This window comes from Coloeus monedula (assembly GCF_965178545.1).
Source record: "Coloeus monedula genome assembly, chromosome: 9".
NCBI classification, from domain to species: domain Eukaryota; kingdom Metazoa; phylum Chordata; class Aves; order Passeriformes; family Corvidae; genus Coloeus; species Coloeus monedula.
Genome location: NC_138789.1, coordinates 4,556,770 through 4,664,771, shown reverse-complemented (window position 1 = coordinate 4,664,771; position 108,002 = coordinate 4,556,770). Strand labels below are relative to the sequence as shown.

General features: G+C 44.1%; 2 protein-coding genes across 3 annotated transcripts; both read right to left on the bottom strand.

The window, feature by feature from the left end:
- Window positions 1-1,150: 1,150 nt before the first annotated feature.
- Window positions 1,151-26,897, bottom strand: EDEM3 (ER degradation enhancing alpha-mannosidase like protein 3). Of its 2 annotated transcripts, XM_082287107.1 has the most exons (20): window positions 26,626-26,897; window positions 24,757-24,802; window positions 21,461-21,561; window positions 19,090-19,129; window positions 18,523-18,635; window positions 17,738-17,891; window positions 17,113-17,247; window positions 16,622-16,727; window positions 15,985-16,082; window positions 14,552-14,677; window positions 13,752-13,835; window positions 12,514-12,597; window positions 12,207-12,331; window positions 11,523-11,688; window positions 9,153-9,307; window positions 8,234-8,387; window positions 7,554-7,748; window positions 6,655-6,820; window positions 6,081-6,266; window positions 1,151-4,605 (listed from the first exon to the last, which is right to left on the bottom strand). In XM_082287107.1, exons 1-20 carry the CDS (start codon window positions 26,784-26,786, stop codon window positions 4,196-4,198), a joined length of 2,805 nt encoding a protein of 934 aa, XP_082143233.1. In that variant the 5' UTR covers window positions 26,787-26,897; the 3' UTR covers window positions 1,151-4,195. The 2 variants fall into 2 exon arrangements, with proteins under 2 accessions (XP_082143233.1, XP_082143234.1); XM_082287108.1 differs by lacking the exon at window positions 21,461-21,561 and having other exon boundaries at window positions 26,626-26,766.
- Window positions 26,898-27,752: 855 nt separating this feature from the next.
- On the bottom strand, window positions 27,753-84,403 carry NIBAN1 (niban apoptosis regulator 1). Its single transcript, XM_082287574.1, has 14 exons — window positions 84,321-84,403; window positions 57,594-57,724; window positions 56,368-56,499; window positions 55,512-55,626; window positions 53,932-54,099; window positions 41,434-41,549; window positions 39,041-39,145; window positions 38,784-38,946; window positions 37,787-37,974; window positions 37,378-37,539; window positions 35,196-35,306; window positions 34,529-34,636; window positions 32,714-32,825; window positions 27,753-31,774 (listed from the first exon to the last, which is right to left on the bottom strand). Exons 1-14 carry the CDS (start codon window positions 84,373-84,375, stop codon window positions 30,087-30,089), a joined length of 3,354 nt encoding a protein of 1,117 aa, XP_082143700.1. The 5' UTR covers window positions 84,376-84,403; the 3' UTR covers window positions 27,753-30,086.
- Between the last annotated feature and the right edge of the window lie 23,599 nt (window positions 84,404-108,002).

Below are 108,002 nucleotides of genomic sequence, written 5' to 3'. Positions count from 1 at the left end.
CTCCAGTCCCTAAGTCCTGATGTTCCCAGAACATAAGGAAGAGTAGGCTGAAGAAATTTAGCACTTCCCTAGCAAGGCTGGCAAGGGTTTCTACTTCATAAACACTGCTCAGCACTTGAACAAGGACTTGAATTTAGGGCTCCTGCATCTTAATCCTAATTTTCCTAATCCTAACTTCCATAGAGGAAAAACTGATAGGAATAGAGGTGGTGGAGGAGAGCTCGTAACAGAGGAAGGATAAGGGATATGCCCCTCCAAGACTCACCTCATCAGGCCCAAGTGAGACCTGGCTTTTTCATTCGAAATTAAACAGGTTCAGCAGCCAAAATGAACTTTTAAGGGTCTGTGTTGCGGTGCTTGGTTTCCTGCGTTGGTTCAGCAAGCCGCAAGCTTCCCAGAGCGCGCAGCGGGGCTGCTTGGGGAGAGCGGCTGTCCCGCTTCCCGTAGCCCTTTGGGGCGGCCCCGCGCTCCTGCTCCGGCCAGCTGGGCTCCGCAACACGGTGATGGTAAAGGAGGCAGAAGGGTCCCTGCATGGCGACCACAGAGGAACTTTTATTCACGTGATGACCAGCCGGTCCCCAGAGGCAGAGAGACCACGTGGGCAGGGAGCCAGGGGTTTTCTCAGATTGCAGGGACGGTACATGGGCAGAGTTGGGGTATTGGAACCAATAGGGAGAACCAGAGGGAGCAGCCAGGACTAGGGGCAGGGAAGGGGGGACAATGTGGAAAAGGCAGACAATTTAGTAAGAAAAGGAGTGGGGAAATACAGCGCCACAGGTCTGGATTTTGGATTTTAAAAATAAATGTTAATAATAAAATAGTAACGTCTGAGTCATAGAGAAGAGAGGTTGAAATAGTCCAATGAGATCTGGTTGCTGAGAGCCTGTCCAGTTTCAGTTCTAGACTGAAAAGGTGGTGTTTTGGTTATTACAATACCTCTGGGTTCAGCCAATCTCCCAGTAAAAATTCCAGGCTTCTCCAGGGTGGCAGCCGTGAATCTGCTCCATCCCCTCACCAAAGCTGCCAATGAAGGATTGGTGACTGCCTTGCTGAAAATGACAGCCAAGAGCAATGCAGAAATGAGCATCAGTTCAGCACAGCTTGACCAGAATATTTACATTTTATTAAATCTTTACAATCAGCAGTTATAATCAAGTACACAATTCTGTACACGGATTATGTACATTTTAGCCCAGACTTTTACATCACAGTACATAGTTGTCCCTAGAAATATTGTGTACACTTAATCACCAGCGAGTAAAACCCAACAATAGTGTTACAGCACCTGGTATTTGACATCTTCCATAAGAAAATATACGGCTGTAAATTGGTCTGGCTAAAAAAAAAAAAAAAAAATAAAAAAGCAACAAACCAAAAATCTTATAAAATCTGAACATACAATTTTCATTCACAGAATGGTTTGTTTTCTATGTTCTGACTGATGCCTGTTGCATAAGATGTCCTGTTTTTCACCTCTCAACACACACTCATTGGTGCCTACTCAGGGACACTGGCAGGAGGAGGAGAACCAGAGCTGGGCTCATTCTCAAACTTCATTAAGAAACAATAAATGTAAACAATTAAGAAGATTCCTCTAAGATCAAATGAGAAATTAATTGGCTGAATTATATGGCATGGAATAAGTGCTAGTTGCAGCTGTGATTCCTGAATTCTTCAGTGTTCAATACCATACAAAGAAATGTACAATGCTATACACAAAGGGTGATTCCTGATTAATGATCTACAAGCAATATTCCATATGCAGGGAGCAGACTTACAAACATTTGGGAAGAAAATACTCTCCCCTTTCCAAAAGGGTTTTCCTTTTTGATGAATACATTCTTTCTGCTTTTTAAGATGACAGTAACAGAAAACTGAATTCTTTCCAGAATGATATGAACAGGTTAAACTAAAGCCTATGTCCTCATAAGGAAATACAGTGAAGATAACCTGAATAAAACTGTCCCCCCAATTTAATCCTCTTTCCCAAAAGGTCAGCCTTGCCTGATTCAGTTCTGTAAACAAAGCTATGGCTCTTGTGATGGTTTCAAAGGTGAAGGAGAACTAAATGAAACAAAAACCACCCCAGAAGGAAGGAGGCAACAATTATCTGAGGTAGGCCACCACCAAAATGCTGCCCTAAATCCGTATGGAGTTCTGGGATCCCTGGAAATCCCTGAAAAGGTAATGCCTGCTGCTCTACTAACAGGTGTAGAGAAAGCAGTTACTAAAAATGAGCTGGTGATGGCAGAGAAAGTTAACCTTTTAATAAAATTTGATGTCTACACCTAAATCTGCAAGTACAAAAAAGAAAACCCTTAGCTGCTATATTGAGAGAGTAATGACCAGAAGCTTCTAGGATATAAAAATAACTCTATTTCCACCAAAAGAGCTACCAAGAAGGAAGATGATGTCCATGTCAAAGAGCATGGGAACAAAGATGCTCCTTTTGTGGCACTGAGCACTGACAGATCAATGGAATTCTCTGAGTGAAAACGTCTGATCTGTACCTGATGGTTTGATCCTGCACTTGGCCATGTCCTGGTGCTCCCAGGGCTCCAAGGAACCAAGGAGACTTACAAGGCTCCCACGGTAAAATACTTTCTATGAAGAAACTCACGTAACAAAACCCATAAATAAAAACATTCCCAAATGAAACCCCCCAGCTGCTTCAAGTCCAAACCTCCAGACAGTTATTTGTGCAAAGGAATGACAACTCCATTTAAAAGCTAGTTTCTTTCAAAGGACACTTATTCACTATTCCTCCTCAAACTCCTTCCTACCCTGGTGACTTAAAGTTCTGGATGATGTTTGGATGGACTGCCATGCTCTCAAAAGGTGCCTGTGCATTCTGAGACTTTTGAAAGCAAGTGTGGCCGAGTACATGGATCCAACATTGCCTGGGATTGCTCTGCTCACTGTACAGAGTATAAATACGGAGTATGGCTGTGCTACTTAACAGTTGCATACTCAGCACATGTAATTTCACCAGCTAAATCAAAGGTGCAGTCCAGAGTGGGGCTTCCTGTTTATTTACTCCATTGCAATGATGAATATAAACCTTCATTTTTAGCCTGGTGCAGCATATAGGCAGTGTTCAATTAATCTTTAATATAAAACAATTTTTTGAACCACAATTCACTAAAAGCAGTTTATATAAATCAAGTTAATTAGTTTTTGGCAGTTTCTCTGGACACAGTCAAAATGCCTCTGTTGTTTAAACTTCCCCATTTTTACTTAAATGTAATGGGGATAAAAAATTAGGACTCACCTGTAACAAACTCCAGAGCCTGGAATAACACCCCTGGACTCTGAACATTCAATCGACCCAACAGGCACTGCCCTCCCTGCCTGAAACACCACATACACAAGTTGCATATAAAAAGAACAATGGAGTCAAGCTGTTGGAAGTCAAACTTGTAGAAAAAGAAGGTTTTGTTACAGCTGATGGATCCGTGTCCTTTCAGAGACTTTCATATCTTGGGGCAGATTGGAGTTTTTCCACCTGAGAGGCTGAGGGAAACACCTGGGACTCAACACCTGCCTTGTCTGCTTCCCCTCAGCCTCCAGCAGGACATTCCCACACCTTTTCCTGGTGGCCCCACAGCTGGCCCAGCCTCCCTGACAGGACCTGTCACAGCTTGCCTTTGGTTTGTACAATTCCTCCAGCTGGAAGCAGAGCAGGAGGGTAACTCCCAGGTCCCCGTGTGGTTCCTCGTGGTAAGGGGTGCCAGGAGTGATGAGCTGCACTGTGATACGTCAGACAAAACCAGACTGCTTCCAGTTGTGCAAGCACCTGGAAACAATTCCCCTGCTGCTGTAAGGAAGGCTTTCAGCTGGGGAGGGGTGGGTGCCCCACCAAGAACCATTCTGTGGTCTGTCACCCCACCCTGCTCAACTGCTTCCCAGAGCCCCAGGAGTCCCCCTGGAGCCTGGAAGGCACGAGTCAGACTCATCCCTACCTGGGGGCACAGCACCAGCCACAGGGCCACACAAATGCTTCGATTGCACGTTCCCATTTTTAAACAAGAAAAATTAAAACATACAAAGAGCATGTGCTGGAATTCTAAGGTGTTTTCCAGGTGACACCTGGTTGCTCATCCCAATACTGAGTATGTTTTCTCAGATATCAGGGCCTCACTTCTACCCAAAGAGGTCTCCATTTGTTTATTAACAAATAAGTTACTATTACAAGTCATAGCTCATCCTTTTCCATCATTTCAAATGCTTCTATATCTTCATTCCAGTCTGCTAATATGGATTCCATAGGCTGGACTTTACTATCCCAGTGAGCTTTGGAATTGGACTCTGTCTGGGTGTTTTGTTCATGAGGCTGGCTGTCCTCTGGTGTACATGCTGGCTCCGGAGCACTGGCCTCTGCAGGTCCAGGGCTGTGGGGATCCTCATCAGCCCTGGAAACACTGGCACTGTCTGCGCTGGCAGGAGACAAAGGATCAGGGTCACCAACAGCAGAGCTCTCTCCTCCTCCATCAGGCTCCTCACTGACTGCTCCAGCATCCTGAGATTCTGAAGGAGCTTCCTCGGAATTTGGTTTGTGTGAATCATTTTCAGATGATTTCTGGTCCATATTCTCCATTTCCAAGTCTTTGAGAGGGAAGGAAAAAAGAAAATTAAAACAACCACATGAATGCAGTATTTTATTATGTATTCCAAAATCAAGGTCACTTCCCTTGGCCTTACTTCTTCAAGGAAGTGCAAACTTACCAGTGATATGAAAATTTAATGGTACTAAGGAATATATTTTACAGAGGGATAGGAGGGAAGACTTTTAAACACATTTTAAATGAGGGCAAACAATGAAGTGGGGCCCGTTTTGGTTCCTCAAACTTCAGGAGTGACTTGTGGGTCAGTGCCAGTTACCCTTCTTCAGCCTTAAGCAAATACCCACTGCGTGCACTGAACTTTAATGCTGGATTTTAAAGCACTCCCAGATCCACCAGGATCCCACATCAGAGCAAGTCAGAATTGGACAGAGTTTCCTAAGTTTACTGAACTGTGCATTTGAGAGAGCCAAAGCCAGAGCCTCCCCATTCAAAGCAAGTAAAACATGTCTCCCACATCCCAGCTTAGCTCCCAACAGCTGCCCAATTTAGTCATGCAGATTTCTCTGGGTTTGATGTTTATGGCTATAAGCAGGACACTGATATTTCAGAATTTCTAGGGAATTTAACCGCACATGCCACTGTTGACATGGGATACTTACTGCTATCAATAATGTAGTTTGGAATCATTTTACCTTTAAAGATTGTTGCTGGGATTCCAAACGGAAGCACGAGGAGGGGGAAGAAGCAGATATGGATTACAAACTCTCAAAGGCAGAGCTATCTTGTATTTAGCATTTTGTCAGAGCACTTAAGCACAGTTATAAACAGGAGGGATTTGTAAGTAGGAAGAAACAAGATGAGATTTTGGCATATCCCCTTTGCAAATAGGCTGATTTTCTAGAGATACTTGTTCTTACCTATTCTGCTTGGACACAGCAGTGCTACAGGGGAAGCTTACAAGAGGAAAATCTGGAATTTTCTGCCGCATTCAGCATTTCAACTGGGAATGTATTAGCTTGCAATTTTCTTGCATTATACAAGAACACCCACAAAACATCTGAGGTCAGCAGCCTTATTTCTCATGATAACCACTTCTCCTTAGATAGACAAAATAGTTCTAGCACTTGTCTGTCTCCTTGTGTGTCCCAGGAATGTCACTGGGGAGCTTGGTGAGGGAGAGGCGTTCACAATGTAGGGCACTAGAAACACACTGTTCCTGATGCTACTTCAAAGCAGCTGATAACAACAAGGATTCAAAAGGAATCCTAAAGGCTGGATTTTCTCATTAGCCAAAGTGACATTTAACTTAGGAACAGCATTTCTGGATGTCACCTTGTGGGGGGAGTAGATAATGGTATCTCTCAGATAATAGCTTTCTTAATAAAAAACTAACTCCAGTGTCAAACAGAAAACCATGGCACCTCTGGGCAGCAGTGCAAATCATTCCTGACCATTTTCCATTGTGCCACAGCACAGACGAGAGCTGGATTTATAATAAATCACCTCTAACCTTACCTCTGTCTTTTGCTTTATCAGAAAGAAGCACCTCCACAGCCTCATACTCCCGAATGGCATCCAGGATGATGTTCCCTTCCTTGTTGAAGAGGAAGAGCATGGGAATGGTGATGTCATCTGTGTTCTTGCCATCCCCGGCCATTTGGAAGAGAGGGGCTGTGTCACTGCTGCTGCCCTCATTGTCATCTAGGCAGAGCACACCAGAGGAAGGGCAAACTTCCCGTTAGATTGCCTGCATTTAGAGTGGCCTCCCCTGCCCAGTCACTTCAGAGCAAACCCCAGCTTGGTGTGTTTTCCTCCACACTTTTCATTTGTATCCCCATTCTTCCTCAGCAGTTAGTACTGACAGCACCCCGCGATCCTTAAAGTAGCAACTTTCAATTTGCAAAAACACTGACAATCGCCCATCCCAATCTGTGTCTGCACAGAACCAGACAAACCCCAAACACCTCTTCAGCTTCTAAAAGCACAACTGCTGTGCTTCTCAGCTTAAAGCTTGTCAGCTTTCCTGTATCTTCAAATCTGTAAAATCAGGTTACATTTACACAAATTAAGAACTTGGAATTGTATTTACCAATGACAATGCCTCCTATTGCTCCAGCTTTCTGAATGTTTCGTGCTTTTTCAGCAAACATGCACTGGCCTCTTTGCATCAAAGCAATTTTCTCTTTCACTGCCTCAGGATTAGTGATCTCTGAGCATCCATTATATGGCTTAATGGTTGCAACGAATCCTCTTGTCTGCTTGGAAAAAACAAAAATAAAGATAATTAGAGCACTACAGTCATGCTTGTGAAAGATTCCCAAGTATTTTTGTTCCTTCAGTCACTCGAATGCATTTAGTGTTGTCTTGTGTCAGTGCAGACAATCTGTGCCCTGAAACTGAAGCTCTAGAAGCAAAGAGTGACTGAGTGAAAACCTAATTCTCATAATCAGTGTGGTTTGTCTACACCTGGGAAGTGTTGTCTCTGGAAATTTTTCTCCTGTGAACTGCTAGTCTGGAACTCCTCTTTGGGGTTGCAACTTGGATTTTCCTCCTGCTTCCCATAGGGACCACTGCCTCTGTGGTACTGCCCTCTTCCATCTACACAGAGCCTTCTAGAAAAGCTTTCATAAGAACAACTTACTCTTAACTCTAAAAAGGCTTCTGGTAGCTCCTGGCTGACATGGAAGGAAAACTTCCCTAAATCACTGTCTCCTTAGCTGTGCACTGCAGACTGGATATCCTTGCTTCCCAACTCATGCTGTGCATGTGTGTTAAATCCTAAACCATGGCTGATGGCTCAGGAGCAGGGCACAGACAGATAAGCCACTCATCCCCACAACTGTCACTGCTGTCATTGTTGTCACTGGGGCCTGTCAATTTAAGCACTGTAATTAATCGATCACCTGGATGCCCTCAAACAGCAGCAGTACTGTAAAGCTGAGGCTTGTGCAACAGGGAAAGGAACGGATCGCACCACATCTCACATACCCCTGCTTTGTGTTTGGATAAGTCCATCCCAAACTGTGCTGGCCCAGCAGTCAAGACCACCCTGCCAAAGAAGGGATGGGAAACAATCTGGACAGCACGAGGAGGGAGCTGCTGCTCTTTCTGCTGCTGGCTGGAGAGTTCAATCATTTCCTGCATGAACCGTAAGCCATCCTCAGCATCCAGGGAACTTGCTGCCTGCAGAGAAAAGAATCAACAATTTTATCTTAAATGTTTGAGGAACTTGGGGGAAAAGAAGTTGTGTTTGCTTGGACCATTGCTACAAAGCCTTTAACACACAGGATGGATGCTCACTTCCACTCATTCATTTCACAAAGGTTTAGCACCTGCATGCACCACCGAGGAGACTGAAAATATACAAATATATAGACCTCATAAAGAAATGAAAGTACCTCATGCTGAAAGCAGTGTTTTCAGCCAAGATGCTGCTGGCTACATCACTTCAACATGAGCAGCCTCTACCTAAATTAGTGGAAGATTAGTTAAAAGTGTTGCTGATGCAAAATATTAAAAAGCATCAGCCTGCTAAATATAGCTACATATCCAGCTCATGTGCCTCCTTCCACAGGGTGGCTGTCCCTCCTGAAGCTCCAGGTGTCAAGTATCATTGCTAGGATGACTTTGCTGAGAGCTCTAAAAACTAAAATCCTGCCAGGTCTTACTTGCACTGCGTGCTGTACTAATTGTACTCGTCCATCTTTCAGATGGATCAAACTGACTCCCATCTTCTTCAGGATCTCCAAGTGCTCAGGATTACTGGCCATGAAATCTCTGGCTCTCAACGGTGGTTTTGGTCCACTTCCCAAACTCTCTTCTCTGCCAAAAGATATCAAGAGATCAAAGCTTTAAAAACCAGACTGTCCTTGAAACAGAGCTCTAGTGTTATCCCTGCCATCACAAGACTGGAATTCTTGGTACACTGAGTGCATGCTTCAGTGGAATGTAACTTCTCAATCAAGTTATCTTTTTTTAAAGTTGTCTCTATTATCAATAATTTTACAGTGCAAAACCTCCCCCCAGTATCGATAACAAAACTGCCATGTTCTCTCTCATTTGTAAATAGTCTGCATTATTGCAAGACTGACCAAACCCAGTTTTCCCCATACAGCTGCAATTCAGTTTTATTCATGAAATACAAGTATAGAAGAGGCGATCAGGAGGACAAACTTCCTCAGCCTTAACACTGCCCCAAATTCCTCAAACCACGTGCAGTTATGTGTGGCAGCATAATTTCCTTACTACAAAGACGACTTTCAGAATTGTTCAGGAGACCGCAGAAATTAATTTTACAAATCAGAGAGACACACTTCCTGTGATATTCCAAGTGAGAGCTGCAGCCGAGGCATGTGGCACATTCAGCTCCTTCTGCTTTGAAAGACCTGCTAATTCCAGCTGGAAACAAACTAAGTCTTGCTGAGGATGCCAGAGAAAACTGAAGTGATTTCTCCTGTGACCAGGACTTATCCCTTTGGCTATCCATCCCAAAAGGACTGGCAGCTCCAGCACACCTCACGCAGAGCAGAGCAGACCCTGTTCCACTCAGTCCTGCGCTAACAAAAAGAGAGGAAGTATCCATCTTACGCTCTGGAAATGCCCCGGGGACAGCTCTTATCCACCACGTTCTTCAGAGGCTCACGAATGCTTTGGGCAAACATGGGGTCATTTGGGAAGAGGATCTGGGTGTTTGGACAGGTCCAGTCAAAGTTGCTGTCGTCCAGCTCTGTGTACTCTGTGCTCTAAAATGACAGATACAGAGTAAAAAAATGCAGGTTTTATTTTTACATAGAGAACATCAACAGATAAGCCTACCTTAATCAATCTGTGTACTGGGGACATGCAGCAGCCAAGTGCAATAGGGTGCAAGCAAGTGCACTTCAAGCCCTTGGACAGACAAATACAACACCCATTCTAATTTGTAATTTACTAAATTTATATACAGTTTCTAGATTTTTTTTTTGCAGAAACAGCTAATCCTCTGCTGGCAGACTACTTCTCAAGCCTGCTCACAACAAAGCCTGTGCCCTGTATTTTATGTGCTGGACAAGTAAAGGGAGTAGTTCTGGTTTCACCTGATACTGGCTTTACAGCAAGCGACCAGCTGAAGGCTTTAGGTCATTCTTACTGAAAATGTCACATTTTTTCAAGTGAACAAAAGATTCTCCTCCTCAGGAGCCAAACAGACTTGCAAGTCTGGACAAGCAAGGATGAATCTCTATGTAATTCAAACAATTTCTATTTTTAGGAAAGATGGCAGAGTGAACATCTGCACAAATTGCTGGTTTGTAACATGTGAAACCATGTGGAACATGTGTGGTGGTTTGGAGCTACATTTAGCCTGTCCTCAGCTTAACAAATAACTGGTTATAGCTAACCAGCAAGCTCATTTTATAACTCATAAAAATTAATGTAGTACTTATCTACCTGAAGAGACTCACCCCTCCTGTTTGCAATATTGGCTAATGAAAAGTCAAGTATTTAAAGGCTCCCTAAAACCCAAGACTTAAAGGGCTGCTACTAAGACATGACCTTTCCTGTTTATGAGAGCAAATACAAACAGGATGTTGGGTTGATAGTACCAAGCATCTCTCTCACAGTTTGTTTTAATAGCACTGTATTTATGTTAAAAATCATTTACACATTCCATTCATTCAGATAAAATTCCATAACAGAGGAACACCCAACGTCACAGCCCTTCAGCCACCTGACACCATCTTCAATACTTGGATTATGCCCATTTGCAGCTTCGACGCGAAGAGCTTAAAAAACTGCATTTGAGCAATTTATTCCATCCTCCCTACTGGCCTTTCATTAACATTTGCAGTTCTCAAGAGAACAACCCAAGTTAGGCCAGCACTTAACACAGTACCAGCTGTGGGAACCCTGCCCATCAAATTCTTATATTGGGAACAAAAATTACATAAAATGCTCCTTCAGACCCTTCAAAAATCTTCTTACTTAGTTCGAAATCCAGCTTCTGTTTCCAAAACTCAAAGAAAAAAGATAAAATCTCAGGGACAGAACATTTCAGAGAGGGTGTGGGATCTCCACCATGAAGGAACATTTAACACCTAACCCACGACTCATTAAAACATAACCAGTGTTTGACATTAACATCAAATAACTAAAAATTTGTCACTGCTTAATGCTAAAGTCCATCAAACAGGGTGATTTTTCCAGGATACATGGCTTGACACACAATACAAACCTTTTCCTCTGATGCAGGCATTATTGTAAAACTCTTAGAAAATGTTAAAAATATAGGCACAAATAAGGGAATTTGTGTCCTTGAAGTCTCAGACACAATTTTCTCTTTCTCTTCTTCCTTTTTCTTATTGCCTTACAGACAAATTATGTCACCTTACTGACCACAAAATCAAAAAATCTGAGGATTTATGATGCTTTATGGCACAGCTGTACTACTCCAGGTTATTTTGGAAGGTTAAGTAATTTATAAACCCCTAAGTGTTCTCACATTTACACAGTAGATGCCTACTGCATGGGCTAAAGTGATTAAACATCCCAAATCTGTCTGCAGCTGTATCTTGTCAAATTAACTCCACAGCTGCCTCAAAAAACCTCTCAAAATTTGTTCATGTGCTAAAACTAACAAGAAAAACATAGGTTTTAGAAAAAATAATAAAAAAATAAAGATGGGGACAGAAATATCCTACTGTGTTATCTTCCAATTTATACAGAAGTGGGGAATGATTTTCTTTTTAAATCTTGCTATTAATTCCTATCTTTTTTCTCAAGGTTCAGCAGTGCAGAATCCAGTCATTACTCCTACTCTTGTGACTGGCACTGTAAATATGATGAAACAGTGCCTATTAGACAACATGTTCAAACTGGTGTGCTTCCTCAAACTATTATCTTTCCTGATTTTATTTCCATTTCCCCTCAAAAAAAGGAAGTGTACCACAGAAACTGATTTAGACTGGAGCTGTTACATACTATATTTTTTTTAGAGATGGTTTGATTTGTAGTGGAGAGCCAGAGTGGCAACAGATGAGCTTCTGTAGTGAAGATATAATCTTCGATGTCGAAAATCATGTCCTCCTTATCAGCAAACAGCAGGTACAGATATTTAAACATCTCGGCCAGGAAGAATGAGTCCATCCTGTGGAGAAAAAGGGGATGTGCTTTACGGAGATCTCCTCATTTCTAGAATATCAGTAAAATAAATATTCCTATGGCTCCATCTCTGAAGACTTCATGACTATTACTGCTGGACATAATTCCATTAGCATTCCTTCTACTTGGAAGAAGCTGTGTTTGGAGGGAAATGATTCAGCACATTCAGTACAAAACAGCATTACAGAAAAAACAAATAAACCTCCTGACAAACTTACAGATTTGAAGTATATTTTGTTTGAAAGTAATTAATCTATTGCTCTGAGACAAATGAACAGTTATTAAACTAAAAATATTCTTATGGAGCACACTGTAACACTACTGAAACAGTTTATAGACTGTTTCAATGCATTTACAGTTCAATACAAACAGGTAATTTAAGATTTGGTTATCAGACTGAAGACAGACAGCTCCTCAAATATCAATTAATTCAATTACATAAACAAGGCAATTTGATTTTTTTCTGTATTTTTATATTTAAAAAGAACTTTTTGCAAACTTTACCTGTCTTCATGACTTCCTGTACGAACATCCTTCATTGCAGCAAACCCACAGGGAACTCTGGCATACTTGTTCAAGTTTTCAATGAGGGTTTTTCCTACTTCTAGGTAGTAAGGGTCTCCTGTAGCCTATGAAAGAAAACCAAACCATTTTTGATAACCATTACATCTTGTTTATATCCTAAACTAGGCTCCACTGGATAAGTTAAGCTGGAGATATGCTACTCAATTCTATATTGAAATAAAACAGCAACAAAATTCTAGGTGCTAGAAAAAGTGCTCAAAGGTCAGAGGAATGAATGTGACTGTACCTTATACAAGAAGTAGGTGCTTTCAGCAAATTCAGGCCTCAGAGGATGCTGAGCCCAGTGAACTCTGAAGTCTGTTGTGAATGCCTGAGGATGAAAGAGAACAGACAAAAATAAATGCAGGAATGGAACCCAAACACAGGTTTATTTGAATTCTATGTTAACTATATAACCAGCCTAGCATTGATAAATACCATTTTTGCAAACATACCTACCACCTGACACCTCCAGTGCAGTCAAGTGTCACTGCACACTGACAGATGGTTAAGCAGCTGTTTCTAAATTAATACCACAGGCTACAAGTCAGATATCTAAAAATTTCCTAGTCTATCTATTCACTGTTACCGTGCACCGGGAAAAGCCACTTCTGTCATATATTCACTAGTATTTCATACTAAGATTTAAGTCTTTGCTTAACGGATGGTCTGTTGGCTTAAATACAACTACCTAACCTTTTAAAGTTTCCTTCATAAATACAAAACACAAAAAAAAACCAACCAAAAAACCCCATAAAGAGCCAAATCACACCATTTTAAAAGGACTCAAAAAAAAAAAAAAAAAAAATCATTCCAATGCTTAGCATTCTTTGCTCTCAGTAACCACAACTGGTGAATGTGATGTTAATTAAAATGTTCTCTAACAGAAATAAGCTTACAACAGAGAAAAGTCAAAATTAAACCTGGAGTCAGAAGCTTTCAAATATAATCTGGGTCATCACAGATTAAAGACATACACTTCAGCAGGTAAACAAGCTTTTCTGTGCACAATGGACTTGCTCAAAGACTTGCAGCATCTGTAGTAAGTTTGTGTGCTGACTTTCGAGGACATTATACAAAATCTCAGAACATTCTCTCAGTCAATTCAGCCTTTAGGTTCCTTCCCCAGAAGGATGACTGTGATCTTTAGCATTAACACTATTATGTTACCAAGCAGCTACTATTACTATTGCACACTGAAATGAGTTGAGGTCAGTTCTGAAAGACTGAAATACGAAGTCTAAGCAATTGTTAATAGCAGCAGCTTCCCGCTGTTGTGTTAATAACAGCATAACTGAAGGAAAAATATTTCATATCCCAAACACAGCTGTCAGACATGCAGAACTACAAATCATGTAAGAATGCTGTGGAAATGAGCCTTTGATTTTAATAACACGTATACCTACTGGTTTTTCAAATGGGCATCTGAGACTGCTCAAATTGAGGTAAGAATCAGTTTACACAATCAAAAATGTACTACCTTACCTCTGGCAGAAAGTTATGCTTTTTTATAACCTGATACAGCATCTCATGTGTTTCAATAGCAGGTCTAATATCACCCTTCAACACCTAAAATTAAAAAATAAAATTAACACTAATTCACCAAGCATAGGAATAATACTCAAAGTTAAAATCACTCACAGTGTGTTCATGTAAAGCTACAGAGCAGTCACTACATACTGTAATTATTACTCCCTATAAGTGTAAGTCACAGATACTCCTTAAGATATTGTTAAGCAAAAACAGTGAACTCATTAAAATTATTGCCTGTGTAGAACAAGGACCTCTGACATTTAAGAGAACTGGGGTGAAAACGTGATTTGGTTTGTCTTAAAGATGTCAACAGCATACAGACTAGGAAATCTGTCACTAGACTACTAAAAAGGCAGGTTAATTGGAGTATTTTCATGACTAGGAGTGAAGGAAGCAATTACATGGACATACCTTTCCTGATAACTCAACACAGCCAGAAAAGCACATTCACTTGCATCATACCATTGAAGTGACTGGAAGAGTGGGTACAGAGAACACAGCATCCCAGAACGGTTTAGGTTCAAAGGGACTTTAAGGCCCATCCAGTGCTACCCCCTACCAAGGGCAGGGACACCTTCCACTAGCCCAGGCTGCTCCAAGCCCCATCCAACCTGGCCTTGGACACTTCCAGGGATGTTCCCTCAGTATTTCTGAAAATCAAATCACTAAGCTTGACTTGAAAATCATATATCCAACCCAGTTAATCATTTCCTTGTTATTAAAACCATCTGTACATGGGTTTTACACCTTACCTGCAACCCAGGGAAGAAAGCGAGCAGAGAATCCATCCAGGTCCGAGCATTTAGCATTGGTTTATGAATGTGAACATCAAGGAGAAGAGGTGGTTGGCTGATGTATCTCATTATGGCATCATAGTGCTGCCAAACATCAGGAAAAGCAGGAGTTTGTGTATCAATTTATTCCCCAAAAGAGAGATGGATCACCAGACTGGCACTGTATTTGAATGGAAAAGCCAGTACTACACTCCCAATCACTGCTACATTTTGCAGTGCCACTAATCTCTAGTTTGCAAACTAAAATTAAGTGTAGTAAATACTGAAAAGCTCCACAGTATTACACTTGCAAAACTTACCACGTTTCCAAGGAATACACATACACAAAATATACCCAGCAGCCATGTGATAAACCAGGAACTATCACAGTTAAGGCACATTCGTTTCAGCTGAATTTTAAAGCACACTCTAAAGGAAGCTGAAATTGCTTTCTCTGAACAACAGAATTCCAAAGCATATGGATCTCAGGAGGAAAAGGAGGTTAAAAAACCCAAACAAAGCAGCTGGACCAGATGGTTCAGAAGAGCTTTAAAGTTCTCCTTTAAAAAACCCATTAGGTCATTTGCCACGTTGCTGACTTCCAATCCTAAACTTTGTTTTCAGAAGGTGCAATCCTGAGCACACAAGCCAAACTGACAGGGAACACTTAACAGAGGAAACATTTAACTCAAGGAAAATGTAGCACTGGGGGCTGCCCTTTAGGACCACGAAATCATCATTACACCTAAAGTGTTACAACAGGCCTTTAACTACGGAATTACTACACTTCTAATAAAAAATCATGCTATATGATATAAAATCCTATTATGATCTAAAATGTTTTTAATAGATACTGCTATTTTCAAAAGAAATAATGCTTTTATGAAAGAATTATAATGCTGACAAAGCTGCTCAGTAATTTATGAATTTAAAAAAATCTAAGCGTGGTTTTCAGCTTGTATACTTAAATGTACCCTGGGCCTGAGGATCTACAGTGCAAAGCAAGATCCACATTTTGATTTTCTTGTTGCTCCAGGACAGAATGAAATTGTACAATGGCTTGGAATAAGAGGCCCTTACAGAAGGGCCTTTACTGTACAATTCTTTTACAGAAACATTTGCTGTAGTACACTCTCCCAGGTGATCTGGAAATACAGCTTCTCCCATACTGGGAACCTGGAGAAAAGGCCTAGAAGGTTCTGATTTTTACTGGATGGGGTTAAAATAACTGCTCAGGTGGCAGCTAATCACCCAAGATTAGCAAAAACCCTCAGTAAAAAGAGCTGGCACTAAACACAGCAGAAGTCACAGAAATTCTGCTGAAGATCCCTTCTCAGGCTAACAGCTGACAACACAATTACTCTGAAATTTGTACTGCAGAAGGCACAAACCTGAGCAAGGTGTTAACTTACCGTGTTAAATCTTTCCAGGAAACTGTCATCTCCCAGCAAGACATAGGCTTTTAATAAATATTCATAGTATGAATCTATTCCTGCTCCGACTCCACTATCTAGGAACAGGAGAAAATAAAAAGGTGGGTTTACTTTAAGTAGTGATATGGGTATTTACCGTATATTCCCACTTTGATTTTAAAGGCTCTTCCAGTGAAAGGAAAAGCCTCCTTTCACTGGAATTAGGGCGCAGATTGAAGCAGAGACACAACACTGTGTGTCTATGCCAGTGCACACAATAATATGGACAGACATGCATTGAAGACACTTATTTCACTTTTCTCACAGGACACCACTTCTCCCATCCTATTTATATTTTTCCTATGTATTTATAACAAAGTCTCTGAAAATTCATCCCAAGGTGTTTCCCTCTCGGTGTTAAAGAGGATCAGGGAACACTTTGCCATGAATAAAACCAGTTTCTCTACCAGAGAGGGCTTGGCCCTCTCAGAGCAGAGCCAGGCTTTGGGGCAGCAGGTTTCTCCACTGCCTATCCCATTAATATTTTAAACAGTCCAGGTAAGCGTGCTGGGGGTGTGTGAGATCTCCCCCGCCCCAGAGCGCCCGTGGTCCCTGCCTGTGGGTCAGACCCCCCCACCTTTGCGGACCCAGTCTCCAGTGTGGATGTTAATGGTGACCCCAACTAAGTTGCTGCTGCGCTGTCTCTTCTCCCAGATAAAATCCAGCGCCTTCCGGGCATACTCCTGCAACAACAACAACAGGGAATTAGGGAAACACAGACACTAAACTCTGTCATTCTTTTGGCTAATTCAGTTAAGACGCAAGGAAAGGAATAGCATGTTTCATGTCTAATGATTTCAGAACTCCTAATCTTCAGAACATTTATCTTGTTTACTTCTGTATTACTCTAACTACTTTCAACCACAATTATTTCCTGTGATTTACAAAATGATTTAAAAAAAAAAAATCAAACCTTAGAAGAAAGCCCACAAACACTACAAATCCGAACAAATGCAAATGTTTTTGTGCAGCACAGCTAAAACATCTATTTAATGAACTCAGAATTATTTTTCTAAAATTACAGAAATGTAACAGAATGCTAAAGACCTAAGCCAAAAAAAAGCAAACCTCAAATATAGATGTTCCTGTGAATCTGCTTAAAGCTGCAAACTCAAGGATCAAGGTACCAGCACAAGCCGTACAGGTATCAGTTTCTGTTCCTGTTCGTGCTTCTGGATGCCTTACACCAAATTTTAAGTTAACCTAGAGAAAAACAGAGATTATAATCTTTATTTTTCCTAGGTGAAAGAATTTACATTCCTGTAATTGTACAGCAAGTATATAATCTACGCTCTTTCTAAAGACAAGAAAAAAACGATCCCTTTGGTTTTGCTTTGCCAACTTAAACATGCACAGAGAGGTATCTACAAATACCCAAAATCTCAACCCTCCCAAACAAGGACTTGTTGCCTGGTTCGCTAGACATTTGAATAAGAGAATACACTCTAAAAATCTAATTCTAGCAATTTTTTTTAGCAACAAATAAGGAACTCAGAATATCACAAGTGCTCCTGGAAATTTAGTTTTTTAAATATCTCACTACTCCTGGCTCCTGAGAGTACCTGCAATTTATCAGCTTTTGATCTTCTGTCCACTTAATAAATATAGACACGATTTTGGAGACAGATATAAAATCAAAGCAACAGAAGTCTTGATTACAGCTGTAATCCTGCATTACAGAAACTGAACTTACTCTTGGATAAGGGAGACCACTAGTGGTGTTAAAAGCAGGTAGAAGCTTGTAGCCCAGTTCCTTTGCCATGTGCAGGAGTTCACCATTGTACCACTGCATATATTCACCTTTTTCTTTCAGCATAATTGCCACTGAGTGCCCACCTAGGAGACCTCTAAACACAAGAGAAATTATCCACATCTCAAAAGGTATGTTCATCTGAACAGCAAGGACAACTCTCTACAATTTAGATGACATGTACATAACTGGTCCTAATTTTTAGACTGCTGATGCAATCCCCATTATAATCAAGGTTAGCTACCAGTATTTTGGAAGCAATTCTTCTTGTTTATCACTGGAATCACTGATTCATCAATATTAGACAGGAAAAGCAACCAAGACCTCTAAAATGGCATACAATAACTTCAAATTACACATTCTGATCCTGCATTGAGCCCCAGAGGTCCTGTCCAAGCTGAAATAATCTATGACCCCAAGTATCAAAATCTGGTAAATCAAGTATTGAACAGAGCCATTTCCAAGCCTGTTTCTGTTAAGCAAACCCACTGCTCCCTCAGCATGCATATGGGGTTCTTAATCAGCAAAGCTGTGCCTGCAGCAGTGAGATGGGGGGCAGCTTGATCCAGTACCACTGCAGCAAGTCCTGCCTCGCATTTTAAAACTGCTCTCAGGTGAACTGACAAAGGCACAACTGTTTCAAATAGGTGGAACAGAACAGAAAGGTGTCTTAAAGACACTGACTAAAATCCACATTTTTAGGAGTTTTGAAAACAAAATTTACTCACCCAAGGACTCTTATGTTGGTTTCAAAGACAGACACAACTATGTCATTATCTAAATTAACATCCTTTATTACTTTTTTTACAGCCTCTTCAAACTCTTTGGTTTTATTTAACACCTGGAATACAACAGTGAGCAGCTATTCAGTTCCAGTATAGCTAATGCAGTCACAGTATATTTGTATACAGAATATTTCAGTGCACACACAGTCACCCACGAAATACGTACATACAATTAAAACCAGAAATACATCAGTGGTTATTAAGAGGTGCCCACCACTAACTGAGCCTCTTGCTTTAGACTGTAAGGGAAAACAACAAACTCTTTGTGTTAAATTAGAGCCAAAAAAGGCAATATTAAGAAGTATCAATGAAATGTGAAGGAACTGCTGTAGTTTTCTTACTACAACCAACTCCAAACTCCACCCTCACAGCACTTCAAAGTTCCCACGACTAACAGTCACTTCAAACAGAGCCAGAGATCAATGATCATGAAAAAAATCTAAAAGTAAGTCTGAGCATCAGAAGGCAATCTCTTTGTTTTATCAAAGCTTATCAACAGCTTAAACTTACCACAAGAGTGTCCAAGGTATCAATTAACGTCAGTGAAAACCTATGAAAGAAAATTTAAAACAGATTTACTATAGATCTGTATGTGTAGGAATTAAGTGATTTTTAATAGTAACTGATACCATGGAAGAAAATAAAATTCTCACAGACCACCAGCTGCAAAAAATTTAACATGTGTGATATCAAAACCTCCTTCTAAGTTTCTTCCCTTTGCTAGTGACCAGTATAGGAGCTGATGAAGAAGCTATGATCACAGATACATTTATTTACTGCAAAGCCTTCTAACCTCTGGTAAGCAAATTTCATTTTTATTCTTTGTCTCCAATCAAATCTATTAAGAAACCCAGCAAAAAAGTTTAAGTCTTTTTCCAACCTCTGTTTTACTTTTTTTTCAAAAAAAAGGAAAAATGTTGAGATCAAAAGCCATTCCAAGCTAAATTTCTCCTACCAGAAACTGTTACAACACTAGCAAGTGGTAGGCTTAAAATAAAGAACTACTTTATTTACTCTAAAATAAAGAACTATTTTAACAGTGTCCAAGGCTAGGCTGGACAGGGCTTGGAGCAACCTGTGGTAGTGGAAGGTGTCCCTGCCCACGGCAGGGGGTGGCACAGGATGGGCTTTAGGGTCCCTTCCAACCCAAACCAGGTTGGGATTCTGTGATTATTCTGTGAAAAGAGAGCATCAAGTCAGCTCCACACTGTCTGAAACAGGAACATCCCAACAAGGATCAGAGGTTTTTTCCAGGGCTGTTCTAGTGCATCCCAAGCTGAGGGGACCTTCCCCATCCCAGGAATTATATCTATAATTGTATCTTAAATGTGTCTGATTGCAACAACTGCTCCTATGCTAAGAAACACCCACAACACAGAACAGAACTTACAGAACATGATAGTGCTAAAACTGAACACTTTGGAACAGTTAAAATTGCCTACTGAGGAGCAAGCACCAAGGATTTCAGCAAGTGCCCAATGTCTGAGACCTTGTAGGCAACACGTAACAATCAGAATTCTAGTAAGTCTTCCTATATTACAATTCTCTTAAATCTGTAACGACATAATGGCATTCTGCGAGTGCTGTTTTACAAGAGACAGAGATTAGCTAAGGACTATGCACAACTGCCTAACAAATCCACAACTTTTTCCATACAAAAGGAGGGAAATGATGCATTTCACAGCTATATGGAAGGCTCCTGAGCTCTCCAGGGAAACAGGACTGACCCAGATGCCTCACCCTGTCATTTTGTGACTGCAAAGGCTGGTAGAGAACACAACTGATGAGGCAGCTGGCACAAAAAAGGATTAGATAAGAAATCTGCTACATAATAATGTAACTAAGTATAAGGTACAGAATAAAGCACGTATACAGAAAAACAATAAATACATACAATAATTTAATGCATCTAAGGGGATGAAAGGTATTTTTACTCAAATGCTTGTATGTTTAAAAAAGGTCGTTAAAAAGAATGCATGACCAGGATTCAAAATACATTTTCTTGACGCTTTTCATCTGCTGTGTCTTTAGATACCTCCAAGGCAGCAAGATTATATGGAAATCTCTAGACTAGGGAACATTTGTACATAACAAAACATAACCAAAGTAACATGCTCATTATCCTAGAGACAATTTATAAGCAGTATTCAAGAGAAGGATTTCAGCTTTGATTACCACTATTGTGCTTAGAGACATTAATCAGTGATATAAAAAAAAAAATCAGCTATTTATAATTAAAGAATTTGCTCTATAAACTGCACATATTCAAAGGAATCAATTACAAATTAATTTAGAGTAAGTCAACTTTGCCTTTAATTATTCCATTTAATATGGAAAAAAACAGTCCTTAAATCTACAATTTGCTAGCCAAAGGATTAGTATTTTGTACTATTAGCTCCCTTAAAAGAAAGAATAGAAAACATGTCTGAAATAATGTTTTATACTTCTGCAAAGGCCTCAGGCTATCATACACATGATAATCATTAGACTGCCTGTTTTCAGAAAACTTTCTACTTAAGAAAAGCATATTAATTATCACTTATTAGGCCAGCATCACAGATAAGAGTTTATTGCTCTGTTTAGCTGATCATGAACCCTTAAAACCTCTACTACTAATACCAAAAATGTCAGCCCACATCTGGAAGGTTTCCCTATGGAAAATACTTGGAGAATGGTTAAAAGAACTATCTTTGGATCTCATCCACTGGTCAATTCTTTTCTTCTGATTAAGGTACAATTTCACATCAGTTAACTTCACAATAATAAGAATACTTCTTACAAGTGTAAGTTTCTGGCCATATCAACTGAACAAACAAGTTTTATGGGCTGCCAATTGTACTTCTACTCCTAGATGTTTACAGTGACCATTTCAGACACTAACTTTCCCAAGGCATCATCCACATCCCCTCGACTTGGCTCCTGACCCCGCACTCGTCCACGACAAGTTAAAGGCATGAGTTCATCAGCTGGATACGCATGCTCCTGTTGGGAACAAAACAGGGGAATCAGTTACAGTGCTCACAGCCACTCCTGGGAGCCTGTGAAAGGAATCCTCATCACGCTGTTCTTCAGAAAAACTGCATGGACATCACAGAACCCTGAAGGTGGGAAGGGACCTCTAGAGTTCATCTTGTCCCAGCCCTCTGCTTGAGCAGGGCCACTCAGACCCAGCTGCCCAGTACCACATCCAGACAACTCCTGAGCATTTTCAAGGAGGGAGACTCCACGGCCTCTCTGGGCACCCTGTGCCAGAACCTGGTCAACTCCACAGTGAAGAAGTGTTTCCTTGTGTTCAGAGGGAACCTCCCATTGTTTGTGCCCATTTCCTCTGAGCACCACTGAGAAGAGCCTGGCTCTGTCTTCTTGACAGCCTCCCTTGTTAAATTCTCTGGAGCCTTCCCTTCTCCAGGCTGAACAGCCCCAGCTCTCTCTCCCTTGTTACATTCCCTGGAGCTTTCTCTTCTCCAGGCTGAACAGCCCCAGCTCCCTCAGCCTTTCCTCACAGGAAAGATGCTCCAGGCTCTCCATCACCTTGATGGCTGGTCCTTCATGGACTGCACAATGAACTCAGCTGGCTGGGGGTGACAGTCAGGAACAGGTAAGAGAACTCAGGAGTTCAAACAAAAAATTGGTGGATTACTACATAAGGCATAAAAGACAACATTCACCAAAAAAACCTTAACAAGACTGAGCCTTTTACAAACATAACTGACACTAATATGACAAATATAACACTGACATCAGTAGTGATGAATCTTAAATATATCTAATTCCAACCAACATGAAATTGCCTCCTTTAGAAGCTCAACACAAGTGGTTTGGGATGGAGCTTTTCTCTTGATTTCAGCAGGAAACTGGCTGAAATCAAGTACTGACATCTCCAGTTTAACTTTTAGTGGAGAACTAACATGTGTCGGGATAAAAAACTTCAATTGCTGCACTGAAACTGCAAGTAAACACATTCAAAATCTTTCCAAATATATGGTACAGAAATAATCTATATTCAAACATGAAATAAAAAGGAAAAAAAGAGCATTCCTCTATAAATAAACAGCTCTTACAGCAACTTTTTTTGAAACTGATGGTTTGTTTCCCTGTATACTACCCTCCTGAGTGTTTTAGTCTTTGCTCAACTCTTTGTTCTCCTCAAGTTTAACTACAAAAGGCAAAATCTAGATCATTTTAATACAGCTCAGATGTTTCTGAATATCTCTGCAAAGTATTCAGAAAAACAGATTAAAGAAGTACACAACAAAAGCAATGTCAAAACTGAGATCTCTGGCTTAAATTTTGGATAAGAGAAGTGATAAATAATATGGAAAAATAAACTTTTAGTTTTACAAATAAAGAACTAGAAGCATTTTGAAAAATAAAAGTTCACTTATTCTCTGCCTGCAGCAGAGAATAAGCAGCTACTGAATTATTTCCCAGCTTGTCACTGGCCTCAACTGATTGACATTTTCACATGTTCTGACAGCCAAGAAGAAAAAATATCCCCATTACTACAAATATTGTTGAAGGACTGAAAAAAACCAGCAGATTTTTCTCAAAGCTGCTGTTAACAACTACAAAAAGACAAAAAAAAAAAAAAAAAAAGACAAAAAGACAAGGGAGTTTCCCTTGCAATCAAACACGAATTTTCAGTCTTCTAAATATGGATGTCTAAAATATGTATTAATAGAAACAGAAAATCAGAACTTTTCAGCTGGCTGTTTCAAAAACACCTGCAAAAATACTACATTCTCCTGCTGTCACAATCAAGTCTGATACTCTAATCTTTTCTTCAACTTTAAACAAGCAAGTCACATTTTTCTGTTTGTTTAGTGCTCCAGCATACGTGGCAAATAAATATCCTTTTGGCTTCAAACTTTCCAGGATAGCTGAAGTTATTACTTTTCTTCAAACAGAATTTTCTTGCTTCAGATGTGGCAAGACCCCTACCAGTTGCCAGTTCATCACAGATCCTTGTAATATTTTATTCAATTTTGCCAAATACGTAAGTTTTCCTTCAGGGAAACCCAAGCCAAGTGTTTTTCATGGAACCAGATTACAAAAATTACTACCAAAAAGCCTGATGTTTAACTGCTAAAGGTTTCAAAAGTACAGAGATTAAGTCAAAAGGTCTGGAGAAACTACATCCCTTTGAAAATCCTCTTGCCTGGTTTTCTGTCCACTCTACAGTTCTGTACCTCTCTCATGTTGTATAAAGTTGTAACTACTGAGATTTTAAGCTTGAATTACATAATTAAGTTTATACTATAACACAGAACATGGGACATGTGGCAAGATGCTGCCAGGAGACAGCAGTTTGTGCTGCAGGAACTGATGCAACTTGAGAGGGGTTTCTGCAACAGCCACAAAGAATGTGCAAGAATGTCCATATAAAGCCAGTAAGAATTAATATTTTATATTTATCTAGGCCACATCTACAGTTTCTCCTCAGAAGTATATTACTTACAGAATATTCAAAGTAATTATTACTTGAGGAAGTCCACTCCAAGTAACTTATTTATTCTTAAGCTTTTCTAAACTGAGCCATCCCAGGGTGGGTGGAATGGCTCAGAGATCCAGAACTGAAGGACATCTGCACAGGAATCACAAGTCAGAGCAAAAGAAACCACAGCCAGTGTGGCCTATGGTCATATGACAGTCACATCCTGGGCACAGACTGGAATGCCTGGATATGGCACCAGATCCCCTTTCTCTTCTACAAACAGTTTGTAGAAGAGCCCTCCAAACTGCATCTGACATGGCTTACTACTGAAGAAATATTAGATGTAATTTCTACCTACAAAATAAATAAGATCTATTTGTGTTCTCCAGAATCTCATGCCTACAGACAGCTCTTCTCGAGCTTCCTTTTCCTAGAATTTCAAAGCAAATACTTTACTGCTCATAGCCTGACATGAGATAAACTGATTTGGGAAAGATCAGGCACAGATTAGGAGAGTTACCACAAGCAATTCTTAGTTACCACTCTAAAAGCCATCACAACCCTCCTGAAAGTAGTATATGTTCTGGTCTTTTTAAAGGCTTTACAGGTGCTGTTACTTATTTTAGCTCTGTTTTCACCCCCCCTTCCCAGATATTTCTATAGAATGTCATGTACTGTGGTTGCTTTCTTCCCCAGGTCAGAAACAACTCCTCTGAAAAACATCAAACAAGTATTTGACTTACCATATAATTGCTATATGCATGATCAAACATTTCAAGCACTTGATTTCTAAAAAAGAAAAAAGAAAAAGCATTAGTGGTCTGTCTCCCAACGGTCTTTAACACACCATCTTACATGCATCACACTTCAATATCTGAGTATCAGGCACAGGTCCTCTACTAACATATTCTACTCAAGTAAATGAAATATAGAATAATAATTTTTCTTGCTTCAGATACTCTGGTCCACACCAAAAAGGAAAGACTCTTTCTTCACCTAACATGAAATTATTTGGGGATCTCTTGGCAAGCAAATACTAAAGAAAACCCTTACATTTATTTCATATGTTTGAAAGGACAGAAATGCTTCTAGATATAAAAACTCCCCAAAAAACACATTGTTTTTTTATAACACAGCACTACTTCTGATCATTCCTAACTGTTTCACGAAGGAGCCCTGCAAGCAAAAAAGGATGCTAATTTCTACCATCAACATAATTCACAATCTCTGCTGATAAGACCAAACATAAAAGAGCCAAGAACACCACAATTATATTGTAAATATCCAATTTAGTTCAATGACTTGGAAATTTAAGAAGTAGTTTTAACTCATCAAGTACATTAAGGCATCAAAAGAGCAGAGGATGGTACTTTTCCCAGGTGCCTCTCAGGTTGCAGCAGGTAAAATCCCAGATAAGCACACAAAGCTGCTGGGTGATGCAGAAAACAGAAAATTGCTTTAAACTTATATTTACAGGCATTTTCTGTGACTGACATGATCCTGTCATTAAGTACAGAGATCACATTATTCAGAAGTGAGCCAGCTCAGTGCCCCCAAACACAAACCATGGCAGGACATGGCCTGCACATGCCTGGAGCATCAGATCATATTTTAAGTGCAAGTTATTAATGAAAAAATTTTAAAACCAATTGGGGAATGAAATTTCAACTCCTTGCGTAGCCTCATGAAGAGAACGTATAAAAGATTACACACACATATTACCCTGAGAACCCAAGATGGAAAACCCCACTAACTGTAAACACTGGAGTTAAATATCAACTTATACCCGACAGCTGGACTTGGTGATCTTGGAGGCCTTTTCCAACCTTAAAAACTCTGTGATTAACAACTATCACAGTATCCAGACTGTTTCTCCAGCAGACTTTTTGCATTATTATTCTGTACAACTGACCAGTGGATTGGAAGAGGACGATGAAACTGCCCCAGTAACATACTAAGACAAAATATGCTTGATTGCCAATTTGTTTAAAAAAATCCCACTCCACGCAGGAAAATGTATTTCCACCTACGTTGTAATATTTACCCTTCAACTAAAAACTACAATAAAAGAATCAGCCCCTTACACGCATGGGGGACCGAAGCAGTTTAGGTTACATACAGGAACTAGGCGGAACACACGTAAATATTTACCTTTTTTATGACTCCCGCACTCTCACAGAGGCACGGCCATAATTAAACCAAGTATGGATTTAGTTACCTTTGATCACCTTTACCACTAGCTCGACGCAAGCCCTGGCTGAAACCTTCAAGACGAGCTCCCAAGCACTGACGAGTTACAAGTTCCCACAGCACATGGCTTGACCCCACACCGGAGAAGGGGCCGCGTGTCCCCAGCAGCTGGGTGATCTGGCCCGAAACACCCGCCGGGGTCCGGCAGACGCAGCTCCAACCCGGCTGGGCACCGATGCCACGCGTGCCCTGGAGTGTTCGGAGGGAGAGGGAGGGACAGGGGACGCGATCCCGAAGCTCTACGCCCGCAGCAGCCCAACCCACCCCAACCCCGGGGGGAGCGCACACCCCCTGCCCAGCACGGCAGGGCCCGGCTCGCCGTCCTTCCTTCCCTCCCTCCCTTCTGCCGTCCCTGCGCTCACCCCAGCCGGCGCTTCTCCTCCCTGCTCATGGCCCCGGCTCCCGGGGCGGCCGCCAGTACGGAGGAGGCGGAGAGCAGGCCAAGGGCCAGGAGCTTCCAGGGCCTCCTCCAGCGGGGCCCCCGCTCCCCGGCGCGGCAGCCCGGAGCTCCGCTGAGGGCCATGACGGCCGGCCGGGTGCCCGCTAGTCCCGCTGCGGGCCCATGGCCGCTCCCGCAGCTCCCGGCGCAGGAAGGGCCCGACCCGGCCCCTCCGCGCGCGCCCGCGGGGGCGTAGCCAAGGAAACGGCCTCGCGCCGCCGCCGCCGCTTCCGGCACCACCCCCCCGGCGCGCGCCACCGGGCCAATGGGGGAGCGCGGCGCGTGGGTCACGTGCGCCGGCAGGGAACGCGTAACGAGAGGGTCGACGTGGCCAAAGGGAGGGGGGAACCACAGCTCCCGGCGTGCCCCGCGCCCCGCCCCGCGCCCCGCCCCGCCCCTCACGCGCTACCCCGAGCGAGCTCCAAGCGCGGAGCGTGCGGGGAAATCATGGAATTGCTCGGGACCGTAAAGATCAGCTCATCCTGGGTACGGACGTGGTCAGAGCCCTGTCTAGCCTGATCCTGCACACTCCCAGAGATGGAGCAGCCACGGCTTCTCTGAACACCCTGTGCCAGGCCCTCACCACCCTCACGGGGAAGAACTTCCTCCTAAATACCCAGCCTAACACTCAGTTTGAAGCCGTTCCCCCTCACCCTGTCATTCCATGCTTCTGTAAAAGCTCCTTCTCCGTGTTGCCCGCAGGATTCCCTCGGGCACTGGAAGGAAACACCTCCGTCACTCCCAGCTGCCTGAAGAACAGTTTTTAATAAAATCCCCCAAATTACCACACACTCAGAAAAGCAGCGTCCCAGCAATGGAAGGGAAGAACGTCTTTATTTCCATGACATGCGTTTGTACGAAGTTCCAAGCAAATACAATGTGTTTCATCTCCTGGCCTTTAACAGTGGAAACCCCATGGATGCCACACCCCAGCCCGCTCCCGTCAGGGCACCCGACCCTCGGCCATGCGCCGCGAGAGGCAATTTATTACGGTTCCCAGTTTGTGAAGGCAACTGCAAGACAGCAACAAACCCGACAGAATGGGTGCATTATTATAATTTCTGATCAGTGGTCCCATGTAACCTTGCAGATTGCTGATCTCTTCTAGCCGTTTCTTCTAACCAAGTGGGGTAAAGACAAGAAAAACACTATCCATTTGCAAAGGGACAGAAAATGCCCCAAACCGGGAAAACAGTCCCCTGTCCAAGACGAACTGCAATTTAAATTGCAGAACCAAGCAAGGTACAGGCTGAATCTTCCCCATCCTTTCCCATCCCACTGGTGAAAAACATCTGAGCATTCAGCATTCAGCAAGGCAACACATATCACAGGAAAATATTACCCAGATCTAGGCCTGCCACAGAAGTAACTCCAGAATTACCATGATGGGAATACTTATGCAAAATGCTCTCTGTACAGATGTACCTAATTCATATTAGAATGAATTAGTTTCCTTTTGCAGGAGGCTGCAGTCTGTTTTGCTGCCATGCTAGTTGTCTTTCACACCAAAAAAAGTATTAAAAACCATCATGTCCCCTAATTTTAGCTTAGAAAGGCTGCTGCTGCTTAACTCTAGAGGACGTGTTATAAATTTGAAGTCACTTAGCACTCAGTACCAATTAAAAATAGCTCATGATTTGTAAAAGTGAAGCAGTGGCAGTGAAATAAGCAATGATTTGTTAAAAAAAATTAGCCGGCAGTGGTTTGTATGTTTACAAATTAGTATTTTTGCATGAAATATAAGGAAGAAATAAGCCAAAGTACTTCTGCAAGGAAAACATCTGTGACCTTCACGTTTCCATACCACAGTACGACTTTTAGAATAAATAGGAACTGCATTTATTTTACTGCAGGGGCAGAGCAGTTAATCCAGTTACTCAACAAGGTTCCTCCCTCACACAGTAATATTTGCCTGCTCCTCTAGTGTCAATTCTCTGTTAGTATTAAAGAATATTTTGATAGCATTAAAAGACCTTGCACAGTTTGCTGAAGTTAAATGCTAACACATACTATGCTCCCAGGACTTTGTTATTTCTTCCCATGTCTTTATGGGCATAAATCCTGCAGTCCTTGCTGCAATTATCATTAATCTTTGCTGTCCTCTACCTGTATGACATTCAGAAACAGGATCAAAACACCAGGCCAGAATTTCAAGGTGCCTTAAACTGACCTCTAAAGTAAGGTCTTGCATTTGAAAGGCGAATTTACTAAGATACTGGGTTTCATCTCCAAGCTTTTCTGTGCAAACTGAGATGCAAAGAACACATTTAAGCATCTCTGTGCCGAGATCATGGCTTGATACAGATCGTGTGTATGAAAGCAGCTGCCTCCTTTTAATACCTGCTTTTCTAATGTGATTCTGCCCTCCAAAATCTAAGCACATGTAACAACCTCTGGCTGTCTGTCACTTCAGTTAACATCTGCACTAGAAATTACATTAAATTATTCTGATATTTCAAAACTGTTGCCACTTATTACATGATTTCCACACCTGTTACATGATTTCCACAGCCTACAGACCTGAGTAACTCAGTGGGAATGGGAATGGCAGGACTTGATATTCTGTATTCGATAGCTGTAAGTGAATCTATTTTATGGTGGAATTTAAACCAAAGAAATGCTGCCTAATGGTTATAGTTATTGTAAACATTCTCATCTTTCCCTTCCATAAAACAAAACAAAACAAAACAAAATAGCCATAAAGTGCTCTGGAAGGCTAAATAACCCCTAAGTGCGGAGTGGGACTGAGAAACCTGCTCCCATACTTTCCCCTTTTTAAATACAGCAATAAGAGAAAAAAAATTAAAAATCAGAATATTTGCTTGTCTTTGATATCTGCTAAAACTTGAAAATAATTAAGTAATCAGTTTGCAGAGTTTGCACAGTGTGGCTTTTCAGCAATCTACTAAATCAACTATTTGGTTTTGTTTACTACTAAAAAATGTTTTTATTTCCTGTATACAGCATGCAAATACTAAAAGCATCCTCGAGTATGTATGTACCAACCACCAGAATCAGAGCAGTACTTGTCAAAACCATGCATTTAAAAATCAAGACCATCCCTAAGAACAGCTAAGTTGTTAAAATAAGTTGATGACAGTTGGATGTTTGAAGCATTCAGTGGTCCCATTTTCAGACTTTTTCTCTAGCTTTACAAGGGAGCAAATTTGAAGTGACAGATGAGGTTCCTCAGCAGTAATCTGGTTTTAACTGAAAGGAAACCCATCACCCATCCCTCAGGAAGGGATCCGTGGGAAACCTGCAGGAGCTGGGGACACCACAACAAAGCCCATTTCCTCCAGGCCCGACCTGCATAGGTATTCACAACTGAACAGGGATTACTGGAGTAAATAGGTCCTGCAGGGCTGGGCTGAAAGCTGCTTTTTACTCCTCAGAGTTTTGCTGTGCAGAACCATCTTCTCGGTGTTCTTCTGGGAGAATCGCTTTTCCTCCTGTGCTTTGAATTCCTGCGTGTGAAGATGACTGATCTCCTGGCTCCCCCTCTCGCCCCCCAGGCTCTGTGTGTGCCGTGCGCTCTGCCCTGGGCTGCCCCAGGCGCTGCTGCGGCACCAGGGAGACCGGCTCGAGCAGTCCTGGGCCCGGGTTTGCTCTATCCAGGATGGGCACGTCCCTCGTGGCTGCAAATGCAGCAGGGCTCGGAAAGGAGCTCTGTGTCCCTGCCTCCCCCAGGACAGCGTGGCAGTTCCCTGCCCCTTCCTCCCCATACAGCCTTTTGTCTTCCACCGCATTTCCCGTGTGTACCTCTGGCTGCAACCTCTCACCTCCCGCACCCGTGTACCACACACTTGGCCTGCTCTCCACCTCTGCCTTTGCCTCCCGAGGCAGAGTCGAGCTCTCCACCAGCCACGGTGCTTGTGCCCCCCTGGGCACACTCTCTACACTCGTACCATCTGTCCCCAGGCTGGCTGAGTATGGTCGCTCCTCCTTTAACTCTACACATTCTGCTGCATGTTCACTCCTCATCTTCTGGCTCACCTGAATTTCTGCCACAGCCACTTCGCTCAACTCGTACTTCCCATTATGGTGCTCCTGCAACTTCAGCAGCTCACCCTCGCAGACCTCCTTTATGTTCTCAGCTGGAGTATCTGCTGGGATCTCAACTGTCAGCATCAGCAAATCCCTTATCTCATTCACATCATCAAGGGATTTATAACCCTTTTCTTCTGACTGGCTTTCTTTTCCAGGACTATCCCCAAACCCTGCTTTCCCTGTCTTTTCATCCTGGGAAACAATCTTTGTCTCAGTACTCTCACTGCTTTCTTTTTTACTATCCCCTTCAAACCCTGTTCCTACTGCATTTTCACTCTGAGATAATTTTTCCATAATTTCATTTTTTACCTTGCTTTTCTTTTCTGTACTCCCTACAATTTCTGTATCTGTTACACTCTCAGGTGGGGAAGTGGGCTTCATCTCAGAAACTTTTTCCTGTGCTGTGCTTTCTTTCTCAGTGCCACTGACAGACGCAGCAGCTGTTACTGTTTGACTCTCTGAAGTCACCTCTTCCTCTGCTGCTCCTTCAGGTACCTTAGGTTCTTTTTTAGGGCTGGCTCCAAAATTTTTTACTGCAGCGTCAGTCCCAGAAGCTACTTTCTCCTCCACAGCTTCTTGTTGTGCCTTGAGTTCTCTCTCAGCGCTCGCTACACACTCTGATTCAATCTCCAACGCGCTTTTTCCCTCTGCAACTCCTTGTTTAGTGCAGCCAGCCAAGGGGGACTCCTGTTTGTCACCAATGTCTGTAACAGCCACTGCTTCCCTCCTGCTGGCCTGATCACCAGCTGCACTAACAGAGGCACCTGCCTCTTTGTCTGGTGACTTTCCCTCATCAGCATCCTTCTCCCACACGATTTTCCCTGTCACAGCGAGCGTTTCGTCCCCATGGCTCTCGGTGTCCGACCCCTCGGCTCGGGCGGCTGTGGGCACCTTGGCAGGGGTGCCCTGTGCTGATCCCACAGGGGTCCTCAGCTCCGTCAGGCTGGACACGCTCTCACAGGGCACGTTCAGGTTATCCTCAAACAGGTTGTGCTTCTTCAGAATGGCGGCTTCTTTGATCACTGAATAAAACAGAAACACCAGAATGTTTTGGGAAGGCTGATAGAGGCACAGGGAAGAATGCACAGTGCTTTCCCAAGTTTGTGTTGTACATTTTCTTATTAAAGACAACAATCATGTTCATTTTCAGCTTCCTTTCAGTTCACATTTCTTTTCTGGGGATGGGGATTTTTTTTTGAATAATGGCACTTTAGTATTGACCTAAGTGTTTCTGAAGCAGAGGACCTACAATGCACAAAGGTAGTGCTTCAGTGCAGAAGGATTTACATCGAATATGCTAATAAAAGTGTGCTGGTTACAATTATTATACTGCTGTTTTGGAACAGAAGTGCCTATGGTCTAGGAAAACATCCTGTGCAGTACATCTGCTTGTCTTTTATCCAGGGTATAGACAGACATGTACATATAGAGAGATAAAAATATTTTATAAGTATTTGTATATATATAATATTTATTAAGAATAGTTTAGTTTTCTGACACAGAAGCAGAGAGATCTGCAAGGAGTACACCACTAGCATCTGTGAGTAATGGAAACCGCATCCAGTAGTTCATTTCATTTGGGGAAATTAATCTCTGTTGCCATTAGTCTTTGCAATTCTCTTAGTCTTGCAATTGGCAGTCTTGCCATTTACTCATCACCAGTGAATCGAGGGGCCCAGGGAATCGAGATCAAGTGAAGTTGCCTTAATTACATTTTGTTAGACAAAGGCTTGTGCCAAGCCATCACTCCGAGTTCCATGGGTTTAGTAAAGCTGCCCCATAACTCAGATTTTAGGGCTTGCAACACATCTTCAGTGAGCCAAATGAAAAAACACTGTAGGGATGTAACCACCAGTGTTGGGGAAAGTGGGACAGGAACAGCCAGGTGAGGATTCTGGGAAGCTCTGAAGGAACAGCTCATGGGCCACATGTTATTCCTGTCACCTCAAGAATGTTCTCACCTTTCAGGGCCTCTTCAAGCAGTGTCTGATATAAAATCTCTTCATACACGTTCTCTACTTGGATCACACTCGTGTAATCAGCAAAAATGTACTGCTCGTATCTCTGCAGCTCCTGTGCAGGTAGGGAAGAAAGGAACAGATGGAGAAAACTGAGGGATTCTGAGTCCTACTACAAGCAAATGGCTTGGAGATGCCATGGAGCAGGTCTTGCAACACCCCATGACAGCTCCTGGGCTGCATTGTTTGAACTATGACTCCATGAGCTACGTGTGTCTACAATCAATTACGTCCTTACCAAACAGTGTTCCTGCAGTACAACCACAGTTAAAAGCACTACAGATCACTGCCTGCTGAAACAAACAGCTGCTGAGGAAATGCCTCACACAACTTGTTTGTCCAAAGAGGCAAATCCACAGTGCACGGGCGACGTGGGGTTTGGTTTTGTTTTTCTAATAGGTGTGTAATGCTTTGAGCTCACTGATTTATACCCAAGAGGCAGCCTAGACAATAACTGAATCATTATTATTAGGTAGCTGCTTGGTGGTCTATAAAAAGTAAATTAAGAGACTTCTGCCCTCTTCTAGAAGAGGCACCTACATAAAAACACCTGGAGGTTTTCAAGTGAAAGGTCAGGACTTGGTGGGGCCTGGCAGCTGTGCCACACTTTGGCTTCTAGAGCTGGCTGCCCATTTCTGCAGAGGCACAAACACAAAAGGCTGGTGGGAAACTGAACAGAAAGGGCTTGTGGAAGTTTGCTTCACCACTGCTTCCTCTGTGACAGAGACATGAGATGTCTGCACACATACTCCAGGTGATGAAATGCTTGTACCCGTGCACAAACATCCTGTCTTGAAGGCACTGCTGACACTCTACAAGAGACTGTTACTTCAGGGATCCAAACGAAAGGAAGAGACAGATTTTAAATATATTCTTGAACGTTGTAAATTTTAACAATCCCCACTCAAAGACTTGCAAGTGTAATTTGGCAAAATGCTTGGTTTTAAACTTGTTTCTGAAACTGAAACAAGCTGAGAGCATAACCAAGAGCAGCACACTGGGGGTGAGAGCTCACAGCCAACAGGAGCAGATGAACATCCACCAAAACAGAAGGGCAGGAGGCCAGGATGGGTTGGGGCTCTCCCCTTTGAGCAGGCACAGGACAAGGCAGGAGGGTGCCCAGGGCTTTCAGAGGGTTCAGACTATTCATTCTGAGCCCAGGTGAACAGCATTCCAACCAACTCTGCTACAGTCACACAGATATCACCCAGCACCTCCACCAGACAGGTGTTTGCTGACTGAACGTGCCCTGTGTGATTAGAGGAACAGAGATGGTCTCTATGATTATTCCCTGACTGTTGTCCAACCCTTGCACTGAACACCACTGACAGCAAGGGCTGCCCTCTTGCTGAAAGAGTTAAGCACAGGCTGGGCACAGTCCTGACCATGCCTCCAAGTGCTGCTGCAGAGGAATGAACAAAAGGCCCAGCTCATCCCTGCCTCCCAACTGTCCAGAGGAACTCAGTTTCAGGGACTTCAGATCTCTAGGGAAGGAACGAGCCTAGGGATGGGCAAAGGACTGCAACTGCCTTTGAGAAAGCAAGGTGTATACACAGTGTCCCTGTTTCCTGAAATCTTCCTTGGGCTCCACACCTACCCAACCCATGAAGTGGCAAATCTAAGCACTGAGCAGGTGGGAAATCTGCACAGTTCTCCGAGAGAAAACAGCCTGACAGTGTTAAGGACTTACTGCCAAGGTGCTGTTCCTCCCCTGCCTTTCATTATTGTTTTTTGGGGTTTTTAGTCACAAACACCTACTGGTTTGCATGTTGAAGCCAGTGTCTTCTGCATTGTGGGCAAGGTAATCTGCACCAGTGCCTCTTGGAATATCTTCTTGCGGATGGTGCTGCTGTCGTAGTCATATTGCTGCCAAAACACACCGGAAAGAAACAAGCCCACACGTGCCTGGGGTTATTCACCACTCCCACAGGGAACTGGTTCCTGTCAGCCTGTAGCTGCTGCATCACAGGTGCACAGGAGTTTGAAGGGCCATGCAGGTTAGTCCAGCTTTTACAAAACCACTCTAAGATTTACTGTTCTGGGATCTCTTTCCCTTCATTTAACTCTTAGGCTAGAAACAGTGCCCAATTGCCCTCCCTGGGTGTTTCAGCACTGCCTTTTCTCAGAGTAACAAATTCTAGCGGCAGGCTAATTATAAAGTTAATTAAAAATTATTTATCCAGATCCACAGCGCATTAATAATCTGATTTACCTACAATTAAAGGGACTGCACATGCAAATACTTTTGTGTCTGCCCAGAACTAGGTTTAATCTCCCAAATGAGAACTTTGCTAAGTGCCACCAAATCAATATGTTCAGCTGGATGGTAAAAGGTTATCTTCTTTCAAATACTGAGGTATATTCATATAAAATATATTCTCTGTTTCCAAAAAGGCAGCCTGCAAATGTGCTACATGACATTTACCTTCAGCACTCTCAGCTTGACTTTTTCAATGGTTGTTGCAGCTTTGGCCGAGTCTGCCTGGTGGCTTGGAGAGAACAACTGCTCAAAAGTATAAACTGCATTTTCCATCAGCTAAAAATAGTCATTAAAAAAATCTGTTAAAGACCAGCAACATCAAATTCCTGCAAACATGATAAGTGTAATTGTTAATTTAAACTGTGTTTCTGAGAAGGTGCTCTGAAGAGCAACATGCATTGAAATGCTGCAATAACTAATTAAAATTAAAGCCGTGGTATCATTATCATGCTGTCACAGCTTTCTTGTACAGATTTGATCTCATGTCACCATCCAAACTGATGGTGACAGAGCCAAAATGTAGAATTGATTATCCATGCATACAAACCACAATCAAAACTCATTATCCCTAATAAGAAGACTCCCATTGACTCCTATCATTAATCATTAATAAATAGTATTTAATAATATTATTTAATACTGCACATAATTTCAGTAGTATATATAATTTATATATATATATTTTATTTATAGATTTATATATTTTTGTATATATAATTATACTGAACTGATATATATATACATAGTTCAGTATAATAATAATCAGCAAAAATCGCACAGAGTGCAATCGTTTCTCACAGAATTATGCTAAACTGGCATTTACCATATTTTCAGCTTATCCAGAGATAATATATTATGCTCCTACTCTGAAGATATTTCAGACAAACAGTTTTGCAAGCGGTAAATGAGTCTATTTAATGAGGCTTTGCCTTTTTTTTAGCTGTTCCCATTCAAAATTTAACATTTTCTTATTGGAGAAGTACTGGAAGATATGCAGGGGGGCCATTCCTTCAGCCGGTTGAGTACCGTGCTCCCAGATTTCCTGAAATTGGCCACTAGAGGATGCCAAGCTCCCAAGGCAAGGAATCCTGCTCCACCCTCCACCCGAGGTACATTTTAGCCAAATACTACACCAACACAGACATGTCTGATTTTACTTATTTATGAAATAAATGTCCATGGACACAAAGGAAACTACACAATATTTTTATGAGGAAAATACCAGCCTTTTAAAGAGGAAGATGCAATAACAGCATGTTTAGAAACTCATGCTATAATTTAACTTATTTCCTGTTAATTTTGACTCATGTTCTGTTCAGAAAAAAAACGACCTCTTGGTTTATATGGGATTTATTTTCTGTCTACTTCTTTGTCTTGACTGATGATCTTCACTGAGTGAAAGACAGCATTTTGGAATGTTCCCCCCTGAAAGACCCAGACATGAAATCAGAATTTTATTTCTGAATAATTCCTTGGCTGCTGGTCCTGGCTGCTTTTAGGAAAACCCTATCCCAGCACTGCCCTAGACACCTGTTTTCCATATTCATAACTCCCACTCCATAGATCTGGACCAGCTCCATTTCACAAGATTACTGAGCAGATTATTAAATTTCCCAAATACAGATTAAAATCATAGGGCTCAGTTTAGAGCTCCAAGGCCAAATGTGCCTTGTGATCTGGCAACTGAAATCAGACTGCTGTCCAGCTCCTCACAGATTTCTGGCTAGGCATCCAGCAGGAATCCAGGCAAAGCAGAGTTATAGCCTATACCAACACACACAAGAGGGGACAAAGAGGTGGAGTTCAGTTTTCACCTGGAATGATATCATCATCTCCACCAATGCCCTGAAAAGTGAGGCTGGGTAAAGCACCTACACCCTGAGACATCGTCTGTCTCCAAGTTCCTAACATTAATTTCTTTTCTTTATATTAGTGAGAAAATCAGCTACCAAGGAGGAGACATTCCATTTTGGTAAAACACGTTTAAGACCCTTCCTGAAAAATTGAGCCTTGAGAATGGGAATCAGGTGAGTTTTAGCCACTCCACTGGTTACACACACAACTTTCTCGGGTGCTGAGACACTGGGAATTCAGAACCTGAAAGTCCAGGCAAACAGATGATCCATGCAAAATTTTCATGCCTTGCTGAACGACTCACACACACAGAGCCTCACAAATACAAGTACCAAGCAGCTTCTAGCTGGTTTTCTCAGGTTTTGTTATCTGTACCTTGCCTGAGAGACACTCTGGGGCTCTTTCTGCAGCTTTTATCAAGCTCACTTTGAAGTAGATTAGCAGGACAAACCTAACCTGTTCTCCCAGGAGGAAAAGCTGGATCTTACAGTACCTCTTGCATGAAGTTCTGTGTCCTCTGAATCACAAAATCAATGTGATAGACCTTGAAGCGATTCTTGAGGTCCTGCAGGAGCTCATGCAGCAGGTTCACTTTCAGATAGCAGGGCTCCATTTTCACAGAGTTGAAGGGCAGGGTCATGAGCTGATCCATGTTCTGCATTCCCGTGCAGGTTTCGAGACAAAGCAACCAGAGGTGAATTTTTAATAGAGAATGTAACAATTTGGCCTTAACCCAAATTCTGGTATCTGCACTCCAGTTGCACAAATACCACAAGACTTTCTAAACGACAAAACCAAGTGCTCATGTGCTTCCACCTGGGAAAGCAAATCCTGCTGCCAGCCAAGGTCTAGCCAGAACGTCCTTGTGCTGATATAAAGGCTCCAACTCTGTTTTGTCTTACCTCCTTTAGCCTGGTCATGTCATTGGTCTTCTGGAAGTCCTGGATGATTTCATTCACTTCCTTATCAAAAAGTGAGCGCACTTCCATGAATCCGGAACTGACGGGGCCCATGAGCTCTTCCAGGATGGAGGTGAGAAATGGCTGGATATTCTCTGTGCAGCACTTCTGGGCAGGCTCAGAAACACTGGCTGGAGGGTCACAAAGGACAATGGTTGCATTTAGAGACAGAGTGAAAAAAGTAATTGGAACTTATCTCTTTATAGCTAATTCAATGATTTCATGTTTTTCCCTGGAGTCACACCTCCACAGAGGTGATGATGGTGTGAAAGGAGCTCACAGCTTTATGAGTGACAATGAAAACCCTTCTTCCAAGCCTCACCTAAGCAAACACTGGCAGCTGTGGGCACCATGAGGGCAGAGGAAAGGGCAGCTCTGAGTATGATGACCAGCTATTTACTAATTTATTTGCCAGTTTAAGCAACACCAATAACATTTTGCCTGCTCTTTACATTCCTTTTTAAATTCATAACAAAATTATGATTACTTCACATTAATTAAAAACCACCTAAGAAGCCCTTTGGCTTAAATATTCTCTGGAAGCCCATGGACTTGTCACATAACCAGAACCTGGTTTTGTGGTGCATTCCTAGAGATCAGGTCAAAACCACTCCACTTTTAATTATGCTCATGTGACCTCTATCTTCACTACCTAAGGCTCTGCAAGTGTAAATGAAAGCAGAATTAACAACTCTGATCAGGATACTCAAAACCTGTCAGCTCCAATTTGAGAAGACCTTGTATTTTCACAGACACAGTGGCCACAGGTATCAGCTCCCATCAAAGGCAGCAGAGGCTCTTTTGTGTTCTGAAAATTTGTGTCTCCAGTTGGATTTCTCAAAACACACAAGGATTTCAAAACAGGAACATCTGGTAATCTGAGCAAAACAATGGGAAACATTGGAGAATTGCTCCAAAGCACAGCTGTTCCTCCACTAACCTTTGATTTTTCCAGCTAAGAAGTTCTTGGAGTTCAGAATCTGATCCATGTCTGAACGAATGGTCCCTTCAAGAGTTTTTGCAAATTCTCTACATTCTTCTTTCAAGGTACTTAATCCTTCTGCCACCTGCTGCTGGACTAAGCCATAGGTTTCTTCTACAATCTGGACCCAAATCAGATTGAGAAGCAGAGATCAGAATCAGCACCCACAGAGAGCTGCTATGAGCAACAGCTACTCTGCAAGTGTCAGTCCTTACCCCAAACCAGGCCCGCTTCCTGTCATTCCTCTTTCCCTTCATTTTAGGCAGGATCATTGTCTGGAGGTTAGGCAGCAGTTCCTCCATCACCAGGTTGCTCAGGATCTGTATGGTCCGGAGATGAAAATGACAAGTTCACACCCTGTTCTTCACCTGAATGCTGAGCACTGCAGCACAGAGTGATGTGTGCAGACAGTGGCTCAGCTGCCCCTCCCAGCTGTCAGGAATTACCCACGGAGGCTTTGCACTCTCTCTGCCTAGATTTGATCTGCAACTCCTTCCTTACCTGTCCCACTCAAATGCACCAAATAAATATGCAAGACTTAATATACATCTGATTTTGGGAGTCTAGGCCTCCCTCTCCATGTTTTTATTTGTAGACACTGTCTCTGGCCTGAGAAAGCTGCACCAACAGCCCAGCACAGTCCACAATTACATCCCTGCTGTACCCAGCTGCTGGCTGAGCCAATACAGAGTGCAAAAACACCCCTCAACTTTCCATTTTCATCATGCCAGGGCTTTTTCATTTGTGTCAGTGCTTCCAGACACTGCACCTCATGTATTACAGCTGCCACAGGCATCTCGGGCATGCACCAACACCAGCAGAGGGAAATGGCAGGAACTAGAGCAGCACAAGTGAAGAAGGGCTCTGACTGCAGCCCAGTGTAAAACAGGGCATAAACAGCCCCTACAGAAATACAACACACAATACCCTGCTGTAATATACCTCCAATATACCTCCAGTATGCAATACACTTTCACTGTAGTTTCATTTAAGTACTTAGAGATAATGCCACAGCAGCACTTCAGATTCAGCTCTGCTGACTCAAGTATCTGTCAAAAGCAATTCACTAATTCAGGTCCTAAACTAATGGCTCCCTTAAGAAAGATCTCATGAATAACCCAAGCTATCACAAATAATAAACGTGACAACAGATCAAACAGATTTAGGAGCCAAGGGAAGCTGTGTCAGGGGAGGGTCAGGCTGGAGATCAGGGAAAGGTTCTTCCCCCAGAGGGTGCTGGGCACTGCCCAGGCTCTCCAGGGAATGGGCACAGCCCCGAGGCTGCCAGAGCTCCAGGAGCGTTTGGACAGCGCTCCCAGGGATGCACAGGGTGGGATTGTTGGGGTGTCTGTGCAGGGCCAGGGGTTGGACTGGATGGTCCTGTGGGTCCCTTCCTGCTCAGGATATTCTGTGATTCCATGATTTTATATTGTGCAGAATCTTGAGCTCTCTGGGAACATTTTTAGGGCATTGGTGGATCTTCCCTCAGGTGCCTGGGCTTGTGCTCCCACTCCAGCCATGCTGCAGCCCCAGTGTGCGCTGACACTGCAGGGACTCGGCCACCACAAACGAGTGTCAGCAAATGCATTTCTTGGCATTCTGCAGGGACTTTTACAGCAACAAATTGCAGCCTGCTTGCTCCAAACCACTCACTTAGGTTGGATATTTGCCTAAAATAATTATTATGTTTGGTCCAAGCAGGCCATGAGAACACACTATACTTACAGAATGAATTATTGCTAAGAAGATAATAGTGGAACTAGGCTGGATGTCTTCTGATTACAGCTCTCTTGAGGTATATGGGTTATGAGTAAGTTGTTGGCAAGCAATAGGAAAAATAGAATATAAAATGAAACTAGCACTATAATAGCTCCATAACATGAGGGAGGAGGGGGGGAAAAGAAAAACCCTCATGTAACTCCTTAAAGTAAAGAATTTATTATCAGATGTTAGCAGGGAACTTCAATCCCTGAGTTGATGGCAGTGGGAAAGACACTGTTTATAGATTTTTCTCCAGATTCCACATTTTTCAGCATTTCAAAGGTAGGCTTCTTCTAAAACAATAATCTGGTTCCTTAAAACAAACTCCCCTCCTTAAGGTTTTTTCCATTTTCCCAAAGGGAAGCCACATTTCATCAAGGAAAACACCTAGCAGCTGGCACTAAAGTAAACATTTGCTGAGTGCTCAGTGTTTGGGAAAAAAATTATATATCAGGGTGCAAATAATGCCCTAAAAGACATGTGGAGTGATGCCAGAGGGATTGTGGAGTAACCTAATACCACGAGTGCTCCAAATCCGGGTGCCCAAGTACGGACCCAGACCCTAGGCTTAACATTTCATTTCTGCAGAACTGAAGTACACAGATTTTTGGTGTTTAAGTGTAACTGTTACTATGCAAGACTCTCCTTCAGAAGTTTTTACTAAAAAAGAATTATGACTTACATATGATCAAGGGATATCTTAAAATCTCAGGTATTTCTATCTACTCAATTTTCTTTTTTAAGATGCCATTTTTTGCCAAGAGGATTTATAATCTTCACTACCCTCAGAGCTGCCATATCCAAAGCCAAACAAACCCCATCAGGAATATAGAATATATTCTTTTACCTCTTTTTCATTGCCAGTTATCATTTCCCATGTGCCATAGTGGCCTTTCTCCTGCCGGAAGAACTGAATGGCCTCTAAGAATGCCTCCACTTCATACGTGGTCTGTTTGAGAAAGTCTGGAGAAAACAAAAAGTAACATAAAGGATTTACCAAGAAATAACCTTTAAAAAATAACCATCCTTTTCTGATCCCTTTCCCACTCCGTATGCACCTAGCAGTAGTACTTTAATTTACTAAGCCCGAATGCCTGAAGACCTTGGGCTTTCACTAAGATTTAGAAGTGCACTAACATAGGAAAGCTCATCCCTTGCCTTTACACCTGTGAGCATTGTAAGGTGGCACATGGGAAGACTCTGACAACGTGTGCCAGGGCCAACAGTTGGGAATTCTTCCTCTTTAGTTTACAGTAACAACAGGCAGCTCAATGTGGAAAGTTGTGTGCCTTGATAAATTGCTAAATCCTGAGTTAACACTCCCCAGTAACCTTTTTTTTTCCTTTGATTTGTTAAGAAACTGGTGATCAAGATGGTTTTTCATGGAAGTACAACAAAACAGACCTCAACAAAGACAGCACCCTGCTCTACCAGTTAAGAACAAAACCTCTGACAAGATCATGCAGATTTCACTAAATATTTCAGGAATGTTCAACCAGAGCTCTGGAGTATCTGGTTATTGTGCAAGGCCAGTGCTGCCATATGGGAGCTCTTCCCGAGAACAGCGTGGTGACCTGGGGACACCTTGGCCTCAAAACGTGGAGCAGTGCTGCTGCTTGGCAAACCTGAGTGAAAAAACCACCCGCAAACACTTCAGGGATTGAAGTGGTGTGTCTTCACTATCACAGTGTCAGGATTATTATCTTCTGGGAAAACAAAGCCACAAAGGCTTATTGTCCCCTCTCCAAGATTATCTACTCCAGCCTTGAGCAGGTGAAGTCCTGTTGTGCACTCTGAGAATAAAGGAGGGAAGAACAAGAATGCTGATTCTCTCAAAGGGAATTAGAAGGTACTGATACATACAAACAATTGTGATGAGAAAAGTCAGGAGTAAGTCCTCAAGCCTTGCTTGTCAAGCAACACTTCTTTGGGCTTGTTCATGAAACTGTTCAAGAGAGAAGCTTTACAGGAGCCTTGTGTAAATGCCAAGGGCAATGCAGGGATTAGAGAAATTATGGGAAACATGGAGGATTAACACCACAGTAATACCTGAAATATCTCCTCCATGCACTTTAACAAAAATAAAAGCTACAGAAACCTACAATTAACTTCATCAGGGTTTCACCCTTGAAGCTTGAACACAGCTGCTTGAAAACTGCATGGTTTCAGATCTGCTCAGAGCCCAAATGTCACAATTTGCCCTTTCAGAGTTTCACCTGGCTGCAATGTCTGCAGGAAGGTCTGTTAAACACACTGAGGGGCACTAAACACTCTCTCAGTGCCACTCTCTTGATATGTTCTTAATCTGAAGGTATTTGGAGATCCAAAGACATCACATAAATTCTCCAAGCTCATACTATGATTAAAAAAAAAAAAAAATCAGCCAGGTAAAATCCCAACCCTACCTTCACTGCTACCTCCAGGAGTTACAGCATTTGTCATAGCAAATCACAAACCAGGGTGCTAAAATATCAGTATTAGTTGTAAGTCAGGCTGTTCAGTGCTGAGAGAACATCCTCTGACTACAGCTTTGATGAAAGAATGGAGTATTCCACCTCAGAAACTGAGGTGGAGCATTGCATTCAAAAACTTTTGTCCTCCCAAAATAAAACTCAAAATATTTTGATGAGCAGAGGTCCTGGTTTGGCTGCAGGGAGGGAAAACTGCAGCTCCCACAGCCCTCCAGTCCATGACTCACATGTTTTCCTCCTTCACAGCTGTGCTCCCTCCTAACCCAAAGGGACAACAGACCATCCAAGGGGCTGGATCTTGGACCTGTTGAGATGGTGATGCACCAGTGCTGACAAGAGTCTGCTCTCTAAGATCATCAAGTTTTAAATCCATGCTCAAGGGAATATTCTCTCTCTGTTCTGACTGTCCCCAAGCTCGTACTGCAGTGGGAAGAAGGTGCTAAAAATCCAAGAGTGATTCATTTGAATAGCTCATGGGAAAAACATCAAGCTGTAAGTGCCATAAAATCCCAATCACACATTCTTTCCTATGCCAGTAAACACAGGATACAAACAAAATCATGGCAGCCTTGCTACAAAAACAGCTCCAAGCAGAAAGGAAGCTTTATCCTTCAAGGCTGCTACAATTGCTTAATTTAGGCAATTTCATTCTCACTTCCATAGGAGGAAAAGATTGCCTCAGTGATAAGGCTTTGAACAAGTAGATCCATCCAGTGTCGGGCTGTGCAGAAGCTGCTGGCGAGGCACGCGAGACAGAACCACATTCATGGGCAGGGCTCAAGAAAAGGGAATTGTACCCAGCTGAAAGGAGCTGCGGTGCACATCCTGCACGACTTCAGCAGGGCAGAGCCAGGGTTCTGCCCACCCCATCTAGCAGTCCATGGAAAGGCTGGAGGAAGGTGGTGGCTTGGCAGCCACAGCAAGGCTAGGGAAACAAGGGCTCGGCTGTTGGGGAGGCCTGCTCGCGTGCGAGGGAGCAGCTGGGCCGTGGCAGCAAAGCTGCAGCTGCAAACGGGGCAGGTGGCAAAGCCCAGCAGTGCCAGGGACGAGCGTGCATCAGGGGAGAGCACAATGGGTGCTGCCCTCTGCTGAAGCCCTCACAGGGGCTTCCCCTCAGTCATCCTGGCACCTGTCCTGAGTGATCCATGTGTCCTGCTGGTCAAGGGGAGCAGCTTAGGGCAGCTTGGTGCAGTGCTGGCTGCAGTCTCCCTTACCCAAATCCCACACAAAGCCAGGAAGGTTACTGAGTGTCCTCCAGCAAAAGGCCAGTGAGACTTTACAGGTACACAGACTGGTACTGTGTGCTTAATCCAGGATGCCTTGCACTTGTAAAATCACCCAAGCACGTTCTCCAGCTGCTAATGAATATAACATACCTATGTGTGGAGATTAAAACAAAATTCTGTTTGTTCTGTTTAATTTTTAGAAAGAGAAAACCTACCTAGAGACTCTACATATCCAAGCACAGAGCCCAATTTCAGTAAGAGATATTGCTAACCACAGGTTCCTTTTATAAATGCAAGAGTAACTGCTATAAATCTCCCTTTGATTTTGGGAGATGGAAGGTCAACTGGAAGCACCCTGACTTTATAAATCTCCCCAAACTTGCACATGTCTCAATGGCATGGCTCAGTTTGTTCAGGACTGCAGAAAGCTTTCTGTAGGAAGGAGCTTCCCTGCAGTGAATAATTTCTCTTTTAAAAAACATAATTATGTCAAACCTTAACTCATCAAAATGATACCCAGAGGACCAGGCTACTGGACACCCATGGAGAGCACCTGCACCTCGTGCAGAAGAGTTAACTTAGAGGGTCCTGTTCCCAGTCTCAGCTATCTCCCATGCTTGGGCTGCCCTGGGACTGGCAGTCTCCTAACAGGGTGCCCTGGGCTACGAGCTGCTCCTTCTGTCCCTTGGCAGGTGAATGTTTGGGGAGTGATGAGCAAATCTTCACTCCCAAGGTCCTGTGGGCTCTCCCTGCCCTGTCCATGGCAGGACAGCTGCACCCTTGGAGATGCACATGGCTAAAGCCCCTCAGGACAGATTGTCCAGACATTTGTGACTCACCAACACTGCCCTGGTGGATTTGGTCTCATCCACAGCCACAGATCAACTGGTCTTACACCAGTCAGAACACTGAAGAGCTCTGTGCAAGAACTTCTACAGATGGGCCTTGTTACCAGAGAGGCTGAGTGCTGCAGCTGCCTCTGGCTCAAACTGGATTTACAGCAAATCCAGATAATATGAAATCTGCATTTGAACATTCCAGTTCAAACTGTGCATCTGTCTGTACTGCACACTGCTGCCTTGGGGCTGCTGGTGAGGTTTAATCACTCAGATGATGATTTTTCTTAATTACAAGCAAAGGAAGATGCCTTTGTAACACTGACATAGCTGTTAAAAAGTGATTATTTCAACATCCCATTTAATCTGTGTGTCCCTCTGAACAATAACTGTCACTAATGGCACTTGGGGACATGGTTTAGTGGTGAACATGGCTGGGTTAATGGTTGGACTCAGCTGCAATCCAGTAACAGTGAAGGGGTCCATTGACTGTGGAGCTCCACCATGGAGAATAAACTCAGCCTTTTGGCTGACATTTCACACGAGGCTGAGGCCCAAAGATGTAGCTGAACAAGTGTTAAACCAGAATCCAGAAGTCTGAGCTCACGGAGCACGGGTTTTAATTAAAGAAATGCTGACTGACATAACGCCCTTCATCTGACCACCAAACTCGGGAGCAATCCACCCTGGCTCCATCTGCTTTCTGCAGCATCCCAGCTAGATTCTGCATGCAGGGAATATAATTTATATGATCCTGGAATTTGTCCTGCAGGTAACTAATTGATATTAAAGCAATGTGGCACCCGGTGATGGCTGTTTTTGTAGGAGATGATCATGGCAGGGCCCACAGGCCTTGCCAGGTTCAGACCCATGAGCCTCAGGAACTGCAGCTCTCTGGAATGTCTCTTCCCAATACAAGACATTCACAACCAATACAAAAAACTCAGGACTTTTTAGTTCCCTCCTACAAGACAGCAGGGCCCATGAATATCCCCTCAAATCATCCAAAGCCACAAGGAGTGGAGAAGGCAGGAGAACAATCACTGGAAGGAGAAGATCCAGTTTGGTGGCCTTTCACTGAGGAGGAGAATGTCACTTACTATTAATTTTTGGAATATGATAAATGAATAAAAACTGCATTTGATTTCAGGTGATCTCACAATATTATTTCCTTGCTTCCTCATCTATTTGATGGAGACCTGGCTCTGGTGAAGGCAGTGCCAAAGCATCTCTTGTAACTCCTTCTTGTTGGTCACTTTATAGAGCCTTTTCCTGGGACACAAAAAATCTCAGTACAGGTACTGGTGCAGGGCCTTCCTTCTTGTGATGTTACAAATAGATCGTAGGAGGCAGATAGAGATATATTTGGAATTTGAAATGCAGTCTCAAAAGCTGGTGCTTCCACCCCTTCTTATTTCCACTAGACACTGCTGCCCTCAAGAGAATAGATTTCATGCTAAGAAATGCAAATTACATTTTCCCAATTTTCTCATCCTTCCAAGTCATTCCCCTCTCACCTTGGCATCTGCTTCTTTTGAATATATTTAGACTCTTGCTTTTCCCCTGCTTTCCATTATACACACTCTGTAATTATTAAAAAAAATCAATTTCTAACTGATTTTTAAAAAAATTTAGTTCTGTTAAAACAAAAGCTGGTAAAAAAAAAGAAAATACACAACTACAAACCAACTAAAGAGATAGGGTAATGCCAACTCTTGTACTGGCACTTCAAAGATAGCGCTCCCACTCCACCAGCCCCCAAGGATTTGGGGTGGAGGCAGCTGGAGACTGTCAGGGAAGAAGAGACATTCCTGCAGGGAAGGAATCACTCTGCCAACCAGCACCACAATTAGGGGACGCCCTTCAAATAAAAATAAATGAGCATGATAAAAAATGATTTCCCTTTCCAAGAGCTCATGTCAGCTCCAGCACATTTTAAGAGCTGCTGCTCTTTAGATACCTCAGACAGCTGGTAAAAAGGCCATGGACATCAACTCCAGAAAAATTAAACTGTGGAAATTTCTATCTCCAAATAATAAGCAATGGTCCCAACCCACCGGGGATGGCAGGTAAGAAAAGGAACATGCTTTGAACGTGGGAAGATGAGGAAAGCTCAGGAACTGCACCTCAGGAAAAGGGAGGTTACCTGGGGCTTGGGACATGGCTCAAGCACGGCTGAAAATGACCCTCTAAATAAAAGGACACACATTTTACCCTCACAAAATTCTGTCCTGTGTTGTTACCATCCAAACTGAGAACAAAGTGAAATATATATGGTGCCCTGGGCCTGAGAGGCATCAGCCTCCCAGCTCTGGGGATTTCCTGTGAGCAGTGTGCTGTCACATTATCCACAGAGCATGTGGTGTGAAGCTGCTAACCACCAAGAGAAACTAGATGAGGTCACTTCCAAACATGATACAGCCCTGTAAGAAAATGCTGTATTTATAGCAAATAGAGCTTTGCAGCACAAGTTCCCTCCATGGCCACTGAACACTGAGCAGGGTTAACTGTTTGGTTATCAGCACACAGCACCCAGATTAAAGCTGATCAAAGCAGCACCAGACAAGGCACAAGGAACCTCCCCCGGCAGCTTCGCGTTTCATAGTCTAAAAAATTAATGAACACTGCATAAACACACACAGTATCACTTACTTACGACATTTTCCAAGTGCTTTCCAAACCAGCTATAATATTCCTGGAGCAGGTGTGAATTTGTACAAGAAAAGGCTCTGGGGTGACTTTATTGTGGCCTTTCAGTACCTACAGGAGCTCCAAGGGAGCTGGAGAGGGACTCTGGACAAGGGATGGAGGGACAGGACAAGGAGGAATGGCTTCCCACTGCCAGAGGGCAGGGTTTGATGGGCTGTTGGGAAGAAATTGTTCCCTGTGAGGGTGGGGAGGTCCTGGCACAGGGTGCCCAGAGAAGCTGCGGCTGCCCCTGGATCCCTGGAAGTATCCAAGGCCAGGATGGATGGGGCTTGGAGCTACCTGGGCTAGTGGAAGGTGTCCCTGCCTGTGGTAGGAGGTTCCTTCCCACCCAAACCATTCCATGATTCTGTGATTTCTCTGCTGCAGAACTTTGAAGGCGGAGCCTGAACACCACGTTTCTCTGCACAAAGGAGTCTTCACAGCTGCTAAGACAGGCTGGGGTGGTGGGCTTAGGGCAGTGGCTCCCCTGCACCACCCCATGCTTGGGAGTATGTAAGAAGAAGATAATCAGCCCGAAGTGAGAGAGGTAGGAAGAATGTAATGGCAATTATGATTTTAGCACATTCATCATCTTGGTGTTTCAGAATGAATGTCACTCCTACAGACTCAAAATCCTCACCACAGTGTAGGAAACTAGGCTGGCTGGAAAGGCAAAAGTCATGCTGACTGAATGAACTCATGCCATAGAGCAAAAACATCCTAGAAAGAGGAGAAATAGTCTTATTTCAAACAAAATATTCTAAATTATACAGAATTTTCTATATCATGTCCTGAAAGTTTTAGTGAGTTTTTTTTAAACATCCCACAAGCCTGACCAAAGGTATTTCTAGTGAAATGGCTTTGTCTGTTATGACACCATTATTATTCCTATGGATGTTTACACATCAGTTTAAAAAGTCCATTTGGACCTCACATGTCCGGTGAAAGACCAGCCACGGTCTCAGCCACTCATGCGCATCACAGGAGGTCTGATCTTATTAACCAAAACCAAATTTAATTAACCCAAGTGCAGCAGCTGCTTGAGAGGAGCCAAGACACAAGTCTTGGTAGATGAAGGGCTAGATATTGTCTCCCTTTGTACTTTTTCTCACCCCAAATTACCACACAAACCTTCCAAAAGGCCTCGCTTTCATCCCAGTGCACAAGGACATTTTTATTTAATGTCATAAAAAGCAATTTCCTCCTCAGTTCTCCCGTAATTGCTCCTTCCACATCCACTGGAAACAGGCGACAAGAAAATCCTTCCCTTCATCTCGCTCTCCAGGGAAGAAAGGCCACCCTGTTTGTGGCATGAAGACTCAAAAGCCTTCCAAAGTAGTATCTGGACTCCTCACAGCTGCTCTGCTCTGTATATAGAGATGTATCAACACATTAATCCCTCAGCTCAAGGATTTCATGCCAGCTTCTCAACCTTTATCAGTGCTCCTGGAATTATTCTGAATTCTAGTCCAAGAGTTGGTAAGTCCTATACAGGTACTATAGACATGTAACATAGGAAAGTTAGAAATAACTGTGAGGAAAACAACTGTCAGATAAATTCAGAGCTGAAAAAGCAGCTCTGCATGCAGACACTGATAATAGCAACCCTAAAAGTCAGAGATGGAGAAAAAAAACCTGCCCTGCATGAGCTTAAAACTACATTTTGTCTTTCTCTCTTGCCTAATGTATTTCTTTATTATACTTCCTTGATATATTTATTGCTCAAAATAATTTTTGTTGTTGTTTCTGTTGGAATTGGAGATGACAGGATGTGGTTTTGTAAGTCCCTCAGCTTCCTCTGTCAGGAGGGTGATTGTCAAGACGTGGATGTGAAATCAAACCAGAAGAAAGAAAATAAAATTATGAAGCGAAACTGTGTCTCCCAGAATGACCTAGTTGTCATTTCCTTCCCATTATGCAGACTTCCCTCTATCCCAGCACCAAGTGGTCGGGGTTCTCCACTTCCAAGAGCAAATACTGAGTGAAATTCATATAAGAAGCAAGAAGACCTCCTAAAAACCCAAATAATTCAAGAAGTACCCAGAAGATACCTCAGTCTGATTTTCAAGGCATGCAAACATAAAGGATTAAAACCTGGGGAACAGGAAATATTAGAGCCCTGTGAGTATTTTGAGCCTTTCCCTCACTGTTGCCATTGTGGGACTGATAGAACATCCCCCGTGGGGGCAAGGTGGCCCCTTCAGCAGCAGATTTCCCCCAGATTTGAGGTGCGCACTTCTCAGTGTTTCACTAAGGAAACAGGGAGCGAGATGGAACCAGGTAAGTCCAGGTTGTGGATCAAAGTGGACCATGGAGATAAGGCAAACCAACGAATCCCATGCTGCCACCCCCATCTAATCTGGCAGGAGCAGCTTAGAAAATCGGAGGAAAATGCTAAACCACTTCCTCTACACTCCACCTAAACTCAAGCACAGCTTCTTTAAAAAGCTGAGGAGTTTTAAAAATCCTACACTGCTGGAGGTCTGACCTGCAGAGACACTTGGGAAGAACAGGCTCCCTGGAAGCAGCAGAGAACAGTCAGCAGCCCCCTCCGTGGACCCCCTGCACCTGCCAGGCTGTTGGGGTTCCTCTGCTGCTCCCTGGGTACTTGTCTTCTCACTAATTAGCCCTAATCACACCATCTCACAAATTAAAACCCAAAAAAGCATTTGATCTTCATGTTCCATTGCTGGTGAAGGAGATCATTGTCTCCTCAAACCACCAAGCCCTCATCAATGAGTATAAAAGGCAAAGACAAGAAGAATGTCAAGAGGGGAGTGGCACAACAACCCCACACTCCAAACATCTGAATGCCATTTCCCAGTGGTGCTCACTAAATCCCAATGCTTGTGCTCTGCCCAGAAATCCCAGAAACACAGGCTGGGCTGGGAATTTATACCAGAGGGACTCTGGGGACAGGAAGCAGCTGAATGCCAGGGCGGCTCCCAGCGCTGATTCACTCCAGCTTTCCGTGTTTAACTCTGCTTCCTGGGAGAAAGAAAACACACTGTACCCACGAACTCCTCCAAGCCCTTGGCTAAAGCCCAGTGCAGTACATTCCTTTCCAGGAGTGGCAGATCACAGCAGGGACAGAAAGGCTACTTCTGATCAGACATGCCATTTGTCTTTGCCCTGCCCTTGCCAAATCTGCCCTGGCAAACGTGAACTCGGCACTTTGGGAAGAGGTGGAGGGAGTATTGCTTTCATCCATGCTCCTTATCCCACTAAATTATATCTCACAATCAAACATGAAGGATTTTTCACAGTTCTTTTCTCTTTTCAACTATTTTGTAGTAAAAGAGCACAGTCAAATTTTCTACCACAATCCTTACTACCCATTGTTTTGCAGTACATAGCTGTAACTTTGTCAGACTGCTCAGACACCTGTTTTTGTCAGCAGAAGTGTTTGCAAAAAAGACTTTAAAAAGTATCAATAAATAATATTTTTCAGTAATGTGAGAATGAATAGGAATCAATGTGAAGCCCTTGGAAAAAAAATTCTCTCCAAGGGCAGAGTTCAGCTTACTGAGGTGGCTTGTCAGTGATCATTTTTCCATTTGCAGCACCTAGGTCTCCAGGGGATTACATAACTCCAAGAAATCCACATAAAAGGGGCTCCTGCTTCCCTGATAGCAGTTAAAACTCTTTTCCTGCTTTCTACTGGCAACAGTAGATCCTAATCCAGACTGTCTTTATCTGCTTCTCACCCTGTTGGGCAGAAGTGAGGATGAGCCTCGAGGCATTGTCTGTCAGATAAAAACTGGACCACAGGAAAAGCTGAGAGGGATAAATCCTGGAACAGATGCATAAATGAACAAGAGCTAAGCCATATGAAATATAATGAAGTGCAGACTCACAGGCTTTGGAGATGGAAAAGACCTCTTAGGTCATCTAAACCCAGCTTCTGCCAGTTCAGGATTGGCCCCTAGAGTGATGTGCTGAACTTTAAGGAAAAACCAGGCTGCCAAAAGCTTTGTCAAACCCATTACACTTGTTCCAGAAGAGAAATTAAAATCCCCAAACATCATGAACAGGCTTCAAGTCATGGAATGCCAGGAAAACTTGATTGTGTCCCCATCTCCCTACCAAACCTCAGTGAGGAGCCAAGTCCAGAGTGTCAGGGCAGTGTACACCACCTGGATAGCATTGGGAATGGGGACTGTACACCACCTGGATAGCATTGGGAATGCAATTAGGGATTGTACACCACCTGGACAGCATTGGGACCAGGAATGGTAGGTGTACACCACCTGGATAACCTCAGGTTATGGGAATCCCGTGTGTACTGTGAAGAAGACCCCTGAAAGCAACTACCACTGAGCACCACACAAGTAACTGCACATCTTAGGAAACTGCCTAGAAATGCAGGTGGGTGTGTGTTTTCCTCATGGGAATGGAGTCCTAAAGGAAACCAGGAATGCCTTTGGCAGTTGAGACAAGGGAAAAGAGATGGCAGTTGAGAATGATCCAGGGAGGACGGCAGTAAAAAGCTGTCTGAGGGCAATGGGATGAAGCTGATGACCAGGAGACTAAAGTGACAGCTAAAAAAACATTCACTGGGAGCCACTTCTGTAAATAAAAGGGACTGTTCACACCCTGCACTCACAACTCATTTATCCACAAGCCTGGGCTTCAAACCCAAGCAGCTGAGATTGCTGGAGAAGTTGCTTAGTGTTCCCATCTCTGACCAAGGGCAGCAGGAGCAGATGGGACTCCAAAGGGACATTAAAGGCATGGAAGACCCTAGAGAACAGTGGGGAATTGAGGGCATCTTGGTGGAAAAAAAGTAATCTGAAAATCAGGAAAGCATTTCTTTTTCTGAAGGATCCAGCTCATAAATGATCTTCCAATTTCATGGGAGCAAAGTTGTTTTTATAACCCTAGCAAGTTACGAACTGGGGGTTTTTTTTAAGTTTTCTAGTCTAACCTACCCAGGTTATCTTTGTGTGGACAATGAATACTGTGCCCTACACACCATTCACGGACCAGTTACAAGGCTTAGCCATGGCTGGGGCTTGAGCTGCCATTGAAACACCTGCAGAAAGGCCAAATGTTTGATCAGGAGTGCTGTGTGTGTAACAACACAGGGATGTACTGGAGAACTACACTCCCTCCATGTTGTACACACCTGGTCTCCTGTATGGCACAGGGTGGGATTCTTGAGATTGTCTGTGCAGGACCATGAGCTGGACTCCATGATCCTTGTGGGTCCCTTCCAATTCAGGATATTCCATGATTCCTGACTCTATAGCTGTGATGCATTTGCCAGCTTGCAAACGCAGGTGAGGGTTTGCTGTGCCTTAGTAATAAACACTTCTCAGGGGTTTTGTATCATGACACAACTTCCAAAGCAATTCCCATGTGTTCTACCCAAGCTCATCCCCACTGCACCCCAAACCCACCTAAATGAGCTCCTAGCACAGCAAGTAGCAGGGCTGTGTTGATTCATTCCTCAGGGTGCTGAAGCCAAGCACCTTTCATGAGTGACTTGCGTTCTCCTGCAGCTGTTCCAGCATTCCTGGCTGGGTGACACTGTCCCAAGCTGAGCCCCTCCTGCACTCACCATGGTTGGAATGTCCCACACAGTCCACATTCTGCACTCACTATGGCTGGAATGTCCTACACAGTCCCATCCCACACTGACCATGGCTGGAATGCCTCATGCAGTCCCATCCTGCACTCACCATAGCTGGAATGTCCCACACAGTCCCATCCCGCACTCACCGTGGTTAGAACTTCCCACGCAGTCCCATCCCGCACTCACCGTGGTTAGAACTTCCCACACAGTCCCATCCCGCACTCACCGTGGTTGGAACTTCCCACGCAGTCCCATCCCGCACTCACCGTGGTTAGAACTTCCCACACAGTCCCATCCCGCACTCACCGTGGTTAGAACTTCCCACACAGTCCCATCCCGCACTCACCGTGGTTAGAACTTCCCACACAGTCCCATCCCGCACTCACCGTGGTTGGAACTTCCCACGCAGTCCCATCCCGCACTCACCGTGGTTAGAACTTCCCACACAGTCCCATCCCGCACTCACCGTGGTTGGAACTTCCCACGCAGTCCCATCCCGCACTCACCGTGGTTAGAACTTCCCACACAGTCCCATCCCGCACTCACCATGGTTGGAATGCCGCACGCAGTCCCCCAGCACGGCGCTGAAGCATCTCTGTGCCGCTGGCTCTGGGAAGCAGTAGTAGCTGTGCCGGGAGAAGGGCTGCCACAGGTACACCGGGAACTCCTTCGGGAGTGGCACGAAGGCTGCAGCTGCCTCCTTCTCACTCGAGCCTGCAGAAAAACACCTCTGTTTGAGAGCTGAAGATTTCCTGGGTGCCAGACCTTTGCCAGCAGGGAAATCTCCTTCCCAGTCCAGGAGATTGGGCGCAGAGGGCAGGGGGACACGGCTGGGATGGGCACACTCAGCTGGCACCGACCACCTCTCTGTGTTACACCACAGCAACTTGATGGCCTCTTGCTTTGTATTCAAGGTGGCAAAAAACTAAAGTTTTGGCAAAATTTCAAAGAAAGTATTTCACTGGATTGCAGCTGCTAGGGAAATGGTTTTCATGGCAAGTAAGTAAATTAGTGGGGAGCTCTGGTGTGTTCCACACAGAGACTTTTTAAGAGCATATGGACTTATAGAAACAAACTGCATTAAATAAACCGCGTTGGAACACCAGTGCATTCCCTGGTTCCAGAACTTCCATACACAACTGCCCTTAAAAACTGTCACTTCAAGCCCTTGCAGGTGATGTAAAGAAAGCACCAAGTACCTCCAGCTCCCACCTGCCCCAAGTCCCTGCACACAGGGGATGCTGGACAGCACATTTAGGGATGACCAAACCCAGTCTGGAGTCACTGACATGCATTGAGAGCCCAGACACAAGAGGTTCACCTCAGAGGGTCTTCAGCACCACACAGACAGGGAGTAGGGCTATAAAGATGAAGTGATGCTCTTTTGGAAGGGAGAGCCATGGGAAGCCCATGAGCACCCTTGGGGTGCTCCACATCACTCAACACCAACTGCTGCGGAGCTGTGGTGACACACACAGGACGCCTCCATGCCCCTCTGACCACCCTGTGCCTTGGGAAAGGGTGTGAGGGGGCACCTAACTTTTAAATCTTAAGGATTTAAAGGACTCAAAAAATAAATCCTTGTCTTCAAGTTGCCCTTATCCCTTTCGTTGTGTGGCATCCCATTCTCCAAATCTGACTCTGCAATGTGAGACCTGCTCCCGTAAGGCCTGAATTTTCTCCATTTTGATGGAGTGGGGGCAGGCAGGACCACAGCAGTTCCTGGCCCAGAAACAACTCAGAAGCAGCCACCTTCCTGCCCTCTCTGTGGGACTTATTATCAGCTGTGATTCAACACAGACAGCTGGCATCTAAAAATGGAAACATATAAACCAGGAATATTAACAAAGCCCGGGAACAATGGTGCTGTGGTTCCTGTCCTGCTTCTGCACAGCTTCCAGCAGCTTTGTGCCGGTATGCTGGGAAGAAAGGGAGCCAGCATTTCTCTGAACGCTGGCTTACAGTATCTGCTGTGTTCATCCACTCTGGAGCTGTGCTTGGACTTGGGAAAAGGGCTATGGGCATCTTCTGCTGTCCCCTTTTTAAAGTAGAGCCTGAAAGCTTTTCTGGAACAGTGTAAGGAAAAGAGCCTGGGCTTTGGCCATTCCGCTTTGAGCAGGACTTACCAACAGGGTCTGGAAAATGCTTATCAGACAGCAAATTGTAATCTTCTTCTGAAGTCAGGACTTTGCCTCCTGCAGGAAGAATGTGATATTTAGGGCTGGCTCCCTTCTGGTAGGCCTGGAGAAACAACAGAGAGGAAGTATTGTCAAATAGAGATTTAAGGAGAGAGAAAACATAAAATACACAATTCACTGACAAAGCCAGGAGCTGACTCCATGATCCTTGTGGGTCCCTTCCAACTCAGGATATTCTAGGATTCTAATGACTGGCGATATTGCCCAAAGGGGGGGGATCTTTTTGTCAGGCTGAATTCTGGACATATTCCCTTGGCATGTCAAATCTAAAACATGGTTACATGTGAAAAACATGTTTGAAAATACCCTCTCGGTGCTTATCTGCTGCGGTGAGAAGTCAGGGATGGAAGGGACAGAAAAAGGATGGGATTTTCTCCTGAGCCCAATGTGTTGGATTTGTCAGCCAGGACTAGTTTGACTATGGCAGCTTCCAGACAAAAACCTCCACTGTAGTCAGCCTAGAGCCACGCAAACCCTGCTACTTCAGATTCAACTGCAGGAGCACAAGGATGTATTACAGGGATGTATAGATGAGAAGTGTTCTGGGACAGGCACAGGAAGGTTCAAATGCTGTTAAAAGGATTTGTTAGTTCCTGCCAACATATCTAGCCAAGGCAGGGCACTTGGCTGTACCCTCAGCCATCCCTGCGGGGCTTCCACTGGCGCCACCCTGAGGAGGACAAGGTTTCACGTTGTATTGCTGAAGGCAAGGCAGCGGCAGCAAATCCACATGCTATTGGTTTATCTAGGAGTGTTCAAGCAGATCCAAGGAAGCAGCACTCACCTCTTTGGTCTCGAAGCAATCCACAGTGTAGTCATTTTTGATCACGACATATCTGTCCTTCCACTTCTTCAGGTCCTCAGCGAAGTGCAGCAGCTCTGCTTCATACAGAACTGTCCCGGCTTCCCCCGGGGGCTACAGGGACAATGGTGACATTTGAGACTCCTGCACCACTGACCATTTTGAAGCTTTTATTACTACATTTCCATAATGCTGCTCCAGGGGCATTTGAGCCTTCAAATGCAATTTGGAGTCATAAATGTCTCTAATTTCAGAAAGTTCTATGGACACAAGGAAATTCTTGCAGCCGAGGTGAGGAGGCAGCAGAAGAGCTCTGCCATCCAAAACACTGCCAGATTTCTCAGACAGATTTAATTACCTTTCAGCTGGCATGCTGAATGCAAGATCAGACAATCCTACAATGGTTTGGGTTGGAACGGACCTTAAAGATCATCTAGTTCCATCTCCTGCAAGATGACTTGGAGTTCACCACCTCCCACTTTCCACTACATAATATAAATATTTCATTGATATGAAAAGCAGGGTTTTATCATAAAATAGTAAATTGTTTTCTATTTCTTTGTAGTGCTTTTGCATCTGTGCTGTAGTAACTGATAGGCACCTTCTGAAAGACACAGCTCTTCTATTATCCCACCTCTTACATCCCACCTCACTGCTTTACCTACTCATTTCAAGAGGATTGGAAATCCATGATTTCCAGTATGTTCAGAACATTTACATTTGTATCTTCTTAATGTTGAAGGCTGGTTCTCTGCATTTTCCTCTAATAGACTTTTGTCTCTCTTTTTGTCTCCCCTCTAATGAAAACCAGCTTTCCATAGTTCACTCCACAGAGAGAATTATTGCTGTCTTCTTTAAGGAATCCTGAGCCCCATGTGACAGGATTAATTACATTTCCTACATAATCTCTTCCCTGAAAGTATGATCTCTGTCCCTAGATTTTGCAGAACCTTGCAACCAGCAAGAAGGAACCAGTTTTGTCCAAATGTCCAACTCTTTGAACCAGAAACTTGTGTCATGGTTCTCCTTGTCCATGATAAACAACTAAACAAGACCAAAATAAAGATGAATTTTCAAAAATAAAACTTCAAACCTGCACCTAGATGCAAGTTTTCCATCCCAAACCAAACTGACCTAAATCCAACATTTGCACATGCAAACTGCTGTGTGCACTTGGGTCACAGATGGGAAAATCAGTGTCCTCCTACCCTGGTTTTCAGGAAGCGGGACTGGGAGTGGCGGTGCTGCTCCAGCTCCTCCTGCACGTGCCTGCAGAAAGCCACGGCATACTGGCGGCGGTAGTGGGGGCTGAAGTTCTTGATGGTGGCCTCTGTTTTCCCTGAGGTGAAACAGAGATTTAAATGTATTTCATGTACATGGCTTCACAACCTGCAACACAGAACCAAGGCACTTCTCACCAGTGACCCAAATTCTTCCCTTTGGAGAAGAGGTGATTCCAGGGTCCCCTAATAATGACCTTCCAGTACCTGAAGGGAGCCCACAAGAGGGATGGAGAGAGACTCTGGACAAGGGCCTGGAGTGACAGGATGAGGGGGAATGACTTCCCACTGTCACAGAGTAGGTTTAGATGGGATATTGGGAAGGAATTGTTCCCTGTGGGGGTGGGGAGGCCCTGGCAAAGGGTGCCCAGAGAAGCTGTGGCTGCCCCTGGATCCCTGGCAGTGTCCAAGGCCAGGCTGGATGGGGCTTGGAGCAGCCTGGGATAGTGGAAGGTGTCCCTGCCCAAGGCAGGAGGTGGGACTGGATGGGCGTTAAGGTTCATCTAACCCAAACCATTCCATAACTCCATGAAAAGACCGCCTGAGTGTACCAAGGGCCGCTTGCTGCACAGATCAGGAAACCCTTGGAGATGCATTCAGAGGGAATTTGTCCAGGAAAACATTGGGTTTGGGACTGTTTTTTCTTCTAAGAGCAAGCAAAGAATTCCCCAAATCCATTTCTCTAAGGAAAGATGCTCTCTGCCTCTCCCTGGGGCATGCTGCCCCAGAGCTGAGGGTGATCAAGGGGTGAAAGGGTTTTCAAAGAGAACCAGTGACACTGATGTTCAGCCCTAGGAGCCAATTTTATCACTTACTGAAATTCTAAAGCTGACTCAAAGTTCTACAAAGGATTTTTACAGGCTTGGGCACTGCAGTCTTGTCTTTGTTTTAATGTAAACATACCCTCAGTCATGCTGCAATAAACACTAATCTGGTATTGTCTCGCTGTGATCAAGATCTCATGGGTAGCAGCAACAGCAATAAACACACTGAGGCCTCACTTCTGAGAATCTTAAAAGAATTTACAAGCAATTAACTCATTAACCCTACCAAAGAAATAATGGTGCTTTGCAGACAGGGAAGTGAAGCTAAAATTAAAGGCATGTACATATATGTGACTGAAAGAGTCTGTAGCAATGCAAAAACCAGAACCTGGCCTATGATCTCAAAAGCATCCCAAACATCCTGGATACTGGAGAGATCCCTTTCTTCTTGGTATTATGGGAGCTCCATGCCAAAGGGCTTTTTCTGAGCATACAACACAGAAATGTCATTTCACATCTCAAGCAACTTTGATGCTTTCAAAATTTCATTTTGTTCTGCTTGGGGGGGATAAACATCAAATTTTCTGTATGAGAAAAAAATGGTAATTCCCAAACTAGGATTTCTTAATGCCTTTATATGGACTCCTAGCCCAGGACTGGCACACAGCATTCCTGAAATGGAAACCATGGAAGTTCAAGGCCAGGCTGGACAGGGCTTGGAGCAATCTGGTTTAGTGGAAGGTTTCACTGCCCATGGCAGGGTGTGGGACAGGATGAGTTTGAAGATCCCTCCCATCCCAAACCATTGTGGGATTCTATGAATTATTCCATAATTTCCTAACATGGATGTGCATGAAAACACAAAGCCAGCTCCTCTGCTTCTGCAGGTGAATTTCCAGTGTGATGCAGAATTAGATGCATCCCCCAAGTTCAGGGGCAATGCCAACGCTTCCGTTCCGTAACACCACCTTTCATTCCAGCCACTCCCCTGTAACCAGCTCAGAGGGGTGAGCTGGAGCATAAGCACCAATGGGATCGCTGCCTCCCACTGAACTGGAAGCCCCTTTTGCCCCACTGCTGCCCCATTCCAATCCCACACCAGCACTGACAGACAAACCTGCCACCCTGGAGCCCTTTCCAGGCACACAGAGGAGCCAGCTCAGCGTTGACAAAGCCGTCCCACTCAGCTGGAAGGATGTCAGGAGCAGAGTCAATTCACCACTTCTTTCACAGAGTTACTTGTGGGACAGCACCCGGTGACAATTTGGCCTCCAAACCTTCAGTTTTAAGACAGATTTTTGGAGACATACTAATTATAGGATGTGCTTGGGTATAATAGCAGGATATGGTGCTGCTAAAGCAGAATATCCCAGCCCTACAAAAACTAGCCTGCTTTGGGCAGAGGCATAGACTTATTCTCCAAATAAGGACAAAGTTTCCCAAAACCTTCTTTGTAGCATTTTTTTTCCTCCTGGTCCCAGCCAGCAGTAGGATGTTGTGGGCCCCAGCCCCGGTGGAGTTTCCTGCTCAGGGTTTGCCCTGTTTTGCACCACGGCTTTTTCTTTCCCAGTTCGCATCAGCCTCTTAGTCTATTAGAGAGGACTCTGGGACGCTGCACCTCACTTGACTACTGCCTGCATCCTGCACTAAGAGCTTGTAGAGGAAGTGGGACAAAGAATAAAATTCTGGTGTTGGGAAAAAGCTTGCAACAATCACAGGAAATACCTGTAATTTTGGCAAAGTCTTTCAATTACGGCTACATGGCCTCAGAAGTGTCATTCTTCACTGTCAGTACTGCTTAGATCAGCTTAAAGCATGATGACTGAAGGAAAAGAAACTGCCATTCACAACATATACATCAGAAATAGGACACTGATGATGTAATCTTTATGTGCAGACTATATTTATGACAAACCAAAACATGAATCGAGAGGCAAATGTTTCTGGCTGTTTCTTCCAATCTTCACACTACTTGTTGCAAAGGAGCTTTGCATTAAAAATACTCCTCCCTCTTAAAAGTAGAAGAAAAGTTTATTCAAAGAGATTGTGAGTGGCACCACATGAGGACCTGGCCTTTCAGGGCTCGGCTCAACAGGAACTGCAATGCTACCTGAGGGTGGGAAGAGAAGCAGACAAATCCTTGATCCATTGTTCCTCAATGGATCTTTAAACTCTTTTGGTTTACAGAAAATAAAAATACGCTATCTGAAAATAAACACGATGGAAACAGTCATGAGTAGCAGAAACTCTTCCCATGAAATGATAACATGGGGCAACTGGAGATAAAATACTCCAGGGCAGTTAAAAAATGAGTTCCCCTAATTCTTTTCCAAATTTAGTGTGGCTGGCTTAGTCGGAGCTGTTTATATGGAGCATGGCCAACTTTCTCACTTGGCTGGTCTGGCAACGGCGCAGCTGCAGCCCATATAAATGGGATCTGAATCCCAGCAGCTGGGATGTTTATCCTAGGAGAATGAGGAGTCTGATCAGCTCCAGGACGAGCCTGCATGCAACCTCCTGGTTCTGTGCCGGGCCAGGAGTTGGACTCAATGATCCCTGTGGGCCCCTTCCAACTTGGGATATTCTGTAATTCCATGAACTGAAATTACCAACAGGAAAAGACAACTGTGATGGAGGTGGAAGGATTTCTGTCAGATTAACATGGCAAGGGTCTGTTCCTCCTTGGCTGAGGGTTTAGATCCTGCTCCAGAATAAACTTCGCTAATGCTTCATGATGCACCTTCCCTCTGCAGAACTGCCCTTGCACATGACCACAAAACTTTAGCATGAGTTATGATACCTCTTTTAAGACTAAAAACAAACGTCACTGCACTGAGAAACAAGAAACATATACCTGTTGCCCCCCTGGAAATCAGTAATCATCCCCAGATTTTTTTTTTCCTTGCTTTTCCACTGCCTTTGACCTTCTTAATTGTGTTGCCCATGTTGGACGCTTGTATATAACTCCAAGTCATTGGGCCCACAGAATGGCCTCAAATACCCAAATTTATAGTGTGGGTTTCACTGCTTTTATTGAAGTAACTGACATACACCTTTTTCAAACAAGGGCACTGTTCAGCAAGTTCTCCCAGGAATGAATTCCTGCTGGTCCAGCCACTGGCTCCCAGTGCAGCCTATCTAGCTCGCACTGCCACACCTCCCTGCTCTCAACATGTTGCCACGTGGCCAGTCCAGGCGCAGATCAGGAAAACTTGGGAAAAAAGGTCAGAAGCTGTAACTTCTTGGCTGGCATACAAGAGAGGGATTGCTCACACTCCCAGAACTTCAGCCATTTGGAAGTTAAGAATGGAAAGAGGGAAGGATTCGCCATAAAAGCTATTTCACTTAAATACTGGTGTTTGGCAGTAAGATGACCCTTCCAAGAGTAGCAAAATATTCACAATCTTTCCTCTTCACAGCACAATTGCCTGCACTCAGCACCTTTTGGAAAGGGTTTTCCAAATATATCACGATCAGTGATATGAATCTCTTTGAAAGTCTGGGGGCTGATGTATCTTCTACACCATTTAAGCCCCAGGGGACTTGAACATAAAAGTAGTAGATGATTTGCTGTATTAAAACAAATCCTGGACAATACAAAACCTAAAAGAAATAAGCACTGTGTGTGCTGAATGTCAGTACACCCTGCATTTCAATGAAGTAAAGCAGTGAGACAGAACAGGAACAAATTACTTTGTCTTATTTCCTCTACCAGGCCATGAGCAAAGCTGTCAGAAGACAATCTAAAATGTTCGGCTGATCATACGCACACAGTGCCTCACAAGCCAGGATGTAACTCACAACTGGGGACATGCTATTAAATGATAAACTAGAAACCAGATAAACTATATATACTGTGTGCCCTAATGCAAATTGAGCTTTACAATTACTACTGTCCATCCGTCCGTCCACCCATCCATCCATCCATCAACACAGTCTTATTTTCATAGCCCATCAAGGTAGCAGCAAAATGAGTTAACAAAATAATTCCAGTGTTCAGCTCCTGGGCCAACTTCATCCCAAATCCAAGAAAAAGATAACTCTGATTGAGGTAAACATCTGAAATTGCAGATGCTCTACCTAAGCCCTGAAAGCTGGATGTCAGTACTGTCAGCTCTGAAATGGGCTGGATGCTCGACAGGAAGAGAGGGAAGCAGCCACTCACCATAAAAACTGCTCCTCATCAGATAACCCGTTCACGGCAAACACCATTATCAGTTGTTAAATGCATCTGGTAACCAGAAAACCCGTAAGAGTGATTCTGGCTGGCATATCCTGACAGTGCCCACCACCTTCCAGTGCTCTGGGACATGTGACAGTGTAGTGGGATTTACAAGTGGTTCCCTCTTTCCTACAGTCTTCTTCCTTGTGCAGTACTTACAATACCACCCGGGAAGTGTTTAAGTCCAAGCGCCCCCAGGCTTTATCCAGGAAGGCAATGTAAACTACTCTCTCTGTTGTTGAAAGCAGAACTCAGTTTGATCTTTATTTGTAGAAATAGTATTTCAATTATTCTGAGCCATGACTTAGTACCTGTTATGGCAAAAAGGGATGGCAGACACAAATCCCAGGTTCTGATTTGGCTGGATCACCTCTCACAGGTTTGTTTGCACTCAGTCAAACCCAGCAGCTCTGGTGGAGCCACCCCTCTTTCCCATGCAGGAACATGTGGCTTGCACCTGGTAAAATACTGAAACCAATTATTTATCCCAGCCTTGGTTTGTATGAATGGAGACTGCTCTCAATAAAAACTTACAATTCTGTAACCCCAGTGGTGTGCACACACCCTCAAATCACCTGTTTGCCATGCTGGCAAAATCCCTGTTATTCACCCAAAACTCAGTGCAGAGGAGTGGATAACACCCATCACACCCCGGATCAGCCTCTCCTCAAGTCTCAGCATATAAGCACTCCTCAGGTGCTTAGTCCATCTTCTCTATAGGAAAAATCTGGTGCTGTCTTGTGAAAAAATCAGATTTTTTTTCAAGTTTGGCAGCTGAGACCGTGGGTGTGAAATGTGTGCTCCACCAGAAGCGAAGCTTCTGTTTCACATGTGTCAAGATAAACACATTTGTAAGTTCATGTAGACGTGACCCGTGGCAAAGGAGGTGCCAAAAATAACAGGCTCCATTCCAGCCTTGCAGATCTCCCTTTCTACAATTTTACCCCTATAGTTTGCTCTTCCTCAAGTACTCTACACGAGCCTGAATTTTATACTGAGATGGACAATTATCCCATAGATTTCCATAGGTTTACATACTTATGTTGTACCCAGGCAGCTTCAGGAGCATCTCGTATTCAGAGGGAGCAGATTGAGCTGAGTGAGACATCGTGCACTCCATAAAAAACCACCTGTTTTGTGAAGAGTAGCTTGTGATCTAACTACAGAGCTTGCTGGTTCAAGTTAATTCTGAAGAGCAGCTTGTGATCTAACTACGGAGCTTGCTGGTTTAAGTTAATTTTGAATGCTTCTGATTATTAAAAATGAAGAACAAATTCAGAGCACAGATCCTGCACAAACACAAAGTGGCTCTTGGGTCAAGCTTAGACTCACTCCTACAGCTGGCTTTTCCTTCCCCTGCTCCCACTGCCCAATCTTTATTTATGGGAGAAGGAAAATTTCACAAGTCGCCTTTGCACTTCTGTCAGGTTAAAAAATCCTAATAATCATGAATTACATAAAGGCCAGTGCTTGTGGTTAATCAGGCTGAAAAAAGCCAAGGGTTTGATTAACACTGTGTCAGATAAGCTTATCTCAAAGGCTGCTGAAATCTGTCCTTTCTTGGTAATGGGGTTACAAGCAGCAACGCTCTGTCTAGAAACAATTACTCATGGTCAGATTCACTAGAACAAGGTCTGACAATACTTTATTTATAAGCTTCTTTAACAGCACCAGAAGGACTTGGGATTTAATAACCAAATGAACCCAATCTAATTCCTGGGGGGGGGAGGGAGGGGGGGGAATGTCACATGAAACTAAACTATGATCTGTGGTAAATAAATTTGGTGAAGGTCAATGGTTTTCAAGTTTTGGGGGTTTTTTCCAACTCCCTGAGCCACAAGTTGAGCCACTCCAGGGGACACAGACACCAGGCATGTCTTGAGCAGCTTTCTCCAATCCAGATCTCAGCACCACATTACATGTCACAGGAGGTCACACAAAAACGTTTCTTGGGAACATTTAAACAGCTTTCCAAAAATGTAAGCCAGTGCTGCATCACCCTTTAAATCAGGATGATGTATTCCCCCTTCCCTCCCTTTCGGGTGACAGTTACCTCACCGCCCAACCATCCACAAGACAAAATAACAAAAAGACACAGAGATACAGATAACAGAAATAACCATCTTCATGACATTAGTTGAAGCTTTTTTCTGGATATATATACATATATTTATATTTTTACAGATACATACACATTCAAAAGATTATTTCCATGCAGTGCTTGGCATGTGCTCTTACAGATCTGGGAGATATTTTTATTAATTTCTTTTTTCTTAATTACTTTGCCAAATTATGCCACACTACATGGCTCCATCACAAAATTACTCCAGGGAGTACATGACATTGGCCAAAGCTGTGAGTACACACACATCTTGCCATGAGGGGCTTCATTTATGCTGAGGTTTCCTTACCCTAAACTCCCTTTATTCCCTCACCAATCCAACTCGTTTCACTGCCAGCCCAGACGGACTCCTCAGAGTACCTTATTTCCCACAAAGGCATCACTTTTTAAGCACAGTAGCAGAAGGCTACATTATTCCATTTCTCTTCAACAAACACACAAACCCCACAAAATGGAGTAACAAAATGAGAGTAACAGTAACATTGGAACCTCTTTTCTTGCAATTTTCCTCATCAATTCTAAGGTGTTTGCTTCTCTTTTGGCTCCTGTATACAATGAAAATGAGTAAATATCACGACTTGCAAAGAATTTTTAGCTAAGCCTATGTACAAGAAAGGTAAAACCAAGACTAATCTCTAAACTAAACAGAGGTCTCAAAGCAAGGACGTTTACTTTAACTTATTTTAAGGACGTTTACTCCCAACACAACCATGCGCTTGATTTTATCACAGGAAATAATTTCAGCCTCAGAGCCCCTTCTTGCCATTCTGAACCCCACAACACCACCTGGGTAAATACATGGATTTTAACCCAAACAACAAGCAGCATTCTGATTTTTGAAGCCCAAGGCCATACCCATGTCACAGTTGTGCCAGTTGGGAGTCACCTTCCAATTTCACCTGTTTTGTTTTGCTTGTGCCAACACCTCCTTGCCTTGATCCTCTGTAGGGCAGCAACTGTGAAAGGGCATTTTGAGGGGGACAAAGAGCCAACTCTTTGTGAAAATCAGTAATTGATTTTATTACTCTTCCTCCTATTTTAAAAAGGACAAAAAATATTTATATAATATTAAGCTTCTAATAAAACTTTGTAATACAGGAAGAGGAGTATGTAAAATTCACATTCCAAAAAATTTTTTTACCCTACCTCCCACTTTACATCAAGCTTGAACAACAAAAATGGAAAAATTTTTCCCTTGCAGTGCACATTTAGTCATTTGTTCAGGCTCTCACTAGTTTCATGTCATAATACTAGAATATGACTGCAGGAATATGTAATTGTTGTCAGAGCAAAACATTGGGCAGAGGATGGGAAACTTACTTTATAAAACTTAGAAGTTCAAGTGAAGCTTATAAAATCTCTTTAATATAGAATATATTTTGTTGTTACACAGCAGGGTGATACAATGTGATCACTTTCTGTGTCACATGGACCTTGCTGGCCATGCAGATGCTACAGCAGGAATTGTTCAAGGCTGACACAACCCACAAGACAAAAACACAGCACTACACTGTGGTTAATCCTTCAAAGCCTTAGCTAGGACAAACTGGACAAACTCTCCTTGGTGGTACTCTGTACTCATGTTCAGAAAAATAACATAACAGCTCTAAAAATATTTGCTAAATTTCTTTAGAAATAAATTGATTTAAAAAAAGGATTGCATTCACACTTTGTAAGGAATACTGCCAAGCATTAAAAGAGTCTATACGCAGGCAATTGAAGGTCTCCCCTTTCACAAACAAACCCTTCTCTACCTCTCCGTGGATGGTCATGTCCCTCAGGAAACCCACACTGTTCACTGGACTTCTCACTCTGCAGGAGAGACAGGCGGAAGTGTTGGCGCCTCATCCTGTGGGAAAGGTTTCTTCACACAGCTGCTAAAAAGCATCAATTAAGGTACAGAGTTTACAAGACAAGTGTGTAATTATTACATAAAGCTGCTCACCCAACCCTGTGTAAGACAGTTTTTTCTGTGCTTATTACAGACAGGGAAGAGAAACTACAGCTCTGTGATGCAACAGATCAGCTTTATAATTCAGATTAGTGCAGAAACACTGGAAAGTGGTACCACAGCATCAGCCCCCTGACGCAGGCTCCTTCAAGAAAGGGTTGGCACGAAGGGAGGATGATGCACTGATGCAGATGGAAAGGGAGACTTTGACCACATCTCCTCTCACTCCTCAGTCTTGGTCTGGGTTCTCCTGCTCACACATTATTCTGATTCTCCTCCTGCTGCTGCCCCAAAGTCCCACTTCAGGATAGGTCACAGCCTTTTGCTCTTTTCCAGCTGTGAAATAGGTGCAAAAGGAACAGAATTGGCCTCTTCCCTCGTGAAACTGACGAAACAATTCCAAAATCCCCTGCTAAACCTGGTCCAGGGACAATCCAAGGGAAGAAGCAGAGAAAATGAGGCAAATGAAAACAAAACAAATGGGAAAAGACAAACAGAAGATGGGAGATGGCCCTCTGGCTGCCTGGGGCTTCTCAACATGGGAGATGTGCCAGTGGCCTCCTTTTCCCTCTTTTCTCCCATTCAAAGCTGAACAAGGCCGTAATCAAGATACCAGTATTTCCAAACCGGGAAATCAAAACTAAATCTAAACTAAATTTAGTGATCTAAACATTTTGGAGTTTTTCTTTGGCAAAGCTAAAAGGACCCATTAAACTTTACTAATCATTCCTTACTTGGCAGAGTTCATGCCTTTGATTCCTTCTAAATTAAACCTGGGACCTAACTAATAAAAATACACCTTCTGCTAGCAAATCGAGAGTAATTCCCAAAATTTTATCCTGAAAAGAGGTCAAGTAAAATTCCAAACAACCCCTAACTTTCTGCAGCTGCAGCAGTATCAAAGATGAAGGACTACCTTTACATTCCCCAGGTTTGCTGTTCCTACAAACTACCAGTGCCAGCAACCCACATCACCAGAGGTAGAAATACTCCCAGGTCACAAGGGCATAAATTAGGGGAATTTAAGGAAAAAGGGAAAACAAAGTACTGTGTTCAGAAAGAACTTGATGTAAATGCCACAGAGGACACACACAAAGGAAGATTCCTCTTACAGTCTCTCCTGTGAAAATGTGAGGGTTTAAGGCCTCTTTGTCCCAGCACACTGTTCAAAAGTATTTATTTTCTTTTTCAGGATGCTATTTTTAACCATAACTCAGAGAAAGGCCGGACCCCCACTGAGTGTCTGACTGCAGCTCCCAGACAGGCAGAGCCACGGCGTCACTTGCTGTGACAGGAATGTGGTGACACACAGCTCTGCAGGTCCGAGTTGCCTTGTTTCCTCCATGGGGCTGGTTTCGCCAAAGTCCACTTTTATTCAGTGCAGTCAGCTCAGAGGGGTTCCATCCAGCCACCTGGTATGCCAAGTGCTGTGCATTATTCTTCTTCCTCCTGGACCACTTTCATTTCCTCAAGCACTCATGAAAGCATCACTGAGAAGACAGTGGTTACGACTGGTGTTTGTTTTCTCCATTTCTAAGAGGACTTCCTGGGAAGAAGCTCCACTCAGCTATTGTCCCTCTCACTAAACCTGTGCTTGAGGCTCCTTGGCCGCTCGGCTCTTCCGCCCCAATGTTTCAAAGCTCCTTCCTTCTTGAAAAAAAAAAAGGAGATAAGTTGCCTCATTTCCTCTCCATTTATCTTTCACGTTCAAAAGGGCTTGTGACTACATGACTTGAAAGGAAAAAACCAAATCCAAACCACGTTCTCCCTGTGCTGTGTTTGTACAGTGGGACCACGTGAGGTCTGGGCTCAGAAAGGCAGCTGGGCAGGTTATTATTAAGAAGAGGAAATTTGTTCCTGAGAATTTATTGGGAAATGGGTCGGTGAGAACTCTCCTGCTGGCTCACAGTGACCCTGCGCCTCTCAAGGCCTTCATGGCCCTCCATGTACAGACACACCAAAAGGCTCTGCCTGTACACCAGGATCTGTGGCTACACCTAGCCAGCAGACGTTCAAGGCTTGGCTTTACATGCATGGTGGCAATGCTTCAGTCAGTGCATTTAACAGTTTGCTTTCATCACTCTTGCCTTTGTATGACTGGTTATGGAGCTCCAGTTTTGGAAGTCTCAGCTCTTCCATCAAAGGTCTCTATGAAATTCTCCCCATCAATACAGTCTGAGCTCCTGCCACTGTGGATGCTGATACATTCTCTCTTGCTAGAGAAGAGTATCTTTGACTTGTCTGTATCAAAACTTAAATTCTTCATCTTTCTGTGTTTTGCAAAATGCTTCATACAGGGCATCAAGAAAAAAGCAGCCCTAAGAATGCAATGTGCAAGAGCTGCATGATAAGGGTTTTATCTGGCAAATTTATGTATGTCAGATCACATTTTCACTTTGTGAATGCAGAAGTAATCACTAGTAGTGTGACTAAACATATTTAGCCCCTGTCTAACAATGCTCATTTTGAGTCTCATCCAAACCTGAATTCCTCCAAAGGCTGCCTGCATTTCCTCACTAGAGCTACATTTCAAGCCATGTTTGCATTTTTCAAGGGTGGCTTAAAGGCAGCTGTGGCTTTCTGAGAAACAAATACAGGGAAAAACACATAAACCCATGTTCAATCTTCATTTGAGCTGATGGGACTTCACCAGCCTGATGAGATGAAAGATGAGCCCTGAATTCTATGAAATATTTTCCCACTTAACAGCATCTGGTGTGGCTTCAAAACACCCTCAAGAGCTCCTGAATCCACAACAACCTTTCAGAGACTTTTCTACCCCTTATTACTACTCCCAAACACTTTTACTATACAATCAATCATCCCTTCCAACAACATGCTGCTCAGGCTGTGTGCTACTCATGCAACAGCAGAACTTTTCGCTACCCTGAGACACTGTTTCTCTGCTATTTGCCCTTTCAAGCATCTCTGAGCCAACCGTTTCACCAACTGTTTCACCACAGGTTTTGCATGAACCCAGCAGCTTCACGCAAACAGGCAGGCTCTTGATTAAGGAAAAAGCAGAGCAGTGAAAAGGGTGATAGACAAGAACGAGCCAGGAATTCTGGAAAAGTGTGTTCACAAAACCCACCAATATGATTCATGGGGTTTTTATAATTTCCAGTGAATAAAATCATAGACAGTGTTGAAAAAAATGCATCTTATGATCTCTGCTCTACTCTGAGCTTTACTAGCAAAAGTACACCAAACCTTCAAAAACAAGCCAGTCAGGCTGAACCTTCTGGCTCCAAAGGTTTGGGCTTAAATGGAGTCAGGACTTTTTCTCTGCAAGTCTCAGAAATGCCGAGGTCAGGACAACAAAACACAGGCCTCAGATTTAACATCCTGGTTTCCAATCGTGCTTGCAGGCAGTTCCCTCTGAGGGATATGTGCCTTAGCCAACAGCCACAAATTCATAGCCCAGGAGATGACAGTCTTCTTACAACCCCTTCTGAACAAGTAATGAGGTCAGGTCCTTTTATTGTAATTATTTCCCCTTTAGAAGCACCTCTGGCCCTAAGAAGATACACACATTGAAAATTCAAAGGCATTTTTCAAAATTACTTTTGCTGCCACCAATGTGAGGCAACTCCTCCTGTTTCCAGAACAACTGGTACCAACCACCAGCGCTAGGTGGATGCTCAGCACCACTGAAGCCAAGCTGAAGCTCTAAATGCCAAGTGACGTTCTAAAAATTACAATTTTTGAGTGTATTAAAAATATCTGTTTAGTGTGCTTAAGAAGAACCTGCTGAGAGAAACACGAAAGCATCAGATCTTATCTCATTCAAGAATGACTAGTACAGAGCAACACCAACAAAGTTAGAGGAGATCATGCAGCCCTGGTTTCCAGACTGAGCAGATACCCTGACATGCTTTTTAAACTCTTAATCTCCAAGGGTTCCTTGGATTTGTAAAATACCGTATCTTGAAACGGAAAGAAAACACAGAAATGTGTTCAAGACATACCCACGATACAGAAGTAAAACTGTTTCCTGAGCCAGCAAACATGGCTTGGTTTTTTAAAAAAGGTATTTAAATGAAAATAGAAATCTCTTAAGTGCATTAGATCCAGTTTTTTTTGCAAATCTGCTCTGGCAAACTCATTTTTTGAACATACACTCTTCTCTGCTTGTCTACTGTATATAAGTTGCATATATTCTGATTAACATTATTCAGCCCAGAATAATTACACATCAGAGAGATGCCTAATAAGCTCATCTTTAAACTCTGCAGAGCTAAAAAAAGATCCCAAGCATATTTTATGAATATAGGATGGCGTCAGCTGACAGATATACGGCATAGTCCATTTTATTGTGGTTGCAAACAAGAGCCCCATGAATTAATGTTATGGGCTTGTCTTTGCATTATTCAGGACGATGGGACTTCTGAAGGAAAGCAAGAGTGTGTTCTGGAATTATGAGACTTCACTGTGAAGATAAAAGAAAATTAGTCACACAATATGGTAAAGAAAATACAGAATATAAGCAAAACTGTGTTTTACCAGCAGCATGCACTTCACTGGAAGATTTCATAAGACTTTCTGAATCAAACAGCTGCTACAAGAAGTAACAATGAATCAAAACATTTGGATTTACAACTGGAATTGACAAAGAAATATTTTCAGTTACTATAACCATATTGTTTTAGACTTACTTCAGACAAAAGCTATTTCAACAGGAAAACCTGTCTTAGCCAACAGCTGGAAATCTCATAGCCTTATTCTGGAAGGAAGGGGGACTGTTACTTTTTACAGATGTCTCCATTCTCCTCATCCAAGCAGAGTTAAATCTCTGAACAGAGAGATGGGCCCCATCTGAGACACAGCTCTCACATCCTCCCAAGGCTGTGCACACTCACACCCCTGGCACCAATTCAGCCAAGGCGACCGAACACAACGGCCACAGAAACTCAATACTGTGCAGCATCCCCAAACTCAGCCTGAGTTTTGGGGCAGCCCCTCGTCCCTTCCAACAGCAGAACTCCAGACACTCAGCTGTCAGGGAGGCTGGATTTTGCAGATGGTAACAATCAAATCCAGCCAGTGCTTCCCTCCACTGCTCAGCCCCAACACCCTGTGAGATCCAGGTTTAGGAGCACCCACCAAGGCAAGCGTGAATTCGGTTTCTGGCCACAAAAGTAACACCTGCCAATGCCAAGTGCTATGGAAAGAGCACAGCAACTTTTCAGTTGACCACACTTCCTGCTGCCTGAGTATTTAAGGCACACGAAGGAAAAGCCATGTAGCAAGAGATGAGTAACTAACAAACCACAAGCTCTTGCTCAAAATTACCATGTAGTATTTTACATTCTTAGCAACACACTGGTGTGGGACATTTGTTTATGCTGGCAACTCCTTTGTCTCCTGGTGTGGTATCAGCTTTAGTCACCCCCATTCTGGTACGGGATGTGCTGAGCCTCTTCGTATTTTTTCCAGTTGTAAGGGAAGTTGGTGCTGAGTTCAGATGGAGCCTTCCTCCTTCATTCACTCGGAACTCAGCTTCTTCCTCAAACAAGCCCAGTGCTGCCTCAGTTTTTGATGTCATCACTACGTGGCCACAGCTCCTAAGGGATCACCATGAACACACCAAGCCCAGTCTTCAAAGTCTTCCCCAGAAGCTTCTTTTGTCGCAGATCTCGGGTGTGTGTCACACCAAATATAGCCTCAATTTTGTTTTGGGCACTCTTCCCCCCCACTGCTTCCCTTGGGTTTCGTAGGACATCATGGAAACATGGAATACTAGAATCATTCAGGTTGGAAAACCCTCCCAGATCACTGAGTCCAAGCTGTGCCTGATGCCCACCTTGTCTCCAGCCCAGAGCACTGAGTGCCACGTCCAGGCCTTCCTTGGATACCTCCAGGGATGGAGATTCAAAACCTCCCTGGGCAGCGCCTGACAATGCCTGACCACCCTTTCCATGATGCTAAACCTGAATCTCCCCTGGCACAGCTTGAGGCCATTTCCTCTTGTCGTGTCAAAAGGACAGCTTTGTTCCAGAGGAAGTGTCCAAGGCCAGGTTGGACAGAGCTTGGAGCAACCTTGGATAGTGGAAGGTGTCCCTGCCCATGGCAGTGGGTGGAACTGATGAGTTTTAAGGATCCCTTTCAATCCAAGCCATTCTTTGACTGAGCTTTTCTCCTCCAAAAGCACCATAAAAGCCACCATCAGCTTTGATCAGCTGACAATCTGGAGGACCTTGCAGACACATCAGATGCAGCCCTGACATCCGCCCCTCAGCCACGCTCACAAACCATCACTCACCTCACACACTCCTCGTGTCAGTAGTTCTGCTGCTACTTCTGGGCTCAGAACAAAGACTGATGGAGCACAAGCAGCAGTAGTTAAAATTACTTTCCTTCACAATCACACCTAAAAATACCATCTTCTAATCAACCTCATATGGTACCTGCCCCATTCATTGCAGAGCTCTGAAAGTTTGTGGCATAGTGAGCTGGAAATAGCAGGAACTTGATTTATATTTAAAAGCAGGTAAATACCACCCCAGAGAACCAGATCTATGACTACTACAGAATGTAAAGCTGGATGAAACGTGTCACTTATAGGAGAAGCTCCCACATGGCTTCTGTCACCTTCTTTTCCTGATTTAGAGAAGTGCTAAGTGCCTGAGCACAGGCAGAACCTGGCTGGAAGTTTGGGGAGAGCATCAAAATCATCGGTTCCCAAAAAAATTAAGCACCAGGTTTGTCAAGCCCCAAATTAACAGCCATAACTCCTCATGCATGAAATCGAACAGCAGCACAGGATCTCAGCAGGAAGATCAGCTGAGCAATGCCTGCATGGCACTTTGTAGCTTGGCAGGTGTACAGGAAATCTCAGAAGGAAAGAAAAAACCCAAACAACGAATCTGGGGCTTCCTACTGAACTAAGCAGTAGAAAAATATACCAAAGATAAGCCTTTGCACCCTGGCCTTCGTCAAGCACCAGCGATGCGTTCAGGGCTTCAGATCCACAGAGCTTTTCCACTCACACTTAAGCCTATAAGGTACAAAGTTGTGTTTGCTTTGCCCACATGGGTGAACAGCTGCTGCTAGCTGTGGGCTTTGCAGCTTTTTCTAGCTTTTTCACAGAGGGCAAACATGGAAACAACAGGGTTTAGTCCAGCAGGTGAACATGGGTAGTGGTCGGAAACCTTCCTTTCCCACTCACCTCCAGTTTCCCTTATTCCACCCCTATGGCCCCCAAACCCTTCCCTTCCCTGCAGGACATGCCTGAGCTGCTCAAAAGAACATCCAAAGAGAGGAAAACATGTTTTCTTTAGCTTAATTCACAAAAAAAACCCAACCAACCACCAAAAAAAAAAAACCAAAACAAAAACCCAAAACAAACAAACAACCCCAGAAAACCCCATAACCCCAAAACCCTTATCCATTTTAGCTGCAGTTTTCTCAAAATGGCAATTTGGGGCAGATGCTCAGCATGGAAACTTCAGTGTGGACAGCTGAGGGCTGGCAAAGCCTCATCTGCAACTGCAAACACTGGAAAGTGTCTGGCAGACTAAATCACAGTGATATTACTTTACAGAATACTCTTAAAGAGCAAAAAAGCCTTTTTTTCCTTTCTTTTGCACAGACCTCGCCATTAAATCTTTGCCTGGGGATGATGAAAACTTGCCCTTCCTCTAGTGTGATCACGGCAGTATTGGAATATCAAGTGAAAATACATAAAGATCCTCTGTATCATGCTCAATAAAATCAAGCTGGTCTTTAGATGACATTCACCCAAGGCATTTAACATCCCCAATCCTGCTCCAAGGATTGTGTCTTCAGTTACCAACGTCACAACAATGCCCTGCAGAGAATCACAGCACAAACAGCAACTGTGGTTTCATGCAGAGGAAGGGAAATACCACGTAAAGCTTCAGAAATGCCTTCCTGAGACAGGAGATGAGAGAGGCTGAGCGAGACGGATGCTGAGTGGCACGATGGTGCTGGCATCTTCTGTAAATTTGAAGAAGCAAATTTGAAGTGTACCTCCAAAAAGAGCAAGGAAAAGCTCTTTGGCAGGCAGCAAATTTCCAGATACAGCACATGAGGGTGATTTTTTTAGCTGAGGTCCCAAGCACAATGAACCAAAAATCAGTAGTAAATGGGCCATCCCAGGAAGTGAGCAGGGATCTGATATGCATGGCTAGAAGAGGTCTCCGAGCCCTGCAAAACCTGCAGCTCCCTTCACACGGAACATAAACCTCCAGGGGAAACCCCGGATGATTTTGTAACATACAGAAGCTGTAGGTATTTTTTTCTAAGGTTGGATATGAAAGCATTTAGTGACAGGCTGAGAGAGCTGGGATTGTTCATACTGGAGAAGAGAAGGCTTCAGGGAGAGCTTTTTGAAGCCCTTCAGAACTTTTAAGGGGGCTTATAAAAAATGAAGGACAGGGCAGATAGTGACAGGACAAGGAGGAGTGGTTTTAAACTGCCAGAGGGCAGGGCTAGATGTGATATTGGGAAGAAATTGTTCTCTGTGAGGGTGGTGAGGCCCTGACACAGGTGGCCCAGAGAAGTTGTGGCTGTCTCTGGATCCCTGGAAGTGTTCAAGGCCAGGCTGAACAGGGCTTGGAGCAACCTGGGATACTGGAAGGTGTCCCTGCCCATAGCAGGGGATGAAGGAGATGGGTTTTAAAGTCCCTTCCCACCCAAACCATTCCATGATTCTATGATTCCATGATCCTGGGTGCTTAAGCGTCCAGCTGGTCCCCAGCACGTGTGTCAGTCGTTGACTCTGCCTGCTGGGATCCATCAGCAGGATGCAGCTGGAGCTGCCGCAGGGGCTGCCCCTGCTCCGAGCTCCTGTGTCTTCACTTCCCTGGACCTCTGCTTTAGCTTTGCCTGCTTACACAGTAAAGAACCAGGAACAAGGATTACCTTATGATGTCTGTGCCACACTCCTTGTGAGGACCAACATGCCTGCCCAACGGCAGCCCACGTGGAACTGAGGTGTAAATGACCTTTTCTGCAGATTACCTGTTGCAATGCATGAGAGCCACACCCAAAGCGTGCCCTAACCCTAGAAGCACAACACGGAATGAACCTGGGAAAACACCAGCATTTAGGGGAGCTATGAACAGACTGTCTTACAGCATTACCAAAGATCTCCTTACAAGCTCTCTGTGGTTTGAAAAGGCATCACTGGTGCTGGTGGTGTCGGGGAGAGCCCACAAACTGCCAGGCACAGCCACGGGCCGCTTTTCTCGGCAGGAACCGCTAACAGGAGCATGCTCCATGCTCACTCTTTAAGCAGTGACATGTAAAAAGCCCAACCTGGAGATGAGCTGACCCACTCACTTTGCAAAAAGCTCTAAAGCCGAATTCCTTCTGGAGGACAGATCATGGCTCGCTCGTGGGAAGGTACAGGAAGTGGGCAGCAATCCAAAAACCTGCTGCTCTTTTCCACCGAGGAGTGGAGTTGCTGCAGCCCGTGGCTGCAGCTGTGCCAGCCCTGGAGCAGCTTGGCTTGAGGCGGTCCCACAGCAGCACACACTGCTCTGACCCAAGGGTGGCACAGCTGCGGCCCCTCAGGCCCCTCAGAGCCCCGCAGTGTGACCAAGCACCTGCAGCAGCACCCACCCAGCGCCGCGGCCGCGCTCCGACAGCTGCAGCAGTGCCTCCCCTCTTCACACCCCAAAAACCACCCGGGAGACGCGGGGCACCCAACAGGGAGCGCACAAAAGCACTGACAGTGTCGTGCACAACATGGGTGGCGTCCCTGCGGCACTGCCCGCTCCTCGGGAGCCATGGGGTGCAGGGCATGGCACAACTACAGGCTTAGGACCCATCTCATCACAAACAGCACCCAAAAGGTCATTTGAATCACTAGTTTCAGCTTAGAAAATTTAGTTAGAAAATAACTACTCCTGATCTCACTTAGTTTCCTAAAAGAGTATCAACCATACAAAAATTATCTACATACTTTTGAAAACTATACTGCTTTTAACCTCTTACTCATGTATTCAGAAGAGCCCAAGAGTCAGCCTCACTTTTGTTTTCTGCTTCCTGCACTGTAGCTAAGACAAGTCCCTAGCTTTAAAAAACGTGCAATAAAAAAAGATGCAATAACTAAGTAACAACTTTGGTAGTACTACAATGACCTAAATATTTTGGCGTCAAGCTTCTGTACTACCCAAAGTGTAAGAGCAACTACTTGGCCGGACCGATGAACAAATATCACAGAAGCATGAAAATGAAAGGCTTATGAATTCAAGATTTAGCACTTAATTAAATACCTAGAGAAACAAAGTCACTAAAATCTTAGTTTATACATATCAAGATAAGCTTCAGTGTAGAATCAGCAGCAAACTTTTTTTAATATACGTAAGACTACTAGAAAGACACAGGATAAAGATTTTAGGAGACCCAGGCAGGTGAATCCTTTCTTCACAGAAGTTTGAGCTATTTGCACAAGCTTTAATCTTGCTTTGATATAAGAGTTCGCCTCGTTTCATCACTGTCCTTTAACTGCAAAAGCAAGTAAAATGCTTGCAAGTATGTTCAAAAACTTGAAACCACTTTTAATTGTTCTCTAAGTGTGAAGAGAACAGCATGGCTATTCCATGCAAAGGAAAAAGCTGTACTTTAAAAGCACATTCCTTATGAATATCATTCTTCCCCACCTAGACACTGGCTCTGCAGCTGCCACTGCCCAAAGGCACCAGCAGCAAAGCTGCTTTCATTATCTCAGAGCTGGCTTTTCTCCCTTTGATACCAATAAAATGTCTATCAGATGCAAAGACTGTCTTACAATTTGTGGCCAAGCTGCACTAATTTAAGAACTTCCAGTCTTCAAGATTTTGGGAAACATTAAGTACAAAGGCACAGCACACTTACAGTGTGTCTCTCAATTACAGATACTGGGGCAAGGATGAGCCTGTTTCTCACTTCTTCTATTGAAATATTCTTTCCATTGATCCCTGTGCCTGATTCAACATTGTATGTAGTTTCTTCTACAAGTGACAAGAAAAGCATAAAAAATGCCACGTGTCTTCCCCTACAATGCTGTGGTTTCCCTTCCCTCACATTACCCAAAAAAAGACCAGAAAAAAGCCACCTTTTGTTTTTCAGGCCCAGTGATGCAGCACACCATCTTTAAGGGTAGTTCTTGTATGTAGGTTGCTGTGGTGTAAAGGCTTGAGATGATCCTGCTGAACAGGCATGGAGCCTATCACAGCTCTGGGACACAAAATGGGGAACTGGGATTTCTGGGTTTAGGAAAATCTCAAGCCATTTACAGAAGGTAAATGGGGTGTGATCACAGACAATCCTTCTACTGACAAACTAATGAATGAAAACTGAAAAATTTCACCTCCTGCTTTGATTAGGGAAATCTTGACCATGCCTGTTGCAAGATAACATGACTGGAAACTTCAAAAATTGCTCATGGAGTTTTTGAGAGAAGTTAATAATGGACTATTTGAGCAATGGAAATTGAACAGAGAAGGTATATCCTGCTTTAGTCTCCCAAAGCTGAATCTGAAAGTCACCAAGAACAGTAAATTCTGTTCACATGGGTGGCAAATACCTTTCCCATCAATCACATCCCTGGATGCCTTTTGCTTGCATTCTGTTGAAACATAAGAAACAGCACTTGGCCCCTTGAATTAAAGGCCATAAAACCCAAAGAGAAGCTGCCTCTCCTTTCCAGCACAGGCAGGCACCATTTATCAAAACTATGGGATGAAAATCTGCCACTGGCTCCAAAAGCAACAATCTCTCTGAGCACTAAAACTTCTCAGAAAACAAGTAAAGCCAAAAGGATTTTCCTTGAAAAATCTCACTTCTTACAATCTTCAAGAACTTGGAAACTTTGCAAGTTGCATATAATAGAATTTTACATGCCTACTGAAATCTGAATTTCCTGTGCACTTCACTTCTTCCTTCCGTGGGTATTTATCCGTATTTGGATTGGACTAGATGGCACTACCATGAATTCTGAATTTAATACGTGCTTGTGAATGAAAACATCATTCTGCCTCTTCCTTAGATTTTGGGAGTTGCAGGTAAATCCAATCAGCTTTTACCATAAACCTCACCAGATGAAAAGGAAAAGCAGCCTCTAAGAGCTACAAACTAGATGCAGTTAAGTCCAGAGAGACCCCACACTCACAGAATTTGGTTGGAATGACCTTAAAGCCCATCTCATTCCACCCCCTGCCAGTAGCAGGGACACCTTCCACTAGGCCAGGAAGTTGCTCCACACCCTGTCCAACCTGGCCTTGGACACTTCCAGGGATGGGACACTCCTGCTCTGTATGATGCCACAACCATGCTCACCTGCAGAAAATGGAAGAGAGAACTTCTGGAACACGGCACAACCCAGCTTGGAACAGGCTGGGAGCAAAGGCAGGGAGTGCAGCCAGACTTGTAGAGAGCCCTGCTGTACTTGCAGTCACACACCAAATTAAAACCAGAAGGATAAGTGACAGTTTAAAGCAGAAAATCCAACATCCAGTCTGAGTCCCTGTCCAAAAAAAGGCCAGCTTTTCCACAATTAATTCCAAGTAATTCTTCCATCCTCCAGCTCTCCTGCTCCCACCTCTGTGTACACTGGCTGAGACTTTCACTCCAGAGCTGTATCAGGCGCTCGGGTTCTGTCCCTCCGAGTCGGTAGGACTCATCTCCATACCACTGCTGGAATTTATTCAGCTGGCTTCCTGGAAAGCTAATGACCCATTTCCTATCTTGTCTTTCAAGTAAAGGGTAAACAAGGCTCCTCTTCAGCCTCTAAAATGGGACAGAATAGGAGTCTCTCTGCTTTTTCAAGTATGCTGCATCTTGTAGGAACACACCTACAGCATGTGATCGTTGTGCAAAATCCTGACTTAATTAACACCACAATGAAATTCCTAAGTAAAACAAATGGCTAGAAAGAAGTTTCTTACAGACATTTATTAACAGCTTTCACTGTCACCTCAAAAGAACAACGTGCAGAAGGTCTGCCTGGAAAAACTTCCTAAACAATGAGGAAATCCACAGGGTGCATCCCAGGTGCCGAAGGGTGACAGCACTGCCACTGTGCCCTGAGCTGGGGCTCAGGTCCCACCTGCCTGGGGGAGGACATAGATGGAAAAGAAGGGAAGGAAGAAACTGCATTTAAACAAATAAATCCAAAGGAAATAACTACAAAGACTCATCCTCTGGACAGATGTCAGTTTACAGAAATGGGTAGCCAGGATATGGTTAAGCACACCAAGCACCCTTAAGAAAAAACAACCTTCAGAGAAGTTCAATTTTTCATATGCTGAACTGTTTTGGAGACACACCTGTTGAAATTACTGGTGTTGGCTGCTTGAAATTTTTCCACTTCTGCAAATTAAAAAAAAATTAATCCCAACACAAGACAAGAGAAGAGCTTGGTCCTCTACTGCTTCTGCTGCTGAGATTGCAGAAATGGAAAATCATCGAGACTTTAAGGGCATTTCCATCTTTGCCCGCTGTGAGATCCTCATCCTTGATTGTTTCCTGTTTGCTAGTAGAGACACTAAGCAACACTTTGCCATCAGTAATGATGACACCTCCAGCACAATCTCACAGGACATACCACTAAGTTGCTTTAGCAATTCAGCTAAATTCAGCTGATTCCTGAATTTCACGATTGCACCCCGAGCCCGAGCCCGTAACTCCCCACCACCGCCCTGGACCGCTCCCTCTTGGGTGTAGCGCTCCTTAAGCATCATTAAACAATTCACCCAACAAACAACTCCCATCATAAGTTTAGCCCATGCCTCATCAAACTGAGAGCACAAATTTTTTTAATAAACTCTTTTCACATGACCAACTCCCAGTCTCTTAATTATTACTGCCATGTTTTAAAATCCGTTTCATTCACATCCTGAATAATCCCCATGTAGTCCCACCAAAACCCCACAAAGCAAGATTATCTCTGCCACAAGTCGTCTTTTTCAAGGCCCCAGTCCAAAACCTAGAGGAATTACTATAAAATTTTCTTTTCAGAGGGCTTTAAATCATTTTACTCCTTACAATGTGTGTGTATTTAAAATATCCTATGGATCTTAAATAGGTGGAAAAATTTATTTTTCCATAGGTCTGGTTAGAAAAACAGGCTTGTGCTGCACAGCACAGAAGACACCTTTGAAACTGCTATGGTTTCCAGACTAGCAGTGCTGCAGTGCCTGTGGCCTGGCTTTCTCCCACTTCCCCCTAAATATCCTCCCCACACCTTCTCCCAGAGACACAAACTGTTCCCAGTGCTCACAGGAGTCCCTGCTAACTCATTTTTCCATTATTTCACTATGACATTCATCTCCTTCAGGTAGGAGTAAGGAATATCAAGTCTTGACGTGTTATTCACAATTTCATCCCCCAACAACGACCAATTTTCATTAATTTCTACTTGACAAAGACAAAAGATGTTGCGATGGCTTGCAAAATGTAACTTCATGAGATATAAATACATACATAGATTTTCTGAGTGTGGAAATTGTTTTGCAAAGCATTTTCATCCCCAACTAAGTGTTTAGGCAGTTGATTCAAACTTCACAATGAAGATCCCTGCCCTTGCAGTTTCAAACACAACCTCGATTTCCCTGGGAAGACCACCCAGAAATCACACATTGGTATCATCTATTCTCTTCTTAGGCATTGTTTGCTGCAGGGGATGCACATTACCAGGTCAATAATTACATTTGCTGACTTTCAGGTCATGATATTGCCCAAGTATTGCCCTGTGTACAACCACACACAGCTTTGCAAGTTGGCTGGTTCAGTCCTACCACATCCTCCCTAAGAGCATGGGAGCTGGAAGCAGTTTTAGGTGGAAATCCCAGGCTTGGCATTCAGTAACTGAGACACCGCGTGGGATGCCTTCCTGGTTTTCTCTGGGATTCATTCCTCCAGCTGGTCTGACAAGGCTCACCCCAATTCACCCACAGGGAACTGCAGACAGCAAAGCAGCTCCCAGGCTCTACCCAGCGGTGCCTGTGCTGAGGGCAGGTTCTTGAGGGGTTATAGAGGCACCTGTTTGACTGGGTTTGCATATTTTCAACATAATTTTACATCTCACATAATTCTTGTCCTCGTTTGGTTCTCTCATCCCACAAACAACATGAGCAGACAGACTTTTGGAAGTCAGAAAACCTGTAGAACTGTACCTGTGTTGATGCAGAAGCTGTAACATGGAATTGTGGAATATCAAGAGTTGGAACAGACCCACAAGAATCATCAAGTCCAACTCCTGCCCTGCACAGGACATCCACCGCCTTTAATGCTCAGCCCCTCATTTCCATTCATTACATTGTGCTTTAGCTTAAATGTTGTCTAAGTGAACTACAAGGCTTTACCACCCATTTAATTTCAGACAAATTAAATTATCATTACAGCAACGAGAAATTAAATTACACCATCATGAAAACAACTATGAACTACACCAAGCTCTCACCTGAAGTAATACTCAGGATTTCCTGTCTTGAGGCTGCTGGTATTTGGACCAATATGAGTGAGCATCCCGAAATGCACAAAGTTTGGACAGTGTTGCTGGCTCCTTGGGCTTGCTGTCTCCCCATCTCCCTCCCTCACCAGTGCTGTCCCATTCCAGCACTATGGACTGACAATCCTGCTGACAAAAAGCAAGCCTTTCCCTTTCCTTCTTACTGAGGACACCCCTGCATCACCTGTGGAGGAAAAGAACCCCAAAAGCTACCATCCCACCAGAAAAACTGAACTAAGCTTCACAAAGCCAACTAAAAAACGTACTGCTTATTCAAGCTACAAACTCAGTGCTTCCACATGGTCCCTCTTGGAATGAGGGGGCTCATCACAGAGCTCCTCTGCAAATAGACACACCCAGGTGTGTAAGACAGAGAGGCAAGGCCTGAATCTCACAGACTCCAGCCTAACATCAGCACTAGGTTTGGTGAGTTGGCTGCATCACACTGTTTCCATTTAAGATGCTCTTCACAATTCTTTTTCCTCCTCGGAAGTGCTAATTCACAGGCAGCCACGGTATGAAGTGCCTCATTAATTATTTTTCCAAGCAGGAGCTTAGAGTGGGGGATCCTCACAGCACAAACAGCAGACGTGAGCCAGGGGATGAGCACAGGATTTTAATTCCTTCTTCCACAGTGATTTCCCTCTGGCTCTTGCCTGTGCAAAGACATGATGGGCAAACAAGGACTGTGTCTGGAGTGCTGCAGAGCTCTCAGCATGACCAAGGCACCCTCTCTGTGAGCTGCAGGGAAGTCTCAGACACACACATCCAGCCCTACTTCACACACAGGGATTTCCCAACCTTTCAGCATTAGCTCCCAGTTCTAGATGATGTCCAAGGCAAAGACCTGCATGATTTCCCCATAACTAATAAGGTCCCTGAATTTCCTAATTTTTTTTTTTTTTCAGTAAATAGACATCAACCTTTTCAGGTGCTCACAACTCAGGGACCAGAAACTTGAAATGCTGAGCTGTGGAAATGCAACTTTGGCTGCAGCATGGGGATGAATGTAAAGAAAAATAGAAATCCATGGGAACTGCACCTTCATGTCTCTGATGGGACTTGAAACCACCCTCAATGGGGTAGGAAAAAAGGACAATACTGATAGGACACTGTCGAAAAATCTCAGTGTGTGAGGTCAGTAGCTCTGCTGACTGCTTTTTGGGTAACAGCCATTTAATAACTGGCCATCCTTCCCAACTCAGGAATCTCTTGAAAGACCCACTGTGATTTCAAGAGTCCTAATAGAGGAACGGCTCAGTGTTTGCACTCCCTCTGCACCACAAAAAAATCCCAAAGCAAAGAAATCCAAGGACCAGCTGGGCTGTGGGCACCACCCAAGAGTCCCCCTCCGGCCCGAATCCTGAGCACAGAGTTTGATCTCCCAGCCCACAACAGAGAGGGCTCTCGCAGGCTCCACACGCATCATACATCAAGTGCTAGAACTGGGCTTCCTTTTCTCATGCAAACTTTTATCCCACTTATAAATCTCCAGCCTTAAAATTTACTTTGCAAATACTTTACCTGCTGCCTGAGAGATAAGCAGCACAGGTAAGAGTAAGCTGTGTTTCATACAGAATTGCTCAAGTAACAAGAAGACTCCCTAAATGCCAGAATTACACTCTTTTCCTTCATAGTTTAATAGCAATATACATAATTTAAAGCCTTTTTTTGTTGTTGTTCTCTCTCTCTCTCTCTCCTAACATTTCAATGGGATAAAGAGCTGTCCTTACACAGTCAGACTGGTTTACCTCAGTACGCACCTAGCAGTGCTGCCACTGCCTCCAAGGGGCTTGGTAAAGCATCAGCCCATATGGTGCCGGTTGGATTCACACTGGCAAAGCCCGGTGCCTCGGAAGCTGCCGGGTCTGGAGAACCGGGATCTGTCACACAGACTCAGCCGCAGCGCTCCACGCTCTCTCAAGTTTCACCGTCTACTTATCACTCCCTCAGCGGGAACTTCTAAAGCATCACCCTTAAGAAAGTGCTCCAAACTACATCGGACGCTGAGAGTCAGCCCAACCCGCGCTGTCCCGCCGGCTGGCAACCCGCGGGGCTCCCGGAGCGCTGCCGGCGGCTTTCCCGAGCCCCGGGGCTCCCGGAGCGCAGCGCTGCGCCGGTCCCCTAGCCCCGTACCTCGGATGTAGGCGCACTTTCCGTCGTCCAGCGCCGCGGAGGCAGAGGCACCCATGGCTCCGTGAGCTGCGGTCCCGCCGAGCCCGAGCCGCTCCCGCCGCTTCCTCCGCAGGCACCGCCCCCGGCCCTGGCCCTGCCCCGCCCCGCCCGGGAGGGACCCGCGGCTGCCCCGCGCCCTGCGGCGGCTCCGGCCCCCGGCACGCCTGTGCTCGGTGCTCTCTGTGCCCCGCTCTGCTCTGCCTCACTGTCACTCGTCAGCGCAAAATCCACATCCCCTTGGAGACACGGTTACAACCTCCAGAGTTAAAGACCGTGCCAAAGTAAAAGCACAGTTAAACAGGACCAAAATACTTCTCCTGGAGGTGTCCAGAAGGCAGCTGGGTCTGGCGCTGGGTGATGTGTGCAGTGGCTTAGGAGTGACAGTGGCAGTGCTGGGGTGACGTTTGAACTCGATGATTTTAGAGGTCTTTTCCAACCTTGATGATTCTATGATTCTGTGATTAAAGGCCCTGGCACAGGATGACCATAGGAGCTGTGGTTGCCTCATCCCTGGAAGTGTCCAAGGCCAGGCTGGATGGGGCTTGGAGCAACTTGGGCTAGTGGAAGGCGTCCCTGCCCATGGCAGGGGGTGGAATGAGATGATTTCAAGGTCCCTTCCAACCCAACCTATTCCATCCTTCTGTGATTCTGTGATTTATGGCTCAGTCTTCAGGGCCGTATTGTCCCACTCTTCCCAGGAATACAGCATATTGCTATTGCATGTTTGATTCCAGGATGAAAAATAAACCTACACGAGCAGGCACTAAAATACACATCCCTTCAGTAAATATTGTCCAGTGATTGAAACAACTTCCTAAAACAGGCCAGAGCACCAATCTGCAGATCCTCAGCATAGCAATGTAAGGCAGTATGGAACACATACCTGAATTCTCCTACACTTGAATAATAATTTCACATCATACCCAGATGTGACTTTCTAAGTTATTTCCTTCTTTTTTGCTCTTTTTATAACATTAATCCAGCTGACTGTCCATGGGCAGGGTGCCATCCCTTATTGTGCCTCATATGTTTTGTATGGAGCTGATGAGTTGCAATGAATATGGATTTTGCTGACACTCTGGAGGTTCACAGTGACTAGAAGTTACACATTTTACCCTTAAATACTTTTCATTCAGTTTGTACACATCTGCCACTCACTGTGAAATTGCTTTCACATAGTTCAGTTTTGCTGATGTGGGCTGTGGGGTTAGTAGGTTTAATGCTATGCCACTCAGCTGATCACAGAACGATGAAATATTCTGGGGTTGAATCTTTTTAAACCAACACTGAACTTGATCATATTTGAAATATTGCAGATGATGTTTGACATTGAGTTCAGTATTGTGCTAAACAACCTCTTTCCTTCCAAAATTCATGTTCTCTGGACACACACTGGTTGTATCCAAGTACGGTGGAGTAATTGCTTCACTACCTCGAGGAGATCAGGCTCGCCCAGAGCATCACTGAGCCAGCATCTCACAAGTCTATAGAGACTTCAGTTGACCTAAACATTAAATCAACAGCACTTCTAGATGTCAAATGTGAACCAGGCTCTGTTTTGGATATATTTGGTTGTCAGGCTCTGCCTGAGAGCTCTCAATGAGGTGGCTGCTCTGGTTTGCTCACTGCACCTCTGTGAGCTGTGTGAGCAGACACCAGCGAGGAAATACTGGTTACTCGTGTGCGTTTTGAAGTCGTTAACTCAGAGGAGAATTTGGGCTCTGCTCAGCATAGCGTATCTGTTATCAAATGTAGCTGAGGAGCTTTGCATAACGTACAGTCACGTGTAATGGGCAAGTCAGCTCCAGGAGTCTGGAGAGATAAACCATGGGGAATTCATGGGCCATGAAGTGGATTGCAGTTCTGTCCCATCATTTAGCAGATGAAAATATGCCAAATCCCAGAAGCTTCATACCCCAGGACAAATGTCAGAATGTGCACTGAATGGGAAACCTCCCTATCTAAGTACAGCTAGGGTAAAAACAAAATGAGAACTGAGGAGTTTATTTAGTTATAGCATTCTATACTTTGGTACTGCCTGATCCTGAAGATCCCCAGGCATTTCAGAAACACTTGCTAATTAAAGACTGTGATTTCCTTTTTAAGATAGGGAAATGCTGTGTTTTGATGGCAAAGCTTGTGTCTTTAGCATCTTAAAAAGACACCATAAGAAATGTGAGCCAAATCAGGAACAGAGATAAATGATCCTCTTTCTGTACTGCTTAAAACCAAACCCATCCTCTTTAAGATAAGGAATTTGCCATATTAAAGTTTAAGCTGATGTGACACCTGCGCTGCAGGTATCAATGATAAAGTAATACAATCAAAACAAGAATACCACCAGAGCCAAAACAAGAATTTTCCCACTTTTTCTCCTATAAATCCTGATCTTTGAGGGTTGTGTTTATCTTTACACACGCCAAAATTCCTTCTCTAAACACCTGTTTTGTACTACATCCTAAAGGTTGTATTATATCCTAAAGGGCAAAATGAAAGTGAATTCCTGAGTGAAGAGGATCAGGAGAAGCCCTTCTTTCCAAACAAAGGGATGAAGATCTACCTCTGCTGCCACCGTGACTTCAATTGTGTAAGAGTGACATGGAGAGAGAGGTGGTTTCTTACATCACCACAGTCCAGGCTTCTTCATGCTCTGGACTCACGAAGTGGCCAGTGGAAGTACTGGGAGCTCTGGTACCCAAAAAGTGCAGTGCTCTGTCACTGCTGTATTCCGCTTTGGGAGGGAGGGAGGGAAGGAAGGGAGGGAGGGAGGCAGGGAGGGAAGGAAGGGAGGGAGGGAGGCAGGGAGGGAGAAGGAGGCTGTCTCCACAATCTCATCTATTTGATCTCCCGCTCTGGTGGAACCCTGATGTGCCCCAGACATGACAAGATCCATTCCCAGCGCCATGGGCACACCATGGAATGAACTTACAGTGGCTGTTAGTCAAACACACAGTCCTTAACACAACCACAGAGCTGACAAACTGCAGAGGTATCATCAGAGGGACTGATAAAATCTTGGCCACCTTGCTGGCTGCTTCTCCTTGTGTGATTGTAAAGGGGACGTGCCAAGGAAACAGCTTCTTAGACACACTGCACAAGAGCACTTGGCTGTGCCCTTTGCTCCAGAGGGAGCGCAGGTTCACCCTGTGTGTGCTCCCCCACAGCCCTCTTGGTTGCCTCAGCGACATGGTTTGTTATCAAACAGAAGCATTGAAGTGAAAAGTGTGTGAATTCCATTGGGAGAGATGATTCATTGTCCAAAACTAATATATAGGATTTCTCCAAGGGAAAGGAGTCATATTAAGACCACTGACTTTGTAGGCAGGATAACAAGGTGCTGTTTACACAGCCAGATGCAAATGTCATGAAACTGTAATGAATAAATAATAATTACCTATTGCTAGAGGAAACTCTTAATCATTATTGTCTGAAAGTCAAAATCAGGTTGCAGACAGTAGTCCCAAGAGATGTGTGATAAAATAAAAACAGTCCTTTTCTCAGGACAGACCGTTGGTTGAAGTGTATTCTGAATCCTTTCCATGTAAGTAAAACAAAAATGTTATTCTTATGAGTTATTTTCAAAAGGTTAGGAGGTCTTAAAATCTAGCTGCAGAAGATACTCTAAGAGAATCACAGATGTTCTGGCTGGAGAACCAAAAATAACATTTTGATAAAATAGCCTTAAAAAAAAAAGTTAAGAGTTGGTTATGCTTTAGCTACTGCCCTGAGACCAACCAGGATGGAGCACTGAAAACCCACAACAGAAGAGTGGATTTTGACAGGTTCCTAATCCCAGAATCACGTACCAGCCCAGGTTGGAAGGGACCTCAAAAGATCCAGCCTCTCCTGGGAAAAGGAGTCTGTGGAGATTATCTAACACCCTGTGCCATTGCACCTTGAGAACTTCAGCAAGGGACACTCTGCCACACCCCTGAGGAGGTTCTGCCAATGGATGGCTGTTCCTGCTATGAAAAGTATCTTTCTTATACCAAGATAAAATGAAAAAGCATGGTGTGGAGACAGTATATGAAGTGCCACTTCATATATGAACTGAATGTTCCAGGAAAGAGGTAAAAATGGTGTTTATGGTCATTATTCAAATGAAGAAATCAGATAAAACCCTTTATTTTTGTAACTGAAAAGTGTGGATGGCAGTCTGAATAACTCAGGAAGTAGAAAAAGCAAGGCAAAGGAATATTTCAATAGCAGATGGTGGTAAAATATATCATTTTGTCTCTAGTTCTACCTTTCAAAGGTTGTGTGGATCAAAATATAATCAGACTGCTGAGTGCACAATTCAATGCAGAATGAGGCTTTGCTGGTTGCCTCTCTCACTCCTTATTTTCTTCCCAATTATGTTTTATTATGTTGCTCACATTCAACATGTCAACAACATTCATTGGAATACTCATTGAAAACCAGTGCTCATAAAAAACCAAATTGTAGATGATGTTCATCATTCTACCCTGCTTGGTTGCAAATTGTTTAGAAATTTCATTTTTGCCCTCAGAATTGAATGTGATACATAATCTGAGAGGGTTTTGAAACTCCTGCAATAGAATGTTCTGATAATGCATTCTTGGTGACATGGCAGAGTTCAGTACTTCTCTACTTGCATTTAGTAAATACATATACACAAGCATAGCCCTAGCCCATAGCAGGGCTCAGCTAGACATCAGCATTGCTACAAATCGAGAATTGCCATCCTCAACTTCCAAACAACACACATCTTGGGCCTCAAAAAATAAATACTTTTGAGTGGAAAGGTAGAAAACTTGGGGTTAAAAAACGCTTTTTTCTTCGGTGTCCAAGAGTGGGGTGGGGTGATTAAAGCTTCCCAGTAATGAGGATGAGAAGCTTCTCCCTCTTCTGACACCTGAGATTCTGGAGTGGGAGGATTTGAGCAGCTGGGCCTTTAAGACACCAGGTATGCACAACAAAAGAATGCTGCTTCCCTAGAATTTCTTCTCAAAACTGAGGGGCCAGCACAGTGTTCATGGTACTCACTCGAGAGAGCTCTGTTCTTTTTGTTTCTATCCACAAGGGCCCTTCAGTGGCTCTTGGGTTCCCAGTTCTCATGGAGTACAACCAAACACTTGCAAATCTATTCTGAGCAAGTGATACTCTTTGCGACCAAATACACAACCTGTTGGTACTTAGGACATATTACCAACTTGCATGTCAAGACTGCTTTTTAAAACAGATTCTAACGTTGATTTACTGCAAATAAACAGATTCCCCCAAGTACAGCACCAGGCAGCAGCTGTGGAGAAGGGAAAGCACCGCACACCTGGAGTACTTAAGTGAAAAAATCCTCTGAAATCAGTAACCCCACAAGAACAAGAGGCTCTGCCTTACCTTAATGTGAAGTAATTTCTCTTCAAGCCCTGTGGTGAAAAGTTCCCCTGGCCTTGTCTCCTCCCTTCCCCAGTTTTCCTGTGGGAGTGCTGCTGGCCCTGTCACTGCCATGTCAGAATCCTGATGGGAACACTGTTTAAGCTTGTCTTTTGATGTGAGCCTTGTGGCTCTTTGAAGTGGGAGTCTCCTTCTGGAAGGCTGGAGGGGCAATGCTGGATCTAGAAGAACAGGAAAGTAAGGAGGTGCAGCAAACCCAGCACCACTGGGAATTGGTAAGGGAGTGAAATGGATTGTGAGGACATGCCACGGGACTGAGGGCATCTGGGACAGGAATAAATACTCTGAACAGGGATGCAAAACTCAGTCTTGAAGACGTGGTTCTGGGTTTTAGTTCCTATAAAGTAAGGAATCCTAGAGCTGAGAATCACCTCCAGCTGTTGCACACTCCATTTGCCTGCCCCAGTGGCCAAGAAATTACATGGTTTTGTGTAGATATAAATTAAAATAAAATAAAATACATGTGTTGAACGTTCCTGTTTTTTAAATACACAAAACATATTTGGTAAATTCAAACACCATTTCCTTCTCTGCTTAGTAACTAGTTATGAAATCTGTTAAATGACAAATGAGGTGATCATTCCTGCTCAGCTGCCATTAGAGGCTGTATTTTAATTAGTTAGGACATTCATGTCAAAACAGCTAATGCACAGGCCCTCACAAATTCATTGCTGAAGTTCCTTCGTTGTCAAACAAGACTCATGGGTTTGTTCCCTCACGTGAAAATAGAGGTGGTGCACAGAAACCAGTGAATAAACCACAGCTGAGTGCCCTTCCCGCTGCCCAGTGCTCCCACGGCTACAGAACAGCAAACGGGAAGGCATGGCCCAATCTGCTGATCTCAGCAGAAAATCCAGAACAAAAATCCATCTGTTGGTGATCCAGTGAGTTCTTTACTGCTTCAAATGGGCAGCCACACCTGCCTGGGAAGACCAAAACCTTCCTAAGTGGTAGAAATAAGTTTATAGGGTGGGATTTGTAGGAGGCAGCCTGGTAAGAGGGGAAGGCTGAGGTATCTCACTGCATCTGAACAGAGTTTTGTGAGGCAAGACACCAAATCCAGAAATTAAACCTGTCATTTTCCCATCTTAACTAAGGAAATCATAGTGACTCTGCTTAGAGGAGTAAGAAATTCTACTTCCATTTCATTATTGAAGATGTGACCAAAACTTTCTTCCCAAGTGAGCTGCTGTTCCTGTATTATTAACGACTCCTCAAGAGTCCAGCAGGCATAGGCTGCAGAAGCTGAACGATCCTGCAGACATGATTAATGAAGGAGAGGGCTAAATCCCCATGACATCTGGATTTGCTTCTTCTGGCCACAGATGTTTTTGGTTGCTTTTTATTCCAAGTGTATTCGTTAGGACCAAGCATGGGGTTTAAACACAGCTTTCCTGTTCCAAGTCTCCATTTTCCATGGACAAGCTTCTCCTCGGGAGCCTGTCCAGGAATGCATATGTAGCAAATGAAGTGGGATTTACTAAACCATCCTTCACAGTGAAAGAACTGCAGGAGTTCAAAAGGAGACACACAAAGGAAAACGGAATAGTTGGGATTTTTGATGTATTTTTCCCTCTCTGAAGTGATTGTCTTGTCTGCTTCATTTTCCTTCCAGATAATTTTATAAAAACCTTATCCCTCCGAGGCTTTGAACTTACAGTAGATGGATCACAACGTGTTTACAAGTTTTTCTGTTCACTGAGTGTAGATGCTGAGAGCACAAGTCCATCCACCCAAGCCTGGCTCCTGGGCTGGGAAAGCCACTCAGTGAGCAGCCTCACAGCAATCCCACACTAATCCCGTCAGTGGGAGGCACCCCTGACCCCTGGGATCCTGTCAGCCTCCTGCTCCTCTCCAGCTCATCTGCACTCACCCAAAAAGTACCTGGACAGAAGGAGGACATCACCTCCTCAGCAGCACCAGCACATCCTCATGGTGGAGCAGCCAGCAAAAATCTTTCCAATTAATTATTACCATGACTTATTTGGGTGATAAAACCTGGACACAAGGTTTTTCAGTATCCTTTAGGAGTGCAGATGTAATTAACTGGTGTATTACTGATTTTCTTACACTCACTGTGTTGCTTCTCTAGTCGCTAACGTGGATAACAATTAATCTGCTATTTTAGCACAGTACCTGCCTTGGGTTCTCTCTTGCCTCTCTAAATAACCAACAGAAGAAACAGCAGTGGCCTTCATTATGTAGTAGTGATCTACTTAGAATTGATAAACTCTGTGAAATCACTAGTAATTCTGGGAGTTTTTTCAAAGCCATTTAAATGCCAGTGTTTATTTGGCTGTTACAGGAAAGCATAATACTTATTTAAAAACTTGCTTGCTTTCAGACACATCCACCATCACAGGCCCAGCTGTTTTGCTGTGCAGTATTGAACACACTAGCATATTTACTGCATTAAAACAGCCCTCTGCAGATCAAAAGGGATTATTTTATTACTCTTTTTGATGATCTTTAGAAGAAACCTATATACTCCTGGTTACCTATGCAGTTCAACTTTACCAGATTGGTTTTGACCACAGTCAGTTGCACTAATGTTTGTAAGTGAAATGCAACTATTGCTTTTCCTTCCTTTTCTATTTCATAATAAAATTAGTATTTCCGTAGGCACTGGAATCCTCATTTTCCTGACATGAGAGAAAATTACAACATTCTTCTATTATCCCAGCTTTGAAACATGATGATTAAAAGTATTATCATAGATCACAGAAAAATCCGGTTTGGAAGGGACTTCTGGAGCCCATCTGCTCCAAACTTCTGCTGGAAGCAGGACCCTTGAATTAGGCTGTCCAGAGCTCTGTCAAGCCGAACCTTGAATATTTCCAGTGAGGGAAATTTTACCACTTCCCTGGCAACCTAGTGCAATGTTTAATTGCTCTCACAGTGATTTTCTTCCACTTAAACCCAGACAGAATTTCTCCTTGGGGCAAGTTGTTTGTATTAGCCTTAATGTGTTTTCCCTTGATGTGTTCAGATGCACAAATTAGCTCTTGCCTGTCTAAATAACCAACAGAAGAAGCAGCAGTGGCCTTGTTTCATTTCTGATGGCAAGCTGGATGTTTAGCAGTTGAACTACCTTAAGGCTGGCTTTTGCCACGTATTTCTGGATGGATAATTCTATCCACTGCTGGATAGAACTGGGGGGTCTTGCAGTACTCTGTCAAAGACCAGAGAGCCCAGGAACACAGAGGTGGGCAGGAGGCGGAAATCAGGGGTGTTAATGTTCTCTAACAGCCAACTCAGCCCATTTTAAAATGAAGCTTTTTGAGCATTTTGTCTGTGTAGAATAATTGAGCTGTAAGGATCCCTGCTGTGGACTGAAAGCAGTATGCAAACCAAACCTCGGAGTCCTGCCAACAATTACCTTTTACTTGGCACACTGCCCAGAATTAAAATCTTGCAAAATTTTAGTCTCCATTTCTCTGGTATATTTCTGTAGCTACTTAAACAACCAATAAAATAAAGGAAAAAAAGAGATTATAAAAATGTTTAGATTATGGACAAAGCATACATAATGGTCTGGCTTTGGTTCCCTTCTCTTTCCCCAAATACTTCAAGAATAACAAGAGGAAATACTAAAAAGAATCAGCAATTTAAACAAAAGTTGTGAGGTCAAACTCTCCCTTGCTCCTCCTTCCTTGCCTTTATCGCTGGTCTCCACTTGGCTGCTGGCCCCCATCCGAAGGCACTGGCTGCATTGTTAGTCCATGGACAAGAACAATACACCACAAAAAAGCTTGTGGGGGGCTTAGTGATAGCTTGAGCCTTTCCAGAGTTTTGCCTTGTGCAAAGCAAAAATCCTCTGAAAAGAAGGAACAATAAACCAAAGTTCATGTGGAATCACAGAATAATGGGATGGTTTGGGCAGGGAGAGACCTTAAAACCCATCCAGTTTCACCCCCTTCCATGGGCAGGGACACCTTCCACTAGCCCAGGTTGCTCCAAGCCCCATCCAACCTGGCCTTGAACACTTCCAGGGATGGAGAGAATTTCCCCCCAATATCCCATCCATCCCTGCCCTCTGACAATGGGAAGCCATTCCCTGTGTCCTGTCCCTCCAAGCCCTTGTCCCAAGTCCCTCTCCAGCTCTCTTGGAGCCCCTTTAGGCCCTGGAAGGGGCTCTGAAGTCTCCCTGGAGCCTTCTCTTCTCCAGGTGAACACCCCCAGCTCTCCCAGCCTGGCTCCAGAGCAGAGGGGCTCCAGCCCTGGAAGAATCTCCATGGCTTCCTCTGGCTCCAAGAGGCCCACATCTTCCTTGTGCTGCGGTCCCAGAGCTGGATGCAGTGCTCCAGGTGGAGCCCATGAAGCATCAGCCCCAAGTGTGGTCACCACTGATGACAGCTGTCACTAGAGTGAGCTGCCCAAACCACAGCTGTGTCTGTATTAGATGTGTCTGCAAAGGAGAGTGAGGAGAAGCAACTTGGCAGGGCTGTAACTGCACCTCTGGGTGAGGCAGTGGTGCAGGAAAGACACCAAGAGGGGTTACAAACCTTCTCACTGGTGGTGCACAGGGCTCTTCTTGCCAGTAAGCTCTCACAGCAAGGAAATGGGATTCGAGTTTGAATCTTCAGTTTAAAGGGAGCCCAGTGGCAGCTTGGCCTCAAGCGAGCACCTGCACCAGCAGGTGAAGGGCAGCCCACCAAGCGGGAAGGTGCTTAGGAAGAACACTCTGTTTGAAGACAGGATGGGTAGAAGTAGCTGCCACTCAGTGCAGTTCCCCTAAATGCTGGATTTGCCATGGAAAAAGAGTCAGTAGATCCTGACAGTGCTCCAGTGTCCTGGCTCCTGAATGTTTCTGCTGTCTGCAAAAGCCTTGCATGGCTATAGCCCTGAAAATAAACACAGCCCAAGTTGTAACCTCATTCCGCATTCTGGGAGCACAGGCAGCCAACACTAACTGTAGCAATGTGGAGGCGTTGTAAGGGGATTTTCTAGTTTAACAAGGAACTAGTTCACTGTGGAGGCTGGTATCCATGGCTGGGATTGAGGTAGTGGTGTGACACAAGAGAAAAAAAGGGAAGCTGTACACTTCCTATCCAGTTTGCTCTCACACATCTAATTAGAGAGGACTGGTAAAGATTATACTCCTCGCTGATTGAAGGCTGGAGTTGCTGACATGAGTGACAGCAATCAGATTTTCACTCATGTTGAATGCACTAGCTACCAAAACCATGGATGCTCACTTGGCCACTCTAGGTCTCTGAGGTTATGCAAAATATAACCTCAACCAAAACCTTAAACCAGCTGTTCTCTCCCTGTTTTAATGAGATGTTTTCACACTCCTTGCTGTCGGGCGCCCTCTCCTGCACGTTCACCTCTGTAGCTGTTCTGGTGACAGAGAATCCCTCCTCCTCTTCCTCCTCCTCCGGTAAAATCATTCCATACAAAAGTCTCTCCTGACCCCGCACAGCTCCCTGTTTTTCAGATGCCCAAATTGTGGCCACTCACTACATTACAGAAAGCTGCCAGGCAATCGTAGCTTGCTAATGAAGAGTTATCAGGCAATTCGTTTTCTTTACAAAGCAAAATCATTCCAAGTATCCTCAACTTAAAATCATAGAATCCCAGTCTGGTTTAGGTTGGGGGGGACCTTAAAGATCATCTCGTTCCACCCTCTGCCATGGGCAGGGACACCTTCCACTAGAGTCAGGTTGCTTCAATCCTTGAACACATCCAAGGATGGGGCAGCCACAGCTTCTCACCACCCTCACAGGGAAAAATTTCTTCCCAATATTCCATCTAACCCTGCCCTTCTTCACCTTAAAGCCATCCCCTTTGTCCTGTCCCTTCAGGCCTTTGTCTACAGTCCCTCTCCAGCTCTCCTGGAGCCCCTTCAGCCACTGGAAGGGACTCTGAGGTCTCCCTGGAGCCTCTTCTCCAGGTGAACATCCCCAGCTCTCCCAGCCTTTCCTCATAGGAGAGGTCCATTCTACTCATCTCCATGGCCCCATGTGTTGGTTTTGCAGGGCCTGGTTTTTGGCAGCTGGGGGGGCCACAGAGGTGGCTGCTGTGAGAAGCTGCTGGAAACTTTCCCCATGATCGACAGTGTCGCGATAGAGGGGAAACCCAGACGCTCAATATGAGTGATCAGCAGGAATCCGATTTATTGATTGTACCAGAACTCCTTATATACTAACAATAATAGGCTTTATGCATATTAATAACGGCGCATTCTAAGTGGTTCACGTCGACTAAGCTGATCCTAAACCCCTCCTTAGACCCCCTCTCGTGGTCAGCAGTTCTGCCATTTTCCCTGGCCTTCTAACCACAGATGTCCATTGTTTTGCTGCCAAAACCTAACCTTGCTGGCTCTGCAAATAAACCCATAGTTCAGCAGTAAGACTCAATGGTGGTTCAGTTATTGAGCAAGATACATGTAATATTCTGTAACTTCAGTTGTTACACAGGATGTGTGGTGCATTGTCTTATGAGACCTTGCTCAGCTAGCTGCCCGTTCTATGTGCCCGTTCTCACTTAGCCAGCTTCTCAGATCAGTAAGCTGCAAAGAATCTGTATATCCCGAATCTATATGTCCCTTTTCACGTAACCAATCCCTCACACGACAGAGCCAATCCCTGATGGCTCTGAAGATGGACAAGCTGCTGGCCAAGGCTGGGCCAATTACAGAGGCTGGTTATCTGTGATAACAGATTGAAGAAGGAAATCAAAACAAAGTGTGCACGGACAGTTTTTTCCTGGCCAGAGAAGAGGAGGAGGTGAGAACACCTGAGGGGAACAACACGGAGGCACCGGAGTCAGTGGAGAAGGAGGGGCACGAGGTGCCCTGGGCACCGGAGCCGAGATTCCTCTGCAGGCTTTGGTGAAGACCATGGTGAAGCAGCTGTGCCCCTGCAGCCAATGGGGATCCACGGGGGATGCAGAGATCCACCCACAGCCCACGGGGATCCACGGGGGATGCAGAGATCCACCCACAGCCCCTGGGGATCCATGGGGGATGCAGAGATCCACCCACAGCCCACAGGGATCCACGAGGGATGCAGAGATCCACCCACAGCCCACGGGGATCCACGGGGGATGCAGAGATCCACCCACAGCCCCTGGGGATCCACAGGGGATGGAGAGATCCACCCACAGCCCCTGGGGATCCACAGGGGATGCAGAGATCCACCCACAGCCAATGGGGATCCACGGGGGATGCAGAGATCCACCCACAGCCCACAGGGATCCACGGGGGATGCAGGGATCCACCCACAGCCCACGGGGATCCACAGGGGATGCAGAGATCCACCCACAGCCCACGGGGATCCACAGGGGATGCAGACATACATCCGCAGCCCACGGGGGAGGTGTCCATGCCAGAGCAGGTGGATGCCTGGAGGAGGCTGTGCTCCAGTGGGAGAGCCGATGGAGAGAGGGTGCCCTGCTGCCAGGCTGGAGCAGCCTGGCCTTGGAGGAGTGCACCCCGTGGAAGAGTGACCCACGCCGCAGCAGTTTTGGGAGGACTGTGTGCCCGTGGGAGGGACTCACGCTGCAGCAGGTTTGGCAGGACCGCTGCTCGTGAGAGTGGACCCACGCTGGAGAAGGTCACGGAGAACTGTCTCCCGTGGCAGGGACCCCACGGGGCAGCAGGGGAAGGGCTCCTCTCCGTGAGCAGTGGAAGAAAACCTCGTGTGGCAAACTGAGCAAATCCCCACGCCCTTTCCCCTGTGCTGTCGCTGGGAAGGAGGGAAGGCTAGGGGAAAAAGGTCTTTTAAGGGCTTGTTTTAATTCTCATTATCCTCCTCTGACTCTGTTAGTAGTAAGTTCACTTTGTACCTTTAAGTTGAGCCTGTTTTGCCCTTGGAGTGTTTTCTCCCGGTCCTTATCTCAACTCATGAACCCTTCGTTATTCTTTTCTCTCCTCTGCCCAACTGTGGCAGGGGAGGGTGAGTGAGTGACTTTCGTGGGTGCCTGGTGTTTGACCGGTGTCAAACCACGATGCCCCATCATGCCCCTTCCAGCCTTCTTGCTGCTCCCCGTAGTGAGGCAGCAATAACTATGTCAGTGACTGTCCCTGCACTCTGGAGAGACAAGAAGAAGCAGGAGATTTGGTGTCTCAGTTCCAAATCTGAGTGTTTTGGCCAGAAGGGAGTTCAGAGAGGTGGGATGCCTCCTGACAGCAGCAGCTCAGCTCATCCAGCCAAGATTATCACAATCACCACCAGCAGCTCTGGAAATCTGCTCCAGGTATGAGTCCTCTTGCCCTACTGTGACAGAGAATAACCCACCTTTTCATCTGGAGAAAAAAATCTAGGTTCCAACCCCTACAAAAGGCAAAGAATGGGGCACAAACCCTGAGAAATTTAAGAATTTGTACAAGAGGAAACAATGAGGGGCTAACACTGAATCACCACACTTCTACATCCTCCTCTCACGGGCTGATTACCAAACCACTTTCTCTCCTGCTTCCTTCCTTCTTGTATTTTTTACACTCTGTCGAGTTGTTCACATGGCTTTCTCATCCCCACTCTGTGTTCCAAGACTTCTCTTTATCATATTTTCCTAGTTTATCGTCAAAAAACTGCCAGAAACTAAGGGAAATTATGTCCTAGAGAACACCAGAGAGTGCTTTGACTTTTGGCCAATGCTCTGCTGCAACGTTTATGGTATTTGATGCATATGTTTTAGAAGACTTTTTATTGTAGGTTGGGAATGAGGAGTAGATGCCTGCTTTCTGTAAAATTTCATAGATAGTGGCTATTCATGGTCTGTAGGTGCCTTTGACAAATCCTTCTGCAGGGTGGCCTGTTTGAGTCTTCTCTGATCAATGGCTACACTATACTACTGTCATTTATTTCACAAGAAAGGACATTAAAAATTTGGGTTTGGTTGCTTTGTGGAATTGGGTGTGTACTCTACAGTTTCATTGTCCAACAACTCTGAATCCCTGACTTGTTTAGATACAGATGATTTTTTTTCTCTGTTCCTGCTGGAGGTGTTCAGGACCAGGATACATGCCAGGCCTGGAAGTTTGTGAAAGTTGTTCCTCCACTTGTGCTGTGGATTTAGGTCCCCCCTCCCCATGCACGCCAACCCACCAGACTTCTGCAAAATCAACCACTGAAAGCAGTGGGAAAAGGAACCCACAAGGTTTCATGAATTGAAACTGCCTCCTGTGAGATTTACTTCAGCATACCTGTTCCTGGAGCACAACAGGTAGTTCTCTAAAGAACACAGAAGTATGGAACAAAGCTCCCAAAACCGCCTGCTTTCTTATGGTAGTCAAACCATGGTATCTATTGACGGTTTCATCCCACTGCCCCTTACCTTATCGGTAGAGATGCCTGGAACGCCTTTCAAACAGTACTATTTAAATTGCTTCTGAGGTTTGAAGTAGGCTTGTTTTAACTTGTTTTTTCAAGGTACTGTTTTCTATTGTTGCTAAATTATCACCAAAAAACCTGATTTTTGTGGCACCTGGAAAAACTAAGACATTTAGATTGAATGTAAGAAAGTTTTACAATGGGGGTGCTGAGGCCCTGGCACAGGGTGCCCAGAGAAGCTGTGGCTGCCCCTGGATCCCTGGAAGTGTCCAAGACCAGGCTGGATGGGGCTTGGAGAAACCTGGGATAGTAGAAGGTGTCCCTGCCCATGGCAGGGGGTGGGACTGGGTTAACTTTAAGGTCCCTTCCAATCCAAACCAGTCTGGGATTCTCTGACCAGAGCTATGTTGCCAGCTTAGTCAGTTCAGAGGCATCTAAGAACAGAGAAGGCAATGCAGAACACCTGAAGTGGGTGCTCAGAGCAGACAGTGTGAAAAAAATCTCAGCTTAATGTCATGAGTACAAAAAAAAGGCTTCTTTGAGCAGTAGTCACCTTTGAGCATCCTCCTGTTGTGCATTCATTGCAATGTCTGTCATTCCCAGTCACACCAGCCACATAATAGAGTTCTTCAGCGCTTCTAATTTTTATTGTCATTGTGCTCCCACTGTTATGTTAATTAGATTAAACCAGACTCCCACTGAGGCTGTAACAATGATAAACATTGTAGTAATCTGTCAGCTCTCTCTGAAACCACTTTCCACGGCTTTGGAAATGTGCTGCCCCGACAGACCACACTGCTGTGTATTGTAAATAATCTGCTTTGATCACACTTGCGCGCATACATTGTAATAATCAACACTGAAAAATAAACTCCTAATGACTCACAACCTGAGGCACATTATTGATCTTTCCAATCAGCTACCATGCAGGGGGTCATGGAAGCAGAATGTATTAATGCTGCCATTTTTAACTTTACAAGACAAATATTGTGGGGAGAGAGGTCCTGCCAGAAATCTAAAATGATTGTACATTAATACTCATCATTTTCTTTGTCTGGAAAGATTGGCTTGTTCCATCTTTTCCTCTTTGCCTGAAATAGGTTCTAGTCTTTCCACTGATTGTTTTAAAGATAGCAGTAAATTCTTAACAACTTTTAACATAGACACTCAGTACTGTGGGATTTTGCTTCCAGGCCATTAACTCCTAAATCCATATTCTGACAGATTTCTTCTGAGGAACAAAGAACAGTGCAGGAATAAGGGCTGGACTGCTTTTCTTGTCTTACTGTACAGAGACACTCAGCAACACAGCTCTCCTCGTTACAGACCCTGTGGAAAATCAGGACTTCACAAATCCAGGTTCTTTACAAGTGCTGTAGAAACTATTATTACAAGTGGTTCTGTACTTCTCACTAGCCCTGTGCCTCATTTCAGTGAATCCCAAAAGGTCTTCTGTATTGTGTGTGTGTGCATGTGTTGCTGTATGGACTGTGGACATCTGCTGTGTCCATAAACCTGCATTACACATCCCATTTCTTCTCCTGCTGCAAATCTGAAGCAGATGTGTGAGGCTGCAGAGAATAGGCGTAGGCTGTATTTCTTCAAATTGTGTTCTTGCTGCTGTTTGGAAGGCAGCAATTTGCCAAAGTGCAGAACCACAGACTTTAGAAGCAAATAACAACAGAGAGCCACAATCTCACTTTTCCATCCCTTAGCCTGAAAATAATCAAAGAAGAAATAGAACCCAAAAAGAGAAGTTATGTGTTTTTTTAGACCTCTACCCTAATATAATGCCTGCCCCCAGCACCTACCAGATTTGCAGATCCCAAATTCATAAGGCTGGCAACTGTGATCTTGGAAAGAAATTCCAACTGCAAAATTCTACTTAATATGCAGGGCTGAAATGTGTGTGCAATATGCTCCAGCACTCCCAAATAAATCAGAGCTCAGATCTATAGAACCCAAGGGCTGTCCAGGCTGAAGCAGCAGAGTTAGGGAACTCCCACCATTTAGAGAACAGAGCTGTGTTATGAAGAAATGGGCACAGCTGCTTTGGTGAGTCACATGTGGGTTTGGAATGAGGACCCAGCTGGCAAACACCTATTTTCCATCATTTCTTGAGGTCACTGCTGAAGTTCAAGTAATGGAAAAAACAGATGAGTTAAAAGCAAACCTCCCTAAGTTATGTTTGAAACACACAGCTCAGGGGATAGTCTTGCACAATTTAAGTAGCCTCTGGAAAGTGTGGCACAATCATCCACTGAGCTTCTCTACTCAGGGAAACAGTCAGGTTGGGGATCGCAGGCTTTGACCAGCTACAAAACAAGGTAAGTCTGTGCTACAGGAAATCTTTTAAAATAAGATATAAAAAGAGGGAAGGAGTAGTCATTCATTTCCTGTAACTGACGCTTAAGCCAAGAATTACTAAAATGTATCCTGATTATTTTTTTCCAGGATTTTTTCCCTCTTTTTTTTTCTCCTTCTGCCATCTTCTCTTTTTGCCTTCTCCTTATCCTTTTCTCTTTAAAAATATGCTTTTGGTCACTGCTTTTAAAATTTTGGTCACTACTCGTAAAGATCAACACAACAGACCAAGTCATCCTCATACTTATTTACCTTTTGTGTGATTTTCAGTGCAAGCATAAACCTTCCATGATTTCAGCAAAGGTTCTTGGTTGGGCCGTTTACTGGAAGAAAAATAAATCTATTCTTGCAGAAAAAAAAAGTCTGCTTGTATCTATCTCATGCTCCACAAGAGGGCACCAGATAATTATCTTAAATATCACCCAGGCAGCTGTTGTGTACCGGCTGTTAATTGCACCTAATTAGAGATCAGTATATGTATTAATCAGCTACAAGTCAGGCCTCATTACAGAAACACTCAGTGGCACTGTTTCCATCTATGCTCAGCCTCCTGCTCCTAGTTGGATCCCATGAAGTTGTGTGCAGGTATTGCTTCTCCCCCCGAATGCTCTCCTATTTCTAACCTTGCTGCTGTGCTGTCTTGTGTCACACACCTAAAATATGCACATATTTAAAATATTGCCCACAGCCCTAGCATGAGAACAGCCAGTGCTAAATTTGTTTGCCAGGGCACAGCACAATTTTTTCACCATGAATGAAAGTTCATCAGTGCAAGAGACAACTTTGCTGTGGGTTAGTCTCAGCCTGTAGTTAATCCCACAAACACCTTCCATGCCTCATAAGTCTTTGACTTTATCTTCACAACATTTTCTATGTAGTTATTTCTCCAAAAACTATTTCAAAACACTGTATACAGAGCTTCCCTTCATTTGGCAGGCTTTAATCATCCTTGTTTCCTTACTACAGAGAGCAGGACATTGTTTGCTGAATGACAAATGAAAAAGTTGTAAAAAGGGTTTAATCGTGTCCCTATTTCAGTTCAAACCACCTCTGCTAGGCATCAGAGCTGAAGCATTCTGCTTTCTTTGCCCTGACACTACTTAGGCCCTTCTGAAAGGATGTGCACAATATTTTGAGGAAACAAGGTAAAAAACAAGATTTCTTTCCCCTCAATTCACTTACTATAATAAAAGTAGTAAACAAGGAGTTACAAGGAAAACCAGCTGCAGTTTGACACCTAAGCTGGGTTCTGTGTTATTCACTGCCCCCTTTGCAGAGCACAGAAGCAACATTTTGTTGCTTTCCCCTAGTTACTTATAATGAGTTCCCACTCTTTTGCCTTTATCTCCAGGTCCTGGGTTTCTGGGCATGGAAGAAGTTAGCTTATCTTTTGCAGCCTGAATTTGGAATATCCATTGGCTACAGGGGACAGGCCATACACACAGCACCCCAGAGGGACAAGGCAGCCACGTGTTAGGTGTGCTACTCCCATCCTATGGAACAGAGGCCATATTTCATGTCTGTGTAGTCCCACCTGTGTTGGGGCACGTGGGTAGCTCTGAACACTGGCACAAAGGTGGCACTTTGGGCAGACAAACAGCTGCTGTCTCCTCAGCTCTGGCTTTCTCTGGCAGCACATGCAAGCAGAAACAATTATTACCTTTGGTTTTGTAGTGGCTGAACAACATGTTTTAGATAAGTGGAATTAATGCTCTTACTGCTTTAAAGGGATAAAGGTAAAGCCTAAAATAAAAATCACAACAAATGGAAATATTTGTAATAAGCTAATTATCTGATTAAATTATTACATGCTCTGTCACCCTACACCTGTTAATACACTGTCATAAATATCAAATGCAGAATTAATACCAGCCATTAAGTGCATGCTACCCCTCTCCAAAAGTCCAATTAAGCATGTATTTACAAATGATGCAACTAATTATCCACCTCTTCTATTTCAGTCAAATGTCTGAATGTCTTAATGTGCCTTGGAGACATTTCCAAAGCTAAGGAGACATAATGTCTTCTCAAAGAACCAATACTCTGAAAATATTGTGAGTTTCTGAGCATCAGCCCTAAGGCTACAGATTTTGTAAATACATTTTTTTTTCAGTCTAAGTGAGTTTGGTGTTTTGCCTCAAGAAATGTTGAAGATTGTGAATTTCAGAAACTTTTTCAGTTGCATGGCCATTTCTGTGATTTGAGGGTGTGCTACTTGGAACTATCCTTCATTTATTAAACAGGCAAAACCCTTTGATCACTGGCTGAAACTTCACTTTATGGAGCAGATAATATTATCTTGTGGCTACTCCTCAAATTCTTGGCCAGTTTTGATCTGTGTTTTTACTTTGCTGATACAATCACATTCTGAACCCTGCAGCTGAATGAAAACACTTCTGAGTTACTACCAATCACTGATAGCACCGTCCTGCTGTTGTTCCCCAGCTGTGGTTGTGGGATTGTTCGGCTTGTGCCTACCCTGGAATGCTTGCTGTCCCTGAAGCTGCCAAAGCTTTTGGGCTATATTGCAAGTTTAGAGTTGAGATATTTGAGATGCTTTTTCCCTGCCTTCTTATAAGCAATTTGCATTAAAGAACTTTGCCTGTCGCTGTTCCCATCAAAGGTGGAAGATTTGATGCCCCTGCCTGAGCAGACCATTTCTCCATTAATGCTCTATTGGGATCAAGTGCATTGACATTTTTGGGATACACTGGAGAGGTAAAAATAAGTCTTTGACCCTTCCTAAATGAGATCCACTCTTTTACTACCTGCTCCTTTCTCTGCCACTCCCAGCTCATTCTGGATCTTTAGCAGTATCTTTCCCTCTAGGGTCAGCACTGACTGTCCAAATGCTGGCTACATACTGGTTTTAAGTGACTTTTTTGAAGGCAAGTACTTAATAATGGCAGGGCCTGAATACTGAAGAGCCTGTAATGTCTCATGCCAAACTTCTTTTTCAGAGGACTACAGCCAATAGAATCCCTAATTTGTACATTTTGATCCTCGAGCAACATGGATTCTGTTACAATTCCCATTTATTCATGTTACCTCTGTGAGTAGTTAATCTGCTCAAACTCTCTCCCTCTCACTTATTTTGTCTACAAACTTCAAAATAAAGCCAGTCTGCAAAGTTCTGCAGATATATCACTGGGGTATTATCTTGCAGCTCTCTTACCAGCCAGAAAAGGATCTTTTCCCCTTGATTGCCACTGGGCATTCTCACCAGACTGCTACAGCTCTGGCAGGAGGAAGAGGCACATCACAGTTACAACCACAATACCAATCTGTGCTGAGCAATTTTGTTTAATTTCCCTTCTTTCCCATTCACAATACTGAACATTTTTCATTAAAGATCACACAGCTTGCTTGCTCTGCTTTATTTTTAAAGACTCTAAATCTTAAACTGTAGCAAAGCCATCGGTCCTGAGCCAGTGTTGGTTCAGAAGAACAACCTCAGTGCCTTTTCCTCCTGCCCCATTGTACCTGAGTTGATCCTGAGCAAAGCTGCTCTGCACACACTTTGTACCCTGCACAAAGGGTAAATGCCTCAGACATCCCTCCTGCTCTACCAGGGACACTCAGCATGGGAAAAGGATTATTTTACTACTTCTAGGGCAGACCTTACCTCATCCTACCAATGCCCATTTAGTTTTCCTTTGCTATCATTTATTTATACCCTCATCTTTCTTTACTGTAATGTACCACAGTGGAGTAATGGACCAACACAGACATTTTCTCCTGATTTTTCCCACCTTTCACCTCCTATTTACAGTTCCCTGCCTCCAGATTTTTAAAATGTGAGTATTTTTTCTTCCTTCCCTCTATATGCTGGTTTCTGAAAGGAAGTGAATGGGTGACCTTCAATCACTTTACCAGGTAATAAATATTTTACCTGGAAGGACAACATGGAAACAACATGTCTCAGTTGACTGGAGTAATTTTCTTTACTACTATTTTGCTGCTGCAAGGAGCAGAAGAAACGTTTCCATTACAGCAGGAACAGTGGAAAGCAGGAGCTGATGAAAGCTCTCTCAGCTCTCATGCTGCATGGTTCTGCTACCTGCTGCAGAGAACAAAAATGCTCCCAACACAGAGCATTGTATTGTATTGAAATACAGTATTATCCATCTCCCAGGCTTTCTTGTCTGCACTGGAGTGCAGAATCACAGGATGATGGGATAACTTGAGCTGGAGGGGCCCTCAGGAGGTCCCTGTCCAAGCTCCAGCTCAAAGCAGGTCAGCTCTGGGGTCAGACCAGGCTACTCAGGGCTTGAACTGCCAGGGTTTGGAAAACCTCCGAGGATGGAGATGGCACAGCTTTGCTGGGCAACTGTGCTGCTGAGGAGTGTCCTCATGGGGAATAGGTTTTCCCTATATTCATCCAAACCTTTCTTGTTTTGGCTTCTTGTCACCTTTCACCTTGGCTGAGAGAAGCCTGACTCAATAACCTCACAGGAAGGGGCTGGATGCGTAGGGTCCCCAAAGCCTTGCCTGTCCCAGGCTGACCAAGCCCTGCTCCCGTGGCCTTTCCTCTCAGGGAAAGTTCTCCAGTCCCAGCCATCCTGGGGCCCTCCCTTGCCTTCCCTTCCTCCAGTCTGTCAATGCCTTTCCTGGAGTGAGAGCCCCAAACTGAACACAGTATCTGGATGTATGTAGGGAGTGCTGAGCACGAGGGACACGGCCCCGAACCCCTGGCCATGACAGCAGAGTCACTGCGCCGATCAGGGCTCCTGCTGGGGAGCACAGCCCTGCATCTGCACCATAGCTGCCCCCTGGACACGAAACCCTCATGTTGATGCCTTGGCAGGAGGACAGCCTGCACTTGGAAAGTACTTGGTAGCCTTTTCTCACATCCTTAAAAGCAGCAACACCACATTGCAGAGGAAATCCATGCTGCCACTATTAAATATAAACAGGAAATATAAAACAAAATCAAGTAAATATTCTTAGAAATACGGTGAGCTGGACACCATTAGCGCAGCTTAAGTGTGTTCAATTTCTTTTTGTGTCTCTTTCAGCAAAAGATTCCTAGAAATGTTTATAGTTTGTTAATTTACATGCCAGTGTATAGTTTTGCATTTTACCAGATTTTTTCCTGTGAGGATGGAGGGGCCCTGGCACAGGGTGCCCAGAGAAGCTGTGGCTGCCCCTGGATCCCTGGAAGTGTCCAAGGCCAGGTTGGATGGGGCTTGGAGCAAGCTGGGCTAGTGGAAGGTGTCCCTGCCCATGGCAGGGGGTGGAACAAGATGAATTTAAGGTCTCTTTCAACCCAAACCAATCTGGGATTCTGTGATTCCAACTCACCTTGCACTCCATCTGCCTTTGGAGATCTGCCTTCCTGACAACTGCATGCTCTCATTTTGCAAATCTTATTTTTGTAGCATTAAGCTTTTCTCACATAGAACAAATTTCACTAACAGTGGTACATTACTGTCAGAACTTCCTCACTCACCTCAGTGCTGCAGGCAATTAACAAGTGAAGCAATTTTTACCAAAGGGCACTTCTGGTACCACAATAACTTGACAGACAACATCTTCCTTTCCTTGGCACTGATGAAACTTCAGGAAAATTTCAGTCATTAGTTATGACTAGTGTCATTCTAAAGAGAGGAATGTATCAGAATCTCTTATTCCATTCTGTACCAGCTTTGAATTTTAACACTGAAAGAGCTCAACACAACCCACTTCAGAAAAATAATTCTTTAAGAAACCCAATCAAGAACAAGATAAGGACTGTTAAATCCTGTCCACGCTGACTCCGAGATTTATCTGAGCCATTTGATCACACTTAGAAAACAGAGACGTTATCCCTGACTAACTTATCAACGTCTTGTAAGGATCAATTGTATAGGCTGCAGTATACGTCATAAGGAGTGTGAGGGAGTGAAAGCTACTCCATAAAAATAGTTACCTAGGAATAACCTGACTTAGGCTAGAATGTCTCAAAAATACGTGAAGTTTTGCAAGGAGAGGTGAAAGTCCAAACCAGGACTTTTAAAATATTCTAATTATGAAGACACTAACTATAACACTCTAGGAAAACTTACAATACTTCATACTGAATTGCCTTAAATACTCCATTTCAAATAATCATAATTATGTTGCTGCATGATTAAAGACTGAAGTATTAATTCAGACTCACATCTGATCTCTGTTCACTTTTTACTCACACCAGATTTAATTACACTAAGTGCACTGCCTTGCTATCGCTATAAAACAGTTGATGCCAAGACCAGTAAAGGCACCTCTCAAGACCCAAAGCTCATAAAAACAATGTTCATTTACCAAACGTTAAAACGCAGACACGGGAAGACAAACGTTTATTTCACGTCAGGACTGCAGAGCGGGCTGGAGATGCTGGAGAACACCTAAATGTGTATTTTTGTACCGTAAACAGAAACACCACAAGTCTAGCTTCAGCTTCGTCCCTTGTCTGAGGGGTGTGGGGATGGCGCTGGGCTCGGTGCCACGCTGCCCTGCCTGCCCGGGTTCAGCTGCTTCCCACAGCCTTCGGACTCCGGGCACGTCCCTCTGGAGCGCTGTCCAAGAGCCCTGGAGTTCAGGGAGCAGAGCCCAGCAGGGGCCG

Excerpts from the sequence above, each read along its gene's own strand:
- EDEM3 (XM_082287107.1), bottom strand. The coding sequence starts at position 26,786 with ATGGCCCTCAGCGGAGCTCCGGGCTGCCGCGCCGGGGAGCGGGGGCCC. Across the intron at positions 13,836-14,551 it reads CTTTCTTCCCTGGGTTGCAG|GTGTTGAAGGGTGATATTAG; the intron begins GTAAGGTGTAAA and ends TTTTAATTTTAG. Across the intron at positions 11,689-12,206 it reads ACAGGAAGTCATGAAGACAG|GATGGACTCATTCTTCCTGG; the intron begins GTAAAGTTTGCA and ends TTTTCTCCACAG.
- NIBAN1 (XM_082287574.1), bottom strand. The coding sequence starts at position 84,375 with ATGGGTGCCTCTGCCTCCGCGGCGCTGGACGACGGAAAGTGCGCCTAC. Across the intron at positions 39,146-41,433 it reads TAACTGGCAATGAAAAAGAG|ATCCTGAGCAACCTGGTGAT; the intron begins GTAAAAGAATAT and ends CGGACCATACAG. Across the intron at positions 34,637-35,195 it reads TCAAGCTGAGAGTGCTGAAG|CAATATGACTACGACAGCAG; the intron begins GTAAATGTCATG and ends GTGTTTTGGCAG.